The sequence below is a fragment of the Candoia aspera genome, chromosome 2 (assembly GCF_035149785.1).
Source record: "Candoia aspera isolate rCanAsp1 chromosome 2, rCanAsp1.hap2, whole genome shotgun sequence".
NCBI classification, from domain to species: Eukaryota; Metazoa; Chordata; class Lepidosauria; order Squamata; family Boidae; genus Candoia; species Candoia aspera.
In genome coordinates this window covers 172,591,420-172,695,753 of record NC_086154.1, presented here as the reverse complement: position 1 = coordinate 172,695,753, position 104,334 = coordinate 172,591,420, and the positions used below count along the sequence as shown (strand labels likewise).

Here is a 104,334-nt window from a genome sequence, read left to right as displayed (position 1 = left end):
AGTCTGCTGAGGGAGATGCATAAAAAGGAAAAAAGGATTTATGTGTATTAAGACAGTATGCAGCCTCAGTACATACAATATTGCATATATTGAGAGACAAGGCTTGAATTTTAAATTAAAAGCTGGAAGGGAACAGGCAACCCTTCCTATCCATTTTCTCCAACAACAACAAAATTGTTCTGGTATATATAGTACTGAACATTAGTGCACTTTTAAAATCATACCAGTAAATAAAGGTGCATTTATAAAACATATTTAAGTTTAAATGTGTCTATTGCAAGAGGTTTGTATGTTAATACTGTACTGTTAAAAGGAAGAACGGTAGTGGGCAAATAGCAGTGCCAATGAATGCTAATGTGTTGTGTGCTGTAGGAGCTTGGCTATCTACCCAACATCTTTTTTTTCTAGAGCTTCAATGTCTTGCTAGGTAGGAAAGTGGGAAATGATGTGGTTATGTCTCTATATAATTCCCTTTGCAAATAAATTCCAATCTTCAAAAAACAGATGCCCAGAAATGCAAATGATATGCTATTTGATATTAACTAATGAAAAATTCAGCTAACTTAGGCAGACTGGAAAAAAGGGAAGGAATGTATGGAACAGCCCTTATTTTCTAAGCAATTTAGCAAATACAAGTTTTAGGAGGATCGTTACTAAATAGCTGGCTTTAGATGATGAAATATAAATTAATAATATCAGTGATTGCACCAAGATGTGAGGATGGATATCTTTGCAAAAAGAGTCTACAGAATTTATTTGCCCTCAGAAAATCCACAATGGTGTGATCATTTGGGCATTATCTGTACTAGACAGTATATCAAAAGACAAAAAGAAAGGACATTCTATCTAGCACTTCCCTGTCTGGTTGCATATATGAACTCATAGAGGTGACTTTATCAAAGTCTGTCAGCATATAAAAACCTGGCTTTTTAATATGTCAAAAATAATATAAAACAGTAGAACATTAGAAATAATTAAATCACTTTGCGCAAAAACTTCACACAGCTTCTCTCATGTTATGCCTCTTACAGGTTTGATGTTAACTAAATCTGCTTTTCCCTGATTGCACACAGTTCTCTAACTGCCCAAATAAATGTTTTCTGAAAATCCAGCTCAAACTGAGCAATTATTTGAGAAAAAAATAATGTTGAACTATGTAGGTATATTTTCATGCACGAAAATAGTTCATCTTGAATTATATTCCAACTTCAGACTTTCAGAATCTAAAACTGAAAGTCTAAATAGTCTTCTAGCCAGAAGGCAGCTTCAGACTTCAACAGCTGTACAAGAGGCCAGGACTAGCATGTAGATGGCCTGAAGCTCATGGTAGGGTAAAGACTGTCTGTAACCTTTATGCAAAATCAGGTTGAAATAGTCCTAGCTAAGGAGAAATGCCTCCCACTGCTTCTGTAAAACAAGAATAATGGAGCTGAGTATCCCATTTACTTGTCAACTTTCTTAATACTGAAGCAGCAGCATACAGTCTTTCCACCCATGTAAATTCAGCTGAATTATATATGGCAAAGAATTCTTATCAGACATTACTTCCCCAGATACATGGCCAATGTTCGTTGTGCTCATAACCCAATAAAAGTATGTCCCTCCAATGTATTTTAATGGCTAGAGTAGAGAGGGTTTTTTTCAACCTGATAAGCCTACCCTAAAGATACATTCGAGAATGCAATAGGAAATATTGAATATTTGGTATGCTAGCAAGTTACCAGCATTCATTTCCCAAATTTCCTTAAGTTTCTAATATCTAATTTGAATTAAGATTTAATTGATATTTAATACATTAAAGATCATAATTAATAGGAAAAAAAATACAACAAAGAGATATATCTATCCATGTCCTGTTTAGGAGACATACAGGCATGAAAGAAAAAAAATGAAAAAAAGGCCTGATTATACATTCTAGAAACAATGGTGTAACAAAATAGAATCCAACCTTTAACACAAGTCTATCAGAGATTTTTTGAAACTCTTAAAAAAACATTGTAAATGGGAAGTGGTATAAGAAATGTTTCAAATAAAAAAATGAATGTGTAGACTAGTTTGAATATCCTACATGATTTTTTCTTTAAATTACCTTCACCAGAAAGCCTGCATATGGCAACAAGTCACACTGATCCTGAATTCAACAAAGTCAACCATACCTGACCCCTCCAGAAATTAAGGATACTTATTTAGCTACAACTAATGTCCCACTCTTCAGCAAAGGATCATTACCTTGTCGTAGTGCTGGAGCTTGAGCACCTCAATGATGCCATGAGATAAACCGTGAACGGCCACCCAAGACGGGAAGGTCATGACAGAGAGGTCAGACTAAATGCGATCCTTGGAGAAGGTAATGGCAACCCACCCCAGTATTCTTGCCGTGAAAACTAAATGGATCAGTACAACCAGAGATATGTCGGTATACCATTGGAAGATGAGACCCCCAGGTCGGAAGATGGTCAAAATGCTACTGGGGAGGAACAGAGGATGAGTTCAACTAGCCCCAGACGTGATGACGCAGCTAGTTCAAAGCCGAAAGGACAGCTAGCAGCCGACGGTGCTGGTGGTGAACAGCGAATCCGATGTTCTAAGGATCAACACACCATTGGAACCTGGAATGTAAGATCTATGAGCCAGGGCAAATTGGATGTGGTTATTGGTGAGATGTCAAGATTAAAGATAGACATTTTGGGCATCAGTGAACTGAAATGGACTGGAATGGGCCACTCCACATCAAATGACCATCAGATCTACTACTGTGGACAAGAGGACCACAGAAGAAATGGAGTAGCCTTCATAATTAATAGTAAAGTGGCTAAAGCAGTGCTTGGATACAATCCAAAAAATGATAGAATGATCTCAATTCAAATTCAGGGCAAGCCATCTAGCATCACAGTGATCCAAATATACGCCCCAACCACAGATGCTGAAGAAGCTGAAGTAGAGCAGTTCTATGAGGATCTGCAGCACCTACTGGACAACACGCCTAAAAGAGATGTTATTTTCATCACGGGAGACTGGAATGCTAAGGTGGGCAGTCAAATGACACCTGGAATTACAGGTAAGCATGGCCTGGGAGAACAAAATGAAGCAGGACATAGGCTGATAGAATTTTGCCAAGACAACTCACTCTGCATAACAAACACTCTCTTCCAACAACCTAAGAGACGGCTTTACACATGGACTTCACCAGATGGACAACACTGAAATCAGATTGACTACATCCTTTGCAGCCAAAGGTGGCGGACATCTATACAGTCGGTAAAAACAAGACCCGGAGCTGACTGTAGTTCAGATCCCGAACTTCTTCTTGCACAATTTAGGATCAGACTAAAGAGATTAGGGAAGACCCACAGATCAGTTAGATATGAGCTCACTAATATTCCTAAGGAATATGCAGTGGAGGTGAAGAATAGATTTAAGGGACTGGACTTAGTAGATAGGGTTCCGGAAGAACTACGGACAGAAGTTCGCAACATTGTTCAGGAGGCGGCAACAAAATACATCCCAAAGAAAGAGAAAACCAAGAAGGCAAAATGGATTGGAAAAAATCAACTTATATCCCCATACCAAAAAAGGGAAACACTAAAGAATGTTCAAACTATCGAACAGTGGCACTCATTTCACATGCCAGGAAGGTAATGCTCAAGATCCTGCAAGGTAGACTTCAGCAATTCATGGAGCGAGAATTGCCAGATGTACAAACTGGGTTTAGAAAAGGCAGAGGAACTAGGGACCAACTTGCCAATATCTGCTGGATAATGGAAAAAGCCAGGGAGTTTCAGAAAAACATCTATTTCTGTTTTATTGACTATTCTAAAGCCTTTGACTGCGTGGACCACAACAAATTGTGGCAAGGTCTTAGTGGTATGGGGATACCAAGTCATCTTGTCTGCCTCCTGAAGAATATGTATAACGACCAAATAGCAACAGTAAGAACTGACCACGGAACAACAGACTGGTTTAAGATTGGGAAAGGAGTACGGCAGGGCTGTATACTCTCACCCTACCTATTCAACTTGTATGCAGAACACATCATGCGACAAGCTGGGCTTGAGGAATCCAAGGCTGGAGTTAAAATCGCTGGAGGAAACATTAACAATCTCAGATATGCAGATGATACCACTTTGATGGCTGAAAGCGAAGAGGAACTGAGGAGCCTTATGATGAAGGTGAAAGAAGAAAGTGCAAAAGCTGGCTTGCAGCTAAACCTCAAAAAAACCAAGATTATGGCAACCAGCTTGATTGATAGCTGGCAAATAGAGGGAGGAAATGTAGAAGCAGTGAAAGACTTTGTATTCCTAGTGCAAAGATTACTGCAGATGCTGACTGCAGTCAGGAAATCAGAAGACGCTTAATCCTTGGGAGAAGAGCAATGACAAATCTTGATAAAATAGTTAAGAGCAGAGACATCACACTGACAACAAAAGTCCGCCTAGTTAAAGCAATGGTGTTCCCCATAGTAACATATGGCTACGAGAGCTGGACCATAAGGAAGGCTGAGAGAAGGAAGATAGATGCTTTTGAACTGTGGTGTTGGAGGAAAATTCTGAGAGTGCCTTGGACTGCAAGAAGATCAAACCAGTCCATCCTCCAGGAAATAATGCCAGACTGCTCACTTGAGGGAATGATATTAAAGGCAAAACTGAAATGCTTTGGCCACATAATGAGAGGACAGGACACCCTGGAGAAGATGCTGATGCTAGGGAGAGTGGAAGGCAAAAGGAAGAGGGGCCGACCAAGGGCAAGATGGATGGAGGATATTCTAGAGGTGACGGACTCGTCCCTGGGGGAGCTGGGGGTGTTGACAACCGACAGGAAGCTCTGGCGTGGGCTGGTCCATGAAGTCACGAAGAGTCGGAAGCGACTAAACGAATAAACAACAAATGTCCCAGTGGTTTCGATAGGAAATACTGGCAACTAACTGTCTTTGGATTTCTTGATATTTGTCTTTCATTTTTTAACTTACAAAAAATGTGTGCTCTATTCTCTGGACATCAAAATCAATGCAATATTTAAATTACAAAGCCTTGACATTTCAAAAATTAGACTTTGCAATGGGCATACCTATCACTTCTGTGCAACTAGGAAGTAAACCAGCCAGACTGGGGAAATAAAAACCAGGTGCTTTGATGAAAGGTGAAAAACATCGAAGAATGATAAAAAGATGAAATAAAGTTGATTAAAAACCTCAATAACAACTAGCCAGAAAGGAGAGCTAGTAAAGAGACTGAAAGTTGAAAAAGAAGAGTAGATTACGTTCAAGTTTCTTTCAGGCAAGACTAAATAATCAGGTTTCATCAGATTACCACAATAGTTAGCATAAAAAACATCTCAGACATGGGTTTTGCTCTACCTTTGCATACAGAAGCACAGAATTAGCCAGTTAAGAATGTGGTCTAACATTCTATATAACTTGAACAAGTCAACTCTCAAAAGAGCAAGTACAGGCTTTACTGAAACAGGTTTATTCAACATTAAAATCTGATTTTTTTTCATGCAGTGTACCATTTCATAATCCATTCATCAGCACAAAAGGACATGATGATTACCTAATAAATTTGCTTATAGGTGCACATGTAAACACCTACCAATTTACCAAGTGAATTAAGCTTACACCGATTTTTAAATGATTTTTCTGCAGATGGGATAGCATCTGGCCTACTTTACCAAATACTGGAACCATACTACAGAAGGACCAATGGCATCACATTTCATTCTTATCACTTTTCTTTACATGAGTGGATTTTAAAAAATCTTTCATGTGCTCAGATGGTGATGAATAAAAACAAGCATTTTTAATTAAGAAAATTATTGTGCACTGTACGAATGTACTACTAACACAAATGAGGGGAATAATATCCATACATAAATAAATATGGTGATAAAATCCAGATGCATTCATTCCAAAGTGAAAAACAGGTTTGTTACCTTACCTTTAACCGCAAAGGCAAAGCTCTTGAAATATTCTTAAGAAGTCAACATAAGCCATGTTTAGAAAAACATAAAGCAAAATAATCTCTCTACTGAAGACTTCAACAAAACCTGGAACTATTTAACTTGAGTTAATCCCAAACATTAAATTGAGAAGGGTGTGATAGCTCAGAATCTAGAATTCACTTGCAGGAGAAATACTAGCCTTGCTTCTGAAAGATCCATAACTGCACAGGCATGAAATACCACTTGGCACAAAAGGTTAGCAAGTATACATTTCAGAATTACCTTGATTACCTAATGACATTGGTGCCAATGGCAAATGGATTTATCCTTCTTACTGGCCTATCAAAAACACTCCTCAGTAATGGAAGGCAATTTTTTTAAAGCAGCAGTCATTAATGGCATTTAAACTATCAACTTTGTTAGATATCTTGGGGAGTAGGAGAGAACGGGACAAGATCACCACTTTCTACATGGTTCATCACTTCATTTCCCAAGCTTCACTGTGTGAAACACCAAACATCTCTTAGATTTAGTCACCCAATCTTCAAATAATTTAGCCTTGGTAAGGATGTGGGCCAACAAAGCCCCAAATTATCCTGCCTTTCTCAAATAAAGCCAAAAGACACAAAGTAACAGCAGCAAAAGACAATTTCATGAACACTTCCCATCTGGTTCTTGCAACTTCTGCCAGCATGTCTGTCTATCTTTGCAAGTAATGTTTCACGTCTTTCTATGTAGCACTGTTGCAAATTACATTACCCAATTCAAACAGATCAAACAAATGTGAAAAAGCAGCATATATCTTCCAACACACTGGTAGCCTTAGAAAGAATGCAATACCGTTTACCAACAGGACATGTTAAATTTGTTTTCATCCATTACTGGGTTTTTTGTTAAGAGATGACAATTGCATATGAAAAGGGGAATGGGAAAATTGTATTAATACACTCCATTAGGTGTTTTTCAACTTTTTGGCACATTCAAAGGCGAAAGGAAGACTCCAGAAAGGAAGAAATGAAAAAGTTAAAAAGAAAATATCTCTTCTGGAAATGAGACATGAAGAGACAACAATACTGAAAGAATGCTGGCTAAGTTTTCCTGAAATACAGTCGCTTGTAACAGAAATAGGTCTTGATTCCAGGATGGCTTCCATTCAAAAGGCAAGGCAAGGTCTCTCTCTACCTTGCTGTGGCTGGCTGGACATGGCCCAAATAAGCTCTTCTTGTGCTGGTGGCCTGCCTTTGTCTAGCTAGGAAGGATTGTCCTGAACCAGTACTAGCAAGTCTGTCTTCTACTGCTTTTTTATGAAGAGTCATCCCCTATAGAAAGAAAGAGATGAAAAGAAAAGGCATTTAGTTTGCTTTATCAGGGCAAATCGAATGGGTTGCACCATTTCTTTCCCAAACCTATTAAGTCACTCCACTGAACTCTTTCCAATAAAACCCAGCCTTTGTTGGATTAAGCTGATTGTCTAGATATGCTTCATCCCACTTTCAGAAGCGAAACTGCTTTGGTCACCCTATGGAAGCTCCCTTATGTCAAAACAGAGGCAGGATAATAGAAGCCTACTCCTTCTCTTGAGAGTTCTGTATATCAATCACGGTCCTTTCCGATTTACTGTCTAAATTGGGTGCCCTGTTACAACGGTTCTCTTTGGTTGCTTCCAAAAGTGGAGCTCTGTTCTGAGGCAACTGTGTCACAGGGTTCCTCAGTGTTCATTTTAATTTTCCATGCCAACTCCACGAAACTGCTGAGGAGGCAGTTACACAGGATGCGGGCTGAACTGCCATCAATATGCAAACATACCTCGCTTTGCCATTCCTTTCCATCTAAATCAGATGAACTAGTGGATGTCCTGAATCAATGCCTAAATGGGCTGGATGAGGCCATAAACTGGAGCATAATCCAGATGAATGGAGATACTGGAGACGTGGGGATCATCTGTGCCACTTAGTAGTGTCTGATCATTTCTAATTCTAAGAGGGCTGCATTGTCCTTGAAAGATCAGGCACCTAGTTTGGAAGCATTCTTAGGTCCATTTCACTGGCCATACTGGTACTTAGGAAGACCTTTTTTCAGTTCAGGAAATAAAATTGCAGCCAGGTGGACAACAGTTTTACTTGCTAAGATACCTCCCACCTGGATTACTGAAATGCATGATATATGGTGTTTCCTTTGAAGGAGGACTGGAAAATTCAGTTTGTCCAAACGAGAGCTGTCAAGTTATGAATGACATGGTTGGTATAATCCTGTAATGCTAGCTCAAAGTGCGGCTCTGACTTTAACAGCACTGAATGGCTTGGGGCCAGAGTACCTAAAGGAACATATTCTCATCTTACTATGTGCTGAGGCACTTCCTCCAGGTATCCTCATTAAATGAATTTAGGTGGGCCTTGTCAAATATGGTGCCCTATATCTTCAATGTCCTTCCTAAAGGCAAGTCACCTGGCACTTATTTTGTTCAATAATTCCTCTTCTCCCAGGAATTTTAATTTTGAAGCATTAAATGCTTTATTATACTGGGATGGTAATTTTTATATTTTTAAATTATATTTCCCTGTGCTATTTCTTGATGTAGCTTATTCTTCTATAATCTAATCTTTTGGTCCAATGTTGGCACTAAGTCTTGCCTGCTTCCTTCTGACCAACTGAGGCAACCTTTAATTGTATCTTGAAATCCTAAAATAACTGTTTTCTTATTATAATGCCTACTAAATTAAATACATTTCCTCTACTAAGCAATCATAATCATTACCCATTTTTGTTGAACCCTAATCTTATTTGGGTAGGTCAATTCTGAGGAAGTTAGTTTTAGGGAAACTGAACAAAGTTTACATAAGGGAAAAATCCCTAAACCAATTCCCCATCCACATTTTGTTTGGCTGCCAGCGGAACATGGGGGTTCTCCTGGATTCAGGACTCCTGCTCGAAGAGCAGGTGGCAGTCGTAGCCAGGAGAGACTTTGCACAACTTGGTATTGTGCGCAAGCTACACCCTTTCCTGGACCGGGAGTCCCTCCAAACGGTCACTCATGCCCTAGTCATCTCCTGCATAGACTACTGCAATGTGCTTTACATGGGGCTACCCTTGAAGAGTATCCAGAAGCTACAGCTGGTGCAAAATGCGACTGCGTGAGCAGTCTTAGGAGCCCCTAGAAGGGCACATGTAACACCGTTGCTGCGCAAGCTGCATTGGGTGCCGGTTTGCTTCTGGGTCCAATTCAAGGTGTTATCACCTTTAAAGCCCTACATGGCATGGGTCCAGGTTACCTGAGGGGCCGCCTCACCCCCATTACATTGACTTGTCCCACCTGGTCAGGCAGAGAGGGCATGTTATGGACCCTGTCCACGAAGGATTGCCAATTGGCAGGGTCCAGGAGGAGGGCCTTCTCTGCTGTGGCACCCGTTCTCTGGAACAAGCTACCCCCGGGGTAAGACAGGCCCCCACTCTCCTGGCCTTTTGAAAGGGAGTAAAAACTTGGTTATGCCACCTGGCCTGGGATAAATGCAAAATAAACTACACAAGTCAAACAGTTCATTAAACTTTACTGATACTCATGTTTTATAGTCTGAAGTCTACTTACCATATTGTACCAGGCACTGACAATGTATCTCTCCTCCATTTCTCTTTGACTCTTTGTCTTTTCATATTCTTTCTAATGGGAAAAAAAGTATTTCTGATTATTTCACACAGATAATGTAATACGTTATAGAGTGCTCAGTGTTCAAGCACGTATCTTTATTTCTGTTGTGTGGAATGGTGGTAACTGTGGAATCTGGCTCCTCATTTGCAGGGAAAAGAACATTTTAAATTACTGATGACACTGTATATGTTACTTGTTTTTATCATAAGGCTCATATTTCAAAGAGCCTAGGATGAAAAGCATGATGGTTGTCTTTCATGTGTTTAATATAATTGTGGAGTCCTTGGTGCTCTCTGAGCCTTGTTGTTTTCTTGCAGACGTTTCATTGCCAGACTAGGCAACATCTTCAGTACGAAGAGGGAGTGGGCCTTGCTCTCTGTTTATATACCTGTGGCTTGCCCTGCTCGTGTTGGTGGGGGTGTTGTTCTTTGTCCTTGGGAATTCTTTGAATGGGCTGATGTTTGCTGCTTGGTTGATTGACTGAGTTAACAGTTCAGCTAATAGTACTTGATTAGGGTGTATTGTGTTGTTTGGTTGTTCATCTGGTGTTAATCCTAGTGTTGATTTTTGCATATCTGGGTGTTGATTGCTGGCAAGGGAGTGTACTGTTACATACCATTCAAAAGAGTCAATAGAAAGGCCAAAAGACCAGTACACTCCCTTGCCAGCAATCAACACTCAGATATGCAAAAATCAACACTAGGATTAACCTCAGATGAACCATCAAACAACACAATACACCCTAATCAAGGAACTATTAACTCAGGCAATCAATCAAGCAGCAAACAACAGCCCAAAGAACTCCCAAGGAGAGAACACCCCCCCTATCAACACAAGCAGGGCAAGCCATGGTATATAAACTGAGAGCAAGGCCCACTCCCTCTTCGCACTGAAGATGTTGCCTAGTCTGGCAATGAAACGTCTGCAAGAAAACAAGGCTCAGAGAACACCAAGGACTCCACAGTTCAACCCTGAGCTACAAATATTTGCTTTGATTGGTTTAATATGATTGCCAAGAAGACTCAACTGTGTGAGTTTTCACTTGAGATAAGACCTATTGATTTTGAGTGAGGCCTAATTCAGTTTAAATATGCACAGGAAATTACCTCCAAGGAATGGAACATCCTCTCACGTTCCTGCAGTTGATTCTTCAGTGCTTGAATCTCAGGCGCTGAACCTTGGTTCTGTTTGGGATCTAAGGTACGGATGACCTGGAAGAACAAGTATCGCATGCTAAGTAGGTAACTCCAAACAGGAACATAGGAAGCTGAGTATTTGTTCATCTAGTCCAGAACCGTCTGCTCTGACTGGCAGCACCTCTCCAGGGTCTTGGACAGGAAAAGGTCTACACAGGTAACTGACAGACTGAAACTAAGATCTTGTACATATAAAAGTTGTGTTACATTACTGAAACATTGTATCTTTGGCAGGTTATTTAGAATGGCTAAAGGTTATATTTAGGATTGCTGAAGTTTACAGAGCCTGCAACATATCCAGAAATATATAAATTTCAGTTTTATAGAAATTATGAACAGCATAAGTGTTCTGCCACAAGGGACAACTGGTTTAATTTTACTGAAAATAATTTTACTTTAAATACTTGGGGGCATATGAAGAACTCAGCCTAAATCTCTCTTCCTAGTATTTTGCATGTATGTATATGAATATGCATTAGGAGGAGAAAGACAGGGGAAGGTAGGGATAGAAATGAGAAGAAATTAGCTACCAAAGAAAGTGAGCTCGAAACTCTTTTTTCATGGAAAGGATCATCATCATCATCACCACCACCACCACCACCATCCATCTAGTTTAGTAGTCAGGTAGAATTTGCTATTTAGAAACAAATTTCTAAATACCAAAGTGGTTAAGGCACCAGGCTAGGAACCAGGAGACTGAGAGTTCTGGTCCCGCCTTAGGCATGAAAGCCAGCTGGGCTTTGGGACAGTCACTTTGGGACAGTCACTCTTTCAGCCCAACCCACTTCACAGAGCGGTGGCTGTGGGGAAACTAAAAGGCAAGAGCATTATCTATGCCACCCTGAGTTGTACAAAATAAAGTCAGAATACAAATCAAAGAAACAAACACCCCTATGACCGAAGTACCTTAAACAGATGATTCTCACCATCAGCAGTAGTCCTAATTTTTTAGCTATTTATATTCAGCCATCCCTCCAAGGAGCTCAAGAACATATCTAACAACCTTGTGAGCTAAGGTAGAATGGCAAATGATGGCTGACCTAGAATCTCTCAGTAAGATTCATGGCAAAGTGAAATCTGGTTTTCGCAGTCTACCCATACAACATACCCATACTGGTCTTGCCTGCTCTCATGTTTCCCCCTCTCTAGCATAATGAATCTTCAAAGCAAGTAATTCCATATTTGTTTTAATATATGCGTTTGGACCTGGATACTGAAGATCTCTTTCTTAGAATTCTCACTATCAAGCAGCAGAACATCCTGAGATAAATTCTGCTCAATCTATCAGTTGAAATTTTCATTATTAAATGTGGCAGGTGAAAGGAAAGATACCTTCAAGGCCCATTCCTTGTTCACCACATACAAGAATTAACTAAAGAAACAAAGTTGTGCAGCAAACAGTGATAGGGGAACAGTTGACTAACAAAAAAGTGGAAGTGGACGAATAAGGTTGAATTTGTTATTGATATAAGAAATATATTCTTGATCACTGAATGGCAAGATCATTTACTTATGAACTCATTTACTTATGAGTTCATAAGTAAATGATCTTGCCATTCAGTGATCAAGAATATATTTCTTATATCAATAACAAATTCAACCTTATCCATGCACCAATTTCTCACAGTAGCCATCAAGTTTGGGTTACAAATTCTATTTTTTTTATTTTATTCTTCTATTTTTATGAATGTATTAAATACAGACATGGGCCTGCACACACATTTATATTTATACAAGTCATCTTGGTTTTTAATTAATTATTTTGAAAATATGTTTAATGAAAATAAAAAAAGACAATGTAATATGAAAGAGCCGCAGCTGCAGTTCAGACACTAATTATTAGCTGTTCTACATTATTTTAGCACCACTTGACTATCTGTCAAAGCTGTAGAGGGGGCACGATGTTAGCAGAACACGAAACACTTACACTTTTAGCCTTTTCCAAATATTTTTTGTATCGTTCTTCCATTTGCTTCATTTCGTCTTCTTTTTTAGCCAAAGCTTCTTGCAATTCTTCTATTTTGAGTGCTTTATTCAGAGCAGATATCACATTTCAGAATAATGTAAAGATTTAAGAGATTTAAGTTTGAGAAGTTAGATATAGCGAAGAGCAGACAGAATCAGATTAAATAGAATGAAAAAACAGAGATTAGAATACATATTTGAACCATAACCACAAGGAATTCTAAAAACTGAGGGAAACCCAACTGGAGAAAGATCAGCATACATTTTTGTTGCTGATTACAAATAAGAAGTGGATGGCACCCACATTATTCAGATATGTATATGTGGCAGCCTTGCCTTACTGTATATGTTTATGTAGTTATACACAAATTCTATTTATTTCTCCAAACAAGCTACGCAACAAAAGCCATATTTACAGTAAGTACACAGTGTTCAGAGAGTTACTTTGAGAATTTCCCCAGAGCAGCTATATTATAATTTGCAAAGAAGGCATCTCCATGCATTGCAGGATGTTGAAGGAACAGGAGTTTAACTATATTTATTTCTGCTATTGAGTGAATTACATTCAAAGTGTATGCTACTGTATGACCCAAATGATAAAAGAACAATTAACAAGGTTTTATTTCATTCAAAAAAACCCCAGCTAAATACTACCTAGTAACTAGCTGAAATGCTGAGTCTTAGAATAAAAACTGTGTTTAAGATCTTTATTCACCATTGGGGAAAATAAATATCTTTGTAGTTCAAAAAGACCAGTGGCAATTCAATGATTTGAAATAGAGAACTACTCACAACTATTTTTATAACGAGGTTCTAAATCTTCAATGATTGCCCGTTTCTTCTGAAGCTCATTATTAGCTTCATGCAGCTTTTCACTGCAAAAAAGAAAAGAATTTACACATAAAACAACTGCTTTGTAGCTCTTCATTGGATCAATATTAAAGAGAGAAGAAATTAGGATATTATAGTTTTGGAACATTTCCACACAGAAACGGAGTTTCGCTAGAAACTAGTATCAGCTGTTAGTTATGTCAGTTCTAACTTTTGCTTTGGGGCACTGAGGATCCTTAGAATTAGCTGAGATTAAGAAAGAGTTAATGAAAGTAAGGAGACAAGGGAATGTGAGCTTGAGAGACTGTGGATGTGGCTATAGATGATTTATGCTGGAGCAGAGAAAATGGAAGGTTGGAGAACGTTAAGTCAAGGAAGATGTTGAGAAAGATGGAAAGTCTCAGACCAGAAACAGTGGAGGAACCAGTACCACATGAAGTTCTAGGTCTTGATAAGCCTCTGAAGAAGAACGATGTCCTTGGGAAGCAACTAATGGTTGCAGGAGGATACAAGAAGAATGCCGCAGCCGCCATTAGCAGGGGAGCAAGAGGGACAGTGGTGGAGGCAGGAAACTGGAGCCAAGCTCTTGGATCAATGAGCTCTGTACACAGAGATCCCTAAAGAGCTGCTAAAGGTTCCCAGGAAGTACTGGGTTAGCTTTGGAAGGCAGGCAAAGTTTGGTGAGGGGCACTGGGTAGGCTATTGCAGGAGAAGGGGAACCTGCATTTTCATTCAGTTCCTTTCTCCTAAGGCAGGTGCCTCAGTCCAATTATGACACTCAATCATGATGGCTGTAAGGAGACTCAGGGTTTCACTAGATCTGTTATTAGAAGGCTATTAGCTATTTATCTTATACGTATTATCTATTTATCTTGTAGACACAGTTTTATCTATACACTTTGTTGTATAGTGTATTGTTTGGAACTTTATTCCATGACCGTAAATAAATAAATTCTACTATATGCATATATATATATATATATGCTAAGACTATATACAGACAGAGAGATCAGTAGATAGTTAAAAACATAACTATACTATTAAATGTCAAACATTAATAGCACTTGATTAGGAATCTCAAATACCCTGTCAGTTAAGAGGACTTCTAAGTTATCGTATCTATAAATGAATAGAATTACAGGTCTAGCTGCCCCAGAACCAGAGTAGCTAATTAACTAATTCCTGACACCAGGAGGAATTTTTAAGTATACTTCACTAGAGAGAGAGAGTGTGTGTATGTGTGTGTGTATAAACACTTCTCCCCACCCTGACCCCATTTACACACAGCTCTCTTAATTAGCCAGTATGAGTTGACAAGGGTTTGGCAATGGCAGATTCACTTCCACTCCACTTACTATTGACTTCTTACAAATATATTACTGTTTTAAAATCATAGCACAGCATCAGTACTGCTTGCTTACTTATATAATAAAAAAATTCCTAGTTCAAACCATGATCTAAACATTTTATCAAATTATTAAATATTATTTCTGAGCCCTATAGGTGAAGTTCATTAAACTAAGAACACAGGCTATAGGTACCCACCAGGAGATAAGAGTCATATAATTATTGGGACTCTTTTTTCAGTAAAATATTCAAGGTTTGATTATTGAAGGATTTTAAACTGCAAGTATTTCCAAGTTCTTTCACGTCAATATACTAAGCAAGTGTTAAGTGATTCAGTCCTAATTATTCTCCATAAGATACAAATAGTAATTATTACTGTTATTATTATTAAAACAGTAGGAAGATTTTTATTACTCACAGATGTTCATCAAGTTTCTTTTTCAGAATGACTGACTGTAAATGAAAGAAAGAAAGGATTACTTGAAACCAACAAAGCTATATATTTTTATCCGAAGCATGAAACAAAGTCTCAGTGAATACTTTTAAGACAGATTTGGGACAAAGAACCAATGGGAAAGAGAAACTAGGCTGCCTAATCCCCCTCCTTATGTAATGTGTTTATATACACATTCATGGTATTAATGTAGCATTTCATATGCCAAAGCATCTCAAAGTGGTTCACAATAAGAAGCAGCAATACAAATAATTAAAAACACTTGTAACAATACAAAACAATATTCTGTAAAACTGGCTTTAAGAAAATATTTTTCCCAACTTTCATATTGAGTCCCTGTTGGGGGAGATGGGCGGTGATACAAATTCAAATAAATAAATAAGTAAAATATTGAGAAGGATTGGGTGAAGGGGTAAATTTTGAACAGATACCTACAAATTGTTAAGACAGGTGCCCCGCAAAAGCCAGGGTGAGGGCTTTCCACAGCATGGGTGGTGTCACAGAGCAGCCACCGGATAGTTCAGCAACTCTTGGTAAACAAAACAGGATCTCCCCTGATGACCAACCAGGTCCAGTAAGGTGAAGGCAACTTGGGTCAAGTTATTTAGGGGTTAATATGTCATAACCAAAACCTTGAAAATAGTTCAGTGACTAACTGGCAGCCAATACAGTTGCTTAAAAAAAAAAACAACGTAATATGTGCATGGCCAGATGCCTCACTCAGCAATCTAGCTGATACAATCTGCACCAAACCCAAGGGTAGACCCATATAGAGGGCATTATTATAATCTAAGTATGAAATTACCAGCACATGGATAACTGTAGCTAGACTACCCCTATCCAGGAAAGGGCATAATTTGTGTATCAGCCAATAGCAATAGGCAGTTCTAACCACAGAGGTCACCTGGACCATCAGTAATAATGATGACTCTAGGAGCACCCCTGGATTATAGACCTATTCTTTCTAAAGGAGCAAAACTCCACTTACAACTGATAAACCCTCCAAATCTGAATCCAGGAGCCACCCATTCCAAAGCCTCCATCTTGTTCAGATTCAATTTTCTTTAACTAGCTCTCATCTAATCCATTACCACACCCAGGTACTGCTTCAGAATATGTGCAACTCCTACAAAAAGTAGACCTGAATGTCATCTACACATTGTTGACACCCAGCTGTCCCCAGCAGTTTCATACAGCTGTTAAAAAGCACTGAGGACAAAAGAGTGTATAGCTGCCAGGCTGTAGAGGCAGCCCCCCAATACTATGCAAGCTTTTCTGAAATTACCCCTGCAGGTTAACAACTGCCCTCAATCCCCAACTCACAGAGCGTATTGTGGCCAACAGTGTCAAAAGCCACTAAGAGTTCAAGCAAAATCAACAAGAGTTATGCTCCCTCTGTCTCTTTTTCACAGGAGGTCACCTATCAGGGCATCCATGGCTGATTCTGTCCCAGAACCAAACTCCAGACTGAGATGAAGGAACTTTATTTTTAATCTAATTTAACAGTAGTATAACTAGGGCTGCATGCTAATTTCTTTTGAAATTTTACTGTGGATGCTTTATGGATGATATGTATTACCATGGGAGTTTTAAGTGCTGTAAATCACCAGAAGTCCCTGGCAGATTTGGTAGGAATCAATCAATCAATCAATCAATGTACTTATTTGGTGGGGCTTACACATGATAACACCAAAGCCCCTTCCACAGTGTGAACACACAAGAGGAAAACTTTGCATATATGATTGGGAATTATCTCGATTACCTGCACTAGTATTTCACACCAATTCCTATAGTAAGGAATTGTATAGCATGTTAAAGGTAAAGGTAAAGGTTTCCCTTGACGTTAAGCCCAGTCGTGTCCGACTCTAGGGGGCGGTGCTCATCTCCGTTTCTAAGCCGAAGAGCCGGCGTTTGTCCAAAGACACTTCCTCCGTGGTCATGTGGCCAGCATGACGACACGGAACGCCGTTACCTTCCCGCCGAAGCGGTACCTATTGATCTACTCACATTTGCATGTTTTCGAACTGCTAGGTGAGCAGGAAACCTCTAGAAATAATTTGAGGAAACACCTAACGAATTAAACTTTTAATGTGGAAGTGACCTCAGACTTTTCAAATCATCTGTATACCTGTTTCTAAGAAAACATGCCACAAGCTTGTCTAGAAACTGCCAGAAGGACAACAAGTACAAAAATAATCAAACAAGAGACAAATAGCACATAGCATGCAAAAAAGGAACACAAATAAGAATTTAAATCTTGTCCATTTAAATGTTTTTGGAAAATCTGAGCCACAAATGAGACTGATTCAAAGCAGGTTGAAATAAATAGGAAGCCATACTCACAATAGCCTTGCGCAGAAACCCATGCCAAGAGACAGAGGCGACAGTTTAGTACGAAGTGAACAGCAGCCAACAGAAGAAACTATTTAGTATCTTTTCTGAAGATAATACAATTAAAGCAAGGCATTCTCACAGAGCATGCACATTATCTTCTCTTTCTGTGCCCTCTAAGGTTTCTTTGTCCTATCTCATCCTCTAGAGAATTCTGAAAAACTATCACAAAGGTGTGTTAAGTATGTAAGTGAGGGTTCTTACTCAAAGCAGATGCTACAAAAAACAAGATAATTTTAAGAAAATATGAACTCAAAACTAGAATAAATTTTAAAAAAGGATGGTGATAATCTCAATTTTTTGCATGGACAAGATTTTGATGCAATATGCAGTAACAGTCAGACAGTCTGCTGTGTGCATCCTAATATAGTCTGTGATGGAGACCAACATAATGCTTACCATATATATTATCTAAGACACCAGGTTCTTGTTTGTATAATAAATTATTTTTAATGGTGATGTTTCAATAATAATTGGTCATACAAGGCACAAATCGAACATCATTTCCTAACAAAATTAAAAGGAAGGGCATTTGTACTCCTCAGCACTTATGGTAGCCCTGTGCTGGGAACATATTAAGGAGCTTATCATCCTCATTTGCTCCAATAATGCATTATCATTCTTAGAAGGGAAAAACAGCACCCTCATGTTATTAGGACTGATATGCTCAGCACTCATGGCTCCAATTCTCTATTTGCTGCTGTCTAAGGAATATGGATTACATTGATATATATATTGCCTGTGGGTCAGAAGATGAATCTTTACATCAAATAAATTATTAGCTGCCCAGAAAGTTGTAATTTTTATAGATGTTGCCTGTATAGGATTAAAGCTGGATACCAGCTGCTCTCCAGCTGGAAATATCTACTCCAATCCCATCTCAGCTGTTCCTTTGTCTGTTCCATCAGGTTTCTGATGGAGTCTTGAATGCAAACCTAAGACTTTTGTTCACCATCAGCTTTTCTTTTGAGAAAATCAGTTGAATTTCACTAAAGGGATGGGGTGTGTGTGTGTTTCAGTTCATCAGTTAAAAGCACAGAAACAAAATCACATTATTTTAGGAAGGTAGTAAAATTTGACAGAAAAATTAATACGATTAGCATGAAAATAGGATGCATTTAATACAGTTGCACACAGGTCCATGCATTTGTGTGTATTGCCACTTACATCTTCAGCTTTTGAACCTTGCTCCTGTAAAGACTTCTGTAATTCTTCAACCTGGGACTGTACTTCAAACAATCTCTGATTTACAAGCCTAGAAATAAGAAACAGGGTTTAACTTTTAAGAAACAATAACGGGTTTATTTTTCTTCTAAAAGATTCATCTGTTAGTTAAGGATCTTGAGTGTGTTTAGCAATATTTATGGAAATAATGGCCTTAAGGTTTTATTTTCTTATTAGCACACTCTCCTGCTCTTCAAATGAAGCAATACTACTATGTCTCCTCTTAATTACTGTAGAAGTCACTGAAATAACAAAGATGAGACAAGCACATCACACGCTATGTGAAAGATGGTGTTTTTTTTAATAAAGTTGAATAGCTTGCTGCCATGGGCTCCATGCTACTTCTCATTCACATTTTTGCAGCATCTATAGCAGTTGGTGCCATGGGCTCCATGCTACTTCTCATTCACATTTTTGCAGCATCTATAGCAGTTCAAGATTGCACTGCTGAAATACGTGCCAAACTGTTGATTTTTCTCAATACAATTTCTTGGGTTCATCAAATGAAACAAGCACAAAAATGGGTACATAAAGCCTCTATTAGGTTTGACACACATCTTTGGAATAACAAAAATTCCTACCCCTTTTAAAAAAAGAAGACAAACATTCTGACCCTGTCTCTAGTGATGTTATTACCTCATCACTCCACCATACCCTTGAAGTCTTCAGACATTATTATCATAAGTAATAACATGCAATCCCAGACAAAAAGTGTTGCTTTTAGTTTCTTTAAAGTGGAAGCATTCTTCAACATAGGGCCGGTGGTACTAATGTTGGGTTGGACAAGCCCCTCCCCACTCACTACTGTAAAAGAAAAACAGCCCCTTCTTACCTGTTCTCTGTTTCTAGTTCATTCTTTCTGAGATTGGCATCATCCAAGAGACTCTGCAGCAAAGCAATCCTCTCGTTGTCAGACCCTTCCTGGTTAAGTTTTAATACTTTGTTTTCATGTTGAAGGCGAATAAGTTTTTCCCTTGAGAAACAAAGGAGTAATGAAATAGTGTCACTCTCTGGGGGAGATCAATACCATCACTATAGAACAGTGTTTCTCAACCATTGCACCTTTAAGATGTGCGGACTTTAACTCCCACAATTCCCCAACCAGCATGTGTCAAGGTTGAGAAACACTGCTATAGAATGTACGCATTGTGTTGTAACCATCCTAGATTTGTTGGACAGCATCAACCTGCTTTGGATCATTTTTCTCAATAAATAAATGAACAAGCATATTTTTGACTCATTTGTTTAACTGGGTTCTCTAGTTTTTGGATTTGTGTGAAGAACAGATCACATGCTAGGCCGTATTTATACAGAAATACTGAAAATTCAAAAGGGGTCATAAACTTTTAAGCACCACTGTATAGCTAAATCCAGTTTATAACACCATTCATTATACTTCTTCCTGTCTTTCTATCCTTGCAAACCATCTTTGCTTCCATCGTATCGATACACTAGTTCATATACTGTCTTTGTTCTTTAATTATCTCTTCTCTTTTTCAAGATCTCATCAGTACCACCCATCCGTGACTGTCATACAATTTATCTTTGGTTCTTCCATTACTGCCATTCACTGGAGAGTAATATGCAACTATCACCAACCTACAGATTCCTGTTTTCATATGCACCCACAGGAATTCAGATGACACTAATTCATACTTTTAAAGCCATGGAAATAAAGACATTTATTTTCTAACTAGCTCCAGTTTAACATGCACTAGTCAATTTTATTGGTATATTTAATAAACAATGTCTAACTTTTTCCCTTGAGAAACAAAGCAGGAGTAATGAAATAGTGTCACTCTCAGTTAAGTGTCACTCTCAGTTAAGAAATGTTCTTTTAATACTAGCTTGACTCAACTACTCCAATACCAACTTCTATTTAAGAGCACCAGGAAGCTCCAGAGATGAAAATAACAGCTTACAGTAAATATCAGCTATTTTCCCCTAATTTAAGAATCTGCTAGCATAAAATAGACCACTTGCACTCCCCCTCCTGCCTTTTTTTTTCAACAGGGCCTCCAATAGTTTAGTTCAGTGAATAGTATGCATTTTTTTTAAAAATGAAAAGGGGAGAAAGGAAATAAAATACTACACAAGTGCCCTGCAATTCTTGTGAAATACAAGGAAGGATTAAACTGATTCTGGGTTGCTAAAGATTTCTTTTTCAAATATTTGTCTGAGGAAGATTAAAATCATTTTTAGTAAACTCAGAATGAGATAAAATATTAAACTGGGCAAGATCAGTAGGAACTATTAACCTGAGCCCTGATAAAACATCAGTAATATATAAAGCTAAATATTATTTTATGTGTATACTTACTTTATTTCTGGAGTAACAATTTCTGCTGCTAAACTGTCAGAAGATCCCTGACCTTCCAGTGATAATAATCCTTTTTTAGGGAATGGTGAAGAAAGAAAACATTAAAGAGGACAGAATAGTAAATTAAGAATACTGTGGTTTCAGTGGAAAAAAATACAGTTCAACTCTCCTACCCAAACCCAACAAATACATAAGCAAGCAATACAGAATGAAAAACTATCAAAACATTATCCCCTCATAAAAATATCATATATATATATATTACACACACACACACACACACACACACACACACATAGTTTCAAGCCTGCAATGAAAATTCCCAATTTGCAAAATAATGATTTGTCCTAATTCTTGATTAAGCATCTCCAATATTCACTGAACCTGACAAATAGTCCCTAGGTAAGGAGTCATTATTTCTTTCAATACTCCTAACAAGACCCCAAAATGGAAAAAGTGATGCAAGTTTAAATAAAGCATATACTTTTCTCATAAGCCATTACATTTCCAGAATCTTACCTGAAGTAGTCAGTTGTCCCTCTTGTGCTTTTATACAACGAATCTCTTCAATGGTTTCCTTTAGAGAATCTCTCTCTGTCTTTAGCCGCTACAGATTAAAAAAAAAAAAAGACAGACATTTCACCATTTCAGCAGACAGTTCAGAAAGGATAGAGTTATGATACCATCTGAAGTGACCATGCAGAAGGCAGGCCTAGTCACAGTACTAGTCTACAGGTAACTGGAATTTTAAACCACTTCACATTATCCAGGGAACTGAAGAGTAGAGAGGAAATGCAAGCACCCATCACATTATATTCCATTTAGAACCAACAGGTCAATAGTAGCAATTCCAGAAAGACATCAGAAAAGGAACCATATGTGGCAAATGAACTGAAATAATACACTTCTGGAAGGGAGGGTGGCCATGTTGCATTGACATTTTGTGCCAAGAGATGCATCTCTACAAGTAGGAAGAGGTTATACAAGTGCATCACTCCAGCTCCTAATCAGCATACAAATCCATTAAGCCATCCCTGACAGTAGCCATCCAACCTCCAGGAAGGAAAGTCCACTGCTTCATAGCTCTTACCATCAGTAAATTCCTCCTAATATTCAGCCTGAAAGTCCTTTCTTATAATTTCAACATATTGGTTCCTTTCCTACCCTTGGTTTAACAAACACATGTCTGTCCTCACTGCATGTAACAGCTTTTTAGATATTTGTAGACAGCTGTCGTATCACGTTCGGTCTTTTCTTTTGCTAACTACACATTCCCAGCTTTTTGACTATTCCTCATGTAGCTTGGTTTCTAGATCTCTTATCTTCCTGGGAACTCTCCTCTGAATTCACTCCAGTTTCTCTGAGTCCTTTTTAAAGTGTGGTCTAACCAGTGCTGAGTACAATGGAACTGTTACCTCCCATGAAGATGATGCAGTGCTTCTGCCAATCCCACCCAAGACTGCACTGGTATTTTTAGCTGTTGCATTACATTGTTTGTTCATGTTTAGATGGCATTCCACTAGTACTCCTAGATCCTTGTCACATGTACTTCTGCCAAACCAGCTCTCTTGAATCATATACGTGCACACACACACACACAAACACACGGTGGCTATGAAACATGAATGACACGGCAGAATGATGTCAGTCAAGTTGCATGGTGTTACTGGTTTAAGATACCTTATGCTCAAACCAAGTTTTAGGGCATTATTTGTTTTTCAACATAACTGTAATGAAAAACAGTGCCACTGATATTCAGTATCTTGTTGCTGAATTTTGGCTCTGCAATCCTGGAGGAATGCCTGCACTATAACACTGACTATTATGAACTGACTATACCAGCTTGACACAAAAAAATAAATTCAAGCTCAGCTCCCACTAAATGTTATATGATACTTGAAATAACTGCATGTATAAAACAATGCCCAAATATTTAGCCAATGGTTTCCTGTCTCCCCCATATTACACTGGTTGAGTCAACACTCTATGTTTTATACAGATGTGATGCTATTATCAAAACCAAAAGAATCATTTTTTCTTAATAAAACAAAGTTAATTTATTTTGAAGCACATACAATGAGGGTTTTTTTCACTACTTGAGAAACTGAATCTGAAATATCAAAGGGTCATGATGCAGAATTTAACATTACTATTTTGGAAATTACAGTATGTTTGCAGTTACGTAACTAAAAACTCTAAGATCTATTATAAATGTAAATTCAAGGGAAAATAAGTCATCTAATATCTTTTCAAATATATAACAAATTGGAGTCACAGAATAGGAAGGAATATTTAGTTATGTATCACATAACACAATATGGCTCAAAATTTCTGGAGGAAATCTATTAAAAGCCACAAAACCTTTTAACAATAGTCTTAGACAATACTAATGATAAGGTAAGCAGGGATCATATTGCTCTGATTGTGGATATATTAATGGAAGCAAGGCTACAGTCAACAAAAGCTAGCTCAAAAGTCTACAACTGATATGTGAATTATTATGATACATATGCAACAGTAAAACAGGACTGCAGTACATTCCAGTTCATCAGTAGAGCAGGGCTTGCTGAAGTACACTATCCCACCACAAAACTCCTTGTCATCCCTGGGCTAACGAACATCTAAATCCTCTACTCTGCTCAGTTTATTACTATATCTTTACATGGATCCTAGGGAAAGATAATCTAGTTGAATAGACACAGATACAGATTTCAATCTTTATTATGAGATCTGAGATTAAAAAAAGAAACAGAAGGAGAAATCATATATCTTTCATGAATAATTACTTGGAAGAAAAGATGAAGAACATGTTAACCTAGATCTGACAGTATGTACATTAGCATGATTTGTGAAACCTAATGGCTAATAAAGAGAAGAGAGGTAAACACAATAGATTCATAAATACATCTGAATTATAATTTCATATTAATAATATGATGTAATGACACACTCCTTTTCCCATCCTTGTCTCCTTTCTTTAAGTTGTTACTTAATTTATGTTTGCCCTTGACCAGCAAATAAATTAATCATTTATTGGTCAAACCCACAAACTTGAGTATTACATGCAAAACAGTGATGGAACCCTGCACAAAATCAGCAAAGAAAAGAAGCACAAAGAACTATAAAAAGCAAAGTTGTAGTAATTAACAGCATATATTAAAAACAAATTGTATCACTGAATCAACTGGAAGAGAACACTATGAAAGATTATATAAAAAACCAAGATCAAAAGGAAGGTAATAAAGAGCAGTAGGAAAAACACAACTGAAGAATTCAGACAACTGACTACACATGCATAACAAAGATATATACACTAAATTTTAAAAAGCAACATTGATTACCAATAGTTTAGGTGTATAATGGAAAAGCAATATTTATATGTTGAATACGTACATCTTTTTCTTTTTGGAGACTATCTACTTTTTCTTTCAGCATCTTATACTCAAATTCTAATTTGTCTGCTTTCTTGGATTCTTCAGACAATCTGTTTTGAAGTTCAACTACCTGCAATAGCAAGAAGGGATCACTAGTTACCAATATTAAAGTATAAATCTTCATTAAGAGCCAGTAATAAACAGAGGATGAATCACAGCAATCTTTAAATTAATGCTTTCTCATTCCTTCCTCCTCTCCTCTGAAGCAACCATAAGATCAGAAGCTTCAGTTTCTCATTTCAATTAATTAGACATGTCCAAATCTATAGCTATCGCAAGTCAATGGTAATTTAAACCTGTTTAATTTTATTTACATTGTTTTAACCCTTTTAAATTCTGTATTGAATTCAGACATGACACTAATTTTTTTACGTTAGGTTAAGTAGAAGCTTCAAAACTCTCCACACTGGCCATGCTAGGAGCTACAGTGAATATATAGAAATTTGCTTAGGCTTATTCTCATAACGATAAATCATTGCATTTAAACATAGCAGTGGCAATCAGTGCTGTTGGGAACCCTGGAATGATAGTCTAGCACTCTGGACTATACAATGGTTTATTAATTAATTGTTGCTTCTATATTAAGATAAAGTGATAGTAATGTAAATAATTGGACTCCTATCATAGAAAAGAACACATATCTTTACTGATGAAGAAGATCATTTACATCCCAAAGTCACTAACTATTTCCCATTTCTATTTAGCAAAATTAGTATTTCCTATTCAGGTCTGCTGCTGCACTAAGATATATAACAAATAGAAATGAGTAAGGAAATATACCAGCAGATAAAAATGAAAAAGAAATTGGTACCTAAATAACTTCTTGTCCAAAATTATCCCAAGATGTAATTAAAGATCACAGCCCAATATTGAAATCTTGCTTTGCAAAGATAGCTGCATATATGTGTTCCTCACAACTCATCTGCCAGGTTGCATAACATTATGCCAAGGCTTTTTACTTTGATTTAGTGAAAAGCTGCAGTAGTCTAACTTACTTAATAACTACTTACTAACTGAACCACAGGGAGCAATTCATAGATTGCATTAATAAAAACACCTCAAACAACTCTGATTTGGATTTGATTTGATATGAAAGGCTGCTTGACTCCCAAATGACTCTGGGCGACTTACATAGTTAGAAAGGAAGAAAAAAAAAACAATTGCAAATTAACAGAGAAAACAGCATGTAGGCCCAGACAAAATCACCCAATACATAACCAGAAAAAGCCCAGGGGCTTGGCAAACAGGCCTGGAAGCACCCCATGCCTAGTCCAGCACCCAAACCACTACACCACGCTGGCTCTCAGGAGAAATGGCAAAGTGACCAGCATAAATTATTTGTAAGACAGATAAAATTCTATCTTTGTTCACTTCTGTCCTCACCTGCCTCTTATACGTTTCCAACTGGCTGCGAGCTGCATTGGCTTTCCTCAGTTCTTCTTCCAAGCTCACTGTGTTTTGCATGTACATTGTGTTTTTCTCTTCCAAGAGCTTTACTTGCCTCCGTAGATCCCCAAGATCTTCTAGCTTCTTTTTGTACGATTCTACTTGGCTTTCCAACTTGGCTACTTTGTCAGAGGAGTGCCTAGAAAGAGAAGTGTTGCAGAGATTCAGTGATTAGAAACTCTTTTCAAAATATATTTCAGTTTATTGGATGAGCAGCCCTAGATTCATCTGCTCAAGTAAGTCTTAAACGCTGTGCTACTTGCAGGGCAATGAGAGAGGAAAACACGTACAGCAATTATTGATCTTTGCTGAAGACAGGGTGTATACCAAGCTACATTCAGCCATGGCACACTGGGCTTTCCAGAGTTGGGAATTCAATCCTCTTGGAAACAGACAATGGGAAGGCCTATTTTTCTCTTCACATTTGGAGGGACACCTCCAAACTTGGAGGGGTCAATCTGGTCAATCCTACGTACCCCTAGAGTACTTGCTAGTTCTTCATCTAAAATCTCATGGCAGCTGACAAGGAATTAAAAAGATGAATTTATAATAAAACAATAAATTGTATAAATTAATGAAGACATAATCAACATACAGGGTAATATAAAACTACCCAAGCTACAGTAAATGGACAGCTGCTGCTGAGAATACTAAGATGGGTTCCAGCCGTACAACTGAAAAAGCCCCATGTCCAGTTCCCACCGTGACTAACCTGGAGGTATCCAGGCAAGTTTACATTGGTGATGGTGATCTTGCTTACTATAGTATTTATTAATTGTAGCTACTGGACAATCTTCAGGGTACATTACATATAACAATTGTGTTATTGGGCATGGATAACTTTAGTCAACTGTACCACCTATCTGAAATGAGCAGCCCATCATTCTAATGAAGGACTATAATAATAAATAATTTGGTTAATTATTTTTGTAACTCTGTATTAAAACAAATTCAGTTAGATTAAGAAATGGGGATAGGTTTAAATAGTGTGTGATGAGTTTCACACTACAGCAGGAAATTGAATCAGAGATCTTCTTTAAATAAAATATTGAGCTACTCTATATTAGCTCTCTTGGCTACATCTCCTTTTAACTCCTTCATGTAACTCACATCAAACACTTGATACACCCTTTTAGATATATGTTCTGTGCTTAAATAATTCATCCACATTTCTGTAACTGTTTACGTATATGACTCAAGCCATCTCTAATTTACAAATCAGTTTCTCTTTATTATATAAACTCTTAACCTACACCCACATAATATGTGGAAATAGCAACTCTGCAGTTTGCCCGCAGCAAGGGTGGTAAGCAAATACCTGCAGCTATAAACATCTTCAAAGCCAAACTGATTAGCTTTCTACCATATAACACCACATAATTACAAAGCCCTAAGACTCTGGAAGTGTTCCACATGGGTCTGTATAGGATAAAATAAGCTCAAACTAATCCTTCCAAGACCAAAGCAACTTGGTTTTTGCTTCTTGTCAGTGAGGATCCAGGAATATCACCTGGTAGCTACTCTTGATGGGACATCACTCTCTCTGAAGGGGTTGGTTCATGATTTAAGGGTTCTTCTTGACTCATGGCTATGACTCAAGCAGAGGCAGAGGCTGTGGCCAGATGGCTTTTGACCAGCTTCAGCCTATATGCCAGGAACAGGTGCCTTGATGATATAACTCATGCTCTGATCACCACTTGGTTGAATTACTGTAACAAACTCTTCACGGAGTACCCTTTGAAGATGACCTGGAACATGCAGCTAGTCCAAAACACCTCCACTAAATTGCTGATGGGACAATCATAGAATAATCATACTACTGAAGTTGCTGCACTGGTTATGAGTAAATTGCCAGGCCCAATGCAATATACTTCTGATGACTTACAAAGCCCTATAGAGTGAACTATCAGATTATATTAGACCTTGCTTTGCCAGGACTGAATCTGCTCATTTGGTAAGAACATGGTAAGGTAAGGGATACATGTACCAAGCACCAAGCCTTCTTTGTTGCAGCCCTGCTCTCTGGAATCCTTGCTTCCAGAGAGTTGAACAGCTCTTTCCCTTCTGTCATTCTGTAAAGCTGTTAAAACAGAATTATTCCATAGGGTTTTTAACCAAGGCTGAATACTTCTGATTGCCAACTCGGAAATTTGCATTGATTGTATGTTTTTGTTGTTTTTGAAATTATTCAGCATTTTTACTGTGTGGTACACTAACCAGAGTCTAAAGACAGAAGCAGGTTACAAAATCTGTGAAATAAATAAATGATGGCATATGATACATTTCGCCAATGTTAAAATAATGTTCACTCAGTTTAACAGTTTGAGAATTTCTTTCCTGTCATCTTCCTTTTTGCAGTATGAAATGGACAGCTCGTCTTTACCCATAACCATAAAAAAGATAAAGATGAAAGAGACTTATGCCTAAATACACAGTCATCCACTACTACAAGCAAATTCCCTGCTATATTCTGTTTGCACTGACTCATACTATGATCTGCAACCTGCCTTGTATAATTAAACAGAAGTAGACTCTGCTTCACAGGCAAGACACATTGATGCAAACCTAGAAACTGAAAATTAAAGGCACGTGAGGCTACAAGGAAATAGTATGTACAATATGCTATGGCTTTAGCCACACTGTCATCTCCGAGTCTCATCTCTGCTGCCTTTCTGGAAGCTGTGCTACCAAATGCCTACCTTAATGGTTTCTCCATAAGGTGCCAATTATAAATGTATGTCTGATTTAATTAAATGTTAGCTAAGAGACATCCACTGACCATGTAATACTAGGGAAAGAAGAAAGATGGAAATAATACATGGTGATTTAGATAAACAATTACTTAAGGAAATGTAAATTCAGAACTTCTCACTTTCTACATAGACTGCCTTTTTATATTGCCTTGCTATTTTCATCCACTGCTATGTCATCAGGAATATATATAAACGTAGTTTCTCACTCAAGGCTATTTGTAAATATATATATATATATATATATATATATATATATTTGTAAATATATATATATATATATATATATATATATATATATATATATATATATAATTTACCCAAACCTCCTCCTCCTTTGTTCTACTAAAAAAATAAAATGAACAATAGATCAAATACCCTCTTATTTCCCCCTAAATTTCTAATGTCAAGAATACAACTACAAAGAGTAGAATTTGCCCTACTTTCACTAAGAATGATGGTTTTCAAGTTAGCATTGGGTTTACATGAATTGTGGATATATGTGCACTCTGCACTATCAAGGCCTGTTCCTTTAAATATGTGTGGTTATTGGGTTTTGATTTGTTTTAGTTGTAAATACTAGTTTTACTACTTTATGGAAGCAAAAGTTGGATTGAAGAAGCAGGATAGAAAGGGTACTGATGCTTTTGAACTTTGGTGTTGGAGAAGGCTCCTAAGAATAGTATGGAGAGCCAAGAAAATAGCAAATGGATTATATAAGAATCAATCCAGAGTTCTCATTCGATGGTCAAATAACCAGGCTCATCATACTGTGGACACATTATGTGAAGACCTAGCTTTCTGGAGAAGTACTGGGAAAGATGGAAGAGAAAAGAAGAGGGCGATCAGCTACAAGGTGGATGGATTTGAATACAATGGTGCACTGCTGGCAATAGGTGCACTGTTGGAAGACCTGAAGAGCCAGGTTGGGGACAGATCATCCTGGAGAAAATCTATCTGAGTGGTCACTAAGTCAACATTGACTTGATGGCACATATCAATCAATCAATCAATCAATCAGTTTCATTGCACTGGTTGTTAAACTGTGGCCTAATTTTTTTTGGACAGTATTTCCTCACTATTGTGTTTTTCTTTTAAAAACCCAAAGTTGTCCTAGAAAGTGGTCTGAAACCCCACAAGAGCCTCAGAGAACCAGCCTAGGATTTGAGGAGAAACACTCCATATATGCAATGTTGGATTTAATCCAATCAACAGATAATGAAACTGTATTAAAAAGTATATAACCTAAAGGGTTAAAAATGATTTACCTTAATACATCCATCTCATCCTTCAGAGACTGAGCTTCTTCAGCCAGATTTGTTAATTCTTCATTTTGTTGCCGCAATTCTGCAATTTCCTTTTCTAACTCTTCACAACGAATTCTATAATCATCCTTTGCTGCTTCTAATCTGAAAGAAAATAGTACAATAGATTACATAGGGAAAAACACTTTTAATCAAGATCTGCAGTTTTCTTCTCTTGTGTGGAACCTACTTTAAAACTAAATAAGTTGGAATAATAAATAAATAAATAAACAAACTACAATTTACCAATTAAGGGGAAAAAACCCTGGGATTTTCAGAACAGCAGATCACAGTTTTCACTCACTCAAAATTTGTAGAAACTATAACTTAATTCTTACTGGGTACATGTATTCATGCATTTTAATATAATATTAAAAACACCCTATATACATATGCATACAACCTTTGAAAACCATCTGTTTTCCCTAGAGTAATGAAAAATATTCTGTGGTTCCAGGCCCAGCTCTTAAACTACTAACTGGATCCTCCTAGGCTGCACAATAAATAATGAGAAATTAAACAGAAATATATCCAGGAAATTAGAAATGAGACTCAAGTAGTCTTTTAATCATGTATTTTTAAAGTTAGCAAAACACAGCACTAATGATCAATGCCACTTTTATGCAAAGCTTTCAATGGCAAATTTAATGGCTTTTTATTTTTAGGATTATTGGCAACTGTAAAAAGTTTCACAGTTGCTGATCTAAGTCACCATCAACACACACATACAAATTTTCTTTCAGCTGTGATTGCTTTATGCAGTAAATTTATCCTTTAATCCTTTAATCTTTAGGATCCCAGCAATATAGAATTCAATTTACGCCTCATCAGTCAATGAATCCAAAAGTGTTACACAAACAAACACACACACAAAAATAGTCACTTTGCAGCTTAGCAATTAGTAAGAAAGCTTTTTAGTACTTTATTCATAAAGTAATTTTAGAATCTTGCTATTTTAATATTTAGGGTTTCTTTTTATTAGTTGGGTTTTTATTAGTATTCTATTGTTTTCATTTATAGCATTATAATGAACTATGTTTTACTTTTATTGATTTTAGAAACACCTTTGCTTTCTAATTTGAAATTTGTAACTTTTTATAGTAATGATACAAAATGTTGGTTGGTGACCACAACAATAAAGATTATGTAATCTGACTTAAATCATTGTATAATGAATTATGAATGCAACATATCTATTAAGTTTGGATGCAATTATGGGGGCTGAATAAAATAACTGTCATACAACACTGAAAGTGTTATAGGGATTGTGATATGTGTTGTTTATCAACATCTGAATTGGGTATTTGTAACAAATGCATAGAAAGAAGACAAATATTTTGGAGTTGTTTTAACATAATTTTCAGACCCTTTAATTTTTTTTCTTTTTTCTTCTCATCATTACTACTGACTTAGAAATTATGCTCTTAATATTGCTGTAAATAGCCATACTGTTTATTAGTTTAATAATAAAATTAATTTTAAATTGATTGGAAATTCTTCAATGTAATGGCAGACAAGAATGAAGTAAGCATTTCTTGGTGGCTAGTACATTATTGACAGCCAGTTTGGTGTGGTGGTTAAGGCATCAGGCTAGAAACCGGGAGACCGGGAGTTCTAGTCCCGCCTCAGGCATGAAGCCAGTTGGGTGACCTTGGGCCAGACCCTCTCTCACTCAGCCCTAGGAAGGAGCCAAGGGCAAACCGCTTCTGAAAGAAAACTGCAGGGACTTGTCCAGGCAGTCTCCAAGGATCAGACACAAATGAATGGATTTTTTTTTAAAGTGTATTGTTATGGAACTCTCACCTGAAGGTTTCTTCTTGGAGCTGTTCTAACTGGGTCTGGAGCTGCAGATGTCTACGTCCTGCTGGGCTGTTTGGATCTTCTATGGAATCAGACTGATTTAAGCGTTCCATTAAGACCTGGTTCTCTGCTAGCAAACTACTTTTCTCTTCCTGCAATGCAGCAACCTGTAACCAAAATTCAACAATAAACACATAGTGCATGGCCTAAAACATATTTTGGTAACACTAACATAACTAAGGAAAACCAGTACAGCACTTTGAACCTGAACTATGTGTTGCAATGAAATATAACTTTACCAGTACCACCTCCTTCTAGGACAAACAACTGGGGCATGTCTGTTTGTAAGCATACACGTGCAAGAGAGAATATATCTATCCATCCCTAGATATACTCACACATACCCTTACTACTAATCCAGAATAATTTGGATGTAACCTCTTCTGAAACTAAAATACCTTGATTGATCTTTCTACTATTAGTTCCACTATGAATTCATAAGGTTGCATTCCTATCTATGCTTATTTGGGGCTAAGTTTTAATGAAACGAGGATTCATTTGGAAACACCAAAAATTGGTCAGTTAAGGGTTAGATTATATGAAGTTCCCCTAAAATATCACCATCACCACCACCACCACCACCACCACCCAGGATCAATCCACTGTAGCTTGAAGACCTCTTCACTGAAAGTTATAGAGTATAATCTACTATGCTGATTCAGTGCAGGTTGGTAGATGTTTTTCAACTTCCCAGTCTAGCACCGTGACTGGCTCAAAGTCACTCATGCCTAAAGGAGGATTAGAATTTGGGTCTCCCTGCTCTTAGTCCAGAACCTTAACCACTAAACCATACTGGCTGTCTCTCTCTGAAAATATTATTGTATAAATACTCTGTATTTTTATTATTAATAAGGCAATAAAACTATATCCACGCCCATTCATCCATAATTCTAGGTACAAAATGCTATTCAAAGATTTGAACTGGTTTACCTTCATATGAGTCACTAAGCTAAGACTTTGTGATTTGTAGCAGTAAAAATATAGTGCTGCCTCAGTTAATTTCCATTTTTTTAACAGTATACACTCAATGATACGAGAGAGAGAGAGAGAGATTTTAAGTTACCAATAATGATGCGTACCAATGGTTCCGGCACAAACAAACCTCAGGATCACACATTTGCTCTATGACTATGATTTGCTATGAAACAGAAATCAGGAAGGCAAAGGGACTTGTGTAAGGCACTATAAGGACAGAGGAATCTCTATGTCAGCCTTTCTCAACCTTTTGACCTGGGAGGAAGCCTTGAAATATTTTTCAGGCCTTGAGGAACCCCTGTACATTCAGGCCCAAATATAGGCCAGAGGTTACAAAATGATTATATTTGTTTCATGGGTAGGCGTGTATTTATGCATTAACAGTGTTCTTAAAACTAAAAGTAAAGAATGAAACTTACCTCTTGAATGTGAAGTTGCCTGAATTTGAAATAATTTTTTAAATAAATCGTGATCTCCCAGGGAACCCCTAGTGACCTCTCGTGGAATGCCAGGGTTCCACAGAACCCTGGTTGAGAAACGCTGGTCTATGATGTAGTTCTACAAGATCCTTGATGTTTGTTGTTTTAAATAATGTATTCATTATTTCGCTCAGCCTTACAGATGTTCAATCGTGAACCAGCCCAGCCCAGCCCAGCCCAGGTGTTCTTCACCTTTTGTAGGAAAGATCTGGGGTGTTTTGGTGGGGTAACAACGAACAAGGCAAAAACGCAATGTGGGAGTGTTGGGTTAAGTGGGCAGTGTTGGAGTGTTCAGTTTTTCCGTTTGGGATGGTGAGCTGCAGGAGTTTTCTTTATTTTCTAAATCAAACACAGCTTACTTCAGAGCACAAATTACCATTTCTGCAAGTTTCCTGCCTCAGAATGAGGTGGCTTCAAGGTTCATAAAAAAGGAACTGAAAGGCTACAGTACCTTCCCCTGTTCTAAAAACAAAGATACAGAATGCTATTTTGCAAATAATGGCAAAATACTGTGCCTACTTGCATATCCAGTTCATGGCATCTCTGAGCAATTTCTTCTTTGGTTGCTAAGGCTTCATTTAATTCTTCCGTTGTTTTCTTCAACTGTGTTTTTAAATACAATATATTTTCATTTATTAAAAACAATGGTATGGAAAAGAAAAAATAGGATAGTGATCCAAAGAACTCATTTATCCATATCTAAAATAATTATGCATGCCCCCACAGTTTATTTTGACATTATCTGCAAGGTTTCTGTTTCATAGAAACAAAATCTACATCAATACTTTTCTATTATGTGTATATGGCAAAATCTTGCATCTTAGGAGAGATACTTTTACCAGATATGCAAGACTTTGTTATTCATACACTAACTAACTTTGGAGTCACGGCATCCAAGTAATACAAATCATGTAACAACAAGATTAAATATAATTATAGTTAAGTTTCAATCATGTATCTTTGGATACAGCTCTAATGGTGGGAAAGGTGGAAGGAAAGAGAAGAAAAGGATGGCCAACAGCAAGGTGGACAGACTCAGTTACAGTGGCAATGAGGGCATCGTTGGAAGAGCTGAAGGACCAGGTTGGGACATATCATCATGGAGAAAATCTATGTGGTTGCTAAGAATCGAAAATGACTTGATGGAATGTAATCTATCAATTCAATTATGTAACTCTAGGCATGACAATCTTTCTATATAAGGAAACGTATTATACATAATGTTTCAAGCTTTACAAGCTTTTCCCTTAAATACGTAAGTAATGAATTGTGTTGATTTCAACTCTTTTTGTACATACATTGATTGACCAGGAAATGAAACACAAGGAACAAAGGTGAAATCTGCAAAGCTTTTGGTATCTATTCTTACTAGAGCAGCTTTCTATGAACATGGTACCCTCCATATAAATTGGGCTACAACCCATGAATTTCCAAGTCATAACTGAAAATTTTGGGAAAGTTGGTCCATCTGAACAGCTCTAAATCGAGAAAGGCTAGCTTCCTTAAGGAAGCTCTCTTATCAGGTCAGATTACCTGATCCAACTATCTCAATTCTGTCTATTCTATCAGGGTCTTGCCCAACTTTTAAGTGGAGAAATAAGGGACTTAATCTGGAAACATCTGTGTTCAAAGAAGCTACCCATTCCAACTCAACAAAATACAGAACGTTTGAAATGTTGAACTGTTTATTACAAAGTAATAGCTTGCATCAAGCATTCACTATAACAGCCAAACACTCTTTCATATGACTTTAGATGTACCGTAAAGGATAAAGGCAATTTAAGAGGGAATAAATAAAGTATATCCAAAGCAGGCTACTATCTACGTTTGACGTTCCACCAAATGCTGGGAAATTTTTCAAAAATAATTTGTTTAATATGAGTGAAATAAGTTCAACATAACTCCAAATTCTTTCAAAGTTTAATTTTGTCTATTGAGAATAATGCCATAAAGCATATTCTTAATTATATTCAGTACTGTATTGCTGTATTATATTCAGCAATGTTTTAATGAATGGTATTTAATAACATAAGCAGCATTTCTCTAAAATAATCAAACATATTTTTTCCAGATATGTATTTGATAAAGCACTTGCTTGCTAGTTTAAGAAGGGTCATTAGGTTTTTGGTGTAAAGCCAACTTGACTGTTGAGAAAGCAGAGAAGGAAAATAATGCTACAGATTAAATTAACAATTTGATTTGATATATAAAGAAAAAAAAGCACTGGTTTTTTACTCAGTGCCAGTATCAGTTTTATAAAACTGCTTGCTTCAGTATCAGTTTTATAAAACTGCTTGCTTCTCCAGCTTTGCCTCTAATTAGCCTTCAAACTTTCACACATCATAAACAGACTTTCATTTTGACCTCAATTTTGGTTACTAGATTTAAAAAATCAAAATGTGACACAACAGTGTTGGGGCTGCCTTTTGGCAATGATACTAATAGAACTGTGGTACTTTATTGAAATTAACTCTTAACTCCTAAAAATTACCAGTAAATAATGGAGTTAAGGAAAAGGTTCCAATTACACTTTAATTCATTTTCTGCTTCCTTTAAACTTTTCCAATAGATTTCTGAAGAAATAAACTGATAAAAGCAAAGCAAAACAGATGGGTAGCCCCAAAATTATGCAAATTGAACTCCACTAATGGAGTTACATACCTGACGGTCAAGATCAACGTAACCATCATTTCCAGCAGAGACTGGAGACTCTTTACTCATCAACTGCAATAAGATCATACTGGATTAGAGAAAGCAAAAGATTCATTTCTATTTGTTTAAGAATTAGGAGCATTTAAAGTACAAGGAACAGTTGGGTGTGTCCTTATTAAAAAAATGAGGTAAATAATCAAGAAAGTAATTTACATTTTACTAATTGGTTCAACTTAGCTAATTTTGGGGAGGAGGTAAGAATAGAAAACATTATTTTTAATGTTAAAAGAACAGCTGGGTTGGATATATACCAACACTCTTCCCAGATTTCATATCACTTTTTAGTTCATTAGCCGAAAGTAATATTTCTATATTTTCAACTCAAACACACTTTCTACCTTCAGTTCAGTTTATGAAATATTTAAATTTTACCCATCATAACATCAGAATATACAGAAGCAAATTTACTTATTATCAAGTCAGTAATATATGAAAATATCTTTCAAGGCTTGATTTTTGCCTTCTATCACTAGAAAAATACATATTTTAAACTAAGCAGAGGACACTGCAAGAATAAACTATGAAATAACACTATTCATGCCAACATGAATTTAAAAAAATATTTCTTGAAACAGTACTGTTTGCAACATTTTATTATAAGACTACCCAATGCAATTCCATTATAAATAGACATATCCATATTTATTATCGCCATTTATGTGTAAATAACATATGTACTGGCTCGTAAGTTGCAAGAATAATAGCAAATCACAAGCAATAATTATTTCATGTCTCCTTGTCAACGTATTTTCAATTATTTATATTTATAATTTTTTTAAAATTTTCATTTCACTTCTTGGAAAGTGGAACTGGTTTCAACAACGATCTAAATTTTAGGAAGTTTTAAACTGTTTCAGTTGTAGATTCTAGAGGATGATAACCTTGTACATATATAAGCACTATTTCCTCAAGTCACTCTTAATATACATGCTTATAATATGCATATTTTTCATACCTCTAAAACTATCCTAAGTTACATTATGGTGATGGTGAAAGGTCCCCTGTGCAAGCACCAAGTCATGTCTGACCCTTTGGGGGGACACCGCTTTCATAATACATTACATTATACTCTACATTTAATGATAGTGTCAAAAAACATGATATTTTGTGTTATAAAAAAAAGAATTATTCCAAATATGCCACAATAAATATTTTAAGTATAGCCTTCCTTATTCAAAAACAAAAAGATCTGATGACTATGCCCAGGTGTTTTCCCCCCAATTCTTTTGACATTATTTCCTCTCTTTTCACTTCACTAAAAAATTATTATAATTAACGCCTAATTTATTGAGGAGGGACGCGGTAGCACTGTGGGTTAAGCCGCTGAGCTTGCCGATCGGAAGGTCAGCGGTTCGAATCCGCGTGACGGGGTGAGCTCCTGTTGCTAGTCCCAGCTCCTGCCAACCTAGCAGTTTGAAAACATGCAAATGTGAGTAGATTAATAGGGACCGCTTCGGGGGGCAGGTAACGGCGTTCTGGTTAGTCATGCCAGCCACATGACCACAGAACGGAGATGAGCACTGCCCCCTGAAGTCAGACACAACTGGACTTAATGTCAAGGGAAACCTTTACCTTTACCTACTACAGTAATTTATTGAGGAACAAAATAATTCCTCCATCACTGCAGGATCTTTTACTACTCTGCATCTTATTACTACAAATCTGGCATGACTTATTCGAAATATTTTATATAACTGTGATAAACTCTGACCTTTCATGGTTAATTTAGCACGGAGCAAATTAACCAGTGAGATCAGTTATTACTGTACTCCCTCCATCCTATGAAATTTTTCTCTGCCATTTCCTTTCCTAAGTCTGCTGGGGAAAAAACTTGTTATCTTTGAAAAAAGGTCCTTCTGTTGCTTACCTAAGTCTGTGTTTCTCTCTCAAACATACTCCATCTTGAAACCTTGTACTGTATTTTCCTGACCTTTTTTGTTATATTAATACTATTAATATAGAAACCTAGTTGACAATATCATGAATGTGGATTAGTATAAACATGTGTGTGTACAGTAAGATGAATCTACAGCTGTGTGTGTTCGTTTGTTCTTAACTGGACAATTATTAAAGAAGATGAATTATTACTAGCTTTTCTAAATTTCTCCAAAGTCAGTGGGGCTTTATCCATTCTTCCATGATTTATTTATATTTTACTTTTATTGAAATTACTGATTTCCCCTCATGATTTATTTTGTTTTTGAGGCAAAATATGACAAAATTATGAAAGAAATTCATAAACTAAAGTTTCCACACATAAGAGAAACAAATACTGTGGTAATTCAGTAAGACGTAGTACACATCAGAGACTAATCATAACTAATACGCCAGCTTTCAACAGATAGCTATAAATGAAACTTGAACTTGCAAATAGAAGGATTTCAAGTGACAATACTGAATGGTACTTGTGAACAGACATTATAAAAGAATGGAGGAGGACACTGCTGGATTATATAGCAGTATATTGTGTTTTATTAAAACCTCTTGTTTTTCTACTTCCACTAACTGCAGAGAAGCAAGTGCCTCAATTGCACCAACAACCTTTGAATCCTTGCTACTGATTCTGTTGCCACATTAGTGCAAGCTGGTTCTTAAGGAGTTACTTAGTATATTTATTTTATTTATATTTCAAATTTAGTCACCCCTCCATCTCACTCAAAGATATTACCTCTTCCTTCCTTAAAAAAACCAAGTCCTATATAAACCAGCCATGAAACCTGTTTCTAGTGAACACACATTACCACAAATATGATCACTAGGAGTCAGGCGGCATATAAATGTAATGAATTGGTGAATAAATTATTCTTAATACTTATTATGTTACAGCATAGTGTCAGATGTGGCTTTTTTTCAGACTATTTGTAAACTTAAAGTGCAAAAACACTTTGAGGCAACAACATTCAAATAAGCTTTTAAAGAGCACACTATTCTATGAAGTCTTTTATCTATCTATCTATCTATCTATCTATCAAATTTCTCTGCCACCCATCTCGTACACAACAACTCTGGGCGGCTTACAAAGAATAAAAATAATATAAAATGTATAAATACAATATAAATATCAAATATAGAATTCAAAATGGGCAATAAGCTCTTATCTTGGCACCCCCACGGGGCCAACAATCAGGTGGCATTGCCAAGTTTTTATTCCCCTTTCAAAAAGCCAGGAGAGGGGGGGCCTGTCTTACCCCAGGGGGTAGCTTGGTTTTAAGGTAAACCTTAGAGCACTTACATCATTTTCAGTTGTTCCTAGAACAAGAAGTTCTAATTATTTTGTTCTCCTTTGCTATTTTCCTTGCTTGCTTGCTGCAACATCACTAACACCAAATTATGCTGTATATACTATCACTGTAATATTTAAAATATCTGTAACAAGTAACATCATTTTTTTAATCTAGTTAATTTCAATGGTAGCAATCTAAGCATCTGTTTAACTTCCTTATTTAAATTAAAGGGAAAGTAAAAAAATTTAATTTTGGTTAGATTGAATTGCCTTTCCCTCCTTATTTGTATTCCAATGAAATAATAAAACTAATATATTGTTAACTGTTATTGCATATACTACAGGATTCGAGAAACTAAAACAAAAGATAATTGCAAGAGTGGAGAATATATGTAGCTCAGGGTTGAACTGTTGGGTTATTGGTGTTTTCTGAGCTTGATTTTCCTCTTGCAGACATTTCATTACCCAGACTGGATAACATCATCAGAGCTCTGAAGTGGGCACCTAATCACCACACAAGCACCAGAGAATAGCATGCCATCAAGAAGAAGCATTACCACCAATCAATTCATCCTCTCCAAACTGACACAAGGCTAGTAGGATATATAAACAGAAAACCAATTCACCTCCCAATGTCAGAGCGCTGATAATGTTATGTAGTCTGGTAATTAAATGTATAAGAGAAGAAAACCAAGCTCAGAAAAGACCAAGAGCCCAATAAAACATATATTTTTTCCACAAATATAAATTTTGGGGGACAATTCTATGGGCGCCTAATCAGAAGTATGTCCAGCAGTCTGCTGGAGCCAGCTTGTACCAGCTCACGACAGCCAATTTTTTAATTTTGGAAATCTTGCGAGCTGGTTGAGAGAGCTAAGCTGCATCACCTAGTGTGCTGATCAGCTGTTTGACAGCTTGCTGCACAGCATGGTGGCAGTAATGAAGCCTGCAGAGCTGTTTGTTTATCAGCACACCACTCAGTATTTCCCAATCAATTCAGTGGGATTTACTCCCAGGAAAGTTCATACAGAATTGCCAGGTTAGTGAGCCTTCACAGACATTAATAGTAATGAAGTTCAGTCACTAGAACATTTACTGCTAAATATGCTGCTGTTCAGAGGTTCTGTGGGACTTAACAGCAAAGGAAATGCAAGAAGGGGACCAAGTATTAACCTTCAGAAATTTAAATATTCTACATGAAAGCAAAGTGGAACATATGATTAATTTATATTAAAAAAACCTACTTCATCTATCAGTGATCATATTTCTGAACTTTAAAGGTTCACACAGCATGAATTTTGGTAACCAGTTCTTTCTGACAAACTGCTATATAACTTTAAGTTATGTATCTTCTAACTCCTTACCTCCTGAATGGCTGTCATGACCACATGTTGAACTGACTCCTCCATCATCATGATGGTCTGGATATACTCTATAAGACAACAAGTTTGGAATGCCATCATTCATACTTAGAAAATTCAGAAGGGTAAATAGTCCAGCACTCCAACAATACCAAAACATTCATTTTTCATTTAGTATAGATTAATATTTATTTGTTTGTTTTTCAAATTTTGTCACCACCCAACTCACTTTTCTCTTTAAATGTATGTGTGCCAAAATAAACTTTCTTCAAAGGGATTATTTCTAAGCAATAATAGACAGAATGTCTCTCCGCTGCAACTTTGTTACTAGCCCTGATGCAATACTAATTTCATGTATGCATACATGCAATTAGAATACATAAATACATGCATATAAATTGAAGAATGGAATCTTCAAGTGACGAATGCTTGAGTAAATTATAGGTCACTTTGGCTAAAGATGCATATTTTAATAGGCTTTTAGCATTAAGTTTAATTTATATTCTTCTATATTTATATTCTGTATTTTAATTATTGTTAGCCAGGGTAAGTATTCAGCTAAGTAGAAAGGTGAGATATACATAAAGTGAATGAACAGAGATACATAAATGTCTCATTGATTAAAACTTTTTTTGCATTCCTCTATGAAAGGGGTGGGAGTAAGAGAACCGTCAAGAAGCCTCTTATGAGCAAGTCTAATAAATTTCATTCCTAACAGATAATTATAGGTGTGTTCTTTAATTAAAGACCACACAGAATGACACAGTAGAAACAGCACAGAAAAAAGCTTTGCACGTATCTTTCCATCCTTTAAAAACACAGATGTACACGAACCATCCAACCCCCTTTGAATACTTCATAAAAATAAGTTCCCAAACTTATCAAATCTCGATTGCAGCTGCGCCTGCAATTATCTGTCATGACAGTCTGGTCATGACTGTGAGGCTGAATCATGTTGCAAAATCAGCTTCAAAGTAGCAACTAAGGAAAGCAAAATATGTGTGTCTATATTCTCAAAATGAACCATTCTACAGCACCTTCTCCAGTTCACTGAAATGCTGTAAGCAGTTAACTGAGAAATTTACCTTTTTAACACTCATTTTGATGATCCTAATAGAAAACAGATTCAATAGAACACAAAACACTTTCTAGTTTCATGTGGAAATATGAGACTTATAAAGTTAATGTTAAAGAATTATGGGTACCAGCACACCTAACAATACCCACTGCTTTCCAGGTATGTCGAGAGTGCAACTCCCCAAATTCCCAACCAACATGGCTTTTGGAGGCAAATTCTAGGAGATGCAATCTAAGTATATTTGGAGGGCACTAGATTGTAGCAGGCAGTACTAGTTATTAATACATATATTTGATTTATATCTCACCTTACTGCTTTGGCAAGCAGTTAAACAAAGTTAATAACAGAATATAGCAATATTTTCTGTAGCACAGACCATACCAGCATACCATAAGAGTCCTTCAACTCTTTATCATTATGTATCCCACCCAGCTACTGCCTTATGATCCACAAAAAGATCAGTTTGAAATGATTCAGAAGAAGTGCTTTGAATGTAGGCAAGCATAGCGCTTCTTAAGTACTGATTAAAGCAGTCCAAACAAAAAGACGCTGCTGCTTTAAGGATTCCCATGTAAATCTTAAAATAGCAACACCTTTTTTTCAGGCTAGCTCACTACTGAGTCATTCTGGATCTCACAGAAGACACTTAAACTAATTGCCAATTTTCTTAACACTCACCAAAGAAACTGGAAAAACAATGCCAATGATGTCTGGGTTAATGAAACAAACGAACAAAAGGTGTGTGTTCAGCTTGAATAATGTACCATTTTAATAAAATGCCAACTAACCTTGTTTTTGTTCACAGTTTACAGCACAGCCCAAAATAAGCTGAAGCATTCTCCCAAGCTCAGCTGCATCTGAGTGCTCCCCAATCAAGTTAACATCAGGAAGGATAAAATCATTAATCTGCTGCCCCAAAATCTGTGCAAGAATAAAAACATATTAGCAGTTTCCAGGTTTCAGGGCCAAAGTAAACAGAATTGCAGGGTTAGGAATCAAATAACTGTAAACTAATGAGAGGAAATGGTATTTTTCATTCTGTAGAGAAACTACCAGCCAGATGCATAAATCATCCCTTCCTGATTTTATTCTGCAAATCTATTTTGCTAAGCAGCTAAGAGAAACCTTTTGTTTTTGTGTCTCTTATGTACTTGTCTGCTATTAATAAAATCTTCATCCCCACACCAGACATCTAGCTAAGCCAGCCAAGGACTTAAGTCAAAATGGTTGGGTTGTTCTTAAGTAGCTCAAATCCAGAAGCTAGCTTCTCTTTACACAGCTGATGCTTCATGCTGCTGACTATTCACTGCCATACAATAATGCTTATTCAGGCCCACTGTAGGGGTTTGGCTGAGACACGTTTCCACAATGGGGCCAAGCAGCATTGCACATGAGCTGGCACTAAGGCCAAATCCTTTTATTTGAAATCCAAACAAGCAACGTTCTTTAGGTGTAAACCTGATTTAAATAATATTTTTAACATAAACACCAAAACATTTTTTACAAAAAAATACTATCAAGATAAAAAAAGGAGATCTTCTGGAACTCTCTCTCCTAGAATTGCTAATAGTTTGATTTAGAACAATTAATATAGAGATTTTTTCCCCTCTAAAGTAATCATTAGAGTAATGAAACATGATTTACTAAAACTCTTTACCAGAGAGTTCAAGAGTGCATTTATTCTCTCATTCTTTTTATGAAATCAGAATGGAGCACAGTTTTTAAAGTGAAAAGCTTTCCAATGGAAATAATCAGAATTTCATTCAGTGTTTTTGTCATGAGGCAAAACTGTCAACAAAAGCAATTTCTGAAGCATCAAACTTAATTCAAATTTCTTTTAGGAGAAAGGAAATTTTATTTTACCAACAAAAGTATGTAATCATTCTAGCCAATTCAAATTAAGGAGGGATCATTGAACAGAAGAAAACTGTCATTTGGTAAACTGTGTTTATCATACCCGCAAAGCCAGCTACTTTATATCAAGAGTTCTGTTAAAAGTGTTCAAGACCATCATCTTTCCTAGACTGCTATAAACTATATACCAAAGAATTCATCACTTTTTAAAACATGCAAGCCTGCAACAAAGCATGCTAGGCATTTAGAAAAAATGGCAAATGCCCACAGAGGAGGAAGAATTACTCCTTTTTTATATATTCTAAATTTAGGCAAGATATTTTTAAAAAGAAATCTAAAATCTTTAAAACACTTAATTATAGTAATAATCCTTATCTACATATTATATTAGTAGAATGGAATATATTACACATAATAGTTCTTACTTCATGGTTGTAATCCAAAATTCCTTTTAAAATTTTCTTCAGATTGCTCACCTTAGAGGGAAAGAAAAACAATTATTTAGAAGTCAGTTAAAAGAGTTACCCTGAAATACAATTAAAACTGAAGTTTACACTTATTTATTATAATTTAAAGCAGAGGAGATTTTTTGTTTTTTGTGGGAGGGAGATTTTGCCAAAAAAGCCAATAATCAAAATCACAAAATTATGATTCAATACTTTTCAGATTTCTAGATTCTGTTTAGTCACAGGGATACAGAAAAATCAACACACATAATGGTGATTGTTTATACCTCTGAATTTGGATGAATATTCCCATACGGTTGTTTATATAATGATTATTTGAATCAAAACTTAAAATTTATTTTGACTATCACTATGAGTACAAAATATATAAAGGCAGAGATTCAAAGCCATTTCTTCACAGTATATTCTTACTGGGATTAGCATAACTTCCAAAGTAGCCTAAACCACAACACTAGTACAGTAGTTGTTTCTGATTGGGGGGAAGCACCGTATTCCCATGCACATGAAAGCCATTAGATGTGCCTGAAAGGATTTCTTTGTTCCATTTTTGAAATCTTTTAGGCCATCCCAACTAAGTCCATTAAATTTTATGGTTTTTTTATAATTTGAAAACACAATGTGAGGGTATTATTGTTCTTTGCTTCCAACTTTTAAACCTTTTTCATTATAAACTAGAACCTACATATTTTTTCTTCCTCAGTTTTTTGTAAAAAGTAAGTCCAAGAATGACATTTTTGGCAAAGTATCAAGACCAATGAAAGGGAATTCAGTATGGCAGCAGCACCTAGCAGTTGAAGGAAGCAGACTTGCTGCATAAACATGAAAGATTTCAAGCACGTTATTTTTAACCTAAACAAAAGAGAAATATGGTGCCAACTTAGAATGTGGTCTTGAGTCCGAAATAATAATAACAACAGAAGTCCAATTGAACCATGATATTGGATTGAAAACAATGAAATGAAGAAATCAAATTTAAAGATATTTTTTGCTGCTGTTTGGGTAGTGTAAGATTCATTACAATACACATATCTTCGTTCTGCAATGTTAATTATTCTTGCAAATACTGCATCCTTCAAAATCCTTTAAATCAAAACTTAATTCAATTACTATTTTAAATAACTATTAGATTGACATTTTGTGTTTTATATGTAAGTTCCACAAGCCACCTAGTGTCCTGGTTTCAGATGGTAGGCAAATCCCATAAGTAAGGTAGCAAACAAGCAAACTTTGTAATGAAACGTTTTAGGTTTTGCTGTTCTTCTCTGAGACTTCCCACACAGAAAAAAACCCTGCAAATTCTTCCTTGTAGAAAGTAAAACAGACAAATGCATAAATAAGATGTAAAACAACACACAGTCTGAGGATAAATGCTTCTCAGGTAGCCCTAAATCAATTTCAGATGCCTTTGGGTCACCCAACAGCAACACTGGTTCTATAATTCTATGTCTCACTAATAAGAAATGCCATGCGAAGATCACTGTTTGGTCTTCTTTATTAGTTTGTGTTAGTTTTTATGTTCTTCATAAAACTTTTAATAAAATTTATTTTTAAAAAAATCACTGGTCTTTGTAACATGTTGAAAGTTTTAGTACAGCTGAAGAAGAAATGTCAGCTTGTTTCAACCATGTAATTATTGATGTTTTGGCCATGGGTCACAATGGCTCTTAATTAAATATAGCTTCTAAGGATTTAAATGCATCAACAGTTTAAATTTGTACATGTCTTCATTTGAGGGAAAGAATATGGAACTTTAATCTGTTATTTTTCTCCATTTTTATCTTCAAATGTGGTAGCAAACATTTCAGCGTTTCCTACCGATACAAGGGATATAAATTAGTTGTTCCAGCCACTTTTTTCAGAATTTGATTTTGTGTCTCAGAAGGACTTAAACTTTATTACACAGAAACAAGAAGCATAAAGAACTCTAAATCAATCATGATTCATCACAAAACCAGATTAAACAAAAAAGTAATTTATGTGTATGATGATCTGCTATGTCTAAAGATCTGCCAAGAAACAATTAAGCAAAGATTCAGCAAAAGCTTTTGAGACTTTAAAATCAATAAAGACAGAGTACTGAAAGCAAATGTGCAGCACTCCCTTCCCATTGCATGATTTTCACTAGCCAAGAGGAGCCTGGGACTTGACAGAAGCTCCCATTTTACCTCCAGATCTGCGGGTAAGACTGAAAAAGACTTCAGTGGAAAGCAATTTTTGGCCTTTGCCTTCTGCAAAACTGTACTGCAAACATAAAAAGGATTAATTTAACATTTCAACCTATACTACAGACCCTTGGTCAACAACAAATATCCTATCATTATGTTTCTTCTATGGTTATGCAATTTATTTAAAACCCAGACTGGATCTTCTGACAGAATAAAACAAGCCCTCTTTGAAAAGGCATCCATATCTGCCTTCTCATGGAGAAATATGGTTGACCAACTAAGGAAGCATTTTGTTTTTATCTTGGGACACCGGGCTTGAAAAATACAGGTGGTAATAGGAAACAATTTAGTTTAAGAAACAAAATGCATCTGAAAATCAATTCCACCCTGAGTTTGTGGAATAGAACAGGATATAAATGATGTAAATAAATAAAATACAATAAAATATGCTCCATTTGAAATGTTAGAATAGACTGATGATAGCATATGGAGCAAACTATGTTATCAGAGGCCTCCATAAGTGCTATTGTTAATTTTTTGGGGGGAGGGTCATACTGATTATCCCTCTTTCTTCTTTTATGCAATTTTTTTCTCCATGCAGAGGCCCCCGGAGAGATCAATAAATAAAACTACTAAAACCTTAAATTTGCTAAAAGTATTAAACAGCTTTTGCATAGTTAAATGTGAGTGTATCAATAAGTCATTTAGATCCTTGCTTCAATACAATGGATATCTTAGATCTCATTTTTTTCCATTTATTTTAACTGGATACTGGTATACTATAGTCCTACACAGCCTAGACAAAGCAGGATGAACTGGATTAAAATCCCACAAGGAAAAATTATTTTTGTAAGAAAATGCTGTATACATGACATGAAGTAGCATCAGTTTAAGCTAAAACCCTCAAATAATTGGCTTAATAAGAGTTATTAAATATTTAATAAGGCTTAGAATTGAATATAGACATTTTATTTTATTTTTATAGAGTCTAACTTGAATCTTTCAAAAGTATGGGCAAAAACTAAGATTAAAACAGAACATAGTTATAATAGGTTGACCAAAAAACAGTATTACAATTAAGCAATAAAAATACCTTCAATCTCCAATTGTCTCCTACTTCTCTTTTTATCCTATTTAACCAATTTTCATCAAAATATGTTGGATCTCTGAAAAAATAAAAGAATATTTTGTTAAAAGTATTCCCCTTCGACCATGGAAGATTGTTTCAATATATGATTACTGCAACAAGATTACTATATGCACAGAAATTGAAAGATTCAACACGACCTGCTATCGAGGTGAAGTACCTGCTATGAAGGTGAAGTTGACAGATTTTGCTGAAATGGATAAATTGACTTCTTTGATTAGAGAAATGACACTATCTACATTTACTGGTGACTGGAAGCCTCTTATTGACTTTTCGTATAAAAATGAAAAACATGAACTTGTGATTTATGGTTTTGATGATTAGACAGGACAGATTATAGAAAGAAGAGCAATATGATGCATTGTTAGAGAGAGAGGTTAAAATATATTGTACCTATAACTACTGTGAAGAATATCGGAAGCTACTTCCTTATATATTTTTCTTTCTTTACTATTTTTCTTTAAACTTTTTTCTTTACTTGCACTTTCTGCTTTATCTTTGATTTTCTTCTTTCCCCTTTTCTTTCTTACTTTATATTAGCTTGTGTTAGTTTTTAATCTTGTTTAAAAACTTTAATAAAAATTATTTTAAAAGAGTATTTCCCTACAAACAATGTAATGTGATGTAATGTAACGTAACGTAATGTAACGTATATTGCTCATCATCTCCAAGAAGAACTTTAAAAGTTTAATGCTTCATCCAAAATTACTAGTTTATCAGTTAAAATCCTATAGTTCTGATATTTCCAAAAGTGGCTTTCACACTATATTCCATAGTTATTTTAAGTCCTACATATAATCCTAATCATATCCAGCTAACTATTCAAGTTATCCTCAACATTTAATTGATAATATAAGCTTGTAAATTCCCAATCAAGATATATTATCCAAATGACTGAAATTTAGTGTACCATTTTCAGCTGTATTTGTAGCATCCATATAAGAAATCACCAGAAATATTAATAGTATCTATAATTCCCTTTGAGAATTATTTTATTTAGAAATGGTTATATTCAACAAAAGCTTAAATCAGAATTCACAATTTCCCATAAATCACAAGATTCATCAAAATTAGAGCAATTGTTTTTATTAACAATACACATATGGCATATATATTAACAAGATATGTTTGTGAGATTGTATGTGTGTATATACACACACATAAAATAACATTTCCAGATCTGTTAAAATGTGATTCACCCCTCTGTAAATTTAATATTTGAATTTTTCAGTAATTTTTTCAACAAGAGTGATTGACCATACTTTAAAACATCATTTTTGAATTATCAACAAACTTCCACTGTTGAGTTATTATTAATTCAGCTGACTGATGGAAGTAAAATACAACAAGTTCCTTATTATATAATTTAGATACATACATACATACATATATTTCCTTATTATATAATTTGCATAACATGAAAATGTGTGACAGACCCAATTTAGAACTATTTTTTTAAAAATCACTGTCCAGTAGTAAGAAAATGAAATGTAATAAAATGAAATAGAAAACTGACACCAGTTTTCTGATGTAGAAAACTGAATCTGAATAAAATGATATATTTACATTTATTTACAAAAAAAATCTTACATCTTTTGAAGTACTTGAGCCATCACAACTCCATTTGTTAAATCTTCTACAGTCTGGCATGGTGCTTCAACATTAAATGTCTGGATCTGAAGAGAAATAAACTTATATTTAGTCAAGCTATATCAAATTCATTATACCAGCACATCAAAAGATTTCAGAAGTTCTACAAAGTTACAAAATTGTACAAAGAACTGCTGAAAGAAGTAACAAAAGTAAACCAGTTAGACCAAGGAAATAAATACAAGTTCTTGATTAGTTATCAAAATTATAAATAATGAATGGGTGAATTAATTTCTGTAAACTTGGAAGACCCTATTTTAGCATCACATCTTTGTAATTCTTTGGATAAAGTAATTCTTTATCTGCTATCTAATGACCTCCAATGGATTAAATATAGTATAATTATATGTATTTTATATTATTTGTAAAAGCAACATGTGAAAATATTTATTCTCACACTACTTCCAAAAACTGCTAACATCTGAAAAAGTTATGATTAATCTGAAAAATCATGATTAGTCATAAATCTTCCCCAAGAGGTGAAGCTCAATTCAAAGGAGACTTTTTAAAATATATCTTTGTCTGTTTGAACCAATGGTACCTTCAACCTTTTAGCAAACCCTTTGCTATAAAGATTCCACCAGGGAAATTACTGAGCAGAAAATATTAAAGGGATAAATCTTTTCCAAAGAAAGAAAGCCGCAATTATTAGTATAACAATAATGCAGTAACTATGTGTAGCAGTAGTTTAATATAAGAATTTTTCAGAAGCAACATAGAGTTTGGCCTCTCTTATCTTAAAAAAAAAAAAGGACAAGTAGTAACAATAGAGGCACAATACTTAGCCTCTCCCTCAAAGGTAAACTTTTGTGAATTGCTGCCCTCCAATGAACCAATTCTCCATTTTACTAGATTTTACAGCAAGGAATATTTTTTGACATCCAATATGTTTCTAGCTCTATTCTTGGTCCCATACTGCAAATTAAGAGGAAGCAACTGGATTATTTAAAAGAGGTCTACTTTCTTTTATTAAGCAGATGTTACAGAATCTATCTGGTAACTCATAAAAATGGAGCCACTGCAGTAGAATTGATTTATTCTTCAGTAACTGCTGACTATTATAAAGTTGAGTATAAAATAGAAAAAAGTTAATAATAATACACAACGCTATTAATGATTTTGAGCCAGTCACTCTCTCTCAGCACAACTCACTTCACAGGGTTGTTATTGTGGGGAAAATAGGGGGAGGGAACATTATGTATGCAGCCTTGAGTTATAAAAAATTAAGATGGGATAAAGCTAATAAAGAAATTGTCAGATATTACAACTAGGCTTAACTTACAACTATCTATCCAGTCTACTAAAGTTCAAGAGACTACAGAAATTTATCAAGTTGAGAACAAGACTGATATGGAATTGGGAAGAATAGTGTATTCATGCTGTGATGAAGTCATCATACATCCACCAAATGGAATTCCAATTCTTAAAAGCTTAAGATTTCCCATGTACAGGGTATAAATTTGGCAGGGTGTACAGTGATGCTTAACAGTTTGTGACCCCTTTTGAATTTTCAACATTTCTGCATAAATATGACCTGAAACATGATCTATTCTCCACTCAAATCCTAAAACTAGATAAAAAAAACACAATTATACAAAGAGTCAAAAATATACTTGTTCATGTATTCATTGAAGAAAATGATCCAAAACCACGTATTTGTGTCTGGCAAAAGTATATGAACCTTTGCTTCCAGTAACTAGTATGTCCCCCCCGGGCAGCAGTAACTGCAATGTTTCCGATAACTGTTGATCTGCACATCAGCTTGAAGGAATTTTAGCCCATTCCTCTTAACAGAACAGCTTCAACTCAGTGATGTTGGTGGGCTTCCTTGTGTGGAGAACACATCACATTTTATGTCATATTTATGCAGAAATACTGAAAATTCAAAAGGGGTCACAAACTTTTAACTACTACTGTATGTGTGCAAGCATGTATGTTACAACTTGATTACAGCCCCCAGCCATGACTTGACTGACTTCATATTTCAAAAAGAAGAATTTAAACTCTATATAAAACATCTGGATGGTCCTAAAAATAAGTGATTCAGTATAATTCCCAGAAGATTTAAATACCAGAATTAAAACATATCCTTCTGGATCACTTCTGCTGAATTATGAAATTTGAAATCTGTGGATCAAAATATAGTAACTACACATCTAACAAATCTGAACTGCTAAAATTGAATACAATTGCACGAAAACATTCAGGCAGGCCTGGTCTAATTGTATGTTTCAATGAATCCTGAAGTGAAGAAAAGTTGGCACAACCTGTACATGGTAGTTAATTAAACAGGAGATCTTTCTGCAAATCTGAATGTATTTGATGTAAACAATTGTTCTCAGCACATACCACTGGAAATAACTTCCTATTAATAGAAACAGGAATATCTTTTTATAATGGCACATAAATGTATGAACAGTGATACATTTGTTTGCAAATTTACTTAAAAAAATAATTACAGGCAGTGTTTCCATATCGAGATTTCCCACCCTCAAAAAAGCAGGAAGTTAACACCCTGAAAAAAAGGAGAAACATGTTTGGCCTGCCTATGTTCACTCAAATGCTAAATGGTTTTATTTGGAAAGTGTTTTAACTGAACAAGCCTGTTGTCCTACTGGTCATTTAATCCACTCTAACCAGTTCTTGAAATGTTCACGAACAGGTTAGAACACTTGGGTGGACATGAGAAGTTTTATGAGCATCTCAACTACACGTTTAAAATATTCTGCATGGCCTAGCTGGTTCTGGTTGATGTCAGAAGCTAAACAAGATCAGCCCTGCTTATTACATGGATGGGGGAATTACCTCTGAACCCCATGGTTGTAAGTTAGACTGGTAAATCAAAGGAAAAAAGGGGGGGGGAATCCTAAAGCAAATGAGAAAGCCTTTCTGTAATTCTGCCAAAAAAGTTGCATGATGCAATTACCATGAGTAAAACTCAGCTTAAGGATCTCTTAATCAAAATAAGCTTTTGGTAATTTTGCAGAATAAGCCTATAAATTTGTATATTAACATTTTCCATGACACCAATACTCCCAACATGAACAGGCCCTTTTTATGTACAGCAAACCCTTTCAGACACCATATTCTTATTTTTATTTTTATATATTGTAATTGTATTGTATATTTATTGTTTTACTGATTATTTTGTTGTAAAGCATCCAGAGTCCCTCTGGTGGGAGGAGATGGGCGGTGACTAACTAACTAACTAACTAACTAATCGTAGTGCAATAAGGTATGATTTATCTGACCAGAAATGAGTTGAATGCCTATATATTCCTTTCCTCCTCTATCCATCTCTTGTGTAATTTCTCTACTTCCTCAGCATGATAAACCCAAATTTCTTGTGAAATTTGAACTAAAAAACCCAAGGTTCAAAACTTTAAAGAGTTACCAAGTCCATTTCCTAGTTCGGTCAATGAAATGTAGAATTCCTAAATTAAAACAAAAAAGAGAGGGAATACAGGATCCATTCTCAATCCAATAAATCAGGAGTTTTCAAGCTTTTTCAGGCCATGGAATTTGTTCCTTAAAAAAAACAATAATCCCAGAACTCCTGATCAAGAGGCAAAGTTCTAATAATAGGAAACTGGCTCCATTCCAGTAACCTGAGGGCTTTTTTTGCCTTTTATCTTTCCCGGAACTCTGACATGTTCCCTAGGGTTCTACGGAATCCAAGTCACTAGGGTTCCATAGAACTGTTTGAAAAATCCTGCAATAAACCATGATGTATTAGAATATTATTTACATCTGAATTGGGCTTCCATTTCTTGTTGTTGTGGCACATAAATGGCTCTCTTAGGCAGTAACTACAGGTAATAGTCACAGTAACAGTAGACAGCGATAGTTAAACATACTTATATGGAAGTACTTTAAAATCTGATTTGTTTGGCTTCACTGCAGAATTTACATACTTTTTTTCAAAGCTAGATAACCTAAGGGTCTCTCCATTATAATGGTTAGTGGATCCCGAGGAATATTTTACACAAGTGTTTTAGTATCTAACTAAGATCTTTCAGAGTAACCATAAGAAATACGATAACAATTGGCTCTCACTGATTAAGGATAAAGTAGTATTAAAAAGTTTAATGCTGTTTTCACCATACCTATAAAATAGTAATAATGTAGCTTTTTATTTTAAATTATAAGCAGGTTTAATTAATTTAATAATAGCTAGCTTCATTTTTTCTTCTGAAAAAATTATGCTGCTCTTGGTTTTAAGAAAGAGGAAAAAACAGTGGTACATAGCAGACAGCTTATCTTTCACCTACAAAGGCTGACTTTCCTGACTTTCAGAGTAGGCCTGAAAAAGCCAGGATGGAAGTGGTATATCCATCCTAGTGCTCCTTGATTTCTCAGAGGTTTTCAATACTGTCAACCACAGTATCCTTCTGGACCGGCTGTGTTTATCTATATTTACTGTATTAAAAATTGATGCATTCGCTGACACTACTACTGCTTCTCCTGTGTGTTTGATGGGCATTTAATATTATATTATTTTTCAACATAGTAAAGGTAAAGGTTTCCCTTGACGTAAAGTCCAGTCGAATCCGACTCTAGGGGGCGGTGCTCATCTCCGTTTCTAAGCCTTGGAGCCGGCGTTGTCATAGACACTTCCGGGTCATGTGGCCAGCATGACGACTCGGAACGCCGTTACCTTCCCGCCGAAGCGGTACCTATTGATCTACTCACATTTGCATGTTTTCAAACTGCTAGGTGAGCAGGAGCTGGGATTAACAACGGGAGCTCATCCCGCCGCGCGGTTTTGAACCGCCGACCTTCCGATCGACAGCTCAGCGGTTTAACCCGCAGCGCCACCGCGTCCCTACCATTTTTCAACATAGGCTGGCAAATAATTTTGATGTTGCGGACCCTTGAGAGGGTCTTGGGGACCCCCAGGGGTCACTGGACCACACTTTGAGAAACACTGCCCTCAATCAAACAATTATAAGTTAAACTTCATACAGTTATAAAATAATTAGTCACGTGTCACACCACATGAAATACACTATTGTGGAGTAACTAAGGACAGAATCCAGCAAAAGGAAGAGATTCTGATGAATATTTGAAATCAATGATGCTTCAGTACTTATTTGTGCACTTCCAGATGCATCAGCTGGATTTGGTGCTCTTCTCAACATAAAGAATGCAGCATAGTATGGTTGGAACACAAGCTCTCCCCCTTTCATATATGTATATGTAACAAAAGAAATGACGTGTACAGCACCACAGCATGTTATTGCTTTCAACTTCCCCTCCCCCGCCCTCCTCAGACACCTCCCTGTACTTTGTGTTTAAATTTTTATTTAAAGTCTAGATGAAATCTGAGGAATGTCTATTTCTAAAAATACATTTTCTTCACAAATTTAATCAAGGGCAGATCATGCTTAAGTTTGCAAATGGCAATAACTTATGCAATCTCACTTGCTCTACCAATCCAGTGTGCCAGACTGAAGTGACAGAACCTTTTGTTTATGAAAAAGCAAATTAATTCTCCTAACACTTGTTTTTGGAGAATTAGGCCAATCAAGAGTAACTGTATGTTTTTAATATGGATTCATGTGTGGCAGGAAGGTAAACATTTTGAATGCCCACACATCTAGCTGAATATGTACAGACTGGTTTGCATACAACACTGAAATACTATGCATGTTGGGACTCATCTTTTCTCTCTCCATAGTACCTTACAACATACTGTACAGAGAAACACCCAGTGCATCTTCATACGTCCGTCTACAAACAAGAAGCAGTCCTGTAGAAATAACTCCTCTCTCCCACCAGAAATACTTATGCAAGACCTACTTCAAAGGAATGCAGGAGACCTATTCAGAATGCAATCACAACAGGATGTAGTAACAGACTGCTATGACCAGCTTGGGGGAGACAGCAAACTAAGTTATGGACATACCAGCTATATAAGCACTTTAATATTCCTGGCTGGACAGATTCTAAATAATCTCTGGAGGCGCAAAAATATTGGTCCCTTGTACCCAAACGGCAACGAGTCTTAAATAATAGCATCTCCGTACTTTCTTTCCAGGACTGTACAGCAATGAACGCCTGGCCCAAACAGTCAACTTTGACAAAAGTCTGTACAACCAGCGGAGGAGGAAAGCCCCTGATGGCATTATAGAAATCAAAAGCATTTCAAGGAAGGCGAAGAAGAAATGCTGTTGAAGGGACGAAAGGACAGCTCTTTTAGCGCAGCCTGGGGAGGCAGCTTTCCTGCCGTCGCCAAGAACAAAAAGAAAGCTACATGGAGCCTTTCGTCCACTATGCAACAACCGGCCCTGGCGGACCTTCGCTCACGGCCATCTGCTGCCCACCCTGGTTCTCAGGCCAAAGTAACACCCCGTTTCTCACGTTCACTCCCTACAATTCAGGATGTAAAAATTACAGCGCAACTTCAGAAGACAACTACCCGCCCTGCTAGTTCGAGACCGGCTCGCGGCGTAACAGAAGCGAAGCGGAAAGGCACGCAAGGCCGGGGCGGTGGAGCTGCTGGCGACAGCGGGGGCATTGCTCAACCGGGCCTTCGTCACTTACCCAAGTGAGCAAGCTCTCCCCGAGCTCGGCCCGCTCCAGACTCTCGACGTTGAACATGGCTCAGGCCGGGCGGGACTCCCCTTCCAGCGGTGGGCAGCCGAGGTTTAACAGGCGCCTCCCGGTGACGCCGTCGCCCCTTTCTTCTCTCCCAACCCAGGCCGGCACAGCCGCGCCGGGCCGGGCAGCTGTAACGCAGACACGTCACCGCTCCCGTCGGGATCCGCCCGCTCCGTCGGCCCCGGCCCGCACCGCGCAGGCGCGCGTTGTCAGAGCGCGGGCCTGGCTCAGTCACGCCGAGGGCGAAGGGGGCGGAGTGGAGCCGGGTTGGCTGGAGCACGTCGCTGCCTCTGCTGCGGCGCTGGCAGGCCTCGCGGCGCCCGTCGGGGACTAAGGTACTGAGGCGCGGGACCGGGCGCCGATGCCACGGGCTGACCCACGGGCAGCCGCGCTTGCTGCGCTGCCGTCGCTGGAGCCGCGGTTCTTCCGCAGCGTATCGAAATTCGGCTTTTCCTGCCCGCTTTGGGCAAGGCAGCTTTCCCCGAATTCTCCTCCTCCAGAAGTACCTTGGAAGTCCCGCCCGCCTGCAGAAATGACCAAGTTGCGGAGATGGTCTCTTCTAAGGGGGGGAGGAGGAGGAGGGGCTGCCTTAGGGTCCCTTTCCGCCGTTTTTTGCAAATAGTTATCCGTAGTAACTTCAAGCCCCGGAAGAGCAGCGACCGTCACATGGGCCGGGCGTGCCGAATGGAAGGATATTTCTAAACAGCCTGGAAGGTTGTAATAATAGCTGGGAATGGGAAATCCTCCTCTGTTAAGTTTTGGGGAGAACCCCGAATCGAAAGTGGAATCTGATCTGTGCATTTTTCCTTAGATTTGTACAAACCCAGGCTGCGTGGTTAGTTTACGGCTTACGGTGTCAGGCAAACCCAGGAAAGTGGGTTAACTCCCTACGCTGTGGTTAACTTAATCAGAGATATGTCAGGGGAGCGCAGTCTTGGTGTATTCCCTGGTGTGACTCTCCGTGGCCACTTCCAAGTGTATCTGGACGCGCCAGAGTTTGAGCCCGAGGACTTCTGCATGCAAAGCATGCGTAATGATGACTAAGATGTGCCCCTGCTATACCTCAGGACTGCTGACTTTCATTTTCATATATAAATATATTTGATTTTTCTACCTTTTCTTATGCTAATCCAGCATTTTTCCTTCAACTCCACGGATTCCCCAGCCATCATGCCGGCTGGAGAATTCTGGGAGTTGAAGTCCAGACATCTTAAAGTTGCTGAGGTTGAGAAACACTGTGCTAATTTCTAAAGCATTAACTGTGTACGGTAGTTGCTTTGCTATAAATGCATGCATAGAAAGTGCAGAAACTCCAGAATTGGAAGTCCAGGACAAACCTTGGACTCTAATTCTGTCTTGTAAAGAGAGTGGTAGGTAAGCCAGGAATTCTGCTTCAGTACACAAATAATGTATTGGGGTCTTGGGTTTTTTAATTGTAGCTGCTTCACCTAGCAGCAAAAGCCAAGTTAGGGAAAGAAATTGCAATGAAAACATTAAATTGCAGCCAGTGAAAAAAGAAAACTAATTGGATTTTTTGCACCTTTTTTTTTTAGAGGAGTGAGGGGTGGAGCCTATTAAGTTAGCCTATTAAGTTAGCAGATGACACATGAAGATAGCCAAGTGTCATTTCTCCGTGTTCTCTTTTCGAAATCGAAGAGATGTATCTTGCAGTGAGCAAATTTTGTAGACACAATAATAGAAGCTCTTCAGTTAGCAAGAATAAATAGTACATGTGAAAAGCTCTGGAATGGTAGGATGGCTCCTGGTTCATTGGTGTTCTTAGGATTGGGATATTGACAGGTTTAATCCTCAAATACAAAAACTGCAAGTACATTTTCTAGACTGTTTAATGTATCAAAGTAAACTCTTCACAAGAAAACTTACTTCATAATTAATTTCCCTTAATATATCAGGATTCTTTGGAGTGGAGGAATTACTGCAATAGTATCCTCCCCCATGGTAGTTTTCCTTTCAAACTTGCTTATATGGTGCACTTTATTCAGCATGAATGGCAGTAAACTTTTATGAGTCAAGCAACAGCATTGAAGAATAAAGTAGATTATAGAATATTGTATTTAAGCTATTCTAGGGAGCTCTGAGCTAGTTTGGTGTAGTGGCTAAGGCACTGGGCTAGAAACTGGGAGACATGAGTTCTAGTTCTGCCTTGGACACAAAGCCAGCTGGGTGACCTTGGGCCAGTCACTCCCTTTCAGCCCTAGGAAGGAGGCAATGGCAAACAACTTCTGAAAAACCTGCCAAGTAAACTGCAGGGACTTATCCAGGCAGTCTCCAAGAATTGGACACAATTGAATGGATTAAAAAAGGGGGGGCTCTAAGTTTTCTTAAAGGAGGATATCAGGGGGTTTTTTTGGAATCTTATCCATCACTTATTAATTTTTCTCCATATTTTAGAACTCCAGACAAGTACTGGGAATGTCCTAACCTAGAGCACCCTTTCTGTTGGTGTAGGCCATTTGTAAACCCAGACATTTCTGTGCTTTAGAACATGCCTTAGAATCCTTTGCCATGTACAAAGGATGCATGGCATGTGCTCAAGAATTCTGTAGCAGATAAATGTTAGTTAATTCTCAAGGAATAGTTTTCCAGAATGTATATTGCTATATATTTTACTATAAATTTAAGCCTGGAAACATTAATTAGTGTCATCATTAGATTTACTCAGAGGTAGATAACCCAACCCACTTATGATTCGGTGTGTTTTTGAATCTTACTAAATTATTCAACATGATTTTTTTTTTATTCCCAGAGACCCTCCTGATCTCACCAACAAAATTCAGTGGAAAAAACTCTGACAGCATGATTTTCTGCTGTTTCAAGAGTTATTTGAACGTTTTATGTCTTAAAATTCCAGGCCAGGGAATAGCTATGCTCATCCAGGGTATTTTGGTGGCTGTAGAGACACTGTTTCTCAGATTACTGGATGTGAGACCCTGTTTGTAAATTTGTGCCCTAGGGATCAGTTGGGATTGTTACTGCTATACCAGCTTCCTTGCCTGAGTTGTTCAATTCCATAGCCAGGTTGCCACTGGAGTTCCCCAAGCTTATGGTCCTGGGGGACTTCAGTCTGCCTTCCTTGAGTGCGAATTCAGATGTGGTTCAGGTGACCATAGACATCAAGGACATGACACAGAGGTGGTCACACAATGCATCTGGTTTTTGTCTCAGCGCAGTGACATGATCTGGCTTTGGGGAAGATTTCTGTCACTCCCTCATCATGGACTGATCATTTTCTGATTGCCTTGAAGTGGTCTGGCACTGCTCCCTGCTACAAGGAGGCAATAGCTTTTCCATCGGTCTGCCCCAGATACCCAATGGGCCCATTTGCTTTTCAGAGGGAGCTTGGGGTTGCTCCTGAAAATCTGGTGCATAGTTTGGCTGAAGCCTTGGTTGCAGCTTGGAACAAGAGTGTGGCTGCATCTTTGTATCAGAGTGCACCTATGTATCCTCTCCCTGCTCAGAGCGCCAGGGTTTGTCTTGGTTTACAGAGGAACTCTGGATGAGGGGATGAAAGAATCCAGTCAGACCTGGCTTAGTTAGAGCCTTTATTAAGGGCTACCTCATGATGGTAAAGGGCAACAAAACATACCTAATTTTCTGCCCTTACAGCATCTTCAGATTTCTGGTTGGTGATTCTGTTTAAAATGACTTGGTCCCTCCTTGGAAGGATGGAGCCAGCTACGCACCTGCAAGGCTGTTCTGGCTGGGTGGCAGGTCCTGCAAAGTTGACAGAAGCACATACTGGCTCTGTTAGCTGGGATAAGTTTGATCCTTTTAGTCCTGAGGAAGTGAACAGGGTTCTCAGTCCTGGTAGCTCAGCCACCTGTATATTAGATCCATATACCTCCTGGTTAGCTAAGTCTTCCTGGGAAAAGATGTTTAGCTGTGTCCAGGTGGTGGTACATTTATCCTTGAGAGATGTGGTCTGCCTTCTCAAGAAGCCATCAATGGACCAAGCGTGTTGGACAATTTTCATCCTGTCTCCAACCTCCCCTTTTGGGGGAAGGTTGTTAAGGTGGTTACCCTGCAGCTTCAGAGAGTTCTGTAGTAAGCAGATTATCTGGACCCTTTTCAATCAGGTTTCAGGCCCATGTATGAGAGTGTGATCATGACTGTGGATGACTTCTGGTGGGAGTGAAATGGGGTGGTGCAACTGTGGTCCTCTACTTAAATTTATATAGCTGTCAGCCTTATTTCTGGCAAGACCTTGATTTAAATTGAGGAGGTAACTACATGAAGATACCCATATAGAGTTCTTGGCAACAGTATGGACATGGTTTATCATTTCTGTCTTCTGGGATGTTTTTTCAACTTCCTGGTTCAGTAACAAGGAAGATAGGCCTTAAAATGTAGAATTTTCATGTACTGCTATATCATTAACATTATGGTTATATTTCCGTGTGACAGAGTTGAGACCCTCTTTCAGATCTTTCTGCCTGTAGAATAGTTCCACTGTGAGCCATGAAGTACAGAGCAGAACGCCCAATGTCTCATAGTTAATATACAGTTTAAAGCAAGAGGATCCTAAATTTGTTACTTAGGTTGTGGGAAAATAAAGACTATATATTTAGAAAGTATCAATAGAACATAAGACGTGGGAAACTGCTCTGTACTTAGCCAGGCTGTTGGCTAATCAAACTCACCATTGCCCATTCGTTGCTGGAGTACCATAATAAGGCAAGGGCAGGCATTTTTTTCTTTTTTACAACCAGAGTATATACTTCTACTAATACCTGTGAGGACTGCAAGAATTTTCTCCAATGTAGAAAGCCTCTTTTCACATGCATGGGGAGATCTAGTCATCTATTAAAATTTATCTTTTCCCCCATTTCTGCTCTACATGAGGGTGAGCAACTGGTCGTTGCCCTTTCTGCCTGTAGGTGACACTTCATGGGAGCAGAATCCACCAACCACCTTCCGCAACTCATCTGACATTAAAACTAAGGACAGCACAACTTGCCGGCCTTGTTGCTGAGGCAAAATAGGGCTGGTCAGCCAGGTCAGCAAATTTTATGCCAGCACATTTTTCTCTACCAGCTGAGGGATTCAAGGACCGCACATTAATGCAAATCTATTTCAAAATGTTAGAAGAAAGTTAGGGATTCAAGTGGGTGCAGACTCTATGGACACTGCGTTGTTGTAATCGCAGCTTTACGGCGTGAGCTGAATGGGAACAAGAATTCAACTTTAAAATTTTAATCTTTTCCAAAATTAATTAAATTTCATGTTAGTACTTTTCACTATTCCATTCTTGGCTTATTTGTGAATAGATGTGATTTTATGGTACCTTCTCTTGATTTTTTAATATCCTCTTCTGCTTTATTCCATGTGAGGATAGATTTATTCATATCCCTATCTCTGGATGTGAAAATAATGTAAGACAAATGCTATGCTAAAATATGGAGCTCAGAAGTAGCCTGAAAATATCCCTGTTTCTAAGGCACAGCTCAGAGGTTTCGAACTCCAGCGTCTGAAACAAATGCTTTGGTTCTGAAGAAAACTGTCTGATGACGTGGTGATGAATCTTCTCATTTCCAGCTGAGGTAAAGAGTGGGTATTGATCTAAAAATATCGTTATATTAAAGCAAGGATTTCCCTTTTGGGCATTTGCACAGAGGCTTTCTGAAAAGTTACCCATTAACCTCTGCATGGATTGGCTTTTTATCTAAATGCATTTTTGTCTTTCTCTAACCCTAAGGTCCCAGTGCTACCAGATGGTTTTACGGCTGCGCATATTCTAGAGCAGGGTTTCCCAGCCAGGGTTCCGTGGCACCCTAGGGTTCTGGGAGAAGTCACTAGGGGTTTATTTATTTATTTCTCAGATTTGTACTACCACCCATCTCCCCCCAAGGGAACCCGCTCAGGGTTCCCTGGGAGATCATGATTTATTTAAAAAATTATTTCAAATTCAGGCAACTTCACATTAAAGAGGCAAGTTTCATTCTTTATTTTTAGTTTAAGAACACGGTTAATGCATATATACAGTCCTACATACTAAACAAATATAATAATTTTGTAAGTTGTGGCCTATATTTGAGCCTGAGTGTGCAGGGGTTCCCCAAGGCCTGAAAAATATTTCAAGGGTTCCTCCAGGGTCAAAAGGTTGAGAAAGGCTGGTCTAGAGATTAGGGGAAGACAGACTGAAGCGTGGTAGAAAATTGCAGGGATAGAGAGCAAGAAGAGTTTGGGCAAGAATATGGTTGATTCTTCTGCTGTTCTTTTTTTTAGTGTGTTGAAAAATTGCATCAAAATGAATATCAGCATTTTGGTGAATGTTTTTGTATTATGCTAATCATTTGGCCTTCAGCAAAGGATCGTTACCTTGTCGTGGTGCTGGAGCTTGAGCACCTCAATGATGCCATGAGCTAAACCGTGAAGGGCCACCCAAGACGGGAAGGTCATGACAGAGAGGTCAGACTAAATGCGATCCCTGGGGAAGGTAATGGCAACCCACCTCAGTATTCTTGCCGTGAAAACTAAATGGATCAGTACAACCAGAGATATGTCGGTATACCATCGGAAGATGAGACCCCCAGGTCGGAAGATGGTCAAAATGCTACTGGGGAGGAACAGAGGATGAGCTCAACTAGCCCCAGACGTGATGACACAGCTAGCTCAAAGCCGAAAGGACGGCTAGCGGCCGACGGTGCTGGTGGTGAACGGCGAATCCGATGTTCTAAGGATCAACACACCATCGGAACCTGGAATGTAAGATCTATGAGCCAGGGCAAATTGGATGTGGTTATTGGTGAGATGTCAAGATTAAAGATAGACATTCTGGGCGTCAGTGAACTGAAATGGACTGGAATGGGCCACTTCACATCAAATGACCACCAGATCTACTACTGCGGACAAGAGGACCACAGAAGAAATGGAGTAGCCTTTATAATTAATAGTAAAGTGGCTAAAGCAGTGCTTGGATACAACCCAAAAAACGACAGAATGATCTCAATTCGAATTCAGGGCAAGCCATCTAACATCACAGTGATCCAAATATACGCCCCAACCACAAATGCTGAAGAAGCTGAAGTAGAGCAGTTCTATGAGGATCTGCAGCACCTACTGGACAACACGCCTAAAAGAGATGTTATTTTCATCACAGGAGACTGGAATGCTAAGGTGGGCAGTCAAATGACACCTCGAATTACAGGTAAGTATGGCCTGGGAGAACAAAACGAAGCAGGACACAGGCTGATAGAATTTTGCCAAGACAATTCACTCTGCATAACAAACACTCTCTTCCAACAACCTAAGAGACGGCTTTATACATGGACTTCACCAGATGGACAACACCGAAATCAGATTGATTACATCCTTTGCAGCCAAAGGTGGCGGACATCTGTACAGTCGGTAAAAACAAGGCCTGGAGCTGACTGTAGTTCAGATCACGAACTTCTTCTTGCACAATTTAGGATCAGACTAAAGAGATTAGGGAAGACCCACAGATCAGCTAGATATGAGCTCACTAATATTCCTAAGGAATATGCAGTGGAGGTGAAGAATCGATTTAAGGGACTGGACTTAGTAGATAGGGTCCCGGAAGAACTCTGGACAGAAGTTGGCAGCATTGTTCAGGAGGCGGCAACAAAATACATCCCAAAGAAAGAGAAAACCAAGAAGGCAAAATGGCTGTCTGCTGAGACACTAGAAGTAGCCCAAGAAAGAAGGAAAGCAAAAGGCAACAGTGATAGGGGGAGATATGCCCAATTAAATGCAAAATTCCAGAGGTTAGCCAGAAGAGATAAGGAATTATTTTTAAACAAGCAATGTGCGGAAGTGGAAGAAGACAATAGAATAGGAAGGACAAGAGACCTCTTCCAGAAAATTAGAAACATTGGAGGTAAATTCCAGGCAAAAATGGGTATGATCAAAAACAAAGATGGCAAGGACCTAACAGAAGAAGAAGAGATCAAGAAAAGGTGGCAAGAATATACAGAAAACCTGTATAGGAAGGATAACAATATCGGGGATAGCTTTGACGGTGTGGTCGGTGAGCTAGAGCCAGACATCCTGAAGAGTGAGGTTGAGTGGGCCTTAAGAAGCATTGCTAATAACAAGGCAACAGGAGACGACGGCATCCCAGCTGAACTGTTCAAAATCTTGCAAGATGATGCTGTCAAGGTAATGCATGCTATATGCCAGCAAATTTGGAAAACACAAGAATGGCCATCAGACTGGAAAAAATCAACTTATATCCCCATACCAAAAAAGGGGAACACTAAAGAATGTTCAAACTATCGAACAGTGGCACTCATTTCACATGCCAGTAAGGTAATGCTCAAGATCCTGCAAGGTAGACTTCAGCAGTTCATGGAGCGAGAATTGCCAGATGTACAAGCTGGGTTTAGAAAAGGCAGAGGAACTAGAGACCAAATTGCCAATATCCGCTGGATAATGGAAAAAGCCAGGGAGTTTCAGAAAAACATCTATTTCTGTTTTATTGACTATTCTAAAGCCTTTGACTGTGTGGACCATAACAAATTGTGGAAAGTTCTTAGTGTTATGGGGATACCAAGTCATCTTGTATGCCTCCTGAAGAATCTGTATAACGACCAAGTAGCAACAGTAAGAACAGACCACGGAACAACAGACTGGTTTAAGATTGGGAAAGGAGTACGGCAGGGCTGTATACTCTCACCCTACCTATTCAACTTGTATGCAGAACACATCATGCGACAAGTTGGCCTTGAGGAATCCAAGGCTGGAGTTAAAATCTCTGGAAGAAACATTAACAATCTCAGATATGCAGATGATACCACTTTGATGGCTGAAAGCGAAGAGGAACTGAGGAGCCTTATGATGAAGGTGAAAGAAGAAAGTGCAAAAGCTGGCTTGCAGCTAAACCTCAAAAAAACCAAGATTATGGCAACCAGCTTGATTGATAACTGGCAAATAGAGGGAGAAAATGTAGAAGCAGTGAAAGACTTTGTATTCCTAGGTGCAAAGATTACTGCAGATGCTGACTGCAGTCAGGAAATCAGAAGACGCTTAATCCTTGGGAGAAGAGCAATGACAAATCTCGATAAAATAGTTAAGAGCAGAGACATCACACTGACAACAAAGGCCCGCATAGTTAAAGCAATGGTGTTCCCTGTAGTAACATATGGCTGTGAGAGCTGGACCATAAGGAAGGCTGAGCGAAGGAAGATCGATGCTTTTGAACTGTGGTGTTGGAGGAAAATTCTGAGAGTGCCTTGGACTGCAAGAAGATCCAACCAGTCCATCCTCCAGGAAATCAAGCCAGACTGCTCACTTGAGGGAATGATACTAAAGGCAAAACTGAAATACTTTGGCCACATAATGAGAAGACAGGACACCCTGGAGAAGATGCTGATGCTAGGGAGAGTGGAAGGCAAAAGGAAGAGGGGTCGACCAAGGGCAAGATGGATGGATGATATTCTAGAGGTGACGGACTCGTCCCTGGGGGAGCTGGGGGTGTTGACGACCGACAGGAAGCTCTGGCGTGGGCTGGTCCATGAAGTCACGAAGAGTCGGAAGCGACTAAACGAATAAACAACAACAACAACAATCATTTGGCTGTTTGGCTAAAGAGGGATACAGAGAGTATAAGTAGGGGTGGCTTTTTCCATGTAATTAATAGCACCCTAAATTCTAAGCATAGGCAGACAGGAAACTGCTTTGCTTAGTGGTAGAGGAGAGGTGTTCTGCGCATGCTTCTGCCAATCTTTATTTCCATGTTCCAAGGGTCAAACTCTGGTACTGAAAAACCTCTGAGTGGAGGAGAATAGGCAAGGACAGATTGTTTCAGTCTCCAAGGAAGAATTGCTGGTAAAAAAGCACCTTTTTTAATTTGCTGGAGGCTTGAAATGTGGAGAGAAAACCCAGAACATGTCACCTCCAGTTTAGTTTACCAGAGAGAAGATTGCATTGGTTCTTAATTCCTAGAAATTGAGACTTCAATCTGAGTAGGATATAATCCATCACAGTCTAAGCTTTAAGTGTAGGATGATCTTTTGGGCTGTTTGGAGGAAACTATGTTCTGCATGTATTTTGGGACAAACATTTATTACTGCTACTTATCCCTATTTAAGTATACTGCATCTTTCCTCACTGCTTAGGTTTAGGTTCTTCGGTTATTTATTTGTTATTTACTGGAAGTGCTTTTAGTCATTGGAATCCAAACAGCTTTACAAACAGAAATATCGTCATTACAATAATAAATTCACAATTTATAAGAAAAAAATCAATAATCCATCTAACAGATAATAATAAGCCTCGTGTGGGGCAGAGTGGTAGGCGGCAGTATTGCAACCGAAACTCTCCCCACGACCCAAGTTCAATCCCAGCGGAAGCTGGATTCTCGGGTAGCCGGCTCAGGTCAACTCAGCCTTCCATCCTTCTGAGGTTGGTAAAATGAGCACCCAGCTTGCTGGTGAAGGTGACACCTGGGGAAGGCAATGGCAAACCACCCCACTCTATAGTCTGCCAAGAAAACATCGCGAAAGCAGCGTCCCCCCAAAGGGTCAGACATGACTCAGTGCTTGCACAGGGGACCTTTCACCTTTTCACCTTCATCTAACGTATCCTAAAAAATATTAAAATCAGTTATCTGCTAACAAGCCAAGCACATTACAGTTCATAATCATTCATAATAGTAGTGCCATCATTCATCTCATGTGCAGTCCCTCCTCAAACTGAAGTCCAGAATGCTCTTTGGAAAAAAAAACTCAGGTTATTGCTATGACTCAGTATTCTTTGTTTTAAAATATAAGTCTTGGGTGTAGAATCTGCCTTTAGTACATGTCTAATTTATATGTGTCTTGTTATGCATTCTGTGGCTTCCCTTTTCTACTTTCTGGAACCATTTTCATTCCAGGACTTTTTATTGCTACTTCCCCTGATGGCATCTTTGAAACTGGACTGTCATGGTCCAGGCCAGTGTTTCTCAACCTTGGCAACTTTAAGACGTGTGGACTTCAACTCCCAGAATTCCACAGCCACTGAATTCTGGGAGTTGAAGTCCACACATCTTAAAGTTGCCAAGGTTGAGAAACACTGGTCCAAGCTATCAGAATATCACACAGTATTATCCTGGTTTTAGTGTATGGGGAACGTCAAAGGATATTTTGATAGGGAGTTCCTGGAATTAATCTTAGCCATTTGAAAGTCAAGTAATGTGCCAAAATATGTGGAAGTTTATATGTTTTTGTTTGTTTGTAAACTAGAATAGTATGATGTTTGTGCCAATGTATAAATGTGTATATATATGTTTCTTGAGTTCTAGCCCTGGAATGGCCAGCCAGGAAACTGAAGTTCAGAGACTGGTGCTAGGTAATGATTCAATGATAGAAGGAATAAGCAACCAGGTTCTGCTGGCAGTAGCGCTTAGCTTCACATTCCTTGTTGCGCTGACGTATATGCTACTAAGGTAAGGTGAAGTAAGAAGTTGATAGTACTAGAAGGTTTTGTTGTTGTTATTGTTGCAGTATGTCAATTTTACTCATTTCTTGTAAATTAAGTTATCTGGAATAACAGTTTTGTTACTGGTTATACATTCTGGGAGCAGCATCCAGAAGAGATTGCTGATGAACATGCTTTCAAGTTGTAGAGATTTGGTTCAAATCTCCAGTTAAGCTGTAATGTTTATTGATCTTGGATTACTTTCTTTTAATCTCATTCATCGAGTAGGATAATTAAAATAAATTTTGATTAGCCTCCCAGCCCCACATATAGATACTGAACATATGTAATGTAATTAAAACAAATTGGATAAAAGTAGAGAAAGCATTAGGGGATGCGGTGGCGCTGCGGGTTAAACCACTGAGCTGCTGAGCTTGCCGATCGGAAGGTTGGCGGTTCGAATCCGCGTGACGGGGTGAGCTCCCGTTGCTAGTCCCAGCTCCTGCCAACCTAGCAGTTCGAAAACATGCAAATGTGAGTAGATTAATAGGTAACGGCGTTCTGTGTAGTCATGCCGGCCACATGACCATGGAAGTGTCTACAGACAGATGCCGGCGTTCAGCAGGCAGGTAACGGCGTTCTGTGTAGTCATGCCGGCCACATGACCATGGAAGTGTCTACAGACAGATGCCGGCTCTTCGGCTTTGAAACGGAGATGAGCACCGCCCCCTAGAGTTGGACACAACTGGACTTAATATCAAGGGAAACCTTTACCTTTATCTTAGAGAAAGCATTATTGTGGTATAAGGCTTAAACAGAACTCAGATTTGAGTCACATAGTTACTATGCTGACTAACTCTTAAATTAGCCAATTAAGAACATTAAATAGAATTATGACAGTTCCTTTCACGTATAAGATTTGTTTGCTTGTTTTACTGTGGATGTTGTTATTTAAACCATTTTAAAGTTGGATTTGCATGTTTACCTCCAAATAATGTTTATATGGTCAGTGAGGAAATACGATGAAAAACCTGTTTGGCTAAGGATGTAGCTATACAAAAGAAAAATAATGCATTGTCACTTTTGCCTTAAGCACAATGGGTTACTAAAAACTTTTATTGTTTTAGTATATTTATTTTACACCTTGATTAATACTATTTTTGGAGATTTTGTTCTACAGCCTTGGTCAAGTGACGTAGTAGCTGTTGAAAATAACATTAGCATGCAAAGAACTAGAGTCCCTTAGAATTCTGAACATGAAGAATTAATATTGTTCTGTCTGATTCCATTTTTGAAAAGTTTTATTAGTAGTATTTCTTCTGTTAACAGAGATGGGCACCCAGATATTCATCCAGAGAACCAAGAGCTAGTGAGGGCAGTTAGACAACAAATACAGTCAGAACAGGTATGTATGCAATTATGCTTGAAAGTATTCTTTTTGATCTAAACCAATTATATCAGAAAATTTCTCATGTAATCACCAAATGTAGATACGCTTGAGCTTGATGGGGCTTAGATACCTTAGTTTCTTGTGCTAAAAACAAATTTGACTATAATACATCATTTCAAGGATAGGCATTGATACTTTTGTACATAAAGCACTCTGTACACACTCAAGTGGGAGTTGTCAGCAGGGTTTGCTGAAATACATATTTAGAACATTTACTAAAGAAAGAAGCAGCAAAGAAGGGAAAATAGAAGAAATCCAGATCTGCTCAGGATTAACCCATTAAAACCAGTGGGACACAAGTTAGGGCTTCTTGTCCCTTTTTTGCCCACCAATGAGTTTTGCATACTAGTTGATTACATCTGCTGACTTCAGCTGTCTCACACTTTTCCCCTGCCCAAATGGGTTAGGGTTAGGGTTACTGATTGAGGGTTGACAGTTACCTCTGCAAATTTATGCACCTGTGTTATAATAACAAGGAGATTGCACCAGTCAATTACGTCTGCAGAGGGCAAAAGCTTTTTGGACATGAGATTTTAATACTAGTAGCTAGCAAAAAAGGAACAAGAGACCAAGCTAGTAATGACTTTTATATTAATTATATTAACCTTTATATTAATTTAAGTTTAAGCTACTGACTCTACCTATACTATCTGCATAATATTCTGTGGAAGAAAGGGTAAAGAAGAAAGACATTTGCCCTTTCTGCAGATAGGAGGGCTTTCTGGTCAGCATTCCTGTCTGAACAGGAAAAGCTTGGAAGGCATGGATGAGGTGTACTGAGAACAACCCTGTTGAAATGTCTTTTCACAGTGATGTTAGGATATTTTTTAAAAAGAACCAATAACTATTCTAAAAAGCAAACATTTATACCTGTTCCCATTAATTTACTGGAACTGCTGAAGTTGGTAACAATGTCATAATATTTGCTTGCTCTCAAGAACTTGGCAGAATGTACATAAGAAACAAATGAAATCGTTTTGCGTGGATCCATATAGCTCACTGTTTTTCAAACTTGGCAACTTTAAGATGCATGGACTTCAACTCCCAGAATTCCCCAGCCAAATTTGAAAAACAGTGATGTAGTTCATCTCTTTTTGCTCTGATTTGGAGATATACAGCCACAGTGCTTTCTCAGGTCTGATAGCTGAGATCTTTCACTTGGGACCTAGATTTTTGGGGCCCTCAGCCATCATTTGGCAAATGGAGAGCTATAGATCTGACTATTTTGCAGCTTGTCACTGGTAAAATAATTTGTTCTGCTTGAGATGATTATATTTTTCATTTTTTCCAGGAAAATGTAGTCGGTGACAGACAACATTTCTATACTGATATGTCCTGCCCAGTGTGTTTACAACAGGCTGCATTTCCTATTGAAACAAACTGTGGACATCTTTTCTGTGGTATGCAAAAAGAAAAAATAATTTCTTATATTCCATGAAATGGTAAGAGTTGCTGAGGAAATATGCAAAGCAGGGCTGTTTTTGCAAATGGATTGGTCTTACAGAAGTGAAGAATTCAATTTCAATTATTTCAGCTGATTTTCTCTTGTTGATATTAGATACTTCATATATATCAGTCAGTCAGTCATGCCTTTTAAAATGTATAAAGTGGATAGCTGCTACATAGCAATTTTTTTGTCCGTTTATACCTTTAACTTCTATTAGCTTTATAGTAACTCATGAAATGTATTAATTTTGACTAGATTTGTGGCAACTCTTATAATACAAGTTTCATGAGCCAATGTAGGGATTGTGAGTATTTGGGCAAAGAATTCAGATAATGCGTATTTCAGTGCTGTTTGTAAATAATGCTGAATCCTTTGGTCTCTTCTGAGATTCAGTGTCTTAAACTGGCAAATAATTTTGAATAGTTCATCAGCTCTGGTGAACAGCTATTTATTTAGTGAGATAGTGACTTACATTCAGGTATTTAGAGTTTAAGAACATAATACATTATTTTCTTTAGGTTCCTGCATTATTGCTTATTGGAGGTGCGGATCATGGCTAGGTGCAATACACTGCCCTATCTGCAGACAGACGGTAATAATTTGATATCTTGATGTAAAATTCTAGTCCTAATTTTACAAATGTTGTTGTATGCTTTATTCTAAGCGTAAATGGAAACTTGTGGAGTTTAGGTCCTAGGTTTTTTTTTATTGTGATTTTAAATACACTTGGTGGTTTATGTGTTCTGCTTTTGTTGTCTTTAACATTAGCTTGCAATGTATTTAAAGAATGATACAATATGTGGCTAGAGTATAACAGAATTTTCTTTAGAATCTAATGCAGGAGATTATATCATAAGATAGGGTAAGTTACATTCTATAGAAAAATAACTAAAAATTCCATAGCACCTAACACACATTTCTTGAGGTAAATGTTTTCATGGATTAGTGTTAAAGCCAAACAGAACATAAGTAGCCAGATATTACTATCAAATATCTGTAATGCTCCCACAGAGAAGTAATAATTTAATGTTCCTTTAAGCTTCCTTCCTGCAACTATTCAGATAAAAGTTTATAGTGCTTAATTTCCTGGCTTTTTGGACTCTTACTGAAGCACTAATTTGGCAAGCGCTTCAACACAAAACAGATACGTAGGTTTTCAGATCCTTTTTGGATTACTCCCAATTTGTTATATATAGGGCTTCAAAATGGTCAAGAAAGTTCAGAATTCAAAGCAAGGCAACTGGAATATCACATAGGTCTGACAAGCATTGCCATATTATGCCAATATTTCACCATCTGCAATGGTTGCCAGTCCTTTTCTTGTTCACTTTTAATTTTTAATGCCTCAAGTGGCTTGGGGCCAGTTTAATCACTTGACCACCTTCCATGTTTACTTACTTAGACTGTAAGATTACACCTGAGGCCTTTCTCTCTAGCTATCCCAGGTGTGAAATATTCACCAGGCTCACCTGGTATCTGTATTTTGGTCTCTCTCTTTTTTTTTGTTTCCAGATATCTTTATTTCTCTTCCCCAGACCTTTGTCAAATTATGTACTAATAGATCATTTGCACTGCTCTTTAATGATATTTTTATTCTGCTTTTTAAATTAAGTGGTTTGTTTTCTTATATTTTATTAATCTAATTCTATGCCCTCCTGAACAACACAGTTGTTAAATAGTTTTAAAGGATAATAAGTAACCTTAATAATATGCTTAATACCTATAGATTGTAAGAAAGACCTGGCAGGAATATCTCTGCAGCTGCATTCTTCCCAAAGCTTTTTGCTTGACAAATTACTCTTAGGTATATACACCTTTAAATATACAGTATTGTATTAGGAAAAAGGGGGATTCTGCATGAAGATATTAAATCCCTGGTTTTTTATTCAGGTAACTTTATTTTTGCCACTCTTTGATGAGGGACAAGAGGATGCAGCACAGGTGCTCCATGATGTTAGTGATTATAACCGGAGATTCTCGGGACAGCCAAGATCGGTATGTATGGGGGTAGAGCAATTGAAATAGGTGTCCGCAGTTCTGCTCATTATGACAAATGCTGCATTTCTCTACATAAGCTTGACAAGCCCCAGCTATATTCCCAGCTTTGGGAACTGAAGGTGGGGCAGCAAGTACAAGTGAAGGGATAACCCCTTCTTTCAACTTCAGTGTTGCCAAGTGCCTCCAAAATAAAGAGGCAAGATAAGGCACTTCAATCTTTCTCTTAATAATAGCCATGGCCATTGTCTCCTAGCTGACTTCTAAGACAAAGGGCAGTTCCTCTTTCAGTCTCAGAAATACAGAATGGATGTGAATTGTTCCCATGTTTGTCAGTCCCTATTTCCTTCCCCAGTTCACATCGCATTGTGCAGCATTGTTGGAGCAGCAGTCTTTGTCTTCTTCCTCCTTTGCTTCCAAGTCCCATGTCGCTCGGAAGAGGGACTTAAAAACCATAGTTTTAAATCATTCAGACAGATTAGTGGAATCGTAAGTAAGATAAAGAACCATCCTTATTAGTATAATTCTTAGTGTATAATTTAGGATAAAAATAAGAGATTTGCTAAAAAAATACGAACTTCTGAAATCTAAGATAGTCTAGCACAGTGCTTCTCAACCTTGGCAAGTTTTAAGACGTGTGGACTTCAACTCCAAGAATCCCCCAGCCAGCATGCTGGGGAGTTGAAGTCCACACGTCTTAAAACTTGCCAAGGTTGAGAAGCACTGTGCTAGCAGGATAATTCTTAATTTTTTTCTCCCAAACGTCAGCAATTCTGCCTTTCTGCTATCTCAGCAATACAGTGCTTCAACCCTACAGTATCTCTTCCTGTGTAATGCTATCCATACCATAGTAACTTATACCACAGAGATGTGGCCAATAACTGCAGTTGTTCTTTACTCATAGGCTTTTATAGCAATGCACAACCTGCATTGCCAAACAGACTTGCTCAAAAACTACTAATGCAGTTAGAAGAGAGAGCTATAAGCAGAACGATCTCTAGTCCAAATCTCATTTAAGCCATGAATTAGTTTGGTAACCTTTGACAAGCCACTGTCGGTCAAGCTCTGTCTGCTATTGAAGAATTATGATGTTGGTCTTTCTTATTTAATGAAGCTATGCAAATAATTTGGAGGGACACTTTGCTTATACCAAATGCCCTCCAAAGCCTATATTCCTTGAAATATAAAGGTGACTTATGTCCTCCTGATAGCGGCCCTAGCAGAAGCATCTCCTGTGTGTACGTACACGGACAGACAATCTTGAATAAGCAGCACAAAGCTTTGGGGAGAAGGATGTGACTGCCTTGATGCTTCAAGGAGTGACTTTGGGGGAGCACTTCCTGTGACTAAAGCCCTCCTCAGAAGGCTTTGAACATCCATGTTATTTAAATATGTTTTGCTTGTTCAATTAGCTTGTTTAATATTTGTATGTATGTTATGAAGAGATTCTGATGCATTATTTTTTTCTATTAGGTTTGGGTTCTTATTGACCACTATAGATCGTGCAGCTAAAAGTACTGGGAAAAGCGATTTAGCTCTCTCTAAAGTGATAACATTTGATTGCACATTAAAAGCCTCCGTTGTGAACTGTTAAATGCTCCTCTGACAAATTACATGTTGTGCATACGACAAACAAATTTTGATTGTGTGTGTCTTGTTTAGATTATGGAAAGGATTATGGATTTACCTACATTATTGCGTCATGCGTTCAGAGAAATGTTTTCTGTCGGTGGTCTCTTCTGGATGTTCCGCATCAGAATATTCCTCTGTCTCCTGGGAGCCTTGTTGTACCTTGCATCACCGTTGGACTTTATACCTGAAGCTTTGTTTGGAATATTGGGATTTTTAGATGATTTTTTTGTGGTTTTTCTGCTACTCATATATATATCTATCATGTACCGAGAATTTGTGACACAAAGACTGAACAGATGAAGGCAAATGTCAGGAATTAACGTTCAGGTGCATTAAGTGAATTAGCTGTTTTGAAGAAAAACATCTAGACACAATTTTGGTTATTAAATAGCCTCTGTTTGATCATCTTATGCAATCAATCACATCTTTATTTCAATCATAAATCAGCATAAGATAATTTGAGATTATAAAAGTTATCTTATGCAAGCATGAGGAATTTATGTCATGGTGATTAGAGAACTGGCAATTCAGCGTGTGATATAAAAAAGGTGTAACACATGCTAACATACATATGTTTACAACAGATGAGTAAGTAAATACCATTTAAGCCACCATCAGTGACAAAAGGGAATTTGTCTTGGAATGTTTCATTTGAATTAGCTGGACATGTACTTAAAACATTGTTCAATGTATAATCTCATATTCAATGTAAAGTTTCAAAAACTGCTTTAAGCCTACTGTGGGTAACCAGGTAAAGGGGATTGTTATTTTAAACACAATTGTTTAGAATGTCTGCCTGTGCAGGAAATGCTCAAGCAGTACAGTTATTAAGTAAGCTTGAGTTATAACTTAATATTGCACAAACAGAATAAGTACAGTATTGTGACTATATACAATTTTGTATTCTCTCAATATAATTTTTTCCCATGGAATTGCACTGTCCGCTGTGGAGAGAATGCTGTTTTGTCCATAACTAACGATTGTACTGTATGTAGTAAGGTTTTGCATTACAATGCTCAATATATTTTTTTTGTAAAATAGAAGATAGCCTAGCTTAACACAGATAGATGGATGGAGATTATATATGTATATATGTATCCGTATATGTACGTGCATACGCATATGTATATGGGTATATATGTATATGTACAGTATTAGACAAATATTTGAGTTTAAATCATAACTGGCCTCTCTAATCAGGTGAAATTCTAAGTATTAAATATTGCTGGTAGAGCCATTAGCTGAAATCTAAAACTGAATTTTATAGTGAATATACTTGAAATAACAACTGGTAATGGGGACCATAGATATTTTATATATATTCTTACTTTTGAAAAAACATACAAATACTCCTTCAGAGTAAGCCTCATTGAACATTGGAGACCTTCTCAACAAACACACATACTTTCAGACTATAAGTCTTTTCAAGTTTCATTTCAAAGTGGTCCTAAAATACTATGAAATGTCTTGTTTAAGCCATTTAACAGCTCTTGAAAAAAAGAGAAAATGACTTAACAGGTGTATGGAATCACTGCTCACAAGCCTGGAGAAACTATAGCCTTACACATGATGTGAACTGTTACTTCCAGCTTTCCTTGCTATTTGTTGTCCTGGTTTGGGCTAATGGGATTTCATAACTATAAGTTCTCCATCCTGCTCACACTATTTCATTTCATATTCCAACTGGAAATATACTAACCTGTGAACAACTTGCACTTAGTCTCCTTAGACATACAGAACAGTGTCTTTACTATAAAAAAAAATGAGAAAAGGGATAGGTGCTTGGATTATAAACGGTGCTATATACAGTACAAAGTATACAAAGATGCTCTCCAAAATTTTGGTATGGAGAGCTGAACTACTATATATGGAATTTGTTTAATCCCTTAACCAACCATGAAATAATTATTTAGGACTTGCTTTTTAGCAAATTCCTGCAGAGAATGAAAGCATTGTTGTATGTTAATAAATATAAGGTATTTTAAGAGATAGTTAAGGCTTCTTGTGGAGAAGACCAGAGAATATCCCTTTTTGGTCTGAATTCTTTATGGCAGCATTGTCATTATGAAGACTTGTATTGGCATTGATCTTAAGATTATTAATATCAGCCAGATTTTTTATTCTAAATTAAGTCTAGAATTGAATTTTGAATGCTGTTTTAATGTTGAATATTGACTAACTTTAATACTTGTTTAAATGCCACTGTAATTCTAAACTGTGATTAATGGAGGCAAATGCATGTCAGAGAGGAGGGAGTGTGAGATGTTTAAGTCTTATTTCCAATCATAGCTACATTTAAAGGAGGGAAAACACTATGTGCATTAACATTGACTTAAAAAAAAATCCAAGGCTTTTAGTTTGATGAAATCATTGCCAAAGAAATCTCCCATTATTAACAAGTTTAGTTGATAACACAATAATCGTTCTTCATATACACTAGATAAAAACTGGATTTGAAATCCCATTTTAGTTCTTTCATCCATTTCTATGCAGGATTCCAAGTGCCAATATAGACAAATCAATATGTTGGAATGTACATGTTAAATACATTTGAATATTAATTTGTAAAATGAATTTGTGTCTCTCTGTTATCTTCTCAAGATGCTGAATGTGACCATGGTCTAAGTTTTCTTTAAAAATGTGGAACCATTTTCATTATTATTTCTATAAACATATGTCTTACATTTTCAAAGTTATGTCTGGAGAACATGTTTGAATGTATTGGCTGTAACTAAAGCTTACAGCAGCTTGTTCTATCCATATTCGAACTGAAGAAAAGGGAACATTAGAATAGTTTAGAAAGAGAAGCTACTTCTATGCTAACTTTTAACACTTCAGTCACTACGTTGTCATCAGTAACATCTGGACACAATTTCTTGGCGCGCTCAGGTAAAATTCCAGCATGACGTGAATTTTGTATGATGTTTGGCTAGCCCCAGTCCTGTCTGTGGAGGGCAGGAAAGAAAGTCATAAGTTATGAAACATAGAACCTTGATCAAGTATATATGTTTACAACGAGGAGTTTTCAATCTTCAATATTATTTTAAAGACCTTCTGCATGTGATATAATTGTAGAATCAAAGCAATTAGGTACTTCTTGCTTTCTGTTTTCATTTTTGGTGAAGTTGATACATTTATTATTTTGAGCAAAAGAGTTAGAAGATAATTACAAGTAAAACTTTAATATCCTGCTTCTTTCTATACTGATACTTTTCTTGTGTTTTGGTCACCTACTTTGTCAACAGAAGTCCTCTTACATAGTTTTGGGATGCCTTCTAGGTGGGGCAGCAATCAGTATCACAAAATACACTAAGCTATAATATGGCGTATTTGATTAAACTTAGTGTGTTATGTTGGCCTAGCTGCAGATTATTCAGTAAATAATTATTCAACAAACCATGATAAAACAAATTATGGCTTAATGCAATGTATGAACCCAGTCTGGGTGTTCTGATGTTCCTCTGAGAAGTCAATTCAGGTGGTATCATGCTTTCTGATTGGTGACAGTTTAGAACTTTTTTCCTGGGAATTTTTCTAAGAAATTTTGCATCTCATGGAAATAGCATAGGTTAACGTTCCTGAATCCGGCTTTTTCCAGATTTGGGAGGAGGGGGGAGAGAAAGAATAAGCCTTCCTGTTATACATTACCTTGTTTTCAGCTTATACCCACCTTCCAGCCCACACAGGGAAACTGAAGTTGAATTTGGAATTGTGTATCTGTACAAAAACTGCTACTGTTTACTTTTACAGTACTTTTAATCTGTAGTTAATTAAACAGTTGCTATACTCTTTATTAAGAATTTAGGAAAAGCGTACCATAAAGCCTCTAATGTAGTTGTAATATAGAAATAGTCTTACCATTTCTGCATTACCTCAGGTGGGTAAGGTTGCTTTCATTGTGGCAGGCAGAAAATAGCTAGAGATGATTATACTATAGATACGTCTTCAAGAAGAAACTTCATCTGCCAGATATAGATATAGGGCATGAATGATCTAATCTCATTTTACATGCGTACATATTTAGATGGGTACCGCCATACACCTGTTGCACTAATTTCTAAAAGGAATTGAGATTCCTTATACAAAGGGAATCTATGCACCGGTTTATTTACAGTAATCAAATGTCACATCCAAATTCAGTTTTATATTACGTACAGTATTATTTGATTAGAACTGTTCTTTTAAAAAAAATAAATACTACCCATTGAGACATAGTTCTAAAGGATGATTATATATTTCATGGCCCTGAAATCCTAGTTTATTAATCAGACTAATACTAAAACACTGGTTTAAGTGATGGCAGCCACCTTTTTTAGAAAATCTTGGCAAGAGAAAATATTTCAAAAAAAATCTATAATCACATCATGCTATCTAGTTGAACCCACAGTATTTTACAGCAGTTCTGCCATCTATTGATCTTGTCACTAAAAACACTAGTATATATAGGAATTATGCTAAAATGACTTTCATCTAAGGAAGAATTAGGCCGCAATGCTATCTATATTCAAGTTCCACTGAAAACCATTCTGAGTAGACACAGTATATGATTGCAATATTAGCAACTGAAGTTGCTCAGCAATGTCTTGGAGACCTGAGGCTGTAGATGACGTAGTACTATACATCTTTTATACCAAAATCTAAGCTAATTTTTGTTTTTATTGAAATAAAACCATGTCTAAAATAAGAAATGTGCTCTGGACAATTTATTTCTCTGTAATACCATCATAGGTTTGCAATCTCTGAAACATGTTTGATTTTTTTATAATTTTATTAAAAGTTTTAAAAAGCAAAGATAAAAACCTATACAAACTAATATAAAGTAAGGAAGAAAAAAGGAAGAAGACAGAAAGCTAAAAGTGCAAGAAACAAAAATAGAAAAAAAAGATAAGTGGCTCCAATCTTCTTTACAGCAGTTATAAATGCAATTATAAATTTACCTCTTTCTGTAAAGTTACAACATGTCTCTCTCCTTTCTATAATCTATCTGTCTAATCATCAAAATTGTAAGTCATAAGTTCATTTTTTTCTGTTCTACACAAAAAGTCCATAAGGGGTTTCCAGTCAGCAATAAACATAGATCTTTTCTCTGATCAAAGAAGTCAATTTGGCCATCTCAGCACGCTCCATCATCTTCACCAGCCATTCCTCCATTGTAGCTATTGCCGAATCTTTCCATCTTTGTGCATAGAATAATTTTGCTGCAGTTACCATGTGTAAAAACAAAGTTCCATGACTTTTTTCCAGCTGTCCATCAGAAACAAAAGATCTCTGGTCTCAGTTGTATATTAATCTTTAAAATCCTCTTAATCAGTGTATGTATTTGAATCCAGAATGTTCTGGGTTTTTTACATGTCTACCAAGCATGATAAAATGTCCCTTCTTGTTCACTTGTCCAGCATAAATTTGTAGTGCCTTTATACATTCTAGGCAATTTCTCTGGTGCCATATACCACATCATTTTATAAAAATACTCTTAAGATTACAACATGATGTAAATTTCAATACTTTCAACCACGTATTTTTCAGTTCAATCTGTATATTATAACCAACATTTTTAGCTCACTTTATCATACATTCTTTCACATGTATGAGACATACATACCTTCATCTCAAAGGGCACTCCATAGTCACAGTCAGCGTCCCAGTCTGGCTCATACTACCTTTATCTTCTGTTTTGTAAAATCCACCAATTGTGTGCACTCTTTAACAAAAAAACATTCCCACGAAGCTCCAGTTCATTGGTCTAGTTTAATTCCAATGTGTTCAAAAGCACTCTCCCCCAAAAGTAATTTTTCAAAATTACTATCCCCTTTACCTGTTTTAAACTTCTTACATCCACTCCTTGTTAAGCTTTTTGCCAAAAGTTTTTAAATCTTTGAAACCCTTTTTCTCCTCCTTTTTAATCCACAAAGAATATTGATTCACCAAGTGAAATTCTCTTATCCTGCTGCTCAGAAGATGTCCTGACTAAGCAAGGACAAGGAAGAAGTCTCTAGTGTTTTATTACTCCTGTTGTAGACAGAAAATCCTACCAAACTGAAGAAGCGTGGGAAAACCCAGACAGATAAACCCCAAAACTCAAGGTGGGTCTGTTCTGGGTTTCTTTGAATGACAGCTCAAATTCTCTAAACTACGCATGCATTTTCCCCCCTAGATAGGGGCCCCCTCCTGCTCACCATCAGTACTCATGACAGAAAATCTCTCTTTAATCTGAAAGTGTTCAAGAAAATGAGGCTTTTGTGAACCTTGTGTCCATATAGGCTATATTACAGCTGTGGGCTTGACTGAAATCCCTCGACTGCCAGCCACTCAACTCACGAGTCAACCGTAAAAACCTCACAAGGAGCAGCTGTCTGGAGTGCAGGTGGGTGGTCTCTCCTTGTCCAAAAAGACTCCGCTGACCAGAATTCGCTGCCTCTGCCACAATGCCATCCCAGCTCCTTCAGGGACGTCTAGTCTGCCATAGACCCTTACCCGGAAGGCTCTAAAACATGTTTAAAATTGTTAAGTCAAATTAGGGAAGTCTCCTTTCCTTTTAAACCAACAGTTTCTGAAGAAGAAAAAAAGAATAATTAGTTAATCCAGCAGGTTCTGATGGAGAGAAACAGCATTTTTAAAATTTGTATACTGCTTACTGTGCAAAATATCTACAGGCAATGTCAAAGAGTAAAAAACATATAAAATCCAATATCAAATGCAATAAGATGACATAGAATAATACCAGATAAAAGCATTACCTATTTCTGAAGAGGCAGGGCCAAATTTAAAAAAAAATATTTTTATCTGGATAGGAGAACCTTCTTAGTCTTTGCTTTTGTCTTCTATGGAATAGCATGTTTGCTACGTGGCTCCAGTGTGGTCAAGAAGACAGTTCAACCCTGAGACTCCACAGTTCAACCCTGAGCTACGTATATTCTCTTCTGTTGGAATCTTCCCCATATGTTGGAACTAGAACTCAAAACTCAGCATTTTAATCATGAACTTAAGTATCTGCACCCAAGCTAAAAAAGCTATCTTAATAGTCATCTTCAAGTTCAAAATCCCTAGCCTTTTGCCTAAGTCCTTCCTTTTCCATTCCCACAGTCCAAACAGCTAATTGGAGATTGCATGTAACAGTCCATCCTAACCGTATAATACACATTGGGGTCCAGAAAAATCTTCTAGGTATTTTTTTTCCAAGCCAAACCCAGTTCTTCAATGCCTGCACAAAAACTTCTACAATTATGCTCTATTGGGGGGGGGGGGGGGGAGTTGTTTTTCTTTTACTGAGAGGCACCTTGACAATGTCTTTTATTTTTTTCTTTAATTGCCCTCCCAACAATGTCAAGGAGCAATTATTCTTTTTTTAAGTACTCCCACACTATAAAGACTCCTCTTGCACGCACCCACACAGTCCACAGAACAGACAATTATGCCTACAAAATACACCGTTTTGTGAAAGCAAAATATTATAGAACTTTCCTCTTTTAAAAAAATATAGAAACCTAGCATCAAACCCTGTGTGTCTATTTATCTAAATTTTTGTTGATCTAATCACCTTGAAAAAGAGTATGCCTACAGATTTCATTCTATTTTTAAATGGTAAAAAAATCTATAGCCATTTCCTCTGAAAGAAAAGGGGAGATGAAGAGGAAGATCTCCACATTTTCCCACCAGTTTGGACCCAAATTGGATTGGAGAAGTTATCTTTAGATCCACATTAATTGGCTATCTTCCAATTCTCAGAATTAATACAATCTGTACCGCTCACCCTTCTAACTACTGGGTTGGAATCCTCTTCCTATCTAGATATTTCTCCTGATTTGAGCAGAAATCTACAATTATTCACAATCCTTTTTTCAAACTTTCTTTAGAAAGCTTACTTTTCATGCCCTTGACTGTTATGCTCTTCTCTGAACCCATCACCAATTTATCTGTTATGCAAAGTACAGTAATCAGGAGTGGGCACAATACGCTGCATGAGGTCTGGCTAATGGATAACCAGATAGAACTTCCTTTTACTTGAAAGCCATAGTTCCTAAACTGTAACCTCAAATTACAGTAAACAGCATGTGCTTTTGCTACCTTTATGGCAGGCAGGAACTCCTTAAAAGTTAGTATGAAAGTATATCCATTCTACAGCTTACACACCCACACCCACATACACATATAGACATACACATGGTCATGAAGTTCTTATTTCTAATTGGACTGCCCTCTACGTAAATACAAGTCAAGCTCTGCTTCTTGTATTTTCTTGGCAAAATTACTAGGACTACCACATTGGGCTGCAATGCAGCCCAGCTATGATAGCTCTAAACAGTACAGATATGGTTTTCCGTTGCTTTCTTCCAGGATGTTGTTTCAGCTTCCTAGTCTACCGTATTGCCCCAGGATTTCCTACTGGTTTCCCACAAAGTCCAAATTTGCTTGGCCTTTTCAAGTTCCATTCAAAATCAGGTAGTTGTGGCTTTGGGAAACTGCAGTCCACATTTACACCTTTTGCTACATCACAGTGTGTTTAACAAGCCATAATTCATGGGGTTCACACAATATGTTACACCAAAACTGGACCCTATCACTCATTCTAATCTTGCCTACCAGGATATAATACGCTTTTTAGAGGACTAAAACTGAAAAAGCAAGCCTTTGAGGAACTTCTGTTTCCAGTGCAAAGGAACACCACAAGTCACCAACCTGGATTAGAACATAAATCTTACAAAGGAACATTGCCCGAACTCAACAGAAACTTTCAGCAGATTCTATTTGACCCTCCTTCTTTTATTGTTTTTCAAGCAACTATTATTATTTGTAGTTTTCATTTCTTCTAAAAAATGAAATGTTTGTGCGTTGTTTCATAAGGAGATGGTCTGTTTTTGCACGGCGAACAGATGCTTAATTGGTGGCAATGCAGAAGAGCAAAGGCGTGAATGCTAATGGAATGGCTCATTTTTGGCAGGTGACTAACAAGCAGTAGGAACTTATATCAGGTATTACTAATAGCTTGGCTCAACTCTACAGCATCAAAAGCTGTTCTGGCCTGTTCAAAACATATGCTGTGCTTCAGATACCAAATCTTTTTTCTCCCACTCTTCCCTGCAAATCTCGGCAACTGTCAGTGAAAGGGAGGTTATGCTTAAAGATTGTCAACTGACCAGAAAAACAAAAACAGCTCCAACCTGCTCTTCTGGCTGCTGGTTTGATGAAAACAGCAGCTGAAGCTTCTCATAGTAAGGTGAGAAGCATCATTACCTACCAGCAAGGTTCTGCGCTGCAGCAATGAAGATCCGACACATCAAGAGAGGCCAACCTTCGTAATTGTCTTGTATACAATAGTAAACTTTATATAATTTTATCTACATATGCAACATAGTCATAATGTAGTTTTTCATGTTTTATATTTTATATCTAATACACTCTATATAGAAAAATTCTATATTCAAATAGTTAAAATAGGCTACGCCCTAGACCTTGCATATAGAGTTAGATAGATAATTAGCATATTTTAACTGATTTTAATATTTATTTTTATTATATGTTGTTAATATCTTAAACATATCTGACTATGTTTGTCTTACAGAATAACACTATTGTATTGGTCTATGACTGTAATAAAGATTTAACAGCTAACAGCTAACATTACCTACCAATATCTGCAAATCATCCCTTCCCACACACCACTTACAAGTGTGCTGTTTCAAATTTTAGTAGTGATGGGAAGGAGCACAATTCATGTTAAGGCTACATATGCATGATATTTCTATATACTTGCAGGGATGTGGTTCCTTTTTATGTTTCATATCAACCACTACTATCTTCTGTTCACAGAGTAACTTAATTTCCCCTAATCTGGGGGCTGTGAAATGTATTGGGTCTACAATTCCCAGAATTTGATTTAGCCATGCTGGTTGAGAATTCTAAGAGGTACCTTCCCAATGTACTTAGAGGGCACTACATTGGAAAGACTGGCCTAAATTGTAAATAGATAAAGCCTTTAACTTTTTAGCTTCAAAGACAATGAGTGTAGGCTAATTACAGGATGGTTTTGTTCATCTTTCCAGCATGGAAAAAAAATAGCAAGATTAGCCTAGATCCTCATCTGTTTTATATTAGAAGAAGAGTGGACAGCTGAAAAATAAATTGTGTATGTTGAAGTTATTCATGCTGAAATAACCTCTCACATAATACTTGTCTGAATCTTAAGGCAGAATATAAAGAAATTTAAAAAAATATTCAAGAAACAGAACCTCTTTTGCATCCAGGTATTGGATTATACTAAATATACTCAGCTAAGTGGCACCACCTAGTTGTCCTTGGCTGATCTCAGAAAAACTAAGTGTCGGATGGAGATCATTCAGGAAATACCAGGGCTGCAAGCTAGACTGGGAAGTTGAAAAAACATTCTGGGAGAAGGCAATAGCAAACCACTTTTGTATTGTTGCCAAGAAAACTATGCATCTATCCATGAAGTCATAAAAAGTGTAGCTCAACTTGAAGGAGACTTTACTTAACTGGATGTGGGAGGTTATACCAGACTAACCAATCCCACAATTAATAAACATCAGATTGTTTCTGATGGCAAATAAACTAATCTTTTGTTTATTACTTTTGTAGTCGACTTTCCTGCAAAAACTGTGAGGTTACAAAGGTTGAATGAAAAGTGTGTCTGTACCTCCATAACTGTAGGTTAAACAGGAACATTTTAATAAATGGAACAGGAAATAATCCTTGAAATAATCCTCTTTTGTTATCTGTATTTATTTTTCTGCATAATTACCAGCATTTGCTATGCAGTTCTGTCAACAATGGACAAGCTTAAACTGTAACGAAAGAACTCCACACTTTGTGTCTTCCACCTGGTCCTGACAGCCCTTTCTACCTTTTCATCTGAGTCAAACACATGCCCACAAAAGCATTCCTTAAATTTTGGAAGAGATGGAAGTCACATGCCACCAAGTCTGGGTGGCATAGTGGATGGGGTAAGACAGTGAGATCCAGCTTCACAATTGTGTGTTGCAATGTAGTCCTGTGAATTGATAATGATGCCAGATTCGAGGAAATCCATGTGAATACCACCATCTGGGTCCCAAAAAACATAACCATGAGTTTTCTTGCTGAAGCCTGAGTTTTATTTTTTATTATTTCTATTTTTTATTATTTTTGTTACTGTTATTTTTATTATTATTATTTTCAGGTGAAGCAGTCACAATGCTATGAAGAAACCTTCATTCTCATAGCATGACAACAACTGCTAGCAAATTTCAGTTCTTGAAGTTTTCCTCTTTGCTATCAGCATGCAAGGAACCCATCTTACATAAACCTTCTGGAAGTTCAAAAACATGACCCATGTGTTCCTCTGAAATGCCAAGCTTAACAGCAATTTCCCTTTCAGTGATCTGCCAATTGTCCTTAATCAATTCACCTGGAAGCCCTTCAGTCACTCATACCATAGTCACCTTGCGGCTTGTCTTCTGCAGCATGCTTTACATGGGGCTGCCCTTGAAGACTACCCAGAAGCTTCAACTGGTCCAGAATATGACAGCACAAGCAGTAATGGGCATGCCTCGGTATGCCCATATAACACCTTTGCTTTGCAAGCTGCACTGGTTGCCAGTTTACTTCTGGGTGCAATTCAAGGTGCTGGCTGTTACCTATAAAGCCCTACATGGCATACAGCCTGTCTCCCATAGTTTCTGCTCGGCTGATTCAATCCTGCAGGATGGTGCACTCTGGGTTCCTTCAATTAAACAATGTCATCTATTGGGACCCCAGAAATGTACCTTTTCCGTAGCAGTGCTGACCCTCTGGAATGAGGTTACCCTGGAGATCCAGATGGCCTCCACTCTGCTGTTGTTTAGAAGAGCCATGAAGACCTGGCTCTTCACCCAGGCTTTTGGCAAGGGAGAGTGAGACCCCTCACTTCATCATGCTAGCCATCTTTTATCTTTACCTCTTACACTTTATTGCTTTTATTATAATTTCCTTGTTTGTTGTGAGCTGCCCAGAGCTGTTAAGAGTAGGGCGGCATACAAGATAATGATGATGATCTTGTCAGTTGCAGCCACAGTAGCAGTCACAGTTTGTCCACTTCATTCTTGCTCACACAAGTCAGCTTCCCCAGTTCACCATTACATTTTTTGGCCTAGCAATGCACAGTACTCACATCAATACAGTTGTCACTGCAAACAACTTGCACTTGGCAGTGAATTTCAATTGGCAGGACTCCTTCAGTAGTCAAAAATTTAATCATGGCACATTGTTTAGAATGCACAGATGAGTATTCACTGCAGGCTTTCATTTCACAAACAAGGGCAACACAATCTTTTCTCAGCAACTTCCCACCACCTCATAGGAAAATCAGATGCTAAGGAGCTTCTAGCACATCAGTACTGCAATCTGTTGCCAACTTGTAACAATGGAGGCATTAGTTTTCATTCAACCTTCATATAAGTAGAATTCCCACTGAACACCCAGCATTATTGTTTGAGGTACATTAGACTGAGAGACAGTGGCTTGATTCATGTGTCATACTAAGCTATATTTTAAACCATAGTTTATTGAAAATGCTACAATTAGCAAGGACAGATATCACACTAAGCAATAAATCATAGATGTACAACTCCAATATCTGAGTTCATACAATACCTAAACCAAAGTCAAATAAAATCAAGCAATATATATTCCATCATCTGCAGGCCCTTATCTTCAATAAAAGAAGCAGCAATTCCTTCTTAAGAATTCCAGGACTCCCAATGTCCCTGTGGAGTCTTTGAATAATTTAGATATTATGTTCCATTGGATTTTTCAAAATGAACATAACAATATGATCCTTGGTAATACAAATGGACTCCGTGATTTAATTTGAGTCACAAAAGAATACTTGAACTGCCTCCTTCAAGGTAGTCCAGATACTAAGTTTATATTCTGATTCATTAGTTATGTAAACTCACAATGCCAATGAGACGAGTTAAACAGTATGATGAAGTAATATAAACCAACCACCACCACCACCCCAATACTAGGAACAGCCTTCAAATATTTCCAAAGATTGGTGAAAAACGGTTTCAACTATCATATTAAATGTTTGTTTTAAAATATTGTATCAAAAGAGGAAGTCTAGCAAATTCAAATGGAAGAGGGACTCTAAAGTCAGCGCCACTCTCAAAATGCTCTGTTCCTTTTAGATAAAAAATTTGCCATCCTCAGTGGTAATATCTGCATCACCATCCCATCATTTTGCAAGAGGAGAACTTTGGAAGGAGGTAACTTTAAGATATTTTAGTTCTATGCCATCTGAGATTAAGGCTAGGCTCTTGAGTTTTGCCTAATAAACTGGCAGTCAATTAAGATTAGAAAAAACAGGAATTATGCATTTTGCAACAAGCCTCCAATCAAAAGCTACATACTTCTTGTATACCCAGCCCAACGTTTGAATCAATTTCAGATGCTATCAGAATGTGACGCTGTCCAATTAATTACAAGTATGGGTGTATAAACTTAAAGATGCCCTTCCTTGAGTTGAGCTGGACTCCTGGTGAGTGCAACTTTCTTGGCAACAGTACCAAAGGGTTTTGCCACTACTGCCTTCTCAGGTGACTTTTGACTTCCCAGCTTCTGTGGTTAGATTCCAAGAAAAACTGGCAATCTGGTGACAGTAAAGCTATTAAGATGGGAAAGGTGAATCAACTTGAAGATTAGTCACTGGATGAGTGGGCTTTAGAGAGGAGTCAAATGAGACTGAAAATGTAAGCTAGCTTGGCATCCACCCACCGTGCCATCGTTAGCAAGATATGCTTTTCTAGTTAAGGAATAGATGAGAAACCAGATGCTTTATTGCTTGCCAGATTTTCTGCAACTGCAGGTCAGCATTTTATTTTCCTGAAAAACATTTAAAGATGCTCAGATTAAAATGCATAGATATTTAAGCCAAAGATAGATAGATAGATAGATAGATAGATAGATAGATAGATAGAGATACATACATACATACATGCATACATACATACATACATACATACTAGAAGCTCCATTAACCTATTCTGAGTACTTCCCCAGCAGCTCAATCTGCAGCAATGGCAATCAGAGAAGAAAAGTCTTGAAGATTTTATTTCTGTTCTACCTCTGGCAATAAGATCTCTGGGGTTGTCCTTACCTCTGTACTTTGCAGCAACAGCACAATGAAAAAGAGGATCTAAATCAAGAGGGCAGGACTGATCTAAGTCATTGGGCATTGATAGCACCAGAACTTCCAACATAATTTCTGCTTCAGATCATTGTGAAAACATGGTTGAGACATATGAGCAATAGCACAAGTAGGGAAGGGAAGGGAAGGGAAGGGACAAAAGAAGGAAAGAAAGATTTTCTAGAGGCAACTGGAACACAGAAGCAATGTAATTATGTGTTTGAAACAAATTCTGCAGAATGCAAGAACCCAGGTTTGCAAAATAGACCTTTGGGAGTACATTCATTCATTCATATTGCTAACATGCAGAATGACAGGTAGAGGAAAGGAGGTGGGAAGTGGGACAATCTTTCCCTTAAATAAAGTCTTCCTTGATTTAAGCTCAACTACTGGTGACTACGTAGACACAGCCATGCTGAGTCGGGGGTTTTGCAACAAGATGGAAATGATTTGCCATTGCCCTTTTTTGGCATTCTTTTTAACATTCCAGTCTAGTTTATAACCCTAGTATGAACCATGCCAGAATCTGCTTAGAAGCTCCCACCTCCTGAACCATTCCTATTAATAAGCCTGCTCCTTTTGTTTGCTCTGATGGCTAATGTGGAGCTTCTTCACCCACTCAGAATTTTTACTAGAGAAACAAATGTCCAGTTGGGCATACTAAATTAATCAGCTTAAGAGAAAATTGTATAACTAAGTTCCAGCATGGTCAATAATGAATCCCCTTCCTGTTTTTTATTCAACCTAATGCCTCAAGAAGGTGGACTATTAAGTTCTGTGTTGAGCAAAGTGGTGCCACTGTAGAGTGAGTAGACACCACTGCGTTTATCTGAACTCTTCGGAGTTATTAAGGCTGTAAAGGAATGAACCAAAAGAGATTTCTTCTTAGTTTTACAGTATTAAGAGTTACTGGCATGTGCCTCACTCCTACAACAGGCTAGCGGTCTAGGGAAAAAACATGCTTGCAAGCTATTACACACAACCCAAACATTAGAAAATAGTTCTCTTTCCTGTAGGACAATCTACTGATCTGTATGTATGACTGCTCAATCCCCCTTAAGGAATCATGGCAATGCTGTGATAGCATCTGTTATTAATAGTTTAAGCACTGCACTTTCACTAAAGCTTTTGCAGTTTCGGTTAGAAAAGAAAAAGCAGCATGATTTGAAAGAGGTACATAAAGTCAGGAGTGGAGCACAGTGATGCTACTGAAAGATTTTTCTCCCTCACACTTGACTCTAGAATTCAGAGTCCAGTGTCAACTATTTGCAAGATGCTGTTTTTTGAAAAGTGATTCCTTTCAATGAGTTGAATTCTTGAATTCTCATTCTGCTCAATGAGTAGATTAGCAGCAGAATCAGCACTAATAAAAGAAATATTCTTTATGAATATTTATGAAATCAAACCAGTAAAGGAAATATTCCTGTTTCCTACTATGCCTTAAAAATCCATTTTTCTTGGGAAACCAGACAAATACAGAATATAATGGGGAACTAGAACATTTTTCTAAGCATTCACATCTCTATAGCTGGAACATTACTGCAAGATTAAAGTTAGCACAGCATTTTCCTTGGCAATTTCTAGATGTTTGGATTTCAATTCCCAGAATACTCAGCAATGCCCATGCTAGGTGGGGAATTCTGAGAGTCGAAATCCACATGTCTGGGAGTTGCCAAGGTTGAAAATGACTAGATAAACTTCCCAACTAGATATATCATAGCCTCAAGATAAAAATGCAAATACAAAATGAGGGGAAATATAAAGTTAGAGACCAGTTTTCTATATTTTTAAAAATGTGCCAAGCCATCTGTGGCTAATGTAAAAAACAAAACAACAAAATAAGTTTTCAGGACTAGGTGACACATTGTTTATACTTTGCCATGTGAGCCTCCATCTGCCACCCTCTCCAGTGATAACTCTCAATGCTTAAGGATAAAAATATTTTTTAAAATAAAATATCTATAATGGATGGCTTAACTCTTATCTTTCAGAGAAACCCTATTTTACCCTCATTAAGAATATTGTGCATAAAACTAATATGAAGCATGATTGCCTGATATAAAATAGCGTTTGGAGATGAAACAGAAAAAATATGACAATATCCAACATTTTTCCCAGTGGAAGCAGTTCATAGATCCTGCTACAACACTACACACACACAGAGAGAGAGAGAGAGAGAGAGAGAGAGAGAGAGAGAGAGGGAGAGGGAGAGGGAGAGGGAGAGGGAGAGGGAGAGAGAGAGATCTGTCTTGGGTCTCTAGTTTAAGGCAAGAAAAAACTAGTTAGAAGACAACCTTGGAGAGTCACTTTCAGCCAATATAGAAAGTGGTTCACTAGATGCACCTCCAGTCTAAATAAGACAACTTCCAAACAAGAGCAGGTGTCTCTACCAAGGTTTTCTGGCATCAATAGCACTATTAGGATCAGACCAGCAGATGCCAGACTGAAGCCTTGTGGCCAAAGAAACCAACAACAGCAGTTGTAAAAATGTCTTTCCTTATTTTTCCCCTTTCTTTCTTTTTAAACTTTTGATAGACCAGCCCATGGCTGCAGAGTTAAGCTTGAGATTGCTACTGTCACCATCTTCATTTCCCAGAACGTGGTGCTTCTAAGCTCCATGAAATGTCCAAACGTACACTGGGAAGTGAGAGGTGCCAGCAGTCAGGAACTTCTTCTGCAGCTACCTGGATGCCTGTCCTACAAATCAGCATCAGCATTTAAGATCTGAATGCTTTGGTTATTGTCCCCTATTCAGTTTCCCAAATGACTCAACAGTTGTACAAAAGTTTCTAAATCCTAGCACCTATGAGTGTCAGCAAATGTTTACAGCTGCAGCATAGTTGCTACATACTGCCCAATTCCAATGAGTCCCCTGCCAAAAATGTTGGATGTTAAATGCTTTAAGTTTGATATGAGATGTTTGGATGTTAAATGCTTTACATTTAATATCAAAATATTTACGTTTCATGGAACTGGCTATCATGTCTAAAGCATATTTTGAAGGAAAGTATCTGTGGATCTATAGGGGAAAAAAAAGAGAAAAGAGAAGTTAATCTTGGAATCTAGACTGAAATCATTAGATTTGGTATATTGTAATTAGTTTGCTATCTATTTTGCAAGCAACTTACTTAAAATGCCAAAGGACCCTATAGTTATGATTAATCAGATTAATCTTGATGATTACAGAATGTGTTCATTGCACTGGGCATTGTTCATATTTTTGCAACCGTTGCAGTTCCCTGAGCATGTTCTCATTTGTCTGTGGCCATGTTTTGACTCTGGACTTGTCAGCACAGGGTATAGAACAATATCCCTATGCTGTCCCAGCTCCCTCCAGCACCATGATCAGATCAAGCATTTGGTATAATGGTCTGTGGGAATATCCTTGAGAGACAGGAGGAAAAAGAACCACAGCAAGGGCAACAGTCAAATAAGAGACATCTCAGCTCACAGAAGGAATAGGGGCATGAGAAGCATCTCAGAAGGGCCCCCCCCTAGTTCCCTGGAAAGTAAAGGCAAAGGGGGAGAGATGTGCTTTCAGACTTGCAAGATTCTGTTACTGTAACCTTACAATAAAGGTAGTGTTAGTGCTCATGGTATTGGTTTCTTGGCTGGACTACCTCAAAGGGCTGACAAGTGGTTAGCAAGATGGAATTCCTATAGACTACAGCCATTCCATCTCTCCACCTTTCAGTCCTAAGTTGTTGTACCATAGAGGAACCTGGCAGACAGAGATGGGAGCCACCAACTTCAGCAAGGTCTCTGTGATATGCACAGGTCCAGGCTTTCCCTAGAATTAAATCCTGGGTATTATTTATTTATTTTTAGCCAGCAGCTAATCTGGCACTGAAGTATAATAGAACGCAAAGGCCTTCTTCACTATTGCTTTGCTTTCCTTAGCTGGACCACAGTCTGAAAAGGAGGGAGGCCAACCAATGTCCTACCATTCTTTTCCTAGAGTGGTCAGTTTTTATTCCTATCATCTATCTCCCTGAAGCGGTTGTTACTTGCAAGGGTGGAACACTTTTATTATGATGACATAATTAAATCATTTTTTTTTACATTATTGGAAGTTACAATATAGAGTAACATGATTCAGAAGATGGCATGGAATGTTTGCATTCAGTTGCCTTTACCATCTCCACCACTATTCAGCTGGTATTTCTTCAGCTGTATAAGACAAATGCTATTATGTAGTGATGACTGGGATAGCATGAGACGCTGTAAAGGATAGGGTAAGGACAAAGGGTTAATTGGAGCTGTTATTTGTTATTTATTATATACATCATTTGAAAGTTCTGCTTCAGGCACTAACATATCATGGCAAGTTGGAACCAGGCCTTTCATGGGGTAAAGCAATATGAGGGAAAGCCGAGACTATTGTTTGATTATCAACTCATTCTGAGAGAGATCAAATGCAGAGTATTCTTAAATTTGATTATGCAGACTCCTGATCTTAATTTGGTATTTTTCTTCAACAAATTATTATCCCAAACTTTTTGAGGAGCCCCTGAATAATTGGGTCACTCTTGCTTCTGCAACTGTAAAGGGAATAAGGAATGGCCTTGAAAGATGGGAGGAAGAGCTGCTACCAAGGCAACAATCAGATAAGTGGGGCTTGAGCCCAGGCCAAGAAAACAATTTGAGAAAACATCTCAGACAAGCCCCTTTCTAGTTCACATGAAGATAAACTGAGGAAGGGGGAAGCACATTTGGAAGATTCCGTTACTAGAGCTGTTACAATAAAAGTATTCCTGACCAATATGGCAGTGGTTCCTTAATCTGGTCTACCTTGTTGGGTTGGCATCAATCACACTTAAACATCAGAGTCCTAGACTGCATTATAGAGAAATTCAGGAAGTTCATACAGTATTCAGTGCATCACTGTACAGAGGAAAGCTATGCCTCTTTAAAAAGCCAGTAACTGCTTAAATTATGCTTTTCTGGTATTTAGCAAATGAAGAAAAAAATGAGGAAAGAGAACTCCTGCAAGAGGCTTATGTCAAAGCTTTTTGGTAGACGTTCCATTTGTTTCTAAGGAATAGACATTCCTGCATATAATTATATATTCTGCATATACACTTGATCTACTCCACTTCATCATAGCCCAGCAACCTGACCAAACTGTAATCAAATCGGCTGAAAAGTTCAAACTTCTGTTTTTACTGTGGCATAATCTTGCATATTTCCAAAAGGCAAAGGATCAATTCCTGGAAGCAGATCTGTTCCAAACCTTATGATCCATTTCCATGAGATCTGTGCATAGAAAGCCCTGGTTGCCAGGGTCTCATTTTCCTTGAGGTCTAGATCTGGCCTCAAATTAACTAATGATAGTTATGTAGCTTGAGTCTTCTGTAGTTTTGAATGTATCCTCTTCGCAAATGACTTTTCAGGTCTGGTTTAATTCTCATTACTTCCACAAGAAGTAGAACCTTGTCTTCCTGCATACTACAGCTTCATCCTGCATGAGCCACCCTTCAATTATGTGCCAAAATATTTTGTGGATAAATATTTGTTCTGCTGTCTCAGACACTACCTCACTCCTGTTTGCCCAGGCTCTTAATCCAGTACTTTGTGCTTAGCCCATCAACACCCCAAGGTGCTTAAATGGAAATTTAAGTACTTTGCAACACAAATCTTATGTATCTTGTTTGTATGTGCACTTTATGATGCTTAATTCCTTTAGTGTAGAATCATGCTAAGACTATAGTTCTCTGCTGTTCCCCCACTACAACTGCTAAATTTGCAGAGCAAAAGCTCAGGACAGTACTACCTTTACTACAGGTACACAGGCTCATCATGGTTATCATATATATATATATATGTATGTATGTATGTATGTATGTATGTATGTATGTATGTATGATAAACATGAACAGAACATATCACAGAGCTTTGAACATAACATACCACAGAGATCTTTGTATTTTTGGCCCCGTTTACAATATATATGGTATCAATCCACCAAAGGTAACGTTTATGACTACAGTGCTTTAATAATGAAATAAGGCTAATGCCCTGAAACCCTTTCCCCCCTAATGTACTTGTGAAAGATGATCCTGAAGATCCTGAAAAATGCGGGACTGGATACTGGCTGTATTAGCAGTCACTCCTATTCCTCCCTGGTTGAAAAGGAAATCCAGGTTTGCAAATAAGATTTCTCAGCTGGCAGCCTGAGCACTTGGAAGTTCCCAGAGCAGATCAATGGAATGAGAAAGGGGGCTTTTGACGGAGAGTCTGACCTTGCAGATTAGATCAGAAGACTCGGAGGCAGAGTCCTTGCCTGTGCGACATGAATGAATGTAGTTTTAGAGTTTTAAATTCTGTTTTCAGCAATGAATCTGGGATATAGCAAGAAAGGAAGTAGATACTATACTTCAAATGGCAACAGGCAAGAAGAGAGTTGGCACTGAGCTTTGGACTGGCTAGGTACAGAGGAACAGGGGACATTACTGAAAAGTTGTTACACTGGTAAAACCAAGATGATCCTATTAGCCAGTTCTGTAGCCCAGTGGCACTGCTGATCAGTGCCTGGTCAATTCAGAATAAAACATCAGTCATCCATGATTTAATTAGACATTAAGGAGAGGTGGGTAGATGGGTTTGATCTAGCTCTACCAGTCTAGGTATTTGGTTCTACACCAATGTGGATTAGAGAACTGGGGAGGATATGTGTGTTCTGGTTGTGGTCAATAAAGAGTCCTTCGTTTTCCCCCCAAAACCCTTCTAATCTGGATTTGCTTTTGTTTGCATCTGATATTGGACCAAACAGAGATTGGGCTTGCTACTGTGTTCTATCTGTCCTATGGCCCAAGTCTTCTTATCCAAACTGGCAGAGGCAATGTTGTGTTGGAGAACCAAATATGGTGGTCTTTGGAGCTTCAACCTCCATGTGGGACCTGTTTTGTCAGTGCTGGTCCAGGATTTTATGGCTTCCATAACAACTATATGTGCTGCCTTCATATATTACCAGCCCTGTACATGAAATGTAGAGTACTATTGATTTGTCTTTGTACCAGAGTGTGAATAAGATGGTCTGAAAGTAGATTTCTTCTTATCATCCCATCATCATAGTTTATCTCACCACTTTCTGGTGAAGATTGGACTGGTGAGTCCCTCTCCTGTAGGGATGAACATTTATTAGGATGGGCCATGCTTGGAAACATACAGAATCTGAAGGATTCCTGAATGTTCTGGAGATTTTCTAAGAGACAGCACTGATGAGTCTGTCAAGGCTCCAAATTTACTATGGAATAGCAAGAAGACACAATTGTCCCAAGCATACATTCTGCAATGGTCATTTGCAGTGGTCTAAATGATGACATATGTCATGATGACATTGTGCAAATGATGCAACTTTACATAAGTTAGATGTATTTATTTATTTAAAAGATTTATATAGCCACCCATCTTGTGTATCATAACCCTGGGTGGCTTACAAACAATAATAAAATAAAAAGCATTTCATGATACAGGTGCCACACGTTGACATCACTGCAGCTTGTAATGGATATTTGCCACTTCTCAGAGGATCTACAAACAGTGAAACACATCAGAAAACAACTAGTATTCGAAGTGCAAGTTTTTTAGCCAAGACTGGAATTGCAAACATATGGAAGCTCACCTTTAATGTCGGGGAAACTGGTGAAGAACAATGCTGAGTTGGAGTTACAACTCTAGTTTCTTTATCGTTCTTGCTATACACAGAATCTTGCCAGACCGAAGGTATCCTAACTGGTCTAAGGGAAAAATACTCCTGGAACTCTAAAGTGAGGCCTGTCTAATATTCTTTTCGGTCTCTCAAGGTCTTCAATGCTGTGAGTGTGTTTCTCCCCCTGGAATGCACTCCCTCCTTCCTTGGCTCCAATATCCATAACATCTAATTTGGTTCTGGGCTCATTTTTCAAATGATTATTTTGCTCTTATGTAGTCTTTGATAAGGTTATCCAAGGGATCCTTCATGATCTTGTATCTGTTAACACATACAGGCGCCCTGCCTCCTGAGTTATGTCATTTTCTCTCAATCTACTGTTCAGCAGCAGTTTAATGAGCTCAGCCCAACTCACCTCACAGGGTTGTTGTTGTGGGGGAAATAGGAGGAGGGAGGAGTATTAGGTATGTTCGCCGCCTTGAGTTATTTATAAAAATTAAATAAACAAACAAACAAATATCTTTTATTTATTTATTTTTACTTATATTTCAAATTTCATCACTGCCCATCTCTCTCAAAGAGTGACTCTGGGCAGTTTACAATAAAACTAAAAATAGATACAGATTAAAATACAATAAAAACTTTGCTTTGCTCTTTGCTTCCTCCGTAATGGTTGAGCCTTTTTGAGCCCTTGAATCCAGAATATGAAGATATGCTGAGCATTTGATTCAATTTATCAGCACTTCCTGAAAAAGTGTTAGACCTACACTAGAGGTATATTATGCACCTCAAAATTTAATAATTTTAACTATGTACTAGAAACAGCTAGAATTCCCACTCCACTAGATCACAGTGAAGCCTAGTTAAGATTTAGATTCAGTCATCTGTCCAGAAATTAGAAACATTTGGGAATTTGTAGCCTAAAGAAATACTACCAGATGGCTATTAACTTCCATTATTATTATTGTTATTATTAAATTGGAACTTCTACATCACTTGGAATATTCAGGTTGTCTCCCTGGCTCATAGCTAAACAAAAGAACCAAACTCAAAAACTTCCCAATCTCTCTCTCTTTCAATGTGTATGTGTATGTACAGGTCCTTTTGCACAGAGTGGTGTCCTTGTGTTAAAATAAGACCTAAATATACACAAGTAATTAAGTCAAGAGAGCAGACTACATAATCGAATGCTGAAGGGGGCCTGACACTGGTTGGATGGGCCAATCATGTAAGCTAGAGCACAAATCTAACCAATACACAAGGTATCTTTTAACACAGGAAGCAGTGATTCTAGTACATAGAATTTCTAAACTTTATTTCAGTCATTGACCAATAAAAATACATTCTACAGAACAAACAAAGCAAAATTATCCCCTCACATCAATAACTGTTGGCAACCATTTGTGGATGAAGCTTACACATAATGTAGCAGAATTTTGCTACTTTTAGAAAAATTAATTTATTTTTATTGTTTAACAGATAATGCAAATAAAAAGTACCTGGAATTTGACAACTGGACAACATAAATGTATTCTCCGGGCCCTTACTATGGCTAAAAGACTTCTATTGCAGCATTGGAAAGATAAATGTATGGCCCCATTTACTCAATGGATTGAAGACCTGATTATACTTGCCACTCATGAGTGGATTGCCTATAGACGTAGACTTTGTATGGACTAGTATAATGAAATATGGGACTCATTTATGCAAACTACAGTAGGTTAAAAAAAAGCATGATAGTTATACAAAGGTATTAGAAATATGTATGTATGTATGTATGTATGCATAATGTTAGTATTACATAATTATATATAGAATTGTAACTGTTTACTGTTGTAATGACATGTTATACTATAGATAGATATATTTCTGATGTATTTTTTCACTTTTTTACAGTAAAGTATTATGTATTTTTATTTGACAATGCATATATTTTTGTTTTGTTTTTTCCTTTTTCTGTTACTATTTTAAAAGCAATAAAAATAAGTTAAAAAATGGGAAGCAGTGATTGATATGATTACTATTCATATAGATTTATTTATTTATTCATATTATAATTTGTAAATTTCCAGCTACTTTGTTATAATATTCATAAATTTTTTCAAAATAAAAATAACAATTTATTTTATGAGTAGGCATCCAGTCACAGAAATACCTAAACGGATATTTGTGTATTTTCGTCTCAGAAAGGTATATCCATACTTCTCCTGTCTTTGAAGTTAGTTCTCTACAAACTCACAAGGTTAGATACAGGCCTCTAAAATTGGCAACATGTCTTTCCTAGTGTATCTGTACATTTACCCTGGCAGTTAGGGTACTCTGTAATGTGTAGAAACATGTATGAAGCATTTGTCTTTGGCTTATTAAGGCAACTGTGTCTTTTTCCCAATGTGCACAGCTGCTTCATAAGCTGCTCCTGGCTATGAATGTATGCATGTGCATTCACAGCCACTCTGTTTTTCTTCCAGCAAACTGATATAGTTATGCATATACTGTACATGCAGGCAGAGAGTGGTGAGCAGCTTGGAAATAGGCAAATGAGACTGGAGAAAGAGGCAGCTGCTTTAATTAGCCAATGAACAGGGCTTCATACATACTCCTGTGTGTTCCAAAGTCCCCCTTTCACAGGATCTTTATAGGCCTAAAGGCAGTGATTTTCATCTAGTGTTAATTTTGGTGCTTTCATTTTGGAAGGATAAAAAAAAGAACACATACAAAATTAGTATGAATATAAAGACATTTTAATGTTCTGATGTTTATATCAAATACTCCGTCAAGTATTTTTACATACAGTATTTATAAACATAGTTTTAACACAACATGTACAAAATTGCACATTAGAGATTACAAAGTCATAAATGTAATCTTTTTTTTTATGTAAACAATGTCAGCACAGAACACCCATATCTCCCACTTTTTCATTTCAGTCTCCATTAATGATTCTGGTTAGAAAGTGATAAAACCAGAGAATGTCCATGTTAGTCCCTATAGGCAGAGATACCCTACTGGTTATACATACAAGGCAAGTCGCCTTTTAGTCGTAAGTGCTTAACACAAAGATTTGAAGATCTAATCCCGTTCCTGTGGAGTCACAGACAAAAGATCCACTGTTTGCAACGACAGCAGGTTTGAAATTAGCATTGCAATATTTCCAGCTGCTGCACTGAATAAAAACATCCACAAACTTGGTTCATAAAGAAACAAAAGCTAACTGCTCTTTGGCAGTATAAATTTGGAGCATTCTTGTAAACATGGATTTAAATCACCAGTCAATGAAAAGGTGTAGCACTTTATTTCCTCAATCACTCACTACACTAAAGCAAGATATACATTTAATCAAGTGGAATGATCTGTTATTTAAAAAAGACCTGTCAATAATAATTAAATAGCTTTTAGTTCTACACATTATGAACATTATGAAAAAATACAAGTCCTGAATGCATTTTTATTAAGTTCTGTATTTTATGTTTCATATACCATTCCATGCAAATGTTTCAATCCCATAAAAATCAACAAACCAAATGCAGAAATCATGAATGAGAATTTCACTATTAACATGGGAGTTCACAATCCAATGCACTTCCTTGAAGAAAGTCACTATGAACTAAATAAAGCTGACTTCTCTACAGACAAGTATTCATTTCTGCAACTCCCATCTGTTACTTCTACTAAACCGGACTGGAGGGTTTTTTTGCAAATGTTGGCTATACACTAGCCCTTGGGCATTAGATCTACTGTAGTATCTGAAGGCTCTGGTTACGAAGCAGTAACCAGAACTGCCTTCTAGTCTGATACTGAACACGTTCCCAGAACATCAGTCTTCATAAATGCACCTTCCCTCCCTACATCTCAAAACCTGACAAGTCTGAATGCCATCTAGAACTACAATATAAAATAGCTATACAGTGTGATGCTCCTCTGAAGAAACCAACACACATCCCGCGGTACAAAATATACCTACAGAATATATATTCAATATATCGCTTCAGTTCATCTGTCAGGCTACTCTAGGAGACAGAAGCCGAGCAGGAACAGAAGAGATTAAAGGTTAAAGAAAATTAAATTTATCAATAACTAATTCTGAAATAGAGTTAAACCATTTCAGACAAGGAGCCAGAAACTATTTCCAGTGCATTATCCAGAACTGTGCCCAGTGGTTACACCATAGATTTGTAAAAAGCATTATGACATTGGCAGTTTTATGTAAGATTTCCTTTTTATTTCCACCACCAACATAGAATTGGCTATTTCGATGAAAGCTGCAAACTGCCAAGATTTTCAGTGAGCTATCTATCACAACCCTAAGATATCTTTCCTTATTAGTCACCAGCTCATGCGTATGTGCAATTGGAGTGTTTGTGTGTCTCCACACACATGCACACATATGTGTGTGCATTGCTATACACTTGCCTACATTTAATGGAATGTGTTATTTCAGTGCCTATTTGGAGAAAGCTTTTTGGAATGCTTCACTGTTTTTGGTTTTGTTTGTCTGAGCAACCCTAAAGAATTTGGTGTCCTCTGCAATCACAGTCATCTCTAATTTCTGACCATTTATGAAGTTAAAAAGCAGTGGTTCCAATATAGAACTCTGGGGGAATCGATTTCCCCTTGATATTCATATCCTCTTGCTTTGAGGAGTATCCATTTATTTTCACTCTCAGCCTCGCATCAGTCTGTGAAAGGACCTTCTCTCTTAACCATTTCTTTAATAAGGCCATGGTTTTTACAACTATGCTTAGCTGCCACCATGGTAGCTGCTAAGCAATTAAGGAGACAGCAGTATCAGAAAAGTCCATCTGCCTACTTTACAGTACGATCATATTCTGCAGTTAGTGTTTTTGGAGTCTAACTTCTATCTGACATTTAACTGCAGTACAGAGAGAGTTGGCAGGATTTTCTGCCTTCAGATAATACTTCAGAAACTGTAAAACAAACCCAGTCTCATTCTTAGGTCTAAAGCTAAGTGGTACACTAGCAAAATATGAAATGCTTAACTTGCATGACTAAGTTTTAAAGGCACAGGAATGCCCCTTATCTGTGATTATCTACCATTTAAAATGGCATCATTTTGGTACTATTTCAAATACTTCATTTGAATACATTTCTGTGTATAGTTGTGGTGGCTTTGGATAGACTGCACAGCCATCAGCAGTACTGTCAAATCTGAGAGGGGCAGAGTTCAATAAGAAAGCAAGGAAAGATAGACTAACTGGGATATTAATACTTCTTTTCAGAATGAAATCAAAGCACCACTCCAAATTTTAAGCGACTACAAAATTACTTAAGTTGATGGGTAATGGGCAGTCAAAATCTGAGGGTTAATTCCACATGGACACACATCACATGTTTTTCCTTCAACTCCATGACATTCATTCTGCATATGTGAACCAGCTCTGAGTTTAGTCTACCTCCAGGAACTTAATTCTAGATATTCAAAACTAGATTACAGAAAATTTTGCTTCTAGAAAGCCATCCAAAAGTATAAACTTTTAAGCCACTTTTAAGTAGAAACCAAAAAAAGACTGAAAAGAGAAGTCCAATCTTGTTCCTGAGCCAGTATGTCAAAACTCTTTCTCAGAGAGTTACCTTGATCATTGCTACCACTGAAGTCAATCCCAGTTCAAGGTATGTCTCCAATATAAATACAAATCAATTATCTATGTCTCCAATATAAAAGGGTAGCTTTGCAAGATTAAATGTTAATGACTATGTTGGATAAACATTTAACCACCCTTAGTATTAAAGCAAATGAAATCTCACTGATTTCATAGGTCTGAGCATGAAGTATAATTAACTCCAAATCCAACCCATGATGTGTCTTCTTAAACACATACACACATGGTTTTTCACTTCTCAGGCAGTTGGATTGTCTTATTCCTCTAAAACATGACTGTTCTTGCTCCTAGAGCAAACAAAACAGTTCATTTGTACAACTTTCAGAACAAAACATACATGTTATAGATTAATATTTAGGTCTGTTATATCGATCTTGAGACTGACCAGCTATGGCTTCTTATTACAGACTGCTTCTCTTTTAAGAAGTTTCAGACCTCTTTCCTGTACAAGACCCTGTGCAGTAAGAGTTTGTACTCATCAGCCAGTCAGGCCAGTGGTTAAAGATGGTAATGAGGGAGCTGGAGATTCCCTGCACCTATTCTAGCGTATATATTTTAACCACTGGTGGATGTGAGTTATGTTCTGAGGCTAATTCATTCACTATAAATACTTGGCACCATTGTTCACTCATTCAGTAATTCAACTTCAAATCAAACCTTTATTACAGCCTATGGGCCAGAAAGCACCAACCATAAAATACACAGACCTGTAATTATTAATAAAACTTTTACAAAGGCAATAAAATTACATGTAATACATTATTAAAGTAACTGTAGTTACTATAGTAATGTATTCTATATAATTTTATTGCATTTTTAAAAGTTTTATTAATAATTACAGGTCTGTGTATTTTATGGTTGGTGCTTTCTGGCCCATAGGCTGTAATAAAGGTTTGATTTGATTCGAAATTCAACTTCTGGGCTAAAGACTCTTAAAGGGTCTAATCCTGTACACACACTCCTACCAATAAATCTTCTTAAATGTTATATGGGAATGCTAGGATTGAAGGAAAAAGGCTTAAAACATCAGGTTTATGCTTTTCTCAGAGAAACATAGGCATCTGCTTTTTATTTTAAACCATTAGCTTTGATTTGCTTCAAAGCAGTGCAGTACAGTACAGCTATCGTGAGATAATCCAGGAATTCACCAATAAAGCTCATCAGGAACAGCAGCCCCTCTGGCAGCCATGCCCAGTTCGCTTCAATAAGAAAGAAGGTTCCCAGTGTACTACTAATTTCTACTATTCATTCTCAGTAGATGTACTTCTGAGGGAGGCATTTTAAACATTATCCATGTAATAATTGCCATTATCTAACATAATGGGAATTATTTATCAATCATGCCAAGTTTTCAGTTTATGTTTAAAACTACACAAAGAAATAAAACTATGCATTATCTAAAATGATTTGCTCTCACCCCACATAGCAGATTCTCAGACTCCTTGGACACTGCATCCCAAAAAATAAAAATTATAACTCAAACTCATCTGGACAAGTTGCCTGAATACTTCATACTTAACCCAGGTTGGTTAACTGTTGTACAAACTTCCCTTGGCCCAAGTCTTTCAGATCCACAAAACTAATTGTACAAATAGTTGAGTTTCTTGCAGCAGATCCTCCACAGAACTGCCAAACAAGAATTAATCATGCATAGAAACAATCTTAAACCTAAAATTATACTTTTGTTTTTTTTAACCACTTAAAAATGCAAAAGACAAAAATTAATTTCTATGATTGCATCTGAATGACTGCAAAAATTACAGCTAGTTATCAAGTTAAATACCTCTGATCAAAGGAACAGGTGTTTATTTAGAGTACAACTCCTCAACAGTGGGGAAATACTGACAATTACTTTGAAGTTTATTGAGCAATAGAAATATTGTCAGACTAAAACAGATTCAGCTTTGCAACAGAAAGCAAGAAATTACAGTAACCTGCACCAATGCCTGTGTTTGATTTATACTTCCTTCTGTTCCAGATACACATTATTAAAATGCTTTCTGGCAGCAGTATAAAGAGCTAAGCAGTGGTTCAGCAAAAGTTAAGTACTTTTATATTGCAGTGATTTCAATGGCAGAGTTAAGAACACGCTCTGACTGAAATCAGTGGGGTTTAAATGAATATCAATTTGCTTGACCCTTGCCCTAATGTCTTAAGAATTCATGTAATACTAATAAACTTCCCACAACTTCCAGGGGAAAACATACTATCATAATTAATGTCAATGATCCACTAAGAGTTCAAATGAGAAAATACTTCATTCAATTAAGTGAATTTTTCAAGCTAACAGTGGATTTCTCACAAAGCCAGCAATGATTTTTCTTACAGTGAATAACCTGCTGTGAAAACATGCAGTGTTTTGCATCCATCCCTACAAAACCTATAACGATGAGTGTTTTCAGAGTAAGTCCACACCTGAATGTACGTTTCTATCTAATGACAAGCACTCTAAAATAGAACCAAAAACTATTCCACTGGTAAGTTAAAAAAGAACTGTTGGGTAGGAGTTGTGATACATCATCACTCACCAAGTTAGCAACAAAAATTAGTCAGCCTTTTTAGCCACACCATCACCTGAGTGTTCACATGAACTGGAGAAGTGCACAAGAAAACCAGCTGCCAAAGAATCCCTCCTGTTACTCAAGGATAAGATTTCAAGTTCCCCCAAAGGCATCTTTTTTTGACTTGCAAGGAGATTTCATGTCAGTTTCAACAATGGACATCACCTGAACCACCAACAACATTAGAACGGGATATTTGCGTAATGAATTCTTAAGAAAGGTGAGTACCATTCAGCCTAGAATTTGGGGGAGTGGGTTGTTCTTATAATTATTTAAAGTGCAAGAGACAAAGTGTATAAAAACAGATCAAATAGCTCTGTAACAGTAGTTCATAGGCACATGCCAAAAAAAAAAAAGCCACCAGAACAGGTGAGAAAAACACCTCTTAAAGGAATGTTTACTCAAGTACTAATTTGTGTCTGAAAAACCAATACCCAGAATTTTGGTGGGTGAAGAGAAGACAAACACTGCATAAGGATGAAATTTCTTCACTTGGAAATAAGAGTGTTTCCATTCATCAGCAATTAAAGACATTCAACCACAAATGATGCAGCATGTAAACAGGATTACAAAGACACTGGCAGATTGGTTAGTACATGGAAAAATAAAAATAAAAATACAGTA

General features: G+C 37.3%; 2 protein-coding genes across 6 annotated transcripts; one reads left to right on the top strand and one right to left on the bottom strand.

The window, feature by feature from the left end:
• Positions 1-4,852: 4,852 nt before the first annotated feature.
• On the bottom strand, positions 4,853-55,977 carry HOOK3 (hook microtubule tethering protein 3). 2 transcript variants are annotated; one of them, XM_063294885.1, is made up of 22 exons: positions 55,760-55,977; positions 49,154-49,239; positions 47,510-47,582; positions 44,210-44,260; positions 42,719-42,851; positions 40,856-40,923; positions 36,218-36,280; positions 34,076-34,159; positions 32,046-32,209; positions 30,207-30,347; positions 26,126-26,327; positions 24,702-24,812; positions 21,828-21,915; positions 21,309-21,378; positions 19,821-19,961; positions 18,932-19,019; positions 15,338-15,372; positions 13,534-13,616; positions 12,704-12,804; positions 10,687-10,791; positions 9,521-9,592; positions 4,853-7,256 (listed from the first exon to the last, which is right to left on the bottom strand). In XM_063294885.1, exons 1-22 carry the CDS (start codon positions 55,814-55,816, stop codon positions 7,116-7,118), a joined length of 2,157 nt encoding a protein of 718 aa, XP_063150955.1. In that variant the 5' UTR covers positions 55,817-55,977; the 3' UTR covers positions 4,853-7,115. The 2 variants fall into 2 exon arrangements, with proteins under 2 accessions (XP_063150955.1, XP_063150956.1); XM_063294886.1 differs by lacking the exons at positions 49,154-49,239; positions 55,760-55,977 and adding an exon at positions 46,417-46,492 and having other exon boundaries at positions 4,967-7,256.
• A 150-nt stretch (positions 55,978-56,127) lies between these two features.
• RNF170 (ring finger protein 170) lies at positions 56,128-76,468 on the top strand. 4 transcript variants are annotated; one of them, XM_063294900.1, is made up of 8 exons: positions 56,128-56,151; positions 61,275-61,377; positions 67,074-67,223; positions 68,525-68,600; positions 69,937-70,045; positions 70,611-70,684; positions 71,983-72,087; positions 73,750-76,468. In XM_063294900.1, the coding sequence occupies exons 3-8, from the start codon at positions 67,087-67,089 to the stop codon at positions 74,017-74,019; spliced, it is 771 nt and encodes a 256-aa protein (XP_063150970.1). In that variant the 5' UTR covers positions 56,128-56,151; positions 61,275-61,377; positions 67,074-67,086; the 3' UTR covers positions 74,020-76,468. The 4 variants fall into 4 exon arrangements, with proteins under 4 accessions (XP_063150970.1, XP_063150969.1, XP_063150968.1 ...); XM_063294899.1 differs by lacking the exon at positions 56,128-56,151 and having other exon boundaries at positions 60,197-61,377; positions 67,080-67,223; XM_063294898.1 differs by lacking the exon at positions 56,128-56,151 and having other exon boundaries at positions 60,197-61,377.
• The last annotated feature ends 27,866 nt before the right edge of the window (positions 76,469-104,334 follow it).

Bases quoted from the DNA above. Each gene is read 5' to 3' on its own strand.
- HOOK3 (XM_063294885.1), bottom strand. From the start codon at position 55,816: ATGTTCAACGTCGAGAGTCTGGAGCGGGCCGAGCTCGGGGAGAGCTTG. The intron at 30,348-32,045 runs GTGAGAGTTCCA...ATTTTCTTTCAG, and splicing joins CTCCAAGAAGAAACCTTCAG to ATTAGAAGCAGCAAAGGATG. The intron at 10,792-12,703 runs GTAAGTGTTTCG...TTGTTCTTCCAG, and splicing joins ATTTGGAAAAGGCTAAAAGT to GTCATCCGTACCTTAGATCC.
- RNF170 (XM_063294897.1), top strand. From the start codon at position 67,027: ATGATGTTTGTGCCAATGTATAAATGTGTATATATATGTTTCTTGAGT. The intron at 67,224-68,524 runs GTAAGGTGAAGT...TTCTGTTAACAG, and splicing joins CTGACGTATATGCTACTAAG to AGATGGGCACCCAGATATTC. The intron at 70,046-70,610 runs GTATGCAAAAAG...TATTTTCTTTAG, and splicing joins CTGTGGACATCTTTTCTGTG to GTTCCTGCATTATTGCTTAT.